This window comes from Thunnus maccoyii, chromosome 4 (genome assembly GCF_910596095.1).
Source record: "Thunnus maccoyii chromosome 4, fThuMac1.1, whole genome shotgun sequence".
Classification (NCBI taxonomy): Eukaryota; Metazoa; Chordata; class Actinopteri; order Scombriformes; family Scombridae; genus Thunnus; species Thunnus maccoyii.
In genome coordinates, this window is record NC_056536.1 from 13,665,559 (window position 1) to 13,785,762 (window position 120,204).

A 120,204-nucleotide genomic window follows, 5' to 3' on the forward strand; every position below is an offset into this window, starting at 1 on the left:
AATATTCTATTTAACTGATAATTTACGGCATCATCTCAGCCAGAACCAGTGCTGATAGTTTTTGTTTCACTGCAATATCACCATATAACTTCCTCTTGAGTAATTTTACTCATGAACTGTAGTTCTTCTTGCCAGTAATCTTCAGGATCAACATCATTAAAGATATCATTAATAGTTTTAGATAAGTGACTGCATTTTAACATTACGTACAGAGCAAAGAAATGCTATAATTAACTCATCATTATCTTCAAGCAGTTACTGAAGGAGATTAGCACAAACTACTTCAACTCAAATGTAGAATACATAAAACATCATGGATTTTTCTCACAGCGGGTCGATCCAAAGCCTCCCTGTCAGATGTTGACTGTCACAGTGCTGCCTGACACTTTCTGTGTGGGCTGCAGCCCGACCTGTCTTTCCATCAACGTCTGTCATCACTGTGGTAACATACTGTAATTATTGTGCCATCATGTTGGTGCAACATTTTGGGTATAATTTTCATAATAGTCCAATCATGCATGCAATATGTTTTAAAGCAATTAGTGCCTGATAACCTCAGCAAAACATGCCTAGCGCTCACTCAAACCACTCACACACATAAATATCGAATTGCTGCAGTGATATTTTTCCTCTCATAAAATAATGTTATAATTAATTGATTCTTTTGAGCAGAATTTAAACATTGTGCCTGGTTGAGGTGAGGTTAAATCATCATTGATATTTGTGAATATATCCATCAGATAAATGCAGTGAAGTAAAAAGTGCAATACTTTTCTCTGAATGTAGTGGAATAGAAGTAAAAGTTAGCAGAAAATGGAAATATTCATGTAAATTTAATTACAACTTGAGTAAATAAACTGTAATTTTCCACTACTGGTATAAATATGCATGATCAGGTAAAATCCAGGCCTGAAACACAAACAAACAAGAGAAACAAAGAAATTTACTATTATTAAAACTATCAACCAGCAGGGTTCACAAGATGCTAATAAATATAAATTACTGGCAGTGGAGGAATGTAATTAGTTACATTTACTTACAAACTGTCCTTAAGTACAGTTTTGTGGTTCTTGTATATTACTCACTTTCTGCTCCACAACATTTCAGGGGGAAAATGTTGCAGTTTTAACTTCTTTACATTTATCTAATAGCTGCAGTTACTTTGTTTTTGTTTTTTGCATATTACATTTTTTCATGGAAAATATATATAAACATATATCCAGATGATAAAATATAATACATTCTTATAAATGGAACTACTCAGTAGTATATCATAGAAAAAGTCAATATTAAGTTGTTAAAATTGGCTCCACTTTGACCAATTAAAGCATTAAAATGCTGCTGACAAAGTAATGCATCAGTAATTAAAATCCAATGTCAAAAAACATGAGTATTGTGCATAATGAGTACTTTCACTGTGGATACCTGACTGATAACACTGTACTCTTAAGTAGAGTCAGTAAGGTTTTGAATCAGGAAGTTTTAACTGTAACGTAGTATTTTTTTATAATGTGCTATATACTTTCAATGAAGCTAATAATTAAAATACTTCTTCCACCACTGGTTACTGGTCCAAGAATTCAATTCAGTCATTTTGTGCCACTATTGGCAGCACGAGGTGTGACGAGACACTGTTGATTTTACACTCAGCTTCTCTTGTGTAGATATTGTTAATGCGAGTGAAATTTACTGTTAAATGTTTTAAAATTAAAGAGAGTAAAAGTGGGGGGAGAGTAGTCTGAATTGGGTTTTGGAGTCGTGCTCCACCTCATACATCGCACTCATTTGCCAGCCGCGAGTGATTCCAAGTCAGTGTACGTCACATCCGCCGGTGAGCTGAGAGTTTGCTCTGCCCGGCTTCTCCTGCGATCACCGTACACTAACCCATCTTTCTGTTCGCTCGCTCACCCGCATCAGGTGATACCCTGCAAGGGTAGCGATTGGCTCTTGTCTCAGACCTTCCCCGAGGTGATTGGTGGAGTGACGAGCACTCAGCATGTGACCTCTACAATGAGCTTCCGCCCACATTGAGCCTGTGGCACGTCACGACACATTTATTAACCCCCTATTGCACGTGAGGACCTTGTAAGGGTGCCGGTATTATCTTACTTATCATTATTATTACTGTAAAACAGACGTTTTATTTTATGGTTTTCTGATTTAGGTCTGTTAATTTTTTTGACTTTATATTTAAATCATTTTTATAAAACAGTGGCGTGGATGCTGTGAAACAGGGCATGCTGGGAAAAAAAGGCGTTTCCATGTATCTGTCAGGCGATCAGATGATCGTATCACAGTCTTAGATTAGAAAATACATTTTGGGCTTTTGAAGACAAATTGTTTTTGTTATTTTTAAAAAAGCTAATTGCTATAGACAATATTCATACATCAGGCTACATTAAATATCATTCAGACTACGGGTAAATGGCATGAAAGAGAGAAAACGATACAAGAGCATCCTCTCTAAAACAGGCAGCAGCACAGTTAACAGGGTTGCAGACATGAAAACATATAACAATTTACAATGAAAAAAAAAAATATATATACACACACACACACACACACACACACACACACACACACACACACACACACACATACATATATATATCCCTCATATACAATGGTGTCAAGTAATAAAAGAAGACCACATTTTCTGTAATAGGGACAAAGACCTTATGAGTCTCCCAGATTAATCAGCACATTTAAGTCCAAAAGTTACTTGAATGAATGCAGACATAAAGTAAATGAGAAAAGGACACAAGCTCCTCTTTGCAGAAGGAACATAGAGGAGAAACATCGGGTCTAAAATTGTGAATCAATTCATTGCATGGATAGTATCTGTGTAAAATTTTTATATGAATTTCTTTATCTTAATTGGGGACTAAAAAATCTGTTAAATTCAGTCCAAACATTCCTGCTAATGTTAGGAAACATCGCTTTCCAGCGATGAAAGGAGTTGGGACACTTTGAATAGAAGTAAGAACACTCATGATATGAACATTATTACAAGAACGCTCCTCAAGAGCCGCAGTCTAGGAATCACCTCTGAGAAAGGTTCATATAATAATGATGCTTTAATGAGAGACACCAATTTAGTGTATAAGCTTTTAAGTACTCTGGAATACTGAGAGTGAGAAATGTCTAATCCTCTCTGTTGGATTAATTCTTCATAGGTAGCTACTGCAGGTCTCCTGTATCATTTAGAAGTTCAGAAATACACGCTATAATATCTCGGTCATACCATCTGTTAAAAAGAGTCTTATTGTTTTATGCAACATGTTGATTATTCCATAAGATACACATGTGTGGGGATAAGTTGTCCTCCATGTGTGAATGGCTTGTTTATGGAAGTTGGGAAGTTTAACAGGTAATTTATTTGAAATAAAATTACAGGAAAGCAAGAGCCTTAACCCACCATACTGATCAAACACAAAGATCAACACTGAATATTTTCTAATAAGTGTTTTTCTCTTTACATACTCTATCTTTTATTTCCAAATAAATTTGAATAAGAGTGAGTCAATAGCTGCACACGTTTTCCGATCAACATATGAAGATAAAGCTCCGATAAACCTTAGAAAGTAAAACAAACAAAGTCGTCAGAATGACTCCTCAGCTGGGTAAATGGGATCATCAGAGGAGCACGTGAATGCAGCATCAAACGGCTACCATGCCTTTAAAATTTCCCATAATCCCTCTGGCTTTTGAGGCGTTTAAATCAATAAGTAGCTTTTTACAAACAGCAAAGACGTCTTAGTAAGACAATGACGGTACTATAACAAACTGCCGCTCACATTTCATGTCATTGTGGTGAAACTGGGAACTTATTTTACAAGTTTTGCGACACCGTGACAGTAAAGTACAGCAGCGGCTCCGCGTATAAAGGCGTCGTGTCCTTATAAACACATCCGGGCATTCGGAAAGCTTGCACTCTGAGCTACTTACAGAGAACCGAGTTTCTCCCTCTTCGCTCAGGGGAAAGTCCCCGGACACACGGCAGAAAGTGCCCTGGGTGATTCCAGTGTCGGTCTGTGCTGCACCGTTAACAAGCTGAGACGTTCATGTGAACTGAGCTTGGTGATTGCAGATCGACTTTGTCAGCGTTACTAGTAATGCAAGTGTGCAGAAACTAACGCGGTAACAGAACGGGGCTCATTCTCGGAATGCACTTTTTGTGTACATGAATATTTACAACAATTCATTTTTAGTGGTGCTGCTTTTCAATGTAAGCTTAACACATAAGTGCCGGTGTTACACTGTATTTGGTGACCCCTCAGGTTCTATGACCTGCAGGAAGAAGTACTCAGAGCCTTTACTTAAGTAAAAGTATTGATACCACAATGTAAAAATCCTTCATTACAAGTAAAACTCCTTTATTTTAAATCCTTATTAAGTAAAAGTATAGAAGTGCTACCAGCTGAATTTATTTAAAGGATTAAATAGGATTTTTAGTTGTAATGATGTATTTTTACATTGTGGTATTAATACTTTTACTTAAATAAAGGATTTGAATACTTCACACTGCAGGTCACAGAATCTGATAGGTCACCAAATACAGTGTAACACCAGCTTATTGTAGACTGTAATGTTGTATTTTGCTTATTACATTACACTATGCATTAAGCAAACTCACTTTATAAGAGCTGTGGATGAGAAATGTATTTAATGTGTAGCCTACATATTCCTCTGCACCACCTGAATGTTTCATTTGTTGACTCTACGTCGCCAACCTCACAGTAACAAGTTCCCAAACGTGTAAAGGTCTCTATCTAGTGGTCAAAAATGTGATGTGCAACTCATTAGCACCAAGCAAAGTGCACATGATATCATAGTCTGTCATTTGTAATATATAAAAATGCCCAAACTGTTAATTAATTTCAGAACCTTTTCCTTATGAAGGGCACTGAAAGTTACGCACCAGTTTCAGGAAAACAAGGCTATATTAGGCCTACCTGTAATATGATGGAAAAATTGATGACTCATGACAATAAAATTAGGTATATATTTTTTATTTCATATCCACAACTATAACATACACAATACCTACACTCCATATGCTCTCATAGCTATTTTGAATCTATCACTTTTATTTTCCATTAGTCTAGAAACTGCCCAGAAAAGAAATGTATATATATATGTATATATGATATTATTCTTACAATGTCTGTCTCATACACCAGTCCGCACTGACAACATGCTTTCCTTATGACTAAGGAGCAGTATTAGTATTGTAATGATGAGTGAGTGTTGTCCTGTGTGCACACCTTTGAAATATTTCATCATACCAATATGGTGGAAAAAGCATTAGGTGATACAGAAATATCAAGTTCCTCATCACTCTTATTATGACTGTGCACTGTCTGCATTGAATAGGGCCAGTGGGTCTCCATTTTCTCTGTGGTGTCACCTTTCTGCATGACAGAGGGAGAACAAAGACACCTGTTTTTCACTGTTGACATCACTAGAGGGAACAGTAGCCTTACAGCCACCTTCCTAATACAGTCTGATGAGAAAGCACACACACAAACATACTGTATACTACTGGATTAGGCAGCACACAAAAAGATTATGGTGTCACGTGGTAAGCCCTCCAAATGGTGTCTGCCAGTAACCTACTTCACCCTCTGAGCTATCCCATCATTCATTTGGAGTGGGCGTAGGCTCGTGCAGCATCACAAAGGTTCAGCTCCTCCCTGCTGTATCCTGGAGAGACAGACAGAGAGAAGGAGAGGGAGAGAGAGACAGAGAGAGGATCAGGGACGGATGAATTCCAGTCTGAATGAAGAAGGCAGTGTGTGCAAATGAAGAGGAGAGTGTGTGTGCATGTATGTGAGAGAGGACGAATCAGGGAGGGTTAGAGAGAGAGAGAGAGAGAGAGAGAGAGATTTAGGGGGGGGTGGGGGGGTTGTGTGTGTGAGAGAGACTGAGAGAGGAAACACAGGCAGGAGGAGGAAAGGGACATAAAGGGAGGAAGGAAAAGGGGGGCAGGAGGACAAGAAGACAAGAGGATCCAGATTAAGAAGAAAGATGGCTGAGCCGGAGCTGAAATCACGGAGCAGTCGGGAGAGCATTGCCAAGGCTGCGAGCCAGGAGAAGATGGGGGGTAGGTACAGTGCATGCTCACACTCTCGTAGATACCACATGGTGCAGGGCTGCATTAGTCCGCCATGCGCTCTGATGCAACATTGCCTGATGCTAAACCACACTCTGGCTGATGTTGCTATAGAGATGCATGATGGTGATTTTGGTGTGTGTGTGGTGTCTGAGGTGACAGGTGAGGAAATGTGACACATATTACACAAAAATTACCTTTGCATTCCTTACGAGTTCTGTATTGGTTGTCTAAATTTAACCTGATGCAGCGTGTGTTTATGAGGGAGAAGGGAATTACAGAGATGAGGTGTCATTCTTGAAAAAGAGGTTTTTAAAATTACCCTGATGAGCCTGCTGAACCTGTTTTTTAACATACAGTAGTCCACGCTACAAAGTTTTCCAAATTGCTGACACAGAATGTACTCTGCATCTCTCCTTTGTTGCTTGAAAGATTAGAAAAAAGTATTTTTTTCTTCTGTGTAGCCATATAGTTTGGTATTACATTTTATTAAAATAAACAAGTGACTAAAATGTCTCAAGAGAGAAAACACTGTCACTTCTCTCCGCTTTTCTTATGATCACTGATGCCACTAAACAACTGAATTTCAAGTGTGAAAGTGTCTTATCTGCTGTCCTCTCTCTATCAGCTCAAGCAGACCCAGACCAAGATGGTCTGATTATTGAGCGGGCAGCGTCTCCCTCTACACCCATGGCCTCTGCACCCACTGCCACAAGCCCTACGAGCGGCTCACCTGCCAAAGGGGAGAAGATCGAACTCAAGCGCAGCATCACCCTCTTCAACGGAGTGGGAATGATCATAGGGACCATCATCGGCTCAGGCATTTTCGTCTCTCCGACGGGTGTGGTAAAAGAAGCTGGCTCTGCTGGGCTCTCTTTGATCATCTGGTCTGTCTGTGGAGTGGTGTCTACCATGGGTGCCCTATGCTACGCCGAGTTGGGTACAACCATCACCAAGTCGGGGGGAGACTACACTTACATCCTGGAGGTGTACGGGGAACTGGCGGCCTTTCTGAAGCTGTGGGTGGAGATGCTCATCATCCGGCCGTCATCGCAGTATGTGGTGTCGCTGGTGTTTGCTACCTACCTTCTGAAACCTCTCTACCCGAACTGCACCGTACCCGACAGCGCTGCTAAGCTCATTGCTTGCCTGTGTCTTAGTGAGTAGGGGGTGTTGACTGGGGTTACTTTGCAGAATAATTGCAGAAACATTCTCTTTCTCTACAGGTGACCAATAATTAAAGATTCCAGGTGATTATTCCCTTAATTCCTGATTGTTTTGTGTCTTCCCGTCCCCTGTAGCTTCCCTGACGTTCGTGAACTGTATCAGTGTGAGAGCGGCCACCAAGGTACAAGATTTGTTCACAGCCTCCAAGTTGCTAGCTCTGATCATCATCATCCTCTTTGGCTTCATACAGATTTTCACAGGTGAGTCCTACTTACCGACAGACTGACAGACAGAGCAACTAAAACGTCCAGAATGACCTTATCATTCTATAATCTATACTTCATCGTGGTCTTATATCGTTGTAAAACTGTGCTGTATTCTGTGAATTCATTCTAAACACAAAGAAACCAGAAGAAGTGATACATATCTAACATTAATACATGATTTCATATCAACTGCATTACTATCTATCTATATCTATTTCACTACCTGGTATCACCATTTCCAATGTTGATACTAACATCTTGATCACAGCTTAAGTTGAGTGGACAAACTGGACAAAAAAGACAAACTGAAATTAAATATTGTGACCAACTCCAGTGCAAAATCCACTGTTTGTCAGCTGAGTATTCAGTCCAACTAAATTGAAAACACACCAGCTTATCATCACTTTCGTGTGAAAGAGAAACTGATTCTTGTTTGAAGTGTGTGTGATGAGTGAATACACTGATATGAAAATTCATAGTTTAATTATGATGGCTAAATTAATCCCTGATCATAATCTTTATTATTGTTGAAATAAAATGCATATCTTCAAACACTATTAAACTTCACTTTAATTAATTAAAAATCAACCTCACGATCAGTTTTTTGGTGTTGCTGCCTTTGCTTTACAGTTTTTAAAACCTTTTCAATAGATTTTTTCCATTGGCTCCTTTTTTGAAACTGAAGTATCATCATACTTTGTACTAAATCCTCTAAAAGCAGAAGTGTTGTTTTTTCTCTCCAACAACAAACATTGCTTTCTCCACCCTCCATTATGATTAGTATATATTTCTCAGCATGCAGCTGCGCACAATATGTTGAATTAAAGGGGCTCACACTTGTTTTCATTATTCATTGATATAATGATGGTGATAAAAATGTAAATTAAATAAATACTTTAACCCCTTGTAAGTTTTATGGAGGGATATAGTTAGTTAAATCAATTATTGTCTTCTGTCTCTAATGATCAACAAATTGTTGACTAACACTAATGAGCCCAACCGAGCAGACTGCCCTCCTTTCAGTTTGTTAGCACAGTTGTTGAGTCTGAACACAAGGCTTGTCTGTCTGCAGCCGTGTGATTGAGTCTGAGCGTGTGTGCAGCCATGTGCATGTGTATCTCTGCGGGTGAAGATGAACGCTGCTTGACATAATTAATTCCATACATGGCCCATCTATACAGTATTTATCTATAATATATATATAACAGAACATGATATAGTACATGTCATATGAGGGAAATAGTTTAGAATTATGAGACATTGATGATTGCTGCAAAAAAGAGACAATATCTCATCTTTCATTGTCCTTAAAGTTAATCACATTATGAACCGAAACAACCATAAATATATATACTGTATATATATATATTCCTTATCATGTCATTGTCCTAAAGATGGAGGTAGACAACCACTGCTGATGTGATGTCATGTGCAATACCAGCTCCATCTTGAAAAATAAGACATATATGTTTTCAAAACTGTAAAAACAAAGCAACTGAATCAGCTCCAGTCACGAAATTCAAAATGAAACAGGGCGGGAAGACAGCGTGGTCATCGTTTGCTCACTGCTACATCTGCTGCTCTCCCTCTTTTGCAAGACCACACCCACCACCATTGTGCTCCACACTGTGTTGCCATGGAAACTAGGCGGTGAAGCTTGCCGTCTGTTGTCACACTGTGGTCTTTCAGAGCGCAAAGAGAGAAGGACAGAGTGTGAAAATAATGCGTGTGTAATAGGCCTCACGGTAAGGAGAGTCATTAGCATTTGAAAGCGACAGGTAGAGTCATGCACATCCAAGACTTCTAGCACACACACACACTTTTGAACACACACACACTGGATTTTTGGTAGCTGCTGTGGATAAATGAGCGGACTGATTTTGACTGGTTTACACATCAAATGATACTTCTGCTCATTTTCAAATGTCAGCCAGGCCAGACCTGATTCTGTTTCCAGTACATCAAAGGAGATACTCAGACCAGGAGGCCAAGTGCTCAGACGGAGTCCCAACTGGCTAGTTGCTGGTTGAAAATGTCAAGCCTGTCAGCACACAGGCAGCAACAGTCTGACGCTGATGCAAGAAATAAAAAGTGACAGCAGCCAAGAATAAGAATCCAACAAATGTTTATGAAACCACATAAATCCTTCTCAACCTTCTCATTCAGTTGTTTCTGATTCCTCAATATCTTCTTCTTCTGTCTGTGTGTGTGCAGGTGACGTGCCGTACCTGACACCAGAAAAGGCATTTGAAGGGAGCAAACTGGGAGTTGACAATATTGTCTTGGCTCTGTACAGTGGTCTGTTTGCTTTTGGAGGCTGGTGAGGCATTTTTTCATGTAATTACAGATTTGAAATAGAAACCATATATCAAAGCTGCTAAATGTTTGCTCTTACAACACATTATACAATAAGTAGAGTCCCTAAAATACTTGTTTTTCTTGTTTTTCAGGAATTATCTGAATTACGTAACTGAGGAGATGATCAATCCAGAGAGGTGACTTAAATGTGAAGAAGGTTATTTTGAGGATTGTACAGACTCTCCTGTAAATATATGCCAACAGCATGACTATCCTCATCCATGACTGAGCTTGTTTATCACCAGTTGCATGGAGATACAACATACAGGGGCTTAAACAACAAACTGAACATGATAAGCATCAATGTTATTGCATTAGATTGGATCTAATCAACTTATTTTGTCGAACCCTTGTATGACGCCTGAAGTATGACTTTTTTTCAGAGAAGCATGTGATGCTTATGCTTTTAAATATTATATTATACTGTACAATCTAGCATGACTCATATCAGATCTGAAATTGTATGTTCACATGTGTCCTATTGGATTGCATGAAACTGAACACTAGTGTAATCACTGATGTCACTAATACAGAGGAACTAATTTGATGTTATTGGAAAATATGTTTGTAAGTGTTCTTTCCTCAAATGACCTTTGACCTTTACGCTCCGTAGGAACCTGCCCTTGTCCATCATCATATCTATGCCTATAGTGACGGTGGTGTATGTTCTGACCAACCTGGCTTACTTCACAACCATCTCTCCTCAAGACATGATCGATTCAGAGGCTGTTGCCGTGGTGAGTGTCATACTTCAGGTTAAGCAGACAATCAGCTCGTAGCTTGGTGTTGCAACCTAAAATTGGATGTATAGGTTGGTTTTGCTTTCATAAAGTGTGTGCTGCCTTCATATAAAGTATGTTACTAATATGTTATGGTGCTGTCTGGCAGAGCTTTGGGGAGTACCAACTCGGTGTGATGTCTTGGTTGATTCCTGTGTTTGTGGGACTGTCCTGCTTTGGAGCCGTCAACGGATCCCTGTTCACCTCGGCACGGTGTGTGTTTGCAAGTAGAGAATAAAACTGAAGGTTGATAGCATTTTGTTAGTGTAATGCAACATATTTCCAGTTTATACCATGAGTTTTTGGTGGGAAATAAAGTTAGGGATGTGTGTTTTTCATTTCTTTGCAATGATTAAGTTACAATCCAGTATCCTTTTTGGATAATGGACCCAAATGTTGGGAAGATATGAAGTTTCATATGATCGGAGGGTACGAGGGGATTGTTCCCAGACTTTCAGGCTGTTATTGGTTGGAAATTTTATATAGGCCAACTGCTTTATCACAAAAAAACATAACAATAACAGTAAGAGCTTCATCTCTTCTAGGTTGTTCTATGCTGGAGCTCGAGAGGGTCAACTCCCCGCTGCTCTGGGGCTTGTCCACACAGACCTCTTCACACCGGTGCCGTCCCTCATCTTCACAGTAAGACTCCCACTACTAACAGCAAAAATTTCACTGTTACTTTTATGTTTTAAAATAATTAGCACCATTTTTAAAAATCCTTTGTGCTAAATTTGCCCAACAGCCTATAATGACACCCAGTAAGGTCATGGTAAATAAAAGTGCATTCATATATGACCTTTATGGGCATCAAACTGCAACCAGAGAACTGCAACAACAAATTTTTGAGCAGTTGAATATATTTATCTGCTAAAAGGAGTACAGGCCACAAATCTGTTCTGAGAGCTCTAAATATAAGCATTTGGTGAATTACTTTACAGTAATTGTTATTAGACAAAACCTGCTTTGTTCTATATGACACAGGCTTTGCTCTAAAACCTTATTAATTGCACATGCCCATGTAACATCTATCTGAAGGTGAGGCTACTGAAGCTAGTTACAACTCTTTGAATACTCACATTACTATTTAGCACATATTCCACAAAAATCACCCTTAAAATATCTTTGAAGTGTATTTGATTATATACTAATACAATCTTGTGTTTCTTTTCCCTTTTCACAGTGTTTGCTGTCCATGTTATACGCCATCTCTCAGGACATCTTCTCTGTCATCAACCTCTTCAGCTTCTTCACCTGGCTGTGTGTTGGTATGGCCATTGCTGGCATGCTCTGGCTGCGCTTTACCAAGCCCGACCTCAAAAGGCCAATTAAGGTAGAGCACTCATGGCTGGGAAGTTGTATTACAGGTGGTAAATGCTTGTTGCACTGAAGATCTATTTGTGAAAAGTCATTTTTAAAGTATTTGAGGCCCGTTGAAAAGTCTAAAAGTGACACAGGACCATGTTTCTACAGCACGTATCTGAACCTTTGCCAGTTTCTTTGTCTGCCCAAATCATCAACATTTCTCCTGGTTTCATAAAGCGTCCAGTGTTTTTAATGAAAGCACCATTGTATCTCTACTCTTGTTAATGGTTGGAAGCAGAACCATACTGGGTTTTCAGAAAAGGAAGGAGTGATGTTTACACGAATACATGGCTCTTTGTTTCTGTTTCATCATGGGAATATTACTTTTAGTTGACCAGAGTCTTTCATCTCTCCTTTGAGCCTGAGTGCTCTCAGCCCATTTGCTTTATATGATGAACCTCCAAAAAGGAATAAATGGAGCTTTCTTCTTTGTGCGGAAACAATTCATGAAACAAGACAGGTGTCAATTTCTTAGATCTAAATCCAGAGTGTCTGACAGGGCAAAAATACATTTGGCTTCATTAGCTGCTGATGCTCAGCTTACCCTTTAAATGGATTACAATATGATTACAATCACTGGTGGTTGTAACTGTTTTAACCGATGATGTGATATTATACACAAATAACATAATTTAGCAAATACCTTCAATTATTTGCATCACTATCAGCTATCATCAGCTAAATAAATGTTCCATTATTATAAAATCATAATGCCATGATGTGATGTTTTTACATTATTCAATATATGGTATCTATAGGTTTGACATATATGGTATCTCAAGGTTTGATTACATTCCCCAAATATTTAGAGATACATGTTTAGTGTTACACATTATTATATTACAAAAGGCACCAATTTTGTATGAGGAGGAAAACATTACCTGATAAATGTGCAGTATTTCATCTACTCTATTCATTTCTAACTGGAACAGACGGCTTCATCTATTTTGCTTTCTTTCTGCAGGTGTATCTGTTCATTCCTGTGACTTTCGTTTTGGGCTGCGTCTTCATGATCGCTGTTTCCTTTTGGGCTGCTCCGTTTGAGTGCCTGGTAGGCAGCAGCATTATTCTCACAGGCATCCCGGCATACCTACTGGGCTACAAGTGGAAGAAACCCCACGTAGTCAAGAAGATGCTTGGTGAGTGAGACATTTTTGTTTTTTTTTATAGCGTCTTTGTCTATTTGTTCAGGCAAGGCTGGAGAGGTATTTATTACAGTTTGTTATGAAATTCCTGCAGCTGTGGGCACTGATACATTCAGTTTGTTTGTGTAGTCAGTGGAAAAGAGTCAAACCGAGGTGTCAGTCTGATATTTAATAAAACCTGACAACATTTGACCTGTGGTAACCTGGCAAAGGAAAACAGACTGGGTTAATGTGATGGGTTGTTTCTCCTCAGAAATCTTCACCATGTTCTGTCAGAAGATCTTCATGTCTGTTCCTGAGGAGAGGGAGCAGCATGAGGCGGCTGAGTAATTCTGGACAGACTCTGAGACAAGATGAAGAACTGAGTCAATATTTTCGTCTGAACATTCTTGACATGTTTACATTCATTCACTTTTTCCTTGTGATTTGGCTACAGCAGTTTTTATCTTTTTTTTTTAAACAAACCTTTATTTAACCAGGCAGGTCATAGTGGAACGAATTGGTATTTACAAGGGCGTCCTGGCAATCTTGGTAAAGGAGGGTTTACATGAATGTATGCGCTTGTGTACGAAGTGTGTAAGCTTATTTTATGAAAACTACAATGTTTAAAATGTCTTCAAAAATCTTAGTTAGATTTTGACATTTAGACATTTTCACAGCTTTTATCCTGATGCTGATTATATCTCCTTTAATATTAGAACATGTTGCATGTTCAGTAGTTAATGGAGAGTCACGCTTTGATCTTAAAGTAATTATATATTAATAAGTGTATTAATTGTGTACTGCAAACAGCAACAAAAAGAAACTGCATATGATATAAATATGATATGACCTAAAACCTACAAGTTTATTGTTCACCTAAAGTTTACAGATGAGTAGTTCAGAGGGAAAACACTTTTTACTTTTCTATACATTTACCTTTAACTAACAACCAAACTAAACATAGTTTATCATAGTTCACAGTTTAATAGATTATGGAAGATAATGACTTGTTAAAACTTTAGCTACAATGAATGATGTATGGACTAATTTGAGGGAGAAAAAGACCTCACATAGGACACAATTACTGACACTGTACAGTGCATAAGGTCAGGGTTGGAAGACAAAGTGGTTAAACTAACATATAGCTGACTACATTATACTTACATGCTACTAACATTTGTGTAATTTCCATATTTGTATTAGTTTTGTATCCGTTTGTAAAATGAATCCACATGTTCTGGGACACGGCACTGTCTCAATGCACAAACTACAGTGAGATAAAATAGTGTGTGTTTCCTGACGATGTGTTGCTGTGAATCAGGTGTGTTTGTTGTACAGTTTATTCTCTGTCAAGCTCAAACCATTTCAGTGTCAGCTCTCCATATGTGATGATATTTGATGAAATGACAGTGGATACCAGCATCTGTTTGTGAGCCATTATAAAGACCTATATAGATGTCATCCTAGTAGTTGTACATAGTAAACTCCATTGTAGTGTCAGTGTTTTGTATTGCATGTACCTATTATCCGTGCCAGCCATGTCGGTGCTGATATTTCAGTTTTTTTGGTTTTATTGTCATTATTGGACCAGAATGAATGTTGCAATTTTAGTGTTTAGGTACATTACTGGGAAATGTACCTATAAAAACCATTAACTAAATAGCTGAAATTTTCTCAAATTTCTTTGCAAATTAAAATGTTTGCAAAAGCTCTAAAACTACACTCAAGATGCAAGAGGTAAAAACAGATAAAAATGAAGGAGGATAGAAGTTGTTTGAGTTAGGAAATGTTTCTGGATCTAGCACAGAATAAAGTAATAGTGTCTGTAAACATCAGCCATTGGTAAGTGGATTGTCAGCCTGTACTCATTTCATTGTGTGCTGACAGTCCAAGCAACAGACAGATGAGTGCTGTTCTTCCATCATAAATGGAGTTAAAGTGTGTCATATCGGCAGGCGGCAGAACGAGGGAAAAACTGATAGAGAAATGACCACAAACATTTTTATTCTCTTAGTATCAAAATCTTTTTTTTTTGTGACAGTAGATGAAATGTGCTCCTTTGAGAAACACAACCACTCTTCAACCACCATTATGAAGTAGGCATCTTAAACAAAATGGACAGTGATGAATTAAAGTTTCAAAATGCTTCATGTACCACCATGGAAATGAATTAACATGTAGGCGGAGAGGGAAACACCACCCTAAAGCAGTTAATGTTTACAACAGATTTCAAGAGGAATTTGATTTTTAACATAAAGCACCTTTTCCTCTTCATGGTTTATCCATCTTCAACAAAGTCAGATAGTTGCGAGCGCAACAGTAGACAGCACAATGCTCGGAGAGAGAATAATATATGTGCCCTTAAATCTGATAAAAACACAGAGCACATGTGTCTAAAAAATGCTACAATCAAGATAAATGATTCCTGCAGGCACCATCATATATTTTATGTTATACCCAACATGCTGTATCTATGTGCACAAATTATTACTGTACATAAGAACTGATAATGCCTTTAATGGTGTTTGCCTACTGAAATGTTATGGAGGAAAACTCTAATAGCATATTTTTAATCTTAAAAATGGAAAGTACCTCTGTGAGTTATTGTAACTGTTATATGTCAGTGACCATGGCAGGTACATGTAACAATAAAAATATTTTTGTTCAACCTTTGCCTGGTTGTTTGCGTTTGGTAAAGCATATATAGTCAACAAAACACATGTTCTTCAGAGAGTTAAAGTCTGATTTCTCATTGCTGTGTAAATGAAGTGGCCTACTACACTTGCATCAATTCACAAAAGGCCATCCGCCGCCTCTCTGCAGATAACGCTTTCAAATGGAAAAGTGATCCCAAAACACAAGATAGCTCCTAATCCAAATGAGGATGTTTCACAAGCACGATTTTCTCCAAGCGGCGTTATCATCTCAGCAATCAAGTGTTTGTGTAGTGATCTGTATGAAATGCTCTGTCCTTTCTTATTTGTCTAGTCTTGTTTGTTGGCTGTCAGACAATGATGCTGCTGATGCCTGTGCTGTCAGGAGAGTTCATATCCGTCCGAAGAGGAAATGAGAGGGTCTGATGGCAACTGATGGCAGCAATATCAGAGCTGCTGGAGACAATATTAGTGATGGGAGATCGGACAGGCAAAGAGCCAATATTGCAGATGCATTAAGTATTTTGATGCATCAAGCAGTGATGTGACCAGCTTGTACAGTTTGTGCAATGATAAATCAGCACACAGGGTAAAGCTCAGCTTCAGTGGTTTTAACTGGGCAGATTCTGGACTCAAATCTAATATTAAAGCAGGTCTACAGGACTTTCGTTGTTGTCATGAAAAAGTACACATAATTAAAGATATGAAAGGTAGTTTCTTAAAGCAGGAGTTAGTCAGATAACATCAAAACATACTGTGTTTATTATTTGCAATCCTCAACATGCATGCAAGGCCCAAAGTGCCACATAAATGGTAAAACAAAAGCAAAGCAGCGGGAAGATGGAAATGTAAAAGGGAAAAGATATCGGCCTTCAAATTGCCTGATTAAAACTCAGTTATTTATTTCTCTTTTAAAGCTACACTTTCAAGTTTGTTTTGAATTACCATTATTAATTTACACATTGGTTTATCTATTTTTAAATGATGTATTTATTGATTGCTTTATGTTGTTCTTTTGAACCCTTTTTTAAATTCACCCATTATTGATGGATTAATACTGTAAATAAATTATTTTAATAATGCTTTTAAAAATTATGTTTTTATTTTTTTCCATTTATTTATTTACAGATTTAAGTAAATAAGACTTTAATAATAAGATTTTCATGTCTCCTGGCTAGCTTTCTGCCTGTGAAATAGCCCCTGGGCAAAACTATATCTGCATGGAGTTTCAATTATTTATAAGTAGCTGAGGTGAGATTGACTCCAATTAAATCCAAAACACATAATCAACATCAATCTTTACCCATAATTTAGTTGGTTATATCAAGCCTTCATCTGCTTTTCATAATATAACATAACATAACATAACATAACATAATTCTGCCAGCGAGGTGAAATAACTCCACTCATTGAAAACATACAGTGCAAAGAGAGATAGAAACCTGGTGCAAAATAATCTCATATGACAAATTCCTCCTCAGCTTCTTTTACAATAAAATATCATTACAATTTCATGGCTTAATAATAGAATAAATTACTTTTTTGCACAGTTGATGGTCAGTTTCAGCAGCCTTAAAATGGGATAATATAGATCAGCATATTGTGTGTTTTCTCTCATCATAGATCTAATCATGGTTTCTAGTTCTGAAACAAATAAAATGTATGTAGATGTTTTCTTTTGATGTTTGGACCAGAGACTTTCCACCAGCACTAGATGTGACCAGCAGATGGGGATAGAGGAGCATCAATGGTAAAGAGATCCAGCTCACTTTACTGCTGTCTAGCAGTTGTAATCAGCCATAAGTGTTTTATAGACAACTCAATGCAACATCTGTCTTTACAGTTATGTAAAGTGTTAAATCCTCCATTTCCCCCTCATTTCTTTGCATTTAAAGGATTTCCTGTTCCAATTTATAAATCTATAATTCTCCAGTGTTCATTTTATATTTTTTCTTATTTAACCAGCAGGTTACTTTCATTGAGAGCAATACTTTCAGTTTTCAGGAGCGCACTGCTCACTTTGACAGTGGCAAGACTACCTTGCTCAAGGGCACATCAGTGATGGTAATGAGGAGGAGGCAAGCACATTTGATGTTATTAAAACATATCAGTGATACACTTCAGTGACAGTCTTATTTAATGGAGTTTAACAATTTTGTAACCCTCTTTGCGTTTTTGTACAATGCACAATGTGGTGAATTTTATGAATCAACTCTAGGGGGCACTGCGTCATCGTCATCATCATGTAGAGAGAGAGCGAGAGACAAGGAGAGAGGGAGAGAGGGAGGGAGGAGGGGGAAGGATGATAGATTCCATTTCTATTCTACCTTTAATCCAACTGTGAAATTCAAAAGTAAAAGGCAGTCCTTTTTTTCTTCTTATGTAGTCCTCTGAAAGACCGTGTACTGCTGCATCAACTTTGAGTTTCATCATCACACCTTATAACCAAAGAAACAAAAAGAGCCAGCGGGCAGAAAAATGTTGCTTGATATACTATATTGATTATGTCTGACGTAAAAGAAAAGAAAATGAAAAAAATGAAAAGGTTAAAGAATTTTAAATGATGGTACAGTGGGAGTGAAGAGTGAAGTCCTCCTCACCTAATGAGCCACGTGACAGCAGTCACATCAACTTCTACAACATCAAAGATATTATTCCTAATTAGCCTTAGACACATGCAGGGGAAATGCAAAGTTATGTTTGTAGGATATCAGGCGATCAGATCACTAATGAATGTGTTGAGATTCAGTGCAAACGGATATCCAAATAAGTACAAACATGCACGTCTCCACTTTAAACATTTTATTACAGACAAAAGAAAACAAAAGAAGTATTTGTGACACAAAATGAATCTAATGCTGGTACAGCGGTATTGCACCAACAACAATTTCTGAAAAAATATTTATTATTCTAATAATCATGTTGTTTGAATAATAATAATAATAATAATAATAATAATAATAATAATAATGCACCCTGATGAAAATAAGCCAAAATGGTACTTCATATCATTCATAAATAGATGTGAAACCTGCAACCAAATTAAATAGAATGACCATATTGTAAAACAAATGATATTCAACAAAACAAAATGGGTTCTCTCATCACTGGCTTTACAAATTAAAGAAGTACATTTGGCAGGTTTATACACAAAATTAAAATATCTACTCCCATGACCGCTCCTCTGAAACGCAAATCCTGCTACAGTGAAAAAACAAAATATCTTAAGAATTTTTTTTTCTTCACAAAAAATGATAAAGATGAGTTCAACACAATTCTAAAACATCTAATAAAACTAGTCAAAAACTTTAAAACCCACTGTTTTTTTTCTTTAGTAACATTTCACATTTAGCAACTTTTTTTTTTTTTATTCACCTGTACAAGTGGTGTCGGGACTACGGGTAGGTGGGCAGGGTTACAGGTGGGGGGCGGTCCCTACTGACCAAGAGGAGGAGGAGCTAAAAGGAGAGGTTTCAATCTTTGACCTCTACAGTTCGGTAACGTCCTGAGGCCGCGTGGAGAGAGTGACACCCTCTATCAGAGCTCCGCCAGTAAAGGAACCACTGGAGGAAACGTTTTTCAGTCCTTGCATTTCTCTCTCTCTCTCTCTCTCTCATTTGGAGAGAAACAAGACCAGTGAACACAGTTTCAACACAAGTTTTAGTGTGTGTATTCCCTCACTGAATCTGCCTGCACGAAAATCACAAAACCAAACAAAAAGAATGTTAAAATAAAAGAAAGCAAGGGACTGCAGCTAAATACACACATAAGAGGGATCCATTTTGGTGATATTTACAATCACTCTGTGAGAAATAAAGGAAACGAGGAAGTCCTTTACTAGGGGCAAAGATGATTTACAAATGTCATGAGTTTGTGACTATCTTCATTAAAATGTTGCTTTGCTTACACTCAGTCAGGGTGGTTCAGTCTGTCCTGAAGTACATCCACCCCTGCTGAGGTGACTATATTCTAGTTTCCTGCGTTAGCTTTTCTACCAGAGACCCCTACGCTTTGAGTATGCTTAAAGCATTTCATCTCCCCAATGAGGGCAGTCCATGGCAAACACACAGTAATGGAGTGAAGAGGAGAGAAAGCATCTTTAAAGAATTCAAAACAAAATGAGAAGACATTTTTTTTTTTTTTTTGGTCTTCATTCCAGTATGTTGGCATGAGCTTAAAGCTCACTGCCCCCACAAAAAAATTGAAAGTTCACTGATAAGGAAAGAAAAAAAAAAGCAAGAGAAGTGCCTCGGGCTTCTGGCCGATCTAAGTGCTTGGCAAACAGGTGAAGTTACTGTAGCAGTCTTTGGGATTTTCAAAATCCTTCAGATAAAGAAAAGAAAAACAAAATGGTGTAGAAGCAGATATATCGATGACGTTGTTATGTTGGAAATCTCCCTGGAGTCTGACATTTGGAGGTGTTTCAACTTCAAGTGAGGTAGAGAGGCTTGTCCCGAGCTCCCATGCCACTGCTGAGGGAGAAGAAACAGTATTAATGTATGTCTGGATGTATGGATGCATGTAAACACAATGGTATTCTGACTACTTATTCAAATCAAGGGTCTAAGGACAGAGGATGTTGTAGTTCTGCACAGAATGTAAAGCTCCTGAGGCAAATTTGTTATTTGTGATATTGGGCTATACAAATAAAATTGACTTGACTTGACTTCATGTATTAACTGTATGTTCATCCTTTATTTCACTAGGAAATCCCAGTGAGATTGCGAAATCTTCTTCAAGGAAGCGCTGGCTAAGAAAGCAGCTCCAAAACAAACATAAAAGCTGTCGACAAACAACAGACATCATTCAGCATTAAGAGGAATGAAGAAGTCAAAATTTGCAGGCACTTGAAATGTCAAATACAGTCTGTTCTCCAGTTATCTTTACAGACACACAGGAACCGATTCATTGCCCTGCAAAACTCCAAACTACAATGATCTGAAACTGAGGGAGAAGGTTTAAGCAAAGACTCAATCTATTTCAAGGAGCGTCAAACATGATTTGACCCAAGCATGATCCCGTTTGACATACAGATGAATCAGTTCTAAATACAGGAGATACTGATTTCCAGCTCCACTGCCTCTTGGAATAGCAACACCAAGTTTCAGGTGTGAGACAAAACTACATTCCTCTTGCACCTGCTTGAATAGCTTGATTCAATAAGGCAGTGTGTGCTGAGCGAAACACAGGGAAACTTAATTGGATGTCACACTTTTTCCAAGCCCGGTAATAGCATTGTTCTACAGCTGCATTACTCATTTCAATTTCAAGGAGATGCTTTGCTTTAGCAGGGAAATCACAGTTTATGATTAATGCTATCTGAGTCTCTGAGTGTGAAAGTGAAGTGGTTTAGAGCAACTCATTTGGAAAATGAGTAACTGTAAGACAACTACTTAATATTCTCACCAATCAAATGTCCCTGATTGCATTTATAGCGGGGCAAAAAATATCTTTTGGTGGCTACTTTGATGTGATTCCGTGTGATTTCTTCTTGTTTTGTTCACACAAAATTCCCTACTAACACCACACACTACTGAGACAGATGTGATGAGCTTACCCGCAGTGGTTGGGTCCACAGTCCCTGTTGCAGTACTCGCTATCCCAGTCAGGGTTCTGGCCATGCACTGGGTTGGGAGCCCCTGGAGACTGTGAGCCCCCGACACTGTTCTGGTAATCAGCCTGAATATGGGAGAATCCCTGTGGATCAAAGAAGAAGGGAAGAGGTTACATCGTCCTAGCTTTGCGATGGGCGGCCATTAGAGTTTGCTGAGCTTTGAGACTGTTTAAATCCAAATGTTGTGTGCGTTTCTTTGTCTGTTTGAGAGTGTGGACCAGAAATAGCACTTTTTCTCTCTCATCACTCTCATTGCATGTTTAAAATCGGTCTCAAAGTCACGCAGAGCTTGCACTGACATGATACCCCCCTGCTGGATTTGAGACATTTTAGACTCGGAAGGAAAGGAGAAAATTGTTGGTTTGACACTTAAATGGCTAAAAAAGGTTTTAAAAAATATTTTCTACAGAATCTGCTTTGATCTTCTTCCTTTAATTGCTAAAAATGTGATTGAGACCTTTTTTTTTTACCATACAATGAGATGAAAAACATTTGACAATATTTAAATGTACTTTATAAATACTATAAATATAGATATACAGTAATTAGTAATGTGATTACAGGTAATAATCTCTGTACATTCTGCACACACTTTATAAGGTGATTATATGAGGGGCTTTAACAGATGTATGTATTTCATCAGACCAACCTGTTGGCTGAGAGGAGGGGAATGCAGAGGCGCCTGGAGCCCCATTTGGTGTGAGATGATTGGCTGCGACTGCTGCATGCGGATTGGCTGGTTGAGCAGGGAGCTCTGGTGCAGGGAGAGCTGGGCGTGGGGGTGCAGAGGTGGGCTGATCTGGAAGGGAGCTGGGGGAGAGGCACTCATGCTGGGTGGCAGCATCTGGGATTGGCTGAGGGTCTGGGCCAGGGTGTGGCGGGGCGGCCCGGCATAGCTCTGGAGGTCCGACAGTGGGAAGGAGCCCGGCGGGCCCAGGTAGGGTGAGGAGGGCTGGGGGGGCACGCTGTACAGGGGCTGCTTCGGGGGCAGCAGGTGGGAGGGCTGGCTGGTCTGCTGGGCACTTTTTGGTTCAGTGTCATTATATGTCTGTGAATGAAAAATACATCATTTTATTAAGATAACAATCACTCGCTTAATGACGTGTAATCTGATCGGAAACCCTAAACATACCGAAATAACTCATTACTCATCATTCATTAAGCTCTGATCATAACACATCACTGCTCTCATTTTAATAACAGCATACATTACACTTAAAAACAAAATTCAGTCTTTTTCCTGTATCTTAGGGGGAAATTCCGTTATTTGTCAATCTGAGTCTTATTATGCGGAAATATAACTCAGTTGACAAGATGACCAGGAAGTGGCTGTTTTCTATAAGGGTACAGGGATTTCCAGTAGTCTGCATTTCTAAAATCTTTATAGCAAGTTATCATGATGAGTAGTCATAACAGATAAATTATTTAGATTAACACCCAGGTTAAGCAATATCAAAATTTCCCATTAACTTTTCCCCACTGCCCTCAAATGAACTGGTTGATTCTGTCTAAATTTTGCGTCGGCGGCTTCACTAGAGAGCTGCTTGTCTTTTCTCGCCTGGTGCACAGCTATCCAATACAGTTTTAACTGGACAGATGACACTCAAAGCTCCCAACAGCAAATCTTTTTCATTATATTGATGCCCACTGTGTAATGAAACTGTATATATTTAATTTTCAGTCTATCTTTAGCTTGACAGCTTTCACTATTTATTTTGCACTACTTCACACACACTTGTGTAGTCAGGCTGACAGATGGGTAAAACAGGATTGAGGTTGAAAAGGGGGCTGCAATACTTTAAAGGAAAAACGCCACAAAACTCCACCAAACATCAAAATCACCCAAACTTGACTCCGGACAGTATCACTCTGAGCAGGTGCAGCACCCACAAAATACCCCACCTTCACCCCCCAACCCCACCACACCCTCTCGAGGCCCCTATGATGAGCTGTCAGATTGCTCATCTCCAGCCATCAGTGTTGATTAGAAGGTAATGGAGCCCATTTGTATGAATAGAGCTGGGGCCGAGGTAATGATCAATAGACACCTTGACAGATAGATGGGAAAAGGAGAGGGACACACACACACACACACACACACACACATGCAGGACCCCAGGCAGAGAAATGAGGCTGTTTGCTTGCAGAACAAATGGAATGACAAAAGGAATCTTCCCCACACTACATTGTGTGTTGTTAATACAAGACGGCACTAAACAATGCAATCCAAAGCCCTCTCCTGCTTTTCCTTATTCCCCATGCTGCTATGCGGGTTTATACAAGACGCCATCATTCACTGGGCAAAAAAGATGTCATAGATTTGAATTAGCGGGAAGGTGTCAGGGGTGGAAACAGCAGCAAAGCCAATGATTGCTTGCATTAATTTGGATCTACTTCCTGTTGTAGATGATGAGATGGTGCAAATCGATGATCTAATGCGTGACACAGGTGTCTGTTGTTTGGAGATAAATTCAGGGTTTGCATTTTCTAGGTACATATGAAATAGAGCTAAATCTGATCGCATGTATAGCACATGTGAGAGCAATCATTTTCTGTCCTTCATCCCTCATAGATGTTATGGCCATATGCTTGTGCGCTCTGATTGGCTGAACCCTCCCCCAACCCTATATCACCATACCAAGTATAACACCCAACCCCCAGCATCCGCACCCTATGGAAATCAAGTATTGTTCCAAATATGGTCTGCTCTTTTTGCATCAGATGCCCCCACCACCACCACCACCACCACCTCATCCCAAGGAAGCCCTGCCCAGCCCATTAGCAGGGATTTTCCATCCAATCCATCATCAGTCTTAGCCAGGGCCTGTGTGTCATAAGCGTTACCTTGGAAACCAGACTGGCTCGGTACGCGGCCAAGGCTTTCAGGTACTCTTTCTTGGCCGCCTCGGTTTTCCTCTTGTAACCCTGTGAAGAAAAAAAAAAGGAAAAAAAAATCAAAACAAGAGGCTTCGGGTGAGAGGAGAGGTTGACATGCTCATAAATGTGCACACACACACACACACACGTCTGTCTCTCAATATACACACACGCTTTTTATCTCAGTCTAACACTTCTTAAACACATCCTGCACGCACACATGCACAGTCACAAACACACACACACACACACGAACATGTCCTTAATGTTTCCCTTTCCATCAGAGCCAATGGTACAGAACACCTCTATTTCCTCATCACAGCACTAATACTCCCTCATCTCAATGTGTCTCCCTCTATTGTAGCAACACATCATTTCCATTCCAATCCACCTAGACAAATGAACTGGAACTTCTCTCTCTCTCCCTCTCTGCTTTTAGCTCCACAATAACACTCCTATCAGCACACTGACATTAGTGATACACCAGAATGGTTGTTGTCATTTCGCACATTAGGATAGCGATCCCTGCCTGTGTACAAGTTTTGTTTGAAACTGCCTTCTGTATTGTTACAGTGATGAACGAACCTCTGTTGTCATACAAGTAACTGCTGTTTGCATAAAGATTGTGGGTTTATGAATGCATATGGATGCGTGTTTGTGTGTGTGTGTGTTTGCACGAAGGCATTTTTTACTCTAATAGGCACATAGTGTCTGTGTAGGATGTAGCAGAGTGTCTGTAAATAGGGCTATTATCTATAAGGGCTACAGGCAGAATCATGTCTATTATGCAAAACAAAAAGGAAAGAGAAGTGTCTTTGTTAGTGGAAAAATTAAAGTACTTATGTTTTGTACTGTACCTTTTTCGATACTACTGCATTTGGTGCTGATACCAGAACGATACTTTTATTAATATCTTATAAACATGCTTTTTCTAAAAAATCCCCTTTTCATATAGCAAAAGAAGCCAAACTTCTCAAATGTTAAATGTTGCCTAAATGCAAACAGTCATTGAAGAACTAAATAAATTGCTGAAAACAAAAAAAAAAACAACAAAATTTTGATTGAAATCAAAAACATCAGATGAAAGAATAAATAAACAAAATTACAAATCTGACAAGAAATTCAATACCAGCGATACTTGCTGCTATATAGACACATTTTGGTCGGTACAAAAAAAGTATTGAGGTTCGATCCATCGTCCTATTTTAGAGCTTGATGTGCATCCAGTGGCGCCTTAATGCACGGGCTAACTGAGGCTTAAGCCTTGGGTCTCGGGCCTTCAGGGGCCTCATGAGACATGAGCCAAACAACCCAAAAACACAGTAAACGATGCAGGATAGTAAGCTACCTGTGATGCAGGTGTGGACACTCTTTGTAAAAACATGATTTACGTCATTACATCATGTTTGAATGTGGCGGAGCAGTGCAACAGCAAAAGTTTCCATTCAGCTCAGTGGCTGTGTTTGCTTGTCAAAGTAAAGATATTGAAAAGGACTGGAATGGACATGGAGGAGGACTTTGTGGTAGAAGTGATTAGTTAAGTTGTTAACTAAGAAAAACACAGATTAGCGTGTATTGAAATCTCATGAAAGAAAAATTAAGGTATTCACGAGGACACTACATGTTTTCTTGGTGTTTTCAACAGCTGCTGTCACTGCCGAGCAACCATGACACACTCACTAGTCACAGTCACTAGTAGATCCGAAACACTGGCCTACTTGGCTGATAATGTAGTTTTGTCTTGACTTATTGTTGACGTCTTATTTTGCTGAGTTTCATATTCTGTTTACTGATTAGGAGGGCATTTACTATTTGTAAATGGTTTGAGGTTTCTACCCGTTAAAGGGGAGTTTTTCCTTGCCGCTGTCGCCAAGTGCTTGCTCATGGGGGAATTGTTGGGTCTCTGTAAATTAAAGAGTACGGTCTTGACCTGCTCCATGTGAAAAGTGCCCTGAGATGACTTTTGTTGTGATTGAGCGCTATATAAATAAAAATTAATTGATTGATTGATTGACTATTTGTCGCTGTCCATTGACACAACGTGCTGAATTCATGCCTCGGCATACTGTGATGAAGGTGTGCACTTGGAACGGGGGAGTCATTAATGTTAAGGCACCCTGTGTGCATCCTTTATCACTGATGTTCCACACTAAGAATTAACTTCTTGTAAAATATACAGTAGTGCTTTTAAATGCACAGCATGCACTAGAACATTGTCTTTACACAGTATCCTTTCTTAAAAATAAATTTTGCTCATCCCAAGAGGATTGCTAATAGCAGAAGAAGCTAACAGTCATGGTTTCATTTGGAGTTGAATATCCACAAGGCAAAACAATATGACCTCCTATAACTCCTTCATCATTAGCATTTCCTACCTATTAGTGCTGAGCTGAAGATGACGTTAAGTAGCAACAAAAACAATAGACTGCTCTTCCTGGATAGCCAAGATGCCCTTCAGCTAAATCCAAGGACGAGACGATAAGGAGGTGGGGTGGGGTGGGGGAGGCACTAATTCTGTATTCTAGGCAGGATCAAAATAGCAGGCGAGAGATATAAATAAAGAGAGTGGAAATGAGAACTTCACATATCCCTGCTTGTCAGAGGGCCAATGAAGATGCATGGTGTGGAGGCATCAGCTATGGAGGCTGGAGGGACACAGGAAGTGTGGACTCTACCTGGGTCTGTGGGAGTTTTGTTTTGGCAAAGAACCTGATTTTCACTTTTTCCACTACATATTTTTGGAAAACACTTTTTAGTTTTGATGGACGCTGTACTGCTGGAAAAACTCATGTGACAGTTGTAAACAAGTAGAACACGGACGAGGGTTTGTGTGTATCTGTGTGTGTGTGTATAAATATAGGATTGTTTGCTTTTGCAGGGGTGTGCTAGCATGTGGGTATGCTTGTATTTACCCACTGCATAACATATCAGTCCTAGACTCCTGAAATTTCCCCAGGTGTGTTTATATTTTTCCCACATTGACCATTTCTTGCCTGTAAAATGTCCAACTTTGTTAACACAGACTGTTTATGGCAAAGAATACTCATCCACCTCCCCTCCTTCTCTTTGCTAGAATTAAATTTAGAAAGAAAATCATTTTAATGAGAGTCAGGGGAGTAGGGATAAACGGATGGATTATCTTTAGAAAGAGAAGAACTAGCTCATTAAGGTGAGCTGTATCTCACAGCAATGTTCTGGTAATTACACAGCGCATAATGCCAAGGAAGGGCTGCTCGCCTGCTACAGCACACACACCATCTACTGGTGCGACCAGATTGTGAATGTGTGTGTGTGTGTGTGTGTGTGTGTGTGTGTGTGCATGTAAATTGTTCCTTTGTGTGTTTGTTCATTTAATTTGATGGCAAACATTGTCTGTGTAAGTATAGACAATGTAAAAGTTTACATATCATACTATTTGTGCAGAAATATCTCACATTAACATCACAGGTTTCTTGTGTACATGTAATTCTTGTAACTTTTCATCAATTTTGCAACAAATTTCACTGCATTTCTTGGAGTCCTGTGTGTTCCTCTATCAACTCAGTTGTTTCAGACGCCCATGTTTTGTACCTGCTTCTGTTCCTCTCCTAGGCTGTCCCACATGGAGGCCACAATCTTGGAGACATCCCCAAAGGTGGCGTTGGGGTTTTGGCCCTTGATGGCCGCCTGGGTGTCTCTGAAGAAGAGCGCGTAGGCCGACACGGGTTTCTGTGGCTCGTTGGGGTCCTTCTTCTTCTTCTTCTTCTGGGGTTTGGGTTTGGGCTTCATCATTTCTGCTGAGGACCGCTTCTCACTATTTATCTGGAGGCAGAAGGAGAGATGGAAAGAAAAAGAGAAAAACAATGCTGGTCATAAATAAGTTGATGAAAAACTTTTTTTTTGCTACAGATAAAAGCTTTCAGTATACAGCAGTGTATTTATGGACATGATGCATTGACTGGATATATATACCATATATATATAAATATAAACCCTCAGCAGTAACCACTGCGCATGTGCCGTTCATAAAGTAGCCAAATAGAAAGTTCAAAGAACACCGGAGAATGAGCGAAAGCAGTAGAGTTCTGCGAAGAGCAGCCAAGGCTCGTTCTGAAAAAACAGATCAGTTTACGGACAGGGGTGAATAAAGACAAGGCATAGGATTCATGATATTATATTGATAATCACCAAAATATGCTTAAAACTTAAAATGGCACTAAAACATACTGGAATCACTTCACCTTACATTTTGTTAGGAAACAGATATTTTTATTGCATCACAGATAGGACACACATCTTTTTTTAATGAACGTCGTTTTAATGAAAAACAAACAATCAAACAATCTTAAATAAGGTAATCATAAATCATAAGGTCCCCCTACATAAATAAATAAAAAATAGCAACATTGGGTGAGTCTGTTCTTTCTTACATGAGGCTCTATTTTTCACCTCTCTACCATGATGTCAAATGGTACAGACAACAAGATAGATTAGATGGCTCTTTTCAAGATAGATTGAAGTACTGGCTTTAGTTGTGCTCATTGAGGTGTGATAATGCGTCTGTGTGACTTGCACTAAACACTCTCAGAAGGAACACTATTTGCAGGTATGCATAGAAGCCTGCGTGCAACCCTGGAAAGGTGAGGCATTTCTCCTGCATGACCACTCCACCACAGCAATGGGTCCTCATCGGCTTCAATGGATGGAAGACATATTTATATCTTCACCTCTGCTCTCACCTGTCATGACACACACACACACGTTATAAAGTTACATCCAACCAGAGATAAAAGATGAAGCAATTTATCTATTAAAAATTAAATAAGCTAATGTTACTTAGCTAACATTAGCTAAATGCACTGGTGACCAACACGTTAAGTACAGCACACAGTATCATAACGTAATGAACATTTAGATAAATGTCAATGTTAGTCTAACTTAACCAACACTTGCTACGTTAAAGTTAAGTAAGTTACAGTAACGTTAGTTAATTTTACCTGGGTTAGCCTGACAAACAGAGCTGGATGGTGGTCATGGAGATGGGAGTTCAAATCCTCCGGCAGGTGCTGCAGGTGGGCAATCCATCTCCCTGTCGTTCTTTAGTTTGGAATCCATAGTATCCATAGTATGGTTTCACATTGGCACTACTTTATCAGTTCTTAAAGGACTGGTGTGTAGGATTGAGTGGCATCTGGTGGTGAGGTTGCAGATTGCAACCAACTCCCCTCCCCTCACCCTGGCCTTCCAAGCGTGTAGAAGAACCTACTGTGGCCGCGAGACTTGTGAAAAATGCAAAAGGTCCTCTCTAGAGCCAGTGTTTTGTCTGTCCATTCTGGGCTACTGTAGAAACATGGCGGTGCAACATGGCGGGCTCTGTGGAAAGGCACCTATTCCCTATGTAGATATAAAGGGTTCATTCTAAGGTAACGAAAACACAACGATTCTTATTTTTATGTGATTATACACTAATTAAAACATATTTATGAACATTATATAACATTTCTGCCAAGTCCGTTCTGCTAGATGCCACTGAATTCTACACACTGCACCTTTAAATAGCTAGATTCATGGATATTTTCCGATTTTCTCTCAATAGTTCAATCTTTATTTTTCCTCTTTCATGTAGATCACAAAGAATTAAATTCGACTTTTTGAGAAAACCATATAAAAAGGATTAAATCTATATTTTTTGAAGGATGTCCCCAGTTGGTTCGTCAACAATAACACACTGCAATCTCACTACATTTTCAGCAGGCAAAAACTACTCACATCTGTGTGATGTACTAGATCCAATACACATGAATACATTTTCATTTTCCGTGCAGGGCTTTGACGGGGAGTCAAATCCAGGTCACCTGATCCTGGTTGTGATTCTATATGGAAATTGCCTTCTTTGCTGAGGAGAGAACACATCAAGCACGGGAGAAAGAGGGAGAGGAAGGGTGCGGAGTGAGAGAGAGAAAGAGAGGAAGATAAGGAGCAAGAGATGTGGCTGAGGGAGGATGGCGAGGAAGAAGTGACGGCTTGATGTTGCCATTAGTATCAGTGGAACATCAGTTAACCTGATTTCTTGGTTGCTATAAAGGCAGGAAAAAACAATCCAATTTCCATCCATATAATAGAAAATATAATGACATACTGAATATATAATGATCAACATTGGTATTATGTCAAATGAAGGATGTTTATGTGCACAATTTATGGTTGAAGGGTTATGGAGAGTTACTGAAATGATGTTAGGGGCTTTGAGTGAAGTGAAAGTGAACTCCTTTTTTGGCTTGAGAGCCCATCTCTAAGGCCAAGTTCCTGTTTCATCAGGTCGCATTTTTAGAAATTTTAAACAGCTTTGAATGTTCCCTTTTATAATCCACTGATCCTAGGTTTCAGTGTTAAAACACAGCAGGGGGGAAAACAAACCATGAAAAAGATTTGTCCCTGCGCAAGTATCAAACAGCAACTTGAGGACATTTAAAGACGTTCACATCCATCTAATGCATACTTATCACTGGATTAAGCAACAGCCATGTTTTCTCCTTTAACTGTCAATTTGAAAACAGAAAATGACTGCCTTTGAAAATCCCATTGTTTCAGCAAAGCATTTGCAGCCAAACAACATACTGTATTTCACACAGCATGAAATTAACTAATCAAAATTCAAGGTCCAGGAGCACATTTGGCAGCTAAAAAAAACAACTTCAAAATGGCTTTTGTGGTGTGTAGAAATGAATGGGTGTTCCCATTTAGGGTGATGTGAAAGTATTGCTTGTCTATTTCACAGCTTACAGGTAATATTCTTTTTTTTTTTGTGTGCGTGGATGCCTGGTTTCATTAAAAAATAATCATCCCTCACTTTTAGGCAATGAGGCAGAAGACAGGCATTTGAAATGACATCTGTTCCACCCAAGCCTTTGAAGTGAAAATAGAATAAACTGAAGGTAGAGCTAATGGAATGACAAAACAGAGAAAAAAAACAGAGGGCTAAATAATCTCCAGGAAATTTCACATGTATTCATGTAGTGGAGAGAGTGATGGCACACAACAGCTCGCAGCAACATGCAATCAACCAGGAGAACAAGGGGCATATTCTTTCATTATTTTCCTCCCTTATTGTACGATTCATGTTTATGAACTTATAGGAGGCTGACAGAGGAAGATGAAATATCAATGAAAGACTGAAAAGACTATAGATGAAAAATGAATGATCGTCGCTCAACATACCTCTAAAAAGAGTACAATAAATGAAACTTTACTGTACAAAAATCATCATTTTCATATTGTAGTAGAGTTGCAGGATACAATGAAATTGATTATTAACTTATTAAAAGACTAATTAAAAGATAAATAATCAAGTTTAATGATCTTGACATTTTATGGTCAGATAATATTTTAAAGCTGCCTGATCAAGTCATTTTTTCTTACACAGTTTGATAATGGTGCATTTCTCTAGATTCATATTTTACCAGTTCGTAGGAGGGGATTTTTTTTGCAGTTGCCCCATGTGGTTTACGTGACCAGATATCAAATATCAGTTATTATGATAAGAAAATGACTCAGACATCGGAAACAGTTGTTGCTTTTCCGTCTTCCTCTTTTCCTTAATCACAAAAAATGTTTATCACACTGGTTTTATTTGACAGCTTTACAAATTATCAACGGTGGATAAACAAATATCCACTACACTGTATCAAGCTTATTATCCTCGGTTTTCTCATGCAGGTGAAGAGAACAGTAACGATTGTGACAGCTGTTGTTGTAAGGAAAAAGAAGAGTCACATCCCTTATTCATAATGCAAAATCATGTGGCTGCACTGCATTCTGGTCTATTTTCTGATACTGTCAGAGGAGAGATTGGTATCTGGTCCTCTTCTACGATGGATTTTTCTCCCTGTGTGACTGTTGATGGAAAGTGGTGAGTCTGTAAAGTAGCTCTTTGATTCGGATGTGCTGACACTGGATCTTGATGTTTACCATTCATATTTTAGACTGTCGGACATTTATCTCTAGCTCTGCCCCACTGTAGGAGATATCTTGACATGACATGATGGCAGTTTTTTCTACAATTGGGTACTTATCCACATGAATCAGGAAAATATACCCTCCAAACAAGAGACTGGATCCCTGAATGCAAGCTACATGGTTTATAGCTATTTTCTCCTAATATGAAATGTCCAATTTCCAAAAACCCAACCCCTCCTTCCCAATGTCCAGTAGGACAGTAATATTCACTATTATAATTACAATTCAGAGTTTCAAATGACATTGCTGCAAGAGGGAGATGCTGTGCGGTCACAACAGTAACATAAACTGCAGCAAGCATGTGCAGAGGTCTGCTTCAGGTCATCGTCTTCCCCTGTTCATCCTGCTCTGTTTTAACCGTGGCTTGCGAGTCAAGTCACAGACGTCATTTGGGTAAAATGCAGCAATAAGGAAGCATTATCAGGTGTAATGTGATAACACAATTAAACGTCTTAATGGTCTGATCTTAACATTTCTTGGTAGGTTTTCATCTGTGGAGATGCATAACCAATACTACAGAATCTGTCAGATGCTTATGGACTGTGTATTGTAAAAATGTTTTCAATACTAGTGACAATACAATACCTGAGTTTTTGTACTGACACCAAAAGATTTTTTGATGCCTTGAAATATAAACATGTTTTTCTGCAAAACCTTTTTTCATTTAACAAAAGAAGCCAAAGTTCTCAAAATTTACATGCTGTAAGCAGCCATACCAGAAGTTCGCCTGAATAAAAGTCTGTCTAAAATTTGCAACACTTTGATTTAAATCAAACTTTCTAATCAAAGAAAAGGTAAACAAGATTGTGAATCAGACTTGTCATTTGATGACAGCTTTGCAGTGTGTATCAAAAAGTATTATGCTTTAATACCCAGACTTAACCATGATGAGATCAGAAGATATAAAAAACTAATTTTTCTACTTTTTTCAGTTATTGGAAATAGATTTTCTCCAAACAAGAGGACAAACAGCCCATATACAGAGCAGCCTGAGACTGCTCTTGAAAAAAAAAGCATTTTCACTTCAGCTACATTTTAAAAACCCCAATGCAGATGACCAAAAACAGCCAATGGCTGTTGCTAGGTAAGACACCACCATATCCTGTAAAGACCAGTGGAGTCTAAATATATTTTGTACACAGCTTTCTAGTTTACTGGCAAAAGATTGAACTATGGTGTCAGCCTTAGCTCGCTCATCCCATCAGCGTTTCTGTTGTCTGAGAGAGAGAGAGAAAGAGAGATGGAAGGGGTGGTGGATAATGTGGGGAGAGAGATAGGGAGGAGGGGGGTAGCTGTAATTCTGAATGGACAGCACTGCATTGGCAAGACAAGATTAGAATTGACAGCCTGATAACTGCGTCACTATCAAAACAGCAGAGAGAGAGAGAGAGAAAGAGAGAAATGGAGAGAGGAAAGGAGAATGAGGAAGTGAAAGAGAGTGAGAGAATGAGTGGAGAGAGCGAGATGCAGAGGAAAAGAGAGAGTTGATGTAGAGCGAAGAGATAAAAGGAGGAGGAGAGGTGGAGCGAGGGTTGATAACAAAAAGAAGGACGGGCTCAGACACGGAGACTGACAGAGTTTAAGAGACATGAAAATTAGACAATAAAACCAGGTAATAGTATGGGAGAGTATAAAAGTGTTCGCCCAATCACAGCCTCCTGAATATATGCATCATCATCATCATCATCATATACACTGAGCAGCAGAGTGGAGAGTACTGCACGGTGTATTGATTTCAAAAGGCCATAAAAACAAACAGAAGTACTAAGAGGTGATGCACAGATACACTCTCTCTTTACCGTGACGGCCATTACACCAAAAGCATGATGCAGATACTGAAAACATCACTGAATCAAATCTAAATGCCATCAAAGTGTAAACATAATGTTCCAAACAATAATGTAAAATGTGAAAAATAAACATGGCATTGGCTTTCAGTGTGTTACACAGGCTTACAGCTTGCGTTACATAGTTATTATCAGCACAGAACACATGATAAACCAGTTTCATATGCTATTTTTTGCAGGGAAAATCCCCTGAATGTACACTGACCTGAAGAATGAGATAAAGAACAAACATTACTCTGCAGCTGGGTGTGATACAGAGGAGGCTCTTTAAAACAGCATTTCAAGAACATCAGTCAAAGATCGGTAGTGAAATAATCTTTGATCAAGGACTGACTGGGGAAAAAAGCTAGTAAAAGTAGTTTTAACTAGGGGACTTTTCTATAATGGGAACATATTTAGAAAGGTCTTTCTCAGTACTTTTCTGCCTAAATGTTGTCTTAAGAACGAACTTTTTTAAGTTTGCTTTTTGAGAGCAATGTGTCCGAAACCACCTTCTATTTACTGCTAACAATCCCATAATGCATTGTGCTGCAATTTATAGACGTGAAAATTACATACAAACAGCACTAGAACAGCCAGTGATGATGTGAAATATTGATTCATAAGTGTCCAAAATCCTAATTTACTGCTCACTATAGAATACACAACTGACTGTTTTTATATAGGGAGTAGGAGGGAGAGATTTATAGTATATAACTTCTGGTGGACAGCGGCCACGGTGATGGCACAACTCACAAGTGTGGCAATTACAGGATAATAGCAGCTTTCATTTCTATCATTTCCAAAGATTTACAAACATCAACCTCAGGCGACCTGACTCAGAGAGAGAGTGAAATGGGACCACATGCAGGAGACATGTCTCTTGGTAAAGTATGCTGTGTTTTCTTTTTGTTTTACTTTAGCGAATAAAACCTTTGAAATGTTTATCTGTGACAAGCTCAAATCTAGTTTAACCGTAGCACAAGTACAGATGAGTCAGAAAAGTGACTCAGTAATGTCTATCTGCCTTGCCTATTTACACTTCACACATCCAGCAGATACGGAGCCACACTGTCATTCATTTAAAGTTGTGTTCGTGTCAGCCTGGTAAGTCCAACATTCACTCTTCTGTTGGCTCAGTTTTCTTGTCAGCTCTCAACTGCTAAATGCTCCACTTTATTCACCAGCTAGTTGCTAACTTTGTCTGTCTGATGTTTGCTGCTGAGCAGGTAGCATACAGTGGGTTTTAAGATCATTTTTGCTGAAAACATCATTGATGAGAGCAGTGAGATGAACCAAAACAGTTAAGTAGATGTTGCTGTTTAATGTTATGTTCCATAGATCTGAGGGGTACTGAAGAACTGTGGGCTTGTCAGTACAAGAAACCCCTTTCACATACAAGCAGTCATGTGTTCCATTGATAACATAAAAATATTGATTATAGCCACTTTAAAGGATCAACATAGTATCAACATCTCACCATAAATGGATCTCATCCACCACTTTTAAAAAGTAACACGCGCTCTGACAAAAGGATCAAGGCTCAGACTCTAAACTCACCATGGCACATTATGTTCAGGTGGTCTAGAGGCCAAGTTGATATACTGTATTTTCATATTTTTTTTTATTTTTATATATTTTGAAGAAACTGACCAAGGAAATTCAATAATGCTATTTGTGAAAAATGTGTCTGTAGTACACTAGAATGGATCTCTTCAACAGTACAAGCACGGACCTCTCCACACCAGCATACTGGAGTGCAGCACAGCTTAGTGCAGCTGTTACAGACTCTAAGCCTTTGTGGGTTTATAAATAGATAAATGGCCATGGTTAGAGCAGCAGCGGTGAGAATAATGTAATTTCAAGATGCCATATATAATTTTTCTGCAATTTTCACCACCAGCTGTAACTTGCCGCCTTAAGGAAGGAGTGGGTTCCTGAAGGTTGTGTAGTGCAACAAAAATACCAGGACACAAAGTTATCATGGTGCACATCTTTCATGTGTGGCTACAAACTCAGCTGGTATAAAAATGTGAAAACATCCATCCAGTTGTTAGCTGCAATGTGTGAGAATGCAGTCAGTGCAGAAAGTTATGATAAATAATACTATCCTGCATTTTTTTTTACCTGACATTGTGTATTTGAACATGATATCTTCAATTGTACTGTAAGATTAGATGATTTTGGAGCGGAAGAGAATAAATGCTGGAGTGGATTTTGAGTATTAAGTAAGCAAGTCTTTGTTAAGTTCCATAATTAAGGTAGGGGATCATGTGGGCTTACATTTTGGTTTTTATTACATGCATTTAGTTGTTATTTAGATATTGGTTTCACCTAACATTTCAAAGTGCACCTGCATGTAATGCTGTCAAGATTGTGGCCTTATATAATGTTGGCAGGCAAGATGAGAATTCAAACAAAGCTGTTTGTTATCTGAATGAGTCAACCTTGTCCAAACTAAGATTACATGTAGATACCATAAATGGAAGACAAGATGATTGTGATGAATGTGAGAGTCAACTTAAACTATGAATCTCTATAAATGTTTCATATTGTAAACAAACTGTCAGTTATTTTACAATCACCTCTAAGTTAGTCTTGTCTTTGTATATTCCCATCATCTGGTTCACCATGAAGGGTTGATAGGTTAAAATATGTCTTAAAAAATATACCATGCGTTCCTCATCTGGAAACTATTACAACTCCATGTTAGACAGCCCATCTGTAAGCAATGAACAGGACTGCATGTCAAAGCCACCGCACAGATCTCTGAGTAGAACCAGGCATTCGTCCAGAGAGCAGCACTCATCAAATAAAAATACAGCCCGGCCCAAACAATAATGAACCGGAAGTGCAGATTCATAGTCGTGATCTAAAAAACATGAAAGGACGTCAGTAGGAATCGTATAGACCTGGTTCATAAAGAGCCCATTATGGAATTTGTATCCAGTTCTGGTGCCATGCCATTACAAATATACAAGGTCTTTATGATGTGGAACACTTTGTTAGTGTTTTCAGACATGCGGGTTTGCACTACTGAACTAGCGATATGGATTTGATTTCAACCAATATTCCCATTGCAGATATTTTAATTCAAACTCGAGCCCAAAGCCAAAGCAGAGGTAGTCTGCATGATTTATCTGACTGGAAAATGACTGACAGCTCTGAGGAGCTCCTCCCTACAAGCTTTGCCCAACAGCACTGGACCCACTTAATCAGCCTAAATTGCAAAGTCGAGGCCCTTGTATTTGGTAATGTGGTGAAAACAGTGGCAAGTGAGAGCTAATTAGATTAACGGTAGTTTAACAAGCTGTTGGAGGGGCCCCCGCAGATTGGATTTTAATAAATAGTGGCAAAAGCATCTGCTATGCACTTCCTGGCTCTGCTGGCATCCTAATTGGCCCCAGTGGGTTGCTGTAGCTCAGCACTACACAGTGCAATTTAGGAGGCGAAAAAGGCAAAATGCTTATCTTGAGTCCAGGTAGGTCTGGGAAATGAAATAAAACATAGTCTTTATGATTGTATGGCTTCATGGGCTAAGACTTTATTAACATTGATGTGATATAATACCATTTTTAAGACTTTTATCACTTTAGAACATCTACAAAATGTCCACAAAGCAGGAAGAGAGAATATCTTAAAGCCCAAATAAAATGGATTTGGACATATGCATCTTTTGCTATTGTTTGTTTTCAAGATAAAATGTTCCCATGATGAGGTCTTTGTAGAGGCAACAGCACAGAAAGGAAAAAACAATTAATCAAACATGAATGAGCGACCATAGCAGGGTTATTTCCATAGCAACAGCCCGAGGGGACAACTTGAACCCTTTAATGTGAGCTGGTGATGTCTCTTTGTAAACATCTGCGCAGCGGGGGGAGAAAGCCAATGAGAGAGCCTGGCAACAGAGGCATCACGGGGCAGCAACCTCTTGGTATCAATCGAAGTTTCCATTATCTAGTGCTGAAAGGACCGAAAAGTGCTCTGAAATATTGTATTCAGTAGCATTTTTGAGTTGATAAGCGTCTTTGTACTGCTGCTCTTGAGTGTGCAAAAACACTGAGGTAGTTTTTAGTGAAGCTCACAGCTGATAAAAACAATATGCAAATAATTAGGAAAGAGTGACGTTTCAAGAAATAATCGCCTGAAGTTAATGTTGGTGGACGTAATTCACCTGTTTTTTGCTGCTTGAAGACTGACATCAAAGCCACATGAACAATTTCTTGATGTTATTCCTCTTACATCATGCAACAAATCACAGTCATAATCTCCCTCAAACTCATGCCTTATGCAACCTGCAACCAGTAGGCTCTTTCAGCCTCCAGCTGCGACCAACAGCAGGCAGTATGCAAGTGCACAAACAGTACAAACAGCTATTATTAAGGGTTGCTTGTTGGTGGCCATATAGGTACTAGGCTAATTGTCATTTTGCAAGTCCCAGACAGAGGAGGGAGGATTGTTGAGAAAGCAATCTGCTTTCTTTGTCCACTGATGTGATGAAAATAGACACAGTAAGATTTCGTCTATTTACAATGAGGATTTTAGACTTATGAGAATAATGCTTGAGCTAAAGAGAAAAAGAGAGGCTCATACATAAAGCTCAGAAAGTAACTGATTGCAGTCTAAAAATGAATAGAGCAGCATAAGTACACAGTAGCAGAATAGTAATTCAGTCAACCACAATGCTCTCTGCATTTAAAAGGGAGAAAGAACAGCCCACAATTCTCAGTGGTCAATGCTCAAGTCAACAATCCCTGCTACTAATCTTCAATCGGTTTCCAGTGAAGTGCACAAGAATGGGAATCAGGAAATTTCACAAGAGCCAGTAAACAGATTTTAATACCTTATTATTGCCACTAAACGCTCTAGAGAGGATACAGTATGAATAAGGAGTTTTTCGCTCTACCTCAGTGCTGAAACAACTCAACAGTGACTGGGCAGTATGTGGAGCCCGGCAGCACCAGGTATCCGTAACCTTCTTACAAACACTCTTGTCCCAAACCTCAGTGGTTCCTTGGGCGAGAGTAATGGCTTCTTTGCGCTGGGCTGCGCCATGCTATTGTAGAATCACAGAGCGGTTAATTGAAACAAATGACTCTAATAATGGGACATTATCCCCACAGGCTGACTTTGTGGTGGGCCTAATTAGCGTTGCGGTGGTGGCGAGGAGGACGAGTCACCACGCTGATCCCTCAAAGGAAGCAGCCGAGGCCCCCTTTTTAAGTGGGTCGTACAGGATTCTCCCACTTACAGCGTGTAAGGGCGCCGGGCTTTTTCAAAACCAGCGTGGTAAATCTAAACATGTTTAGTAAGTCACCCCTCTGTTAGGCGCAGAGCTGTGACTGCTTTTCCTTTCCGGCTATTCAACCCTTCCTCACTGGGCCAACCAGAAAGGTTTGAGATCAGAGCAAGCACATAAATGATTACTTTTACTATGATTAGGGCTACAACTAAAGACTGTTTTCTTCTTTAGACTTTTTAAAAAAATAAATCAATTAATCATTTGCTCTACAAAATGTCATAAAACAGTGAAAAATGCTCATAATAAGTTTTCAATTTACAATCACACAAAAAGAAAAGCAGCCAATTATCTAATTTCAGAAGCTTAAAATTCATTTTTTTGTTAAACGAATTGTCAATTAATGTTCTGTTGATTGACTAATACACTAATCAACTAATGGTTTTGACAATAATTATGATTATTTCCCACTCTTCACCTTGCTGTCCTCTTGCGTGTCATCACGTTCTCCTTTTGAGCGCCAATGGCCCGTAACTAATGTGACAACATGAGATATTGTTTTCCAGATGTATTTTGATCACCACTGAAATCTGTTTTTGCCAAATTGTTTACCCTTGTACATGATGATCCCAGAAAGTCAGCTGTAATGCAGTGTTCAAATCTCTGTGACCAAGCTGTTTTAAATATTCATTAGTCGTAACAGTCGCCTAAGGTTATTTGAATTAGCAGCATGAATATTCATGAACTGCAATGAATGTGCATTTGTTTTTAATGCTCAATCCGTTAATACTCCTCTTCATTACTTCACTCCGAACCCTGCATAATAAGCTGCGCAAAACAAAGCTTTACTTTTTAAAGCACAATCCTCTTTGGAAGCCTATTTGTTTCAGTTTAAATGAAACGGGAGTGCCCTACCAATTATCTCGCTGTCATTTCTCTTGACAACTACAAGACACATTGTTCGCCCCTGTGCTGGAGTGTAGCACTGAAGGGCATCTGTCTTTTTGTGAAATGAAAAGCCACAACAGAAAACATTTCTACTGTTACAAAAAGTGATTTATCTGGGAACGTCACCAAGATGTCATATCTATCCCAGTGAAAGGCAGCAGAGCAAGCAGGTCATATGAGATATGTCTAAAACCTACATTGGAGAAAAAAGATTGCTGTTTCAATTTAAAAAACACAAGTAATCCAGCTGCACTGAGCATGTGAAGTCAAGTCAAACTGCAATTTTTCAGTGACATTTTTTTCATTTTTTATTTTTTTTTAGATAAAGTTTATTTTAAGGCTGTTCTTCTCATTAGATAGTAGGCAGTAGAGGAGTCTGTAATTAAATGGAAACAGTGATCTACCAGGTTAAAACATATACCGGTGTGCACGTTAGGCCACTGACTGAGTTTTATTGGGGAATGAGTATCACTGTTTGTATACAACAAATTATACTGTGGGTTTGTCTTCACCTTTCTACTTTCTGGGCATTTTCAATTCTGGATATCTGAATCACTCCTCTAAAATATTTCACCACGACGATTTCTGTTAAAAGGCTTACCCTAACCTTTTAATGGCTTGATTGAGTCTCTATCTAACTATCTCTGCACTGTCGATAACTGCAGCTGTCAATATAGTTTTTATGTCACTGCTTTAAAATAGTTATGGCTTTTTCCCTTGTTGTCTATGTCCTAAATGCCAAGTGATGCAAAATAAATTTCCTTTTGCAGATTAAATGAAGTCAAGCTCACATAACCTTGTAGCAATCAGTGACTCTGACAAAGACCGATCCTGAAAATACACACACACATGCACGCACTCAAACACACACACAGCCGTCAACACACAGCACAACAGTGCTCATTTGTATGTGTATGCCATGGTGCAAACACACTATTAATGCATGTAGATATAACATCGATGCAGACATGTACTAATGCAAACACCAATCTGTGTTACACCCTCTAATACAGGTCAAGATGCTGCTAACATTGTTTTCCAAAGTTAAAGCTCCACTAATCAATATTTCTTATATTAACAATGATTCAAATTACTTTGTGTGATTAGGGGTCGTTTGCAGCGAATTATCACCCAACTCTGCAGCTCTGTGTAGCTTTTTAGCCTCTTCTAGCTCATTGTTTTGATTTTCTGTCCTGCAGATGTCCTGCTCGGTTCACTCTCACCCTGTCATAAACACTGAATCCACCCGCAGCAAGTAGCTTTCAGCAAAACAGCTCTGACAGTTTGACTGTATATGTGCTCATCACCACTGCAGCATCTCGAACTGACAATATCCAGGATATCAACAATAACTTGTCAGTATCTAAACAATAAAATTGCACTGTCAATGGCCTGTTACTCACATATCACACATCCTGCCAAAAAATATTAATCTAGCACAACATGTTTAACAAAACTAGACACAATCCCCACCAGGAGTCATGTGACTGTCTGTGTGACATAAACTTGTAAAACTGGCAGCTGCTCTTTCGGCGGCCAGGGATTTCCACCCCTCCTAACCAGCCTCATTACAACGGTAACGAGACAGGGGCTGGTGCTCTGTTTCAATATTTAAACGCTCTGGAGCCCCTCAAGGCTCCATGTTGGGGCCGTTCTGGCAACTCCTCCACGACCCCTCATTACTGTCTGCTGGCGAGTGTCCCCCCTCTTTTATTTTTTCAAAGATATAGATCTCACTGGCATCTTCCCCCCACTGTAGCTTCAGCCAGACCTGAACGATCAGGGGGCTTGTTGAACATGAGACCCCTGGGTGCCACCTCTTCCCCAAGCGCTGGGGTGGTAGACCTGCTGACAGCTAAGGATGAGACAGGGATTCTCCCTCAGAAACGAGCATTCACACGACAGCATGTTACATTTCACAGTATCCAGTCATCCAAGACTTGGCTCTTTCTGCCTCGACTCAAAGGAGCTGACAGAGTAGGTCAGCATTGTTGGGAGGAGTTAACAGAATGTAAGAGCATATCTGATTGACAGCTCTGTCTTTTATAATGCTGATGTTGATCCTTCTGCTTGTTTGAGTCCCTGTAAATGGTGCAATTTCAGGTCTGAGAAATGGTTCAAAACTGGCAGTTAAGACTATTATGAACAACATAAAGGATCAACCCCCACACCTGAACAAAGTGCTGGATCTCCATGTTGAAAATAAAAATAGAAAATCCGAAACTTGATGTAAATCAAATGCACAAGCTTTGAAATTTGCCTAATACAAAGAATGTATTTGACACCAGTTTTTCAATCTGCTACACATCTTGTGATTTATCAGCTAATATTTCTGCTGCCTGTGGAGTCATAATTAGATGGAAAAGAGGTGGTTGTCAGACAGGATAAATTTAGCAGGAAAAAAACAGGACTCTTGTAGAGACATATGCTGTTCTTCAGGTTAGAAATCTCAAGATTATTATATAGTTAACTGTAAATGAACAGAAATTACAGACTTAAAGCTAAAAGGACGGACCAGTGAAAAATTGTGTGCCTATGCAGCATGATGATGATGGTCAATCCACTGCTCTCAATCCTGTAATGATTTAACTCTGTTTGCTGTGGGATCGATGTGTGCTGAAAAAGAGAATCCCAAAGCAGGGAGAAGTTTACAGAGCTTTAGCCTTAGGCTAAATGTTGTACAAAAACCAGCAACAACATCCCTGGAGATGAAGCGTATCTGTTGCTCCAGCTGAGCTTGTACTTGTAGGAGGTTTATATGTGCACTGAAGGATAGCTTTTATTGTAGACAAGTGTATCCTTAAGGTAACGCTGTCGACTTTTTATTTGCTTCTTCAGCGACGGTCAAAGAAGACTGTTGAACGATTAGCGTTTTGGTTTTCCAGCTATCTCCTCCAATTTTGTGGGTTTTACCGTAAGGCTTTTATCAATACAGTACAACAAAGGTAAAGACTTGTCTCCTCAGAGCCTATTTTCATCCAGCCTTATTATTCTTTAAACATTCAGCAGACATAAATTCAATCTTGCTTATTATACCTTTATCAGTATGAAATTAAGGTTAATTGACTTTGTTGCGGAAACATCAAATGAAGCATCCCTAATGGAACCAAAATGAAAATAACGTCAACTTCAATTGCTTTAAAATATTTCTCAATATACTGCCTACTTTCCTATTCCTCAGCCTCAGAAATAAGCTCCTCTTGTCCCAGGAGCCCCCCCCCCCACTTCTTCCTTATCGGTCATCTATTTTTCCAGAGTAAGCTATTACTTGCGGAGGTTGCTAGGCAACAAGAAATATTAATAGCAGCTATTATTAGCCAGGCTCTGCTAGAGTAGTACTAAAATGTGGAAGTGGGAAACATGAATGTGTTACATAAATCTCTGGACCTTTCACAGTGTGTGCAAGTCTCTGTTTGTGCGGTGATTTATTGCAATGACGGTTCATTTATGAGAAAAGGGGGTGTGAAATAAGAAAATGGAACATTACCCTGAAGGGCTATTTGAAAATAAATAATTGCAAAGGTGAAACAAAAGCTGTTTAAAAACCAGGCACTCCCTATCTGTTTCCTTCTAAAATAATAAAAAAGGGGCTGCTGTGTTACATATTCTTGTACATGAACATAACATAAGTACACTTTATGCATACATACATGCATCCAGAGACACGGTTTATATGTTGTCATCTACTAAAACCAAATCATCTAAATTATTGTATAGGTTTCCTCAAGTCAGCCATCAACACTGAAAAGCAGACCGTCTATAAATGTTCCAGTCAACAGCATCTTTCTCATGCACCAAGCATATTCAGCACAGTAGCCGGTGGATTGTGACCTAATCCTGAAGACTGCCTTTAATGGAGGCCTTAGCTACCACCCACGGAAAAAAATGGAGCCTGCAACTTATGCAGTTTGATTCTGAAAATCACATAAGACCTGATTAACGGAGGATAAATGCCACGGATGTTCACATTAAAGCATAAATATTCATGATGGAGGGCAGAGAGAAAAAAGTAATATTTATGTCAGATGAAAGTATATAACGTTGAATAATTCACCACACAGGCCATCTATAATTCATCTGGTTCGATTCTATGATTAAAGCATTTGAATGTGTTCGCCAGGGGTGTTTACATGTTCGGTCTGAAGCATGTTTAACACAAGAAAAAGTCCCTTTACTGGAGGGGGGAGGGTGGGGGTCCTTTTCAAAAGAAAAAAAGTAGCTGACAAGGGATATCCCCCCTCCTCTTCAAGATTTTCTGTTCAAAACCTGCCCCCCCTCCCATCCCTCCATCCCTAACCCCAGCTTTTTTTTTTGCTTTGCCGATCATAATGAATGAAAATGTGCAGCGCCGAGTTTCTTGCTGTCTTTCTTTGCTCACTTTGAGGCAATGAAATCTTTGAGTTGAGCAGCTGAATAGATATTAAAGGAGCTCTGCTGCAAAGGTCTGGGTGTTAAGGAGGCAGCAGCTCTCTGTATTTATGTTGCATATACATGTTCTGGCCTTGCTCTGACTTCACTGTCTCAGCTTCCTTGGCCTCCAACCGGGCTAATTATCACCCTAATAGAAGACCGCTTTGCCATTATGAAAAAATGATCTGAGAATATTGAGAACAGCACACAGAAGAATTAGTCATTTTACTGATTCGTTGCTATTTATACAAGTTTACAGCTTCAAAGCAGAATCATAAGATCAATAATTTTTGGATTCATTTTGAAAAGACTGAACTTTCCGTGACACGAACATGTGAAACCTTCAGAGAGAATGTTCTCTGAGCTGACTTCCTGGCTAACATCCAGCCCCCTGACTGCAAAGACTAATAGCTTACCACAGCGCTTGACTTGCATGATCACAAAGGGCCAGAGCTAAAAAGGGACAGACAAAAAAAAAAAAAAAGGTGTACTCACTGAGTGCATAGGCCCCGAGAGGAGATGGGTGTCCTGACCCAGCATGTTAGACATCATGAGGGCGGGCAGCTCAGGGTAGGAGTAGGTGTTGAGCAGGCCGTTGTGAGGCAGGGAGTGGAAGGGGTACCCTGACTCGTGCTCCATGAGGTGCAGCAGAGAGGGGTCGGCATGGTTAGGGGGTGTGATGGGGGGGATCTCGTAGTCTTCATCCCCCGCTCCTCCTCCTCCACCTCCACCGCTGCTTCCTCTGCCCTGACTGGAGTAGCTCTAGAAAATGCAGAGAAAAGGAAAAGTGTGAATAAGAAAGGAATGCGTTTCTTTTTAGGAGCGGATGTATCAGGGAAACTGAAATCACAGCAACCTTTACTCATTTATTCAGTTTTTTCTTCATGTCTGCATAATCTGTATCCCAGCATATATTTAAAAAACAAAGGAGATGCAGTGACTGGCCACAGATAGTCAGACACTTACATCTATGGACAATTTAGAGTCTGTAACCCACCAACAGTAATTTGCTTTTCTTTGGAGCGTGGGAGGAAACTGCAGCACACAGAGAAAAATACACAGGAACACAATGAAAACATAAATTGCACCTGTATCTCAAAACAGTGCCACATTTAGTCACAGTATAAATAAAATAGGAGGCTGGTTCCAAAACTTGAATTCCTAAGAGGAACTTGTCCATCAGACAGTCATACTGCTACACAACATTTTCATGGAGAATTGAACATTTGTAACAATCAAGGAGAGGAACAATTAACAAATGATGTTCCACAGTAGTGGTGTAACGGACATAGTTGATCTGTAATCCGTATGGATCGCCCCCCACGGTTCGACATGCACGTGAACCGTGCATTAACTGCAAAATTTAATGTGTCATTGGAGACAAAGAAAACAAACTGCTGTAGCTACAAGTCATGGACAGACAGCGTGTCGCTAACAGAGATTTTGAAGAGCAACGACCAACTGCTGCTAATCAACGTTAGCGGTGCAGTTTTCCCTGGTGAATGTTTGTTTGGTGGCTCGTTCAACAAGCTGCAGGACAAGACGTGTGTTCATGTTTGTAAGTTATCATCAAGTTTTGATGATGTGGACACAGGCTCATTCACTACCGTGTTTAAAGGAGGAAGGTATCGTGCCTCATATTGCACTTTAACTTAACAATTGAGTATTGAATATTTTACATATTTAAAGATTTTATTTAAACATTGGACATCTTGAATGTTGTTTTCATCTAAGACCATGGACAAAGTTATAATATAAAGTTATATATGTCTCCCTTTTTTCCTTTTTTTGCTGATCTGAAAAATTATCCAATCTGTGACTCAAAACTGTGATATGATCCGAACCGTTGCACCCTTATTCCACAGTAATTAAAAAGCATCACAATTGGCATTTAAATGCACCTGTTGATATTTGTTGTTCAGACTCGTATTTGCAGCAGTCAATTCAGACTCTGTTGCTGGAAATGAAAATAATTAGAAATGCAAATTGTTGCACTTACAAAAGTGTAAAGAATCCATTCAACAAAAACGTATACAGCAAATTAATTAGAGTTAGACAACAACAGCTGCTGTACAGAATAATTTGCTTCAGAAATCTTGACAGCTTTAAAGGAAAAAACTGTCAGCTTGCACGCCTTTTAAAAACAAATTCATTATGTGGAAAAACACCACTGACAGTCACTTAGTGGCTATTTTATAATCTCATAATTATAATGTCAATCATATTTTCAGAAATAGAAAACACAGGACCAAAGAAACCTCACATTCCTCATTATGAAATGTATCCAGTGTGTCTAAATGACCCCCAGCACATAAAACAGCACAAGTTTTATGGTACTAATAAGGTGATACATGAGCAGAGCCCGTGGTTGTCTTTTCCAGGGCCTATCTTGACATAATATTGCACTGAGAAATATGGTTTTGTGCTCTCAAAAAGCATACTGAGGGTATTCACCAGGGAATGAAAAGCAATTTTGTCAGAGGCAATCTGATGCCAACTCCCCTTTATAATGACTGAAGAAAATTAATCATCACAAATAATATTCCAGTGTCAGCCATTCAAGAGCTTTTTAATAGAATTTTTATTATTCATGTCTCGTGGTACACATCAACTAGTCCGTTCTGCAACATTTCAGAAATCAATTCAATATCATCTTCGTGTAGGCTGTCATCTCGCCTGCCAGTGCAGCAATTCATCTTGCAAACAAATACTTTTAGCAAACAAATGGCAAGAAATGTAGAGGAACAGCTACAACGTCCCCACCAGCAGAACTGGTGCTTGAAGATAGGATAAAAGTCTCATAATGTGCACTATCATTAGAGAGCAAAATAATAATAATAATAATAAAAGGGAATATGTTTACTATCAGTGGGTGATGTGCTATTTTCTCGTCCCATAACACTCACTCTCCTTACTTGATGCTTGCTTAGAAATATTATCACTGACAATTCCCTTTTCCCACAATAGGTTTTGCAAATGTCTTCATTGTTTAACATTTACTATTGTTGTCTTTTATTATTAGTGTTGACAAGCACATGCAGCAGGTTTATTTCAATAAAAATAAAAACAAATCTCATGTTTTTGTGTATCTATTCCTGGCTACATAAAGTATAGCATCTGACTAAGTCTTCATACAGTCAATTGGCTGGACTGTCAATTGACAAAACTTGTCACATGTGTTGTTTTGTGATTATTTGCTCACTCAGAGACACTCAGAGCAACAGCTAAATGACATAAGAATAAGTCTACAGATAATAGAGAAGAAAAAACTGAGTAGCATTTGCATAAGTGGCCATACCATTGTTCCTGTCCTGCAGTGATTAATCAATTAGTCAACTGACGGAAAATCAACTGGCAACATCTATTGAAATCAAATCAAATCACTGGTTCCAGCTTCTCGAAGGTGAATATCTACTGGCTTCGTCATGTATGAAAAATAAACTAAATATCTTTACGTGTTTGGACTGTTGGTCAGACAAAACAAGATATTTGGTGTTGTCATGTCATCACCCTGGACTACTTTCTCACATTTTATAAATTTAATTAAATTGTGTTAAAAAAAATATTTAATTTAAATGAATCAATGATTCGAGAAAATAATCAGAAGATTAAGTTGCGCAAGAAAAACCAAAAGGAAAAAAGGACTTAAGGCGTTATTGTAAAGATGGGGAGGTAATGATTGTGGTCACGATTAGAGAAAACCAATATTCATTGTTGGCACTGGGAAGGGAAGTCACACTTCACCCACCCTGTCATTCTCCCTGAGAGGTGTTGCATCAAACAAACAACTCTTTAAACAGCTAGGGAATTAAGGTATGTAATTTAACATGTTGAAAACAAAACAAGTGTGTGGAGACATAAAAAACTTCTCAGTCGTCATTTAATCAACTGTAAGCACAGACATTGTTCTGATTTTCTGTTTATATAAGCTTGAATCACATTTTTCATTTAAAAAAATGTGCATTACTCATCAAGCACTCATACAAACATAAATGTTTTCTTAATCTCTGGTTAAGTCAAAAGATGCCACATTAATGCTGAATAGTAAAACAATCTTAATGTTGATATACCTCTACAGCCTAGATGACGGTTTTTGTGCGACGTAAACAAATCGGCATTGATCCAATGATACAGGAGAATACTTCATGCATTTTGGACAGTTCTTCTCCCTGAGATGAAACATAACGGTTGTCATACGCATGTTCCAAGATTTAAATGCTGTCAGAGGCTATTTTATGGCCGCGCCTTCCATCGCTTTTGTGAATCCTTTTTTTTTTTTCTTCTTCTTCTTTACAGCTTCTTATGATGCCCTTGGAGATAAGACATGGGACAAGGACATCACAAGTTTAATATTTTCAAACATAGATACATAATTCATAAATATACTGTCTTTCAGCACTTGGAGGAGAGTGGATAAAAGAGAGAGGGGTCAGAAAGAAACACCAAATGTTGATTCAGCCTTCTTCTACTAACCTTCAACCCCTCTCTCCAGAGGTGAAATTTAAGCAAATCTGTCATTTTTTCCTGGACAAGGACGTTACTTTGGACCTTTTGAAGAGCCTACATGTCAATTCTTTGCTTATTTCGTTTCTGTAACTTAAACACTGCAAGCTTCATTTGTAGCTTGCAGTCAGTTGTGATTCGACACTATATTGCTCACAATCTTTAACGTAGTTTATAGTTCTGAGATGTTGCTCTGAGGCATATTGACTATCATCATACATAAAGAAAACCCTGGTTCTTTTTTTTTTTTATCTACGGAAGATCAAGACTGACAAAATCTGACTTCTAATGGCCTTAAAAAAATACATATATATATATATATATATATATATATATATATATATATATGAAGCACACTTTTCACTTTATTTATTGTTTGCTTTCAATCTAAGATATTTACTGTACGTTGCACTGTCTAATGAATAAACCATTCCGATGTTACAAGCCATATTACACTAATGATGTTCAATCTCACATAGCATATTCTAAAGCTTAACTAATGCTGCACAGGACATGACAAAGGGGGGGAAGTGTTTTTCTAGCTGTGTAAGATACTGTACCCAACAGTAGTATGTAACAGTTTCATAATATTTCATGAGACGAGTATGAACTATGAAATGCACATCATCTTTGGAAGGAAAAAAAATTAAACCTTAATAACCCTGCACAGTAAAAAGCTTTTTCATCACACTGTACAATTTCATTGTTAAGCTACTAATGAGGATTGTGTTTGTAGAACAAATACTTAACTAAGACTGTTAAGTATCCAACGCTGGCACTGATGCTTGGTGAGAGTCTTAGGAGTCTTAGGATTGTTTTCCTTTCTTTTCTTTTTTTCTTTTTTTTTATCACAAAGTGTGTTAATCTTGTAAATCTACCTCATTCTACTAGAGCAGTGTACTAGCTATTAGCTTTTAAGAGCAATAGCAGCTGAAAATCTTTATTTTTTCTGACTTCCAGTGGTTTAACTTTTCTCACTGTGAGCATGGTGCTTCAGTACACAGTGACATCACTGATTGGTTGCAGGTGCAACAAAACCAACATCTGACCACACCCAAGCACATCCTGCAGTGATGCGTGAAAAGGTCAGAGGTGAAAGACACTTGAAACTTTCAACCAGATAGAGAAGTAAAACACAACCCTTTTTGCCCGGTGTTACTCTTGGAGACAGCGTTAATCATTGATACTTTTAGTAGCTTTTTGTTGGCGTGTGTTTATTTTCAGCAAAATAAGGTATTGGTGCAGAAACTCAGACACCACACAGAGATACCCAGTCCTACAGTTTCTAACCTTTCTCTTGCATGTGAACCCTTCCTGGTTTGTAACTATCTTTCTCTTAGTTTGTGGGCACTTCATATACATGTTCACATCGTTAATTTCAATATTAATTTCAATTTAATTGTAAGCTATAAAGGCCAAGTTAACAACATGTTTACATGTACACCTTGACATGTAAGCTTTTAGGTTGAAAAGCCTCTGCAACAAAAATATGTTGTATACTGTAGCTTCAGAACCCTCACCTTGTCAAGTTATCTTAAGTAATTAGGTTATGTTAAGTGGAAACCAATTAATCAGCTCAGCTAAAAGTTTTCTTGACATAAATGACTGGGAAGATGAGATTAAGTCATTAGCCTGGTGATGGAGTCATTTGTGGCCTATGAGGTGTTTAGTGGAAGACAGCTCATCTGGGAACCACAATGTGTTCGTGTGCAAAGGGAGGAGAATAAAAATGTTGCATGGCACACCGGAGAGCTTGTCATAGTTGATGTGGGTCCAAAGTCCATTGTCAAGAACTGTCTGTCTTTGATGGACTTTGTTATTATAGCTTCAGTGGCTGACACACTCAAAATGTTTCCTGTAATATGACACACTGATAGGGTGTTGAAAACAACTCATCAGAAAAAAAACAAGTCCTTTGCGTCATAAAACCAAATAACTTTGAATGAGTATACAGTGTCCTATGGAAAGTCATCCAGCCATATGCTACTTTGTGAAAAAAAATGACAGAGCAGCATGGTTTTGGCGACAAACAACAGCTGGCCATGCATACATAAAGGTCTTCACGTCCAGTCTGTGTATTCCAGATAGACGGATGGCAACAGTAAATCTTTAAAACATCTTACAGCCCATTTCAAAATTCACCTTCAAAGATCAACCTTGCAGAGCAGAGAAAGGGCAGAAATCAAACTCATCATCAGTGGGTGCTACATGGCTAAGGCTTGCTGCACAAGTGACCATTACAGCGATGCTCTGCAGGGTCCACAAAGGCTATCTGACCTGGCTTTGAAATGAACTCCATTTGGGTGATGTATCAACAAGAGCAGACAGTGTAGTACAATAGAAGGAGAATGGAATAGCAGACCCACCGGGCTGACTGACAGCAAGACAGAACTGGGATAAGTGAAGTGTGCAAGGAGGGATGGAGGGGGGTGTTTTGATAGTAGCTCAGGGTCACAGGTAGCGTCCGTCACTAAAGGACAGGTGGGATGTGGTGGGCTTCAACCAATGGCAAAGCAGTGTGCTAACCTCTTCCTGCTCCCCCATGCACTGGTGATTCTCTCAAATGTCACATCAAAATGGATCTCATTTAGGTGGGTAAAAAGGACCTGACTCTCCATTGCAGATGTGGGTGGACCTGTGCTGGATTGTACCTGAACTCTTAAAAACATGGAAAAAAGGGAAGTATTTTCAAAAGGTGTGAAAAAGGGCTGTGTGCCGCACATTTATGTCAGATCAATTAAAAGAAAACAACCTCACAGTTATAGATCAAAGACGAAGGGTGAAAAAATATCTCTGATCTTTTTTTTTTAAATTTTTTTTTAATTTAATCTCTATTTAATCAGTCTCATTGAGATTAAGATCTCTTTTCCAAGAGAGACCTGAGAACAAGGAACACAAGACAAGAACAGAGTCAGACAGAAACAACGCAACTGCACAATACAAGGAATTAATAACAGCTACAAGAATCATGAAAAAACATCAGATAATAAAGCTTTAAAATTTCCAAGGGGGGCATAAAAAATCAAGTTTGAGTGCAGTTTGCAGTTCATTCCCTTTCAAAGGTGTATAAACCTGAAACCAGTTCTGCCAACATTGGTGCGTACATGAGGGATATCTAAGGTTAATTAGCTACTGGATCATTTACTGTCGTCACAAGATTTAAAGGAAAGAAGAGATGTGAGGTAGTTTGGAAGCTTCAACAGTAGAGCTTTATAGATGAATAAAATGAGATGGCTATTTCTTCCTGACTGTAAGGAAGCCCAACCAACCTTGTGATACAGAGAACAATGATGAGTATGAAATTTGTCACTTGTGATCAAGCGTAATGCATTATGATACAAAGGATTTAATTGCTGAAGTGTCGATGGGGCAGCAAGACAATACAGAATATCTCCATAGTCAAGGACAGGCTTGAATGTTGCACAGTAGTTTTACGGTTGGAGGAAGAAAGACATCCTTTGATTCTATACAAGAAACCTAGTTTGAGTTTTAATTTTTGAGTCAAATGTTGAATATGAATCTTGAATGATAGTCTGCTGTCAAGCCAGATTCCTAAGTGTTTGTATGATTTGCAAATATATTGGAGTTTTAATGGCAGGATAGTGACAGTCAGTGGTGGAGGTGGAGAATACCATGTACTTTGTCTTTTCTGCATTTAAAACTAGTCTGTGATTAAGGAGTGATGATTGGAAAGCATCAAAGGCAGACTGAAGACGAGTCAGAGCCTGGGTTGGGGTGGAGCCTGGGGCATAGAAAATTGTATCATCTGCAAAAAAATGGACATTTAAGTATTGACTAGAAAGAATTATGTTATTTATGTATAATGTCAACAGCAGTGGACCAAGGATAGACCCCTGCGGCAACCCATTTCTGATGGTAACAGGGCTTGACTGAGAACCATCAGCAACAACAGTCTGAGTACTCTCTGTAAGGTGAGAGTGGAACCAATTAAACATGGTTTCATTTAGACCTATAGACTATAGTTTGAGAAGTAGGATTTTATGATTGACAGTATCAAATGCTTGTGAGAGTTCAATGAAGAGAGCAGCACAAAATTGTTTTCTGGACAATGTCATCATTGACCGAAACTGCAGCTGTTATTGTGCTGTGACTAAGGTGAAAACCAGACTGTTGTGGCTGTAGAAAGTCTAGAAGTGAGTAAAGGTATGTAGTTGTAAATTGACTAATGATTCTAGGAGTTTTACTAACAAAGGAAGTTTAGATATTTGACAGTAGTTGTTAAGATTGGAATCATCACCACTTTCGTGTAAGGGTGCTACTAAGAAGCTGGAATCATGCCTGTTAAAAAGGTTTGGTTAAAAAATGTGCTAAACGTGTACAGATTAAGTGGACACTTAGATGAAGAAGATATGAGTCAAGACTATCTACAGTGTTTTTGCTTGCTTTTAACCTAAGCAGGGCTTTGTAAACATCTGCGCTGCTTACCAAACGTAAGAAAACCTGCAGTCAGAAGATGCTGAGGCATTGGGGACTCCATCTGTTGGACAGATATGGTAATTTGTCTACAGTTGAATCTACAGACATATTATTAAATAAAAGACCAGAGGGGAGGAAATGATGATTAAAAGCTTCAACCATGGATGATCTATCAGATATGACCAGATACTTATTTGATTTGTGGTGGGAGATGTGACTGTGATGGATTCTTAAGAGATGCTATAGTGTTCCAAAATTTAGTGGAACCAGGGGAACCTGACGACCGTGTGGCTCTGGCTTTGTGGTAACAGGGGGACCGAGCCAGGGGAGCGTGGTGTTGTTGTCATGAAGGCGGGAGTGCAAGGGTCACTCGTTCTTTTGGCTCTGGTAGAGCTTGGAGATCCGACCTTTCAGTTTGGTGATTTTTTGACTAAGCCAAAGGCATCCAGAGCAGTCTGGAGGAGAGGTGAGTGGTGGCATTGATGTAAAAATGTAACTGCAGGGTTAGTTGTAGCAAGCCTGCTGTCAAATAGGCCAAAAATAGAGATGGATCCGTCTGTGTTGTCTGAGTTGACGGGTGGAGGATACACTCTTCAAGTAAAATCCACGTACTGGGTAACCGATATACAGATAAGAGTCTGATAGAAATCGATTACAAGTTAAACAATCATAGATAACACGTTGTAGAAGAATAGTTAAAAACAAAAAAGAGCAAAATAAGAGGCAGTGATCAAGCAGCAACCAACCACACAGCATCGCACAGTGATGACACCGAATAATAACACTCCAATTGTACCAGAACATAAAATTGAAGTTTCTTTAATGTTCGGACCAAAGGCTGTGTTTTTTTTGACAAGGGGACAAGGGGGGCAATACTGGAGTCTCAGCCACATTTCCTATTCTTATTCATTAGAGAGAATCGTATAAATAAATAAAATATGTTGTATCGTAGTCACTCATCCCCCCCAAGGGAACATGGAAGCCCCAGTAATCACATATGGCACAATAGCTCGACCATAATCCCCTTTATTTTTATTTTCATGATGTCACTCTCTTTAAGCCCCTTGCTTTATGAGTCGCAAACGGAGTGGAGAGGGGAGGAGAGGAGGAGCGGAGAGGAGAGGAGAGGAGAGGAGAGGAAAAAGTAAGGGAGGGGTGAAAACAAATGATGTGGATCCCTCATTGTTCTTTCTCTATGCCCTCATTCCAGTCAGGGTAATAAGAGAACATTGTGATTTACTGTCAGTGAAGCGCAAGAGTGCATCAGAGAGAATCCACTGCGGCAGGGGCCATTAAAATAGATTTAACTTCCCACAGTATTAGGCCAGATGTCTACACTTCTATTATATTTCAATCAGCCATGACCTTGGTCTCCATATGATGAGAAAGATCACTAGGAGAGAGGGAAAGAGAGAGTGAAAATACGCGCGGAAAACCAATAGAAATATCAAACTACTTAGTCCCACTAAATCCCTCTGCTCCGTCGTGCAGCATATACAGAGAGAGGCTGGGACCGAAATAGAGCCAAGGTTTCAAGTTCTCTTAAAAGAGTGTATGAATCATTGAGTGCACTCTCGCTGCTGATAAGTTGCTGGTTTTTTTTTTTGGGGGGGGGGGGGGGGGGGCTGTTTTTCTGCGGGGTATGTATTTGAGGAGGGACCAAGGGAGCACGCCCAAAGGAGTGGGACAGTGGGTCGTTTTGATGTTCTTTAAAGCCTCAGATATCAATAGAAAAATGAATCTGTTCATATTCTTCGAACAAGGGAGACGTCGACTGCTCACATCACTATGGATTCTGGTCCTTTCACCTTTCCTTCTAACATTTTCTCATCCTGCCATTTACACACTAATATGTGGCTATTCTAAATTAATCTTTTCTATAATGCTATAAAATCCTTACTGTATGCCGTCTTTCCATCCATTTCAGCCCACATGAAAGCAGAGCAAAGGTTATTGCTTGTTCTATTTCAGAGGCTGATGGTAATTGGACTTATTGGCTGACATGGCCTGACCTACATAAAGAACTATCCCTGTTACAACTCTAACATACAGTCCCTCCCAGCATGGGTGTGGATGTTATGCTGATGTTCCTCTGATGTTCCTCCAGCATTGTTTTCTGATATCGACGCCCCAGTGCTGGTTTAGAAGTAAAAACTGTTTTCAGCCTGAATTCCTGATACTGAAATTGTACGCTCTCTTGAAATTTAAATTCACGCTGTTATATATGTATCTATACTTCATTCTCCCGACCTTGCCAAGGGCTCCGTGCGGCCTCAAAGAGGGAGTGAGATGTGTGTTGGCGTTTTCAGACCCTCAATTTTCATTTCTCATCCTTTGTCTCAAATGTCCCTCTAACTTTTCTTGCAGGGAGAGGATGCAAGGATAGAGGAAAGAACGAGAAACACATTCACCAAAGTAGGGGGTGTTTGTGGGGAGTTGTGAAGTGAGGAGAGTGGTGGTAGGGGTATAATGGTGCACAGTGAGTCACTATTAAGTAACAGGGCCTTTTCACATCAGCATCGCCCACATTGGGTGTGTGGTGCCAGGGTGTACTGAGGTGTCTCTGACTCAGAGAGAAAGCGAATGGGAGAGAGAGACATACAGAGAACGAGAGAGAAAAAGAGAGGGAGGGGGATGGTATGGGGGACATCAGCTGGTCACACAGGCCAAACAACATCTGGGCTTAATGGTTGGTTGACAAAACATTTTCACGTCACGTCATATCACTTGTAACAGAATTACGCTTCTTTCTTTTTCTGGTTATAAAGGTAGAGATTCTGGGAAATATTCTTATTCTTTTCCTTGCTGAGAATTAGATGAAAGGATAGATACTAATCTCATGTCTGTGCGAATGCTATATTTGACGCTACAGCTGGTAGCCAGGTAGCTTAGCTTAACAAATGAGATATAACGTGTTAAGTAGCGAGCCCTATAGTTGTTGGTAACCAGATTTTTTTCTTAGGCTAGCCTTCTCCCTCCTGCTTTCAGTTTTTATTCTAAACTAAGCTAACCGCCTCCAGGCTCCAGCTTCAACGAACAGACACGAGAGTGATATGGCGCTTTTCATTTAACTCTTAGCAAGAAAGCGAATAAGCAAGTTGGGCTCAAACTATTCCTTTGAGTATTTCTCACTTTATTTTTGTTTTCAAAACTATGCTGTAAATTCTTATCCTTAATTTAATCAGATTAACTCATCTTTTATTATTAACTCAGTGTAATTAGAAGTTTGTCAGTTTCAAGGCATTTCAATTTAAATTGTCAAGTCATTACATTCAGAACCATTTCAGGACTTCATCATAAGTTTAAGTCCTGTAACTTAAATGATGAAATGACTAAATGTTAAACTGATCGTTCACTTACTCATCAAATTAAGTTGTTTAGAAACACTGTTATCTAATCAGCGCACTTCCCAGCATGTGTTATATTTTGGTTAAACTTCTGCAGTGAGCCTTACTTTTTACTAAATTGAAGAAAGTTGCGTGATGCAATCTTTTTATGCACGTGTCACGTCTTCTATCGCATCAAAATGAAGATATAAACTTCAACCACTACCCAAAGTCTTATCTTTTTTAAGATATTGGCCTGCCTCACTCACAGATTCTACATTCATTGATTGGCACAGCAATAGCTGCAATGAGCAGTGTGGTGTAAGGGATTAGACTCGAAACTGCCTTATGAGAGTAAAAATAAGTACTACTGGAAATCACTTTACTGAAAATTTAAGGAAGCCAAGAAACTAATTTTCATGGTGAAACTAAATTATTTCATTTAATGTGGTTTGTATCATTACTTTCTAATGTTTTGATTTTAAATGTTATAATGTTTATAATTTACTCTGTTTGTGTGTATGTTTTGTTCACATCTTTTTTGATCAGAACATAATGCTAATAAAGCTTAACTGAACTGACCTGCAGTGAACTGAGAATGACAAAGGTTGTAGGAATTTGTGTATATGAAGTTTAGTTGACATGTGTGAGATCCATACATTTTCTGGAGAAAGGAGTTGGATGGGTGAACGTCGGTGAAATAACAGAGAAAGAAGGAGACAGTTTGAGGGAGTGTCAGAGTTAAGAAATTCACAAAAATAAACTGAGAGAACTGCAGAATGAAACAGACAGAAAGAGAAAGACGAGAACAAAGACAGAGAGAGAGCCAGCATCCAACAAGTCAGGTTTCTATTCTAATCTCGACCATCAGCCACTGTTCTCTTGCAGCCGGCCAAATCGATAGAGACGCACGGCACAGCACGACACCTGAAAGCAGAAAACACAGAGGCACAAACAGGCCGAAACTTGCTACTTCTCCGAAGACCAGTGGCCCCTGCGCTTCCTCTGCTGCAAAGGAACACAATGCAACAAGTGCAACACAAGAGAGGAAGAGACATGCAAAAAAAAAAAACCCAACAAAAAACAAAAAACTTGCCGCTGGCTTGTTTTCTCTTTCAAGCTCCTTCTCTAACCAGTTATTTCTCTAAATCTTTAATTTTCCTTAATGTATCGTATGCACATATACACACATGAACATACATCCACACAGACTGACTGATTATAGGGTGAGAAGAAGCCAGCCAAAACACACAAAAATATATATGGAGGTACAAGTCTGCACAAACACTCAAGCAGATCAAGCCAGATATGAATCCAAGGAACAGTTATTGTCCATTATACAAAATTAGAATATGTGTGGGCGTGGTTGGAGGCAGCCATTTTGGTTTGGCTGTGATCACTCTTCATGCAGCTATTATAGTGTTGCAAAAATATACACTGCAATCAGCATTATTTCAAATGCATGCGAGTGATAATCAGACTGGAGTGAGCAGTTTTTGGGTTCAGAACGGGGTTTATTTTGCCCTCAATAGTGGCTGACGTGTCATTTGCGTCATTTTCAGTCGACACAGAAGTTGCATTAGCTAGGAGCATGTTGATTTAAGAATTGTTATTTCTGTAAGTCGAATTACAACAACACAGGAAGATGATGTCCCCGTTTTTAATTCCACCTATAAAGCTCTGATTGGCTTCGTTGTTTTTCTGACTAGGGAAAGAGATGAGCACAACACCAGACTTATTCGATTCGCTGAAAAAAACCTGAGATGTGGGCAGCGTTTCAGAGGCCTGAAATCAGGCAATTCAAAACTCTGCATTGCTCATTTTCAGTCAATCAGGATAATTGAGATGTTTAATAATTTTTAATTCAACAAACTGTCCCCTTATTAGCTTTGTGTGTGGGCAGACAAAAACAACACTGATCAACAAATAACCTGCCCACACTTTTGCATATAGGCCTGAAACCTCAGCAGATGAACCAAATGGAAAACATCAACATCATCAAAACGTCTGGGAGCTCCATATGTGCAGCTTATATTCCTGTCATGTACAGAAACCATACAGTATTCAAAGCCTTGAAAACATCTTGTTTGAATGGACAGATTGTGTCCAAGCATACAGTAAACGGCCCCTTTAAAGCTGTTTCTGATTAGCGGTTTTCTCTTTTTAAAAGCCCAGAGATGTTATGTGTAATGCAATCTCCTGGCTGTGTCAAACTGCTACCTCAGTGCGTACGCTGTGGAAGACCCCAGACATGCAAACAAAGGAGCCTCTGTTCTGGCTACATGCACCTTTTTCACAGGCACACATCATGTTAAGGCTCGGCTGGGCATCTTAACGCAGTGTTAAAACTTGTATAAAGGCATATGGGCTCCATCTTTCATAATATGTTTGAGTAAGACCATTGTGAAGGTGTCTCTCTGTATCTCTGAGAATTTTCATCAGAAATAAGAAGAATTAAAGTTTTGTATTCATACAGAATTGTAAAAATGTTACTGCCTTGCACCTTAGCATCGTGTTCTTTTACAAATATAGCTAGGGAATACTCAAATGATAATAAAAATGAGGAACACGAAAAAACACCCAAAAAAACAACATATACATGCTGGGGTGTAGACATGTATTCAGCATGTTTATTAGACAGTAATCATCATTTCAAATTGATGCAGAAAATGATTCCATATTTGAACCTCTAATTTGTCTGATTTATCTTCAAAACCAAGCCACATGTAACAAACCAGTGCACTGCTAATGCATACAATTAAGCATCAATTAAGAAATGATTGACTCACATGCACAGCAAGTAGTCAGATTGATGAATCTTTCATGACACATAAAGAAAATGCAGACATCCCCTGGATGTGGTGGCTTTGAAGGTATTTATAGGTTAACCTCTTTAGACCCTTCAGCGGTTAATCATTGTATGTATCCAAGTACTGTTCAGATCCACAGAAATTATGTATTCTGGTCAACACCACAGGACATCCTAAATTACAAGGAAACATGTATAGAATTATGCACAAGACAACTAGAATGTAATGATTTGGCCATAAAAAGATATCTAAATTATAAGCCTCTATAGCAACTGAATGGAAATTTTAAGTTAAAACACAGGACTGCCAAGATATTGTGCCAAGATATTGTCAACATCAATTCAAACCACTCAGTTATTTGTCACTCTAGTGTTTTATATTTCCCTAAATCCTATTTTTAAATCAGTCACTAGGTTAACACTTGTGCTCAGTGCGCTACACAACTTTAAACTTCTGAGCAAAGGCATACATCCCTCCTCTTTGAAATTTCAAATTCAATCTGCTGCATTAAAGGATCGGACGCCAAACAGTGAACTCTGTGTTTGGGGGTCTATTCAGAACTGGTGTGTAAGCTTCCATTTGACGCCACTGACAGAGCATCAACTGCAACTGACATGTTTGAGAAGACCAAATTGCCTTATCCACTAAGAAGGTATTTGTTGACACAACACTGCAAACCTGGAGTGGGTGTCGATGATTGACACATGACCGCCGCAGTAGAGAAACTACAAAGCTGGACATTTATCCCAATTAGCACACACCCATGTATGCATGCAAAGTGACATAATTAGGGCAGACTGGGAAATGTGGCTAACAACGATGGACCCCGTGTCTGTGATGTGTGCTATAAGTAGACAATAAGCTGTTAAAGCTCCCACTCGACCCCTCATTATAGTCACTCAATCCCAACATCAAAGGAAAGACAACCTTATAGCTATAGGATGACGGTGTCTGTGTGTGTGTGAGGGTTTATGAGAGTATGTGTACGTATGTATGGTTTTATGAGCATATGTGTGTGTGTGTTTATATGCATGTACATATGTTCTTGTTGGTCTATCTTTGCAAGGACCAATTTAGGTTTTACACCCTGAGACTAAGCACATTTTTGGAAAGTGAGGACATTTTGGCTGGTTTTCACTTTTTCAAAGGACTGTTTGAGGGTAAGACTTGGTTTTAGGGTGAAGGTTATAATTAGGTTTCTGTTAAAGGGTCAGTTTACAGAAATTAGAAGATAGCTCCAGTGAAAACCGTTTAAAACAACGTCTGTGGATTATTCAGAGTGACAAGGAAATTGTTTGGCTTTCTCAAACATCATTTTTGACATTTAGAGTACCACATATGTAATTCCTCCTCATTGTATTGGGTTGGTAGCAGAAATTTCACAGTCAGATATCTCAAAATATCACCACATAAACCCAAAACTATGTGTACAGCAAGACACCACTAAGAGAAAGTAAGAAAATATGGGTTTTTTTTGTAATTTGGGTGAAATTACCCTCTAATTTCAAGGTTGGGGTTATGTAGTCATGATGGTGAAGGTTACTGTCGGGAGCTATCGAGCGCATTATGCCAACGTGAGTCCTCACAAGTATAGGAGTGTAAACACACGTGTGTGTTTGGACAGTATGTGAATGAAACAGGATGTCTTCTTGTGCTTATGACTTATGAATAAAACTGTGTCAGAGAATGTGTCACTTCCTATTACAATATATATGTGTGTGGCTTTGTGTGTGAGTGTGTGCGCGTGCCCCGGCGCCTTCAGCCTCCTGGCCTTGTCCCATGACTCTCTGACAGTAACAGTATTTGGCGAGGTGCTAATTGACGAGAAGGCTCCACCTCGTCGTGTTTTGTCAGAACATGAAGGCCTCGCTGCTGGATCAACAAATCCTGGATCTCCAAATTCTGCCATATGTCCAGCCATGTGTTGCCATGTACCAGCTGGGAGCACTCAGCACCGCGCCTGTCTAACTCACTGACTGTGTGACACTGTTCCTGACTGGGACCTGAGTTTCAATGAGCTCTGGGATGGTGAAATGTTGCTGCTAGTCTAACTGCGAGTGACCTGTCTATCTCAGTGGGTCGACATGGCACTAACACTGTCAGAGTTTATGGTTTAATCCCTCTGATGTTAAAGACGTATGATATGTACTTTGGATAAAATCATCTATCAAATGGCATATGTTTTGTGGAGGTTAAAGAGATACTTTGACTTATGAGGAATTAAATGTTTTTTCCTACTTAGTAAGAGTGGGACAAACTCATAGATGCCTCCGATCAGGGATCCAAGGCTACCCATAGTGATCCCTGATTTACTGATATTTGAATCTGATCAATTTGTTGCTGCTTTTTAGATTTTTGGAGAAATCTCCAACATGAGACCTTAGAAAAGACACCACTTTTTCCTCATGTCATATTATCTACATTATTTTCCAAGTTGTACTTGAGATCTTGAGAGATCAAATTATCTAACAAGAAGCCCATTTCTACATGTACCCCATACGACAGCTGAGATCCACCTTGTTGGGTCTCAAAACTGGAACAGACGCTGTGAAGCAAGAGCCAAAAACTGTTTGAAAAGTGATTCTAGCATACTGAGTTATTCTGTGGACTTGTGAGACTGAAACATTTTAAAAAAAAGGGTTCTGTTTCCATCAGTCCGACCACAACCCATGTGGGGCGAGGCAGTAAGATAAACAGCCTCAGAGGATTGTTAATCAGATCAGAAAACACCTTTTGAATGATGTGAATTTATTTGCCTTACAGTTGTGTCTTCTGGTATGTAAATCTAAAGACTTCCGACTGACTCATTTCTAGTGACTGTTGGCCGGTTATGACAGTGATTATGGAATTATTTCTGCTGGAGACATAAGAAATTAGATTATCTCCAATATCCAGTCCAGTTCACACGCATCCACAGTCACTGCAGCAAAAAGACTGGTTACAAATGATAATTTAGTTGTTATGATTTTGTTAATATGTGTCTTGTCTTCAAACTTAACACCAAGCTGATGCGAACAAAGACAAGACGACTTTGAAGCAGGCTAAATTTTCAGATTTTCACTGATTTTAGTTTACCACTGAGGCTGAGATAATTTAGACATGTCATACCCACAACAGTTAATAATGACAGTTAAAGTGTTATTAACTGTTTTAAAGTGACCATACACCACTGTGACTTGGGTTTTCCACTCACACTAGCTTGTAAAATTTTCCAAAAACTGTCTCCATTTATAACCAACCCTGTCTTCAGTTAATGAGCACCTTTACTGACAAATACATACATTCAATTTTTCCCAACATTTACCAGAACATATGATGCTATAAACTCTTCTTGTTAAATTCTGATGCCTACAATCCTGAAGCTAAAAATACAACAGTTCGTCATACATTTATTCATACAAGTTTGTGGTGTTTATGGGAATAGAAGTGGGCTGTCTTACCTGGTTTGGCGACCGAAACTCTTGGTTATTGTCATTCATGTACATGTTGTCACCATCAAACTGTGGAAAGAAACAGAAAGAGAAATAAACATTTTATGCAAGAGGAGTTTTGAAGAAAAGAAATTGGGGGCCAGGGAGGAGGTGCGAAGAGGAAAAGCTCTTTACGGGTGGCCTGAAGTGTGAGACTAATGACTTTGTCACTTTGGTTAAACCTCGTGGTGGCATGGCAGCGTGGGTAATTACTGTTCGTCAGCGGGCCGGTAATTAGGCTACATGAGCACAGTGACGAGAGATGGGCTTTTCCCTGTGGGCTCTGCTGTGTGTGAGAGAGAATGACTGTGAATGAATCTATGAGTGCATACAGTAGTAAAGCGTGTGTGTGTGTGTGTGTGCTGTACTATGAAGGCATGCTGTGTCTTCAACATTGAGCTAATCAGGCATTGAAAGATCACTTGCTGCAGGTGCCAAAACACTGTTTGACACAGGGTTAGGACTCACATAACAACAAATGACCCCTGACCCTCAAAGGTGCTGGGAAACAACACCGGGTCACCAGTTGAGCACAACATGCAACATGCTAGCTCTTACGTCTAATGTGTTGGGGAACTAAATCCCTGAAGAATTCCTGAAGATCAGTTGTGAGTGGGTTACCAATGAAGAAAAAAGCAACACACATTCTGTTTTTAGCTGCAGAGAAAATGAGATTCTGCCCAACAAACAGCTCAGTAACTGAACCTGTGCAGTGTCAAGGTGACTGAGAAACTGCTACAATGTTAAGAAGCGCCGTATTGTGAAATGCCCTTGGCTTCCAAAGGCATCAAGCTTTGTCATAACACGCTTGCAGCAAATGGAACAAACCTTGACTGGACTAGATAATAACGCTCATGAACACACACACACAAAGCAACCCAACGTGTCAAATAAAGCCCCCTTTTTGTTTGTTGACTGAGGTCACTCTTTGTAATATAAATGCGCAAAAGACTCGGGAACAGACAGCAGAGACAACATGATCAAACTAGACAGCATTCCATGTCAAATTCCTCAGATCTGAAGATACGGGGGGCCCGTTTCATTTGGGGTAGTCTGCTCGGTGCCTACAGAAAAAGCTACCAAAAGGCTTGAAAGATAAACACATGCTGGATATGAGTGAACACAAATGGATCATAAGATATACCTGCTTAAAACAATGCCCAACTAGGTAGACTAATGGACGGAAATGGGCAGAATTCCTGGGGGTGAAATCTAATATCTAGACTGGTAGACAGGAAAGTCGAAGTAGCTAAATGAGCATGTGAGTGGTGAGAAAGAGAAATTACTGTACATTATTGCAGGAGAAAGGCTGGGGGAATGAACGCCTGCCTCAGGGCAATGGTTGGTTAACGATGCATATCATGGAAGCCCTTGTGAGGATTCACTTGGTTATTCTAATGATTACATTTACATTCAACCACATACGCAAACACAAAACTGAGACAAGTGCTGCATATACGCTGCATTTAAGCCTCATTCACTCACATGATTAATCTAAACGCCAATGCACTAGCAGTGAAAACTGCAACGTTTATTTCAAGTGAATGCTGACTAATTGTTCGGTGCTACATGCTGGAGATAAAGACGCTACTTTGCTTAATGAAGCACGGTGGCGTCTATCACCTGACTAGTGATAGAGAAGTGACTGTAGCTCACGGAGAGGGTCAAAGTGATGTTGACCATGGTGACATTTCTGCAATAAACTCTTTCTTTCCTCACATGAAAGCCTCTTGTCCTCGCCTAACTGAGCAATTTCATTCCATTGAAATCCACTTCGATATCACTGGTGACGTAAAGCCATTCTGAGAGGTTCTTTAGGATAAGATTCTCTCGAGTGAAAAGAGAACACAGTCAATGAATAACACCATTTTTAACCACAAAACACTGCCAGATCTTGTATTTCAGCTCATTTTGAAAACTGAATTCTTCGAGTGTAAAGCCTTATTGGGTTTCTTTCAGCTCCAAAGGAAGAAAATTAAGTCAGACAATTCTCATTTCCACAAATTACATCTGCAATATAATATTCACCAAAAAGGCCAAAGACAGCCTAGAAAGGTCAGCCATTTTGTGCTGCAACATGGCTGCCCCTATATTGCAATGTAAAGCTGTTTCCCCCTGCTCTTCTCTCGATAGCTCTCCTTTGCACTGCCACGCTCTACCACTTAAAATGCCAATTTATCCTCGGCTCAATGCTATCAGCTCTGCCATTACTCCACATTTACTGCAGAAATCATCTTCTCTTTCTCTGTTGTTCCCCTTCCTTTCATTTTCTCCCTCTTCTTCTTTTCTCTCACTCTCTCTCTTTCTCATTCACTCTTTTTCACTTCTTTCCCCATCTATTTTCCCTCCTTGCTTCTTTCTCCCTCCTCTCTTCACTTTGCCTTATGCTCTCATCGTCCCCATCTCTCTCCTTGTTACAACCTCCCTTTACTTCTCTATCTCCCCCCTTACCCTCTTTCCCCCTCTTCCCTGTCTTTCTTCAGTGGGCCTTGGCATCGCTTTCTCATCGGCAGTCTAATTGGGCATTCTGCCTGAGACAAGGGCCTCATTAAGCAGTAATTACACACATGTTGTTTTCGGCAAACATCTCTATTTGGATTGCTTTGCATGGTAATTGTTCAGCAGGGACCACTGCTCGCGATGTTTCCCTCCATGACACACGTGGTGCTGGGAGAGAGGAATAAAAACGTGGAGAAGAAGGATAGAGAGGCAGGGAAGGGCAGAGAGAGAGAGAAGGGGGGATGTGAGAATAGAGAAAAATAATAATAGGCTGCGGAAAAGAGAGACAAACTGAGAAATAAAGAATGCATACATGAGAGAGAAGGAGGATAAGAGTAACAGGGAAGAAGAAAAGAGACAGACTAGAAGGATGAAGGCAATGCTGAGGCAGTAAATGGAGAAAGATAATGAATAAATGACAAAGAAAGAGGGAGACATATTCGGTGTGAGAAGAAAATGAGGTGGAAAGGTAGAGAGAGAATGAAAAAGACACAGAGAATGAGTAAATGAGGAAGAAAAGTGAGAAAGTAAAGACAGTAAAAGAGAGAGAGACAGAGAGAGGGAGTCCCAGAACTAGGTCATCCCTCGCAATCATCGACAAAGCTGAGTGTTTCAAAAATAATGAAGCCACAAGGTGGAAGTAATGCTAACTAGCATATCCAGGGAAAACATGTAATATTTACACAGTGCTAATGGTGCAACACAATGCTGGGATCTTTTCATCTTGGAGTGCATCGGTGAGACAGTGGATGGCAGGATTGGAGCCGAAATTACCGACTCCACTGAAGATTGTTTTTGATTGATGGACAATTCATATAAGCTCCTCATAAAGCCTTCTAGGCAACATCTGTTTGTGAAGGGGGTGGGGCAGAGATGAAGTGCGTGTGTGCATGTGTAATGCCATAACTGTCCAGTCATTAGAGAGAAAAATGACCCACAATTTAAAAAAAAAAAATTCATTTTGAAAGCTAAAAAAACAATTATCTTGGAAGAAAAAAACTTAAAAAACCGGAGAAAACACAGTTCTACTTTGCTGTGCATTTCCTCTACATTTCAAAGGGGAATGTTGTACTTTTTACATCACTACTTTTAACAGCTATAGTTATTTTACTGCTGATTAAGGTTTTACATACAATATACTGTATATGATCATAAAACATGATGCATTGTTAATTACTCAATAGTATAAAGTAGTTTAAAAGCCACACTGACCAGCTGCAACATTAACATCCTGCTTATAACTAAATGCATAATAATCCAATTATAATATAATATTCAGAAAGGGTGTAACAGTGCTTCCTTTAGTTAAGTAAATGATTTCATTATATCTTCCACCACCAGACTTTACTGCCATATCATGTACAACAGGGCAGTGCATGTAGCTGAGTAGAATTTTAGTTTTAACCCAATCTACATTAAAGTAGATCATTGTAAAAGTGTAAAAAAAAATACAGTATCACACTTAACTAACCAACCACAACAAACTTTTAGAACTTTTCAATTTATAAAAGAGAATCTATAAGCAGAATGTGTAATACTTGTGACTTTAAAAGCCTTTGCCAGTACACCAAGTCTCTAAAAATAATTCTCTCACCGAGCGGAATTAATAAGCCCAGAACAGTACACAGCCATTCTGTGAAGAAAGGGGTGTGGTGGTGGTGGTGGTGGTGGTGGTGGTGGGGGGGGGGGGGACTCATGCAATATGTATGCCTGTTTGAGCACCCTTCTTCCTCATCTTCCCCCTCTTCTCTTTATTTCTCCTTTTTTTTTACATCTCTCTCTCCTTCTTCCTCTGTTCAATTAAGCTGTAGGAGAGACCTAACAAACCCCAACCTGAGACAATGTGCCACTGAATTTTTATGTTGCCCAACTTGTCACTGCTGGTTCAAAGCCAGACGAGAGGATGAGACAGACAGACAGACAGACACACTTGTGTGCACGCAAACACATATACGCGCACTTTAAAACAGGGGAAGAGTGAAAAAACAAAGGGGATGAGAGGCAAAAAGAGACAGAGAGAAAGAAAAAGAGAAAGAAAAAACGAAAGAAAGAATGAAACGAGGCAGTGGTGGATAGATTTTCAGAGTTGCATGGGAGGAGGAGAGAGAAAGAGAGTGACTATAGTAACAATTCTGGTGTTGCACCACGCCCCAAGCAAACAATGAACATGGGCAAACAATGAACATGGCACACACACTGACACACGCACACATACACACAAACAGACACACACACACACACACACACACACACACACACACAAAGCCCATAAAAAGCGCAGCCTGTGGCCATGGCGACACATGCTCTGTTGTCGTTAGATAAGGGAAACAGGGCCTCTTCCTGGGTGTGAGAGTTTGATCCGACACACAATACACACACACACACGCAATACGCATGCACGTGCTTGCACACTCAACTGCAGCAGCACTGGGGTCACATCCACCAACGCCCGGCATCTTATGTATCCTCACCTTTATCAGCTGCATAGTTCATTTTCATATGCAAAACTCAGGCTATGTTTATCTGGATATGCTGTGCTCCGGTCAGCGGACCATATATACAGTCTGATCGGATGTCAACAAGATATACGGAGTAGCTCTCCGGACCTTGCAGTGGGATTTTGATGGAATTCACTGGCCTTGTGCCACTCTAGAAAGTATTTAGTTTGTTGCATGTTGCATTCCCTTAAAGGATTGTTTCAAAAGTGTTAAAAGACAAACTTTATTACCTCTCTGATTGCTGATGCTCTTAAAGAAATATTTTGTTTTGTGGTCAGTTTATCTTGTGATCCATCAGCTCAGATCTAACGAGCATCAGCTCTGTTTGCTATGATTAGGTCTAAAGCATTCCACAGAGAAACAATACACAAACACACAGCGCCCTTCCCATCAGAAACAGCTTGAAAAAAGCTTTTTCACAAAAGACATAATACAGGTTCCAACCGCTTCCGACTCCACCTATACCTTGTGATGTGTAAAAATAAAAAAAGGCAGGCTGCAGCTCTCATTCATCCAGTTTCTGTTGCAGTGAAGCAACCACAAAATAGAACGAACAGTCAACAGCAGAGATGGTGAGAGATGGGAGGGGAGATTGAGGAGAAAGGTAGTGTGTTTGTGTGTATGTGTGTGTTTGTGTGTGTGTGTGTGTGTGTGTGTGTGTGTGTGTGTGTGTGTGTGTGTGTAGAGGGAGGGAGGCCAGGTGGGGTGGTGCTAAATAAGGTTTTGTTTCCACTGTGAACTCAGGTTCACTGTGAGTTAATGAGTTCACAACAGGATAAATCTAGATGCTGATGGCAGCGCATGACAGCTCAAACTGTTTTAGCAGAAATCACAGGTCCATAACTTTAAGAATGTTTATAATTTTTCTCTGTCTCGTTTAATTTTTGACTTATCTATCATTTTAAACTCAAAATAATTTCCTTAAGCAATTATTTAATTTCTGTGAATGATATGATTCATGTTCCAAATGGAGGGCCTCAAAGCAAAGCAAACAGCCAAAACATTATTAATGCAGGATGCTGTGTACAATTTAAGCTTAAAATGAATAATGTGGCTCCAAATGGCAATAACAAGAAAGGGTTTGAAAATTAGAAACTCAGGAATCAGACAACATGGTGTCAGTAAACAGCACACAGCTGGCTCATGTTTACCAACCTACAGAGTCTGTGATTGTTTCATACAAAAATATGCCAGATGGAAAATATCTACAGTATCACTGTGTCACTGCTTTCGAGGCGACAAAGTATTTCACTTTTAATTTCTATCCATTATATGTGATGATTTGGATTTTACTGAGGCAAACATCTCAGTTATTGCATCCACATTTTTAAAATTTATTTAAGTTCAATAGTCAGATGTACTTTTGTATAAAAACCTGAGTGCAGCTTTAGGTCAAAGTTTGTTTGCCCATTAGCCTCTTTGAATGAAACATGGCTGCACTGTCTCTCAAAGAGGTACAGGTATGTCAACATGGCTCGATTGTATATCTTCAGTATAATCAGTCTGTGCAGTAAATAGAGTAGAGTGCAAAAGAGGTCACAACCATGGAGTGCGCCACGTGCGAACACATGTGCAAAGGTATAACAGAAAAAAAAAAAGTCAGACCAAAGTGCCACCCACACAGCCTCCCTCATCCTGCCGCGGTGGCCTTCAACGGCCTGCCTGCTAACCAGTGCTGGGAAACACCTTCTTAGCATCCAGCACAGTAGCATCACATGCAATTAGCAGCTAGCCCCAGCAGGTGTAATAGTGCTATACTTAACAACATGGTCGCTACTAGGAGGAAAGTAGTTATCCCACCAGTCTACCTGACACTTAGACTGTCTGGGGTGAGAACGTGTGTGTGTATTTGCACTTTGTGTGTACAATATGTGCGTCTGTACAGTACGTGCATGTAAGTGCATCTATGTCAGTGAGGTTTCTCTGGCAGCAGGAGAGGATGCAGAGCACAAGCCACTTTTAACTGACTGGGGTAAACAGCGATGAGAGAAGATAAAGGGCAATGTGAATGTCACATTACCCCAGCCCTTTGCCTTTGCTCACCGCAGCATCAGATAACTGCAGCAGGAAAAAAAAGTCTGGTTTCCTCTAGCATATAATTGGTTATCTTATTGCAATCTACTGCTCTCTTGCCTCTGCACAGAATAAAGTATGAAAAAGCAAAGGGAGAAGAAGAAGAAAAAAAGCTGAAGTTTGACTGTTCTGGCAGTGACAAAAATAAATTATTACGAGCATAAGAAACTATCTATTTCCATTGGATCTCCATGCAACAACATGGCTCTTGCACCAACACAGCATGGACTTAAACATGCAGCATAGGACATTCATACAGATATAGAAGGTGTGAAAGATGTTTTGTGATTGTTTGCATGACTGTTATGATAATCTGGTTTCAGTGTGTTCACTTTCAAACAGAAAATAATTATATCACCAGTAATTTCTGCACAGATATTAACACTAAAACACTTTACTAAACAGGAAATTATGCTCTATCATTACCTGCAATAACAGATTATCAGTGCAGTTTTAAAAAAAGATATGAAATTAACAGGGAATAATATTGCAACATCTTATTCAGATTGCAGGCTGCCTAAAGAAAGATCTATGTGTCATATGTTGAGCATTAAAATAAATGATACATTTTTAATCATTAATTAAAAATGTTGTTAAAGATTAACTCTAAAGATGTCAAAGGTGCTTTCAGATTCAGACTTAATTTGTTTCTATGGATGCCCACACAGTGTGACCCGACTGTAACAGCTACAGAGGCGTATTTCGCACCTTTGCATGTTTTCACACATATGCTGCTGCAATTAAGAAGCATAACTCCCAACATCATCTGTAAATTCCGGTAAGTGTCCTTTTTTTGAATGCAAAAATATGCAATATATATATAGCACTATGTGGTGCAACTTTTTCTAGTATACTCCCACATGTGTGTACACAGCATGTACCATCTGTGCATGTGTGTGTTCTTGTTGGGGATTTTATGAGTTTATCTAAATGTCTGGCCGTGATCAGAAATTTCATTACAACTTTAGATATTCCCTGTTTGGAGCCTCCACAATATCATCGGGCCCAGGTCAGTACCTTGAGGTACATCTTTCCAAATAAATTGACCAGCACAAACAGAACTGGGGGCTTAGCTACTGTGTCTCACCACTGCAGTGGGCAGTCTTTTCCTAGCTGGATTGATGCCTGGAGGGGGGGCAGTATGGAGCCTAACCCCTCGTTCACCCACACTGTACCGGGCCTGTGGTTAGAGAGAGACACAGCAGGGAGAGAAAGAGAAGAGAGACAGAGAAGACAAAAGTGGGGAAGGAAACGAGATGGCGGGGCTTTAGTTTGCGAGGTACAAGCAGGGCATTTGTAAAGGAACATGTCAAGGGCCCCCCCTCCCTTGTGAACCTTTCCCTCCTCCTCCCTTGCTCCGGTTGCTCTGCTCTTCCCAACACACGCGTGCAGGGGGAGGAGTAATGACATGAGACTTACACAGTGACTCTACGCAGCAGCGTGCTAGGGGAAGAATGGAGGTTAATGAGCTGACATCCCCTCCACCCTGAACACGCCTCCTCCCCATGCCCACCTCCCTACTCTTTTACACACACTGACAAGCATATACACAAACCCCCTACAAGACAGTGGGGCTGAGTGCTGGCACTGAGCCAAGGATCTAGAGACTAAAGGAGTATCATGGAGCAATGAGTGGATTTACACCGTCTCCATGTACAGTATATACAACTCACAGCGATCCTCCGATTATGAACAACTGTGTGAGTAATCTAATACAACGTAAATTATAAATATGACCTGCAAATATCAGCTTGTGTAATCAAGGGGACATAACATGGTAATATTAAGTGAAACAAGACTACTGGTCTATAGCCACATTAGCATGAGGCTGCAATGCTCATTACACACCAGAGGTCAACATGTGGGGCAAAAATTAGTTTGCAATGGCTGTGTTTTCACCTACTGTAGATTAAAAGGGTTCATTCTCTGAACAGAAGCAACTTTAGGACATCTCATAGGCTGAGGCTGACTGCAATTTGCTCATTAACTTTGAGGTATCTCGTCGTCAACTGAAGTGTTGGAGAAGTGGAACTTTTGATGTGCTGGTGGCACTAGATGATAAGTCAGAGAATCACCAAAGTCATTAGGATTCATCCTCTGGGAAATATGAATATCTTTGCAAGTGTCATTCCATCTAATATTCAGTCTTGACAAAAGAGAGATGGATCAACCTACTCGCATTGTCGCCCCTAGAGTTATGCCACAAGCAAGGCTAAAAACACTGTCCAACCACAAGTGTCAGCATCTTACAAAACAGTACACAATTATATATAACTGACTTGCTTAGGACAAACACCTCTTGTGCCCCAACCACAGACCACTTACTAAACACATCATGCTATTATAGCACATACAGTGTTGTGAATAACTGATCAGACAGTCAGATGCTCCCACATTTCTAGGTTGTCACGTGGTGTGGTGTGGGTGTATAAGATGTTAAATAAAACCTCAGTGGCCTTTAGGTTGCATCACCGGAAAACCAACATATCAAGGTGACAATTTTTAACAGATAACATCTTAACTGAGGCACGCACAGATATAAATAAAAGACAGAGGTAAAAACCTATGGGGCTTCGACGAAAAGCTTCAGCAGATACAAACTTAGCCGAATGCAAGTTCACGTTAACAAATTACATTTGCAAAACCCTGTCTGAGGTTACATAAACAGATGTAGGTGCACTCATCACTGACATGAGGCAGATTTGTTTGCCAGTGAGATCTCAGGACTGCTGGTGTGTAATCTATGTATAACATAAGCCCTTGCTATATAGCGCCATACTGGCCTGCTGTTTGCCTGCTTGACAGCTCCATTACACCCTCCCACACCCCTTCTTGAGAGAGCAAGTGGCTCAATCCAAAACACTGGTATGGGAATACTGTCTACGAACGACTGGACATCTACTATAAGCTTTCCAAACTAGAGTTATAGAAACAGATATGGGAGTTAAATAAAATGTCAATGGAAGATATCCTGCTGTTTTAGCTGATGTGCCTTAATTAACTCAAATAAAATGAGTAAAAAATGTAAAACGCATGAGGGTAAAATAATATCCTTCATGTAATAAAAGAACATTACCAAAAGCAGAAATAGAATTGATAATGGTGCAGTGAAAAGCTTTTCCAAAGCTTGAAAACAATGGAAGATGGATGGTTAGTCATTAATGCCCATTGTGAATCTTTCGAGTGAGTAATTTGCGGGAAGGCTTGTGCATTTTTAATATTCTTAAACTGAAGAACCCTAAGAACACAAACTCCATGAAATAATAACAGGCATTTCACCTTAGCACTATCCGAGCCTCTCAATTATTTACCACTAATGAATTGCCTTGGGCAGTATTCTTCCTAAGTACAATATCAACCATCCCAGAGAGGCTGAATCAGCTCGCTCAAATACTTAAATACATTTACTCAATTATGCTTACTGTCCTTAATATGAAGAAGACAAGGATGTACAAGCTTTCTTCTCTTTCTCTGTTCCATATGCGTAGTTTCAGGCCTGATATTTCAAGAAAATACTAACATGCAACAACAACTCTCATAATGATTAATTGATAAAACATTTTCATTGAAAAAGCAATAACAGGGTTCTTGGCTTTTTGTCTGTTTTTGCATCTATGTGGGAGGACACAATAAAATGATGTTTGCTGTTTTTGTGGCCTCAGTAACATAACAGTACTGCAGGTCAGTTGCCAGGCATCCACCCGACTGTGCACCTTGCAGCCAAACATGCCACCTACAATATCTTTCTTGTTGCTACATCACTGATGAGCCTTCAGGGGCCCAAGGGAGCCCGAGAGCAGAGAGTGTAGGGCTTCACACCACCAGCCCCCAAAGACAGGAAACCAACAGGTAGGAAAAGGATAGAAATAAGCAGAAGTGTTTGGTATGACCAAGTCAAGCAACACAATATCAGTGTGGTGTAACTGTGCGAGCAATGAAGTTATCATCCCCTACTTCTTTACACAAACAGAGTGAGTGTGACACCACAGTCGCCTATAGATATTTCAAAACAAATAGCCTGTTAACACCTGGCATTAACATGCATCTTGGGTGATCCGATCACAAGTGGACAGCTCTAAATACATCTGTTCACACCTGGCATTAGAATGCGTGTCCACATGCGTCTCGAGTGACCACTTGTGATCAGATCTTACTTCCCCACTCTATATGCAAATAAACATGTACATCACTTCCGTTTGCAAATACCAGATGCACTATTGTTTTAATCAGCGGGAGGACCAGGTCTGTGAACCCTCCATCCAAAGCTGTGTTCAACTTGTTTGATAACAGGATAAACAAATATACAATGCATTGTGTCCCCTCACAAAAATCAAATGCCCGTCCGATTGATTTGCTCTAGCACCTGGTCTGAACAAATATATATGACAAATATAGAGTTAAGGGATGTGAACGGTTAACTGTTAATTGTGAGTGGATTTTATTTTTTTTAATTCACATGAAAAATGGAAAAACAAAAGTTGAACATGCTTTGTTCAAGGGTACGAAGGATACATGCACTGGGAGGCAGCAATGCACTTCCTGTGCCTAATCTGCCAAAAATAGAGGACGTCAGTTGAGTAGGCGGTCCTTCAATGTGACCCATTCGCGAACACATTGCTAAAAGAATGTGGCCACATGCAATCAAGACCACCTCTCAAATGTGGTTTGGGTGGTCAGTTCTCAATGTGTCCTCAATGTGTCTTGCGTGTGTTCACACCTGTACTTACGGCTGTCCACTTGTGATCAGATCACCCGAGATGCACAAGACTGTCATGCTAGGTGTAAACAGGGCCAATGTCTCTGCTAAGTGCAGGAAACTGCAGAATAACCTTTAGTGTATAAACTCATCGCCTGAGTGAATGTAAATAGATTCTGCCATCTGTTACCTTCATCTATAGGGGACAACTTTATACTTCATACTTGGGGAAAAAGTGTTTATCTGTGTGTTTGCATGCTTTATGTGCACTAATTGTGCTTTCACCACCGCTGATTATGTTCTTCTTTCTTCTTATTTCTTCTGAAAGCCCAGAAAAAAACATACCCAGCCTCTCTCTTGTTCTCAAAAAACAAAGCCAAAAGAAAAAACATGTAAATTCATCACGTGTCAAGCATAGCATTTGCATGTTTATGACATGAAAATTAATTTCATTACATTCCACACATGAGATATCATATTTCAAATATAAAAACACATATTTCACAAGTGTTTTTTTGTGAGACCTGGTTAGTTGATATGACATTTCTCACTTACTTCATTGTCCAGACATATTGTAAACTCTTAATAAGCTATAAATGTTGCAAGTGTCAGCCCAATTCTGCGCCTCTATTTTGAGTTGTACATGCATATACAGTACAGTATGCCTGCGTGCTTGAGCATATGTGCAAGTGTTTAAAAATGTGCATATTTTACATCTGCAGTCCACTCAAAATGACAAACTGAGCATTGAGCTCTATTCTTACCATCAACATTGTTATCACCATTCAATCAGAAGGATTTCACAACCATGGTCTTTCCAGTGCATAAAAGAGCAGTTCAGGTCCGACTCGCTTTAGTCAATGCCATGCTATACAGATGTAATCATCAGTCTTTGGCTGTAACTACACCAGAGCGGCAAAATTAAAGTGTAAAGGATCCCGTTCCTAGACAGCTGGTAGTTGTAAATTCCTATCGGGGAATAAAAATCAGAGAGGGAGGGAGAGAGTTTGAAAGAAAACATATACTATTTTCATTTCAACTGCTTTAGGGATTAAGGCTCGGGGCTCTAGAAAAAACTGCATTAAAATAATCCACCATTTGCATGTTTTATCTCACAAAGGAGGCTCACGTAGACACACATACACACCAACCCCCACTCTCCCTCCCTCCCTCCCTCCCTCCTCCCTTCTTCTCCTCCTTCCCCTCCCCCATTCTGGGTGAAAACACACACACATACACACACACACTCATATGCACGCCACACATATACACACTGTCATCATTAAACACACACACACACTCACACATCGAGATCAACCTGCTGCCATCTGCTCAACGCGCTCTGTACAATCCTCGCAGAATACATTATTCACTACAATACATCACATTACATTCCCTCAATGTCATAGCCTTGTGCTGGAGAGGAGTGAGAGAGAATGGAGGAGAGCAGAGAGCAAAACAGCTATTGTACTCTGAAGAGAGAGAAAGAGAGAGAGAGAGAGAGATTTGGCCTGTTACATGGTACAGTGGTAGAGAAAATTAAAGACAGTTTGATTTGGCTTTTAGGTGAAACAAGGTTGTCAGCAAAACTTGTACCAGTTACAGCTACCAGGGTAGATTAAAAATCCCTACAAGGAGGTCAGTGTATGAAAGTGAAGGGTAACAGTGGCTGAGAAAGTGAGAGGAAGAGAGAAAGTGGTAGAGAGACACCTGGCACTATTGGCAGGTGAATATACAACTAGAGTCCCTTTCACACATGCACTGCAACCCTGAACTCATCTAGACATTACCCAGATGAGATCTATGTGAGAATGCAAATGTCCCAATCAGCTGGACTGGACATTAGCATGAAACCGAAACTGGCGCCTGTATATTGCTTTACACTCTTTTGCTGATATTGCAAATACGCCCTACATGTAGTATTGATATCAACGCAAAAACTGTCATCATTACAGATGAGTCAGTAGTCTCGTCAGCCATCTTCGATGTGCTGTAAACTAAACACACTCTTTGCGTCATGTCACAAACACTGACAATCTCCTGTTGTGTGCTACATGTGTGAAAGGGCAGCTCCTGACAATGTCTAGACATGACTCTCCAGACCAAAAACTCACGGTACACTACCCACTGCCCACCACCAAACAACACACAAAGTTAGCGACTTGCTGGCGAACACAGTGGAGCATTTAGCAGCTAAAGAGCCAGATCGTTCCCTCAGGAGCTGGTGGAAAGCAACACGGAGCTAAAAGGAGAGTGACAGAAGACAGAAACACAACTTCAAATGAATGCTAATGTTGCTCCTTGTCTGCTGGATGTGTAAACTGTTTGCTAACAAGTTCACTAATGCTGTGTTTACAGCATCTTGCTTTGCCCCCACGTGGCCAAAAAAATTGTTAATGCAGGTTACTCAAACAAGAATACATTTTGGGGTCTATTTTCAGCTGTGGATTAATACACATTTGGTGCTCTGGTGAGTAATTACAGCACCAGGATGGTGCGGCTGTTTGATGCGTTTTTAATATGTTTTTGCTCATCAGTGGAAGTCTATGGCATCAAGAAAGAAACAACATCAAGCTCTGGCTACAGAGGTGATACTTGTTAATTGGATCAATTTATTGTTGGTTTTAGTCTTTTCATGAGATTTGTTCACAATAAGAAAAATATAGAATAATACTAGTCTTATCCTTTTAGAGTTATAGGTTGTGTATTTGAGTATTTGCTTTGTCAACATGTTTTTGATCAAAACATCATGCCAGTAAAGCTTCACAGAGTTAAATTAAAGTGAGAATAATACATAGAAAAACAAATAGATTGCTGCTTGGTTTGTTTACATGTTTAATTCTGTCCCTGTTATTTGCTGTGTGCATGGCGTGAACGTGTGTGTCACCATTGTGCTGTGGCAGAGGGAGTGAACAGCTGGCAGGCCCACACTTGACTACGTATTGACCTGCTTTGCATTCACCTGTTATTCAGCCGAACCTAATGTTTCCACTTGGCTCTGCTGCAGCTGAGCTGCAATTAACCTCGCTGCGAGTGCAAGGGAAGCAAGTCTTAAGCAATTTGTCAAAGTAATTTGTCGAACTAAATGTCATTTTACCTAATCCTGTAAAAATGAATAGTTTGACTTTAATTTTCACACTTTGAAGGAAGACAAAGGATGTTTTGCCCAAAGAAAGACTTCTAAACCATCTCAAATTTACAGTACCTGTAACACAGGTCTATATTCACAGCACTGACGTACTATTTTTCACATTCTTAAGGTTTGGACAGCGTGCATGTGATCTCCTGACTGCTGATAGTCATTTGCCTGTCTTAACGCACCATTTAAATGGGAGAAAGAGTTGCTGCTTCCCTTCTCTCCACTCCACTCCTCCTCAGCGCCACCTCTCGTTTTTTCCCACCCTCCACTCCCCCCCCTCTCCTCTTTTCCCAGATGCTCTCTCGGCTCTTGTCTGTGTTTGGGCTGCGACTGTGAGGGGTCACCGCCTGCCTTGTTCTCACACGTGGAGCACTGAGCGTGTATGTGTGTTTTTATATGTGTGTGTGAAAGAGAGAGAGAGAGAGAGGGAGGGAGAGAGAGAGAGAGAGAGAGAGAGAGAGAGAGAGAGAGAGAGAGAGACAGCACACACTCGTCTATGGATGATTATATGAATGAGTGTGTGTGCATGTGCAAGAACGTCAAAAATAAGCGTGTAAGTGTTTGGATTTATCCAAATGTCTGTGCAGTTGAGCCTGAGTGCCTTTCCCACTGTGTGTGTTTCAAAGTGTTTGAGTGTGTACCTTTGACTGTGTGTGTATATGTGTGTGTGCCTTGCTAGCTCAGTGCCAGGTCTCTCTAATGAGTCTGTCAGGCGCTGTTAGCGACGGCGTGCTCCCCTGGCTCAGCGCACTCCTACAGACACACTGTGATTAGCCGGGCCAACGGCACGCCACCGGGCCAGATTAAACACTCACCACGCCGCCAGGGAACACACACACACACACTTACACACACACACACACACACCCAGTCATGTTTCCATCACTTCAGAGGACATTACATTGACTTACATTCATTTCCTGGAGACTTATCCTAACCTTAACCATAACCACTACTTGTCTAACCCTAACCTTAACATAACCCTAAACTAACCTTAACTTTAAACCAAGTCTTCACCCTAAAATTAAAGATTTATGTTAAGGGGACTTGCTTTTTGTCCACATAAGGGAGGTGAGTCCCCACAACATGACTGTGTAAACAGATTTATGTCCCCACAAAATGAGGAATACCTGATACATACACATATACACACACAGAGTCAGCACAGCACACATTAGAGCAAGCATTACACTCATTCTCACAAGCACCACACACACACAGACATACTTAGACATACACATCATCATCATCGTGCCTATTAGCCTGCTCTGATACAGTAACACATACTTGCCCTCCAGAGCCAGGTGTTGACGCCGCTGGAATTGAAAATTAATGTGAAATATAAACATGATACAAGCCACCTACGGCACTGGCGAGAAATGCTAATATTTTATTAATCTGTCCTCCTTTATTTAATTCCTGTCTGCCGCTAATCTTGAACATCACTCAGAATTAAGGCCAGCCTTTCTGGCTCCAACAGCTTTCAACGTCTTCATTAAAGCGACATGATTCACTAATTACAGGTAATTACCCTTTAATGAGCAGCCCAGATGAATGAGCAGATATGTAGAGGATGGGCAGGGGCCTGAGGACACGTCGTTTTTCATTCCTCAAGGGCCAGGAGCAGACTCTGACTGGTTTTCCAGCTTGACCATTAGCTGAGACACAGTGTTCTGGTTGGAGATGGCTGGCTTAACTGGCACCAAAACATCATTCAGACATAAACGTGGAGTATGATACGAGATAGTGACTGTGGGTTATTTGAATATTTGAACCAGACATATTGAGATGTCTCTCTTTGCACCAAACCAGGGACAGCAACTGTAGTTCTGTATAGAAAGTCATGCATATCAGTTGTTCCCAAGCTTTTTGGTTGCAGTTTTTGGCTGCAAAATCCAAGAGATGTGAGATTGTTTCATAATTTTTATTGGCCAGAAAAGTTTAAAATATGAAGTAATTTGGAGAAAATACAAAGATTTGAGAAAAGTTAGAAAATTAAACTAAATGTTTGCAGTTGAATGATGTTTTTCTTCGTTCCTATACCAATCGTTATCTTTTGACCCATCAGATATATTTTGTGACTTTAACAGTCCTTAAGCCACTTTTATATGTACTTAACAGTTTTTTTGCATTTCACTGCCATTAACAGTCGTCGTTGCAACGTTGCTTTTACAAATTCAACATATCTGGCGTTGCAGTTTGGTGACCTCATGAATATTAAATGTGGTAACTTGCACTTTACAGTCACGTTGAAGCATCTTTGGGTTCAAGAAGCATTGCAAGTCACGTTTACTAACCGCAGCAGAAAGTCTGAAAGTCTCTGTCTGCTATTGCACCCTGATCTTAATCAGCGCAGAGCAACGTGTGATGGACCTGGGTCAGACAACTTATGTTGACTCTTTTTCCCAACAACCAACATGGGTTTTTCCAGGGTCACAATTAGAGTGCATCTAATTGACACTGTTACAGTAAGAAGTGGGACTTGTAACACATTTAAGGTGGTAATGGGTTAAGTTTTCTGACTGTCAAGGTGTAGGAGGTGCAGACTGTAAACTCAAAAGAGAGGCGTATTCATTGTTCTTTTGTTGTTTAACTGGGGGGGACTTTTATTGTCTGCCACTCCTCTCTGACCCCTCCTCCTTCTCTTTCTCTTTCTCTCGAAACGAACGAACAAGTGAAAATGAAATTGATCTAACAACTTGCTTTAAAAAGTGAAGTTTCTTATCTCAGGTCTGCAGAAGAAAGTCCCTAAAAGAAGACACTCTGCACCAGTTTTCCCCTCTTTCTGATTCTCCTCCGCCCCCTCTCTTGCTCTCTCGTGCCAAATGGCCTATTTTTACCCCTCCGTGTGGCATCTCAGGGTTTTCCTTGTCATCACCTCATTTCCTGTCATCATCATATAGGTACAGTTGAACAGTGCAGTTACTGAAAAGGCCCTCACGTTGTCTGTCTAACTGTCTCTCTCAGATGTGGTCACAGATCTTTGTCTTCATATCCAAGGTAGTGGGGCCTTGACATCTTTTTTTTTTTTCCTTTTGCATCTTTCACATCAAGATTTAAAACATAATTTCCTTTATATGGTATGTTAGATACATTAGATAAGGTGGAAATACTCGGACAAAGCACTGGAGACATTTCTTGGTTCATTTTCTTCTGTTTGTTTGCCTTTAATCCAAGGCCGCTAGGATTAGGATATTTACCGAAATAACCCTTTGTTTACAATACACTAATCCAATCACTGCGCTAAAGTTCATTCAATTTGTGCCCTGACAGTGACCCCCCCCACCCTCCAACCCCTCCTCTCTTCCTCTAAAGCATATTTATCATGATGCCATATGCCCCAACATAACACTGCCTCTTTTCTCTGGCTGAAATGTGCAGAACGTGATATACTGTACTGTGTGGTACAATGAAGTAATTGTGTTTTCTCCCTTGAGGGAAAATATGAGTTGGAAGAGGAGAAATATCAGCGCAGGATGTATGCTTTCCAGCCTAATAAGACGATCTAGTTGTGAGTGAGGCCAGCTCGTGAAAATATAAATGAGCAACTTGATTTCTAGGATGTAACTGCGTTGCCTGACCTCTATTACAGCAGGCTTTAGTGGCTTTCTTAGCTTTTTAGTGTCAAGCAGTATTATATTTTTTGCAGCACTTTCCTATAATACACTTTAATAACCTTTCTTTCTGCAGGGCAAAACAGTATATTAGGCCTATATATTTTTAACTGACCAAAATCAGTTCCAGATGCGTTTGAGCGGGTAAAATTCTTTTATGAAAGACAAATATACGTTAAGACTTAAAACGATAAACAATGAAATGCCAATGGACTGCATGAAGTTAACTGTCCTCTCTCTATGGCAGCTCTCCTCCAGCGTGACGCACAGTGCCTCTTTTGTTCTGCCGCTCATTGCTTATGTTACTGTAGAGCACTAATGCACACAGATCAATAGCATTCTTTCCATTTCAACACATTGAGCTGATGTACAGACGCGGAGTTGGAATTGATCCTGTCCTGTCAACACAAAGTTTTAGGTCTGTATGTCTTTTTCCCGCTGTAAAATAAATGGTCTTTAAATAAAAAAGCCTTTTTTCACAGTGTGTTGAGAATCTCTGGTTTGTGATCAAACCACTTTGTAGCTTGACATTGACATCTCCATGTTACACGTTGAATAACTGTAGCCTACTGCCGATGATGACGAACGGCGAGGTGGGTGGGAAATGGTGCAACAGAGGCAGAGACACAACACATCAAGATCAAAACAGAACATCTGGCCCATTCACATGCATCAAATTTTAAAATGTTCTGTCAGTACCAAATGCTTCCTCTTTCACATTGTAGACATTTTATGATTGGAAAAAATATACTATCTCAAATAAAACTCTTTTGAAACAGCTATAAAGCCATAATGGCCATAAAACATGTTAATACACCAATAAAACGATTGGTCTGAAAGGAAAGAAAAAAAACAAAACAAATAATGCATGTCGCCTGTCGGTTTAGAACAAACAAAGCCAGCAAAATCAATTTCCTCCCTGAGAGGATGTCCACCGCATGCTCGCAGGTTGTTTTTTTTTTACAACCACGGCTGAAAGGTGCAAAAACACCAAGCATGTTTCTAGTAAAACTATCAATCTGCACTTCTAATAAGTTCACAGTACAAGGTGCACACAGCCTGAGTATACTGTGAAACCTTTAGTGGCATGAATGCAGAAAACAGGAACTGGCTGGCCCCACTCAAACAGGTCACTGTGTGCAATATGCTGTATGACTGTTTAAGAAGAGATGACTGATATAAGGGACACATGGACATTTTTGAACAATGGTTTTGTTATAACAAATGAAATCCAAATGTGACTTTTCTCTCTCATATACTGTGTTAAATTTCAGCAGAAGACCCTTCCTGGAGATAAAACTGAAAATGTGAAAGCATGTCTGTTAAAACCTTTGATCTTAATTCAAAACTGCAGTTTGAGTTGTGTAAAATAACACTGGGAAGAATCAGAATATGTTTTTTTAAGCTGTAAATCGTTTTTTTTGGGTCTTTTAAAATGATACACTGTAGGAGGAAACTCTTTACATTTTGCCCACACAATACAGTAGGTGCTACTAAGAGCAAGATAAAATGTTTTCAGTGATAACAATAAAACAGCTCTTCTTGGTTCGATGAACCAAACCATCAGCTTCTGAAAAGCAGAGATGGAGAGAGAAACAGAGAGAGAGAGAGAGAGAGAGAGAGAGCACTAATCTCATTACCTTCTCTTCCTGGCATGAGAGAATATTCATTTCTCTGTGGCAACGGCAGGAGGGTGATGACGAAAAAAAATTCAATCGCACATCCCACCATTTCATTTTCCATGTAATTAAATCAGTTAAATGTTATAAAAACATGTAAACTCCATCAATGACTTTGAGACATTTGCATTTTTAATCAGGCCAGATTAATTCTAATAAGCAAGCTGGGCTAAGGCGATGACAGAGCAGGCCTATTGTGTGTGTCTGTCACACTCATTTAATTCTGTCATTATGTCCCATATCCTATTATGATAATTGGCTTTTTATTCTCAATCAACAGCCAGCAAAGGCTATTAAGTAATAATCTCTGACTGGTGCACTTTTCACCTTAAACATGTTAGAAGTTTGCCACCTTGAAAAACAACAACTGGCTAATAAAAGAAGGGAAAATGCAAAAACAGCCCAATGTCCCAGTTTATTCAACCTGGCCTCTTGCTTCAAATGAAAAATGACTGTCAAGAAGCTGCATGTTGACACTTGGCATAGGGTGTAAAGCAAACACATTAGACAGAGGAAATGGGTATCACCATCTTCCCCCTGCAAGGTAACTAAGCAGAGAAGGCGAATGCGTCTGATGTGTTCAGCCATTTCCTCTCCTCCCTCTCTGGGGAGTCACTCGAAAAACCAAATCTCTGAAGAAACTGGCCCTGTTGTTTAATTGAAAGACACTGCTGCAAACAAATAAGGGAAGTGCTAACAGATTACAGCTAGGGAGGCACGCAGTAAGACAAATGTTGCTGACAAAAATATGATGATAACGTAAGTGAGAATAGCAGTCATGATAATGTTGCAAAGTAGCAAGATCTGGACAAATAAAAAGACACATTTATGTTGTGTGTATCATAAAAATGTGATTTGTTTTAGATTTTCAACATTGAGGCAGCAGCTTTGATGCAGTCAAATCTTCCCACTGAGACAAACTGCAATGAGTGAATAAAAAACAACTTTTTAAAAGGTTATCTGACTACCAGAACTGGAAGGCAAAATACAGTTTTCTTTGTTCATTAATCACAATTGCATTTGTGGTTGTTGAAGAAGAGCAGGTTGGTTTACTTTCTTATATTGTTACCTGTAGCAGCAGGTAAACAAAGCAACTGGTTTTAGCTTGGACGGTCAGCTAAACTAATTAACTAACCTTGATAATTTCATATAGCTGGATTGCATTTTCTTAAATTTATTCATAAAATTATCTATCTCTTACCTCTAGCTGGGTCTAAGTGGTTCCTTAGCTCCACTCAATGAGATTCAAATTAACAAAGCATCATCTCTGCCTCTGAGAAAGGTTTGTATAAATAAAACCCTATTTTGCACCCTTGGACTGTATCTCATCTGTCATGACATAATTAATACTATTCTCATGTTGGGTGACACCTTGCCAAAGAGTGTAAAAACATTTTCCACATCCTAATGCTGCCTTACAGAGCAGCAAACACCATTTGTACCCCCAGACTGCTGCCTCAGCTGCATTACAGAAGACGAGCAGTCACATGCATTGTGTGGAGTTAATGCAAAGATGGAGGACAGACTACCAACAAGTCACATTACTAATACACCATACAGGACCTGTGGTGTCAAACATGTGGTTGGGGACATTTTCACTGTAGTGACAATACTGCAGTGGTTAAGTCATTCTTTGAAATAGCCAAACAGGAAATGTACTTTGAGCCTTTACAGCACTATGATGACAGTTATCTGGCAACCACAATCTCATTGTAATGTTAATGTTTTCTCACAAGAGAGTATAAAAATGTGCAGTGAATACTGGGAAAAAAGATAACTAGCTTTTATAGATTTATTTCTGTATAAATTAGATTCACATCGTTTTTTTTTCAAACATGATCAAAGACTTGCATTAGTTTTGTGAAAAGATTAACACCTAGTTCAAGAGCAGTCTTTCAGTGTTACATTATCAAAGTTAACTCTAACTTCAGTAGTAAAAACAGTCTCACTCAAGTACAAGAAATCTTTCTATGCCCAATGTTTTTAACACTAAAAATCAAAGGTAAATGTCTTCATACATGCATATAACTAACTCCATATAAGTATCTCATTTAGTAAACACAAATAATAGCTACATCCTCATTTTCCATTATTTTTTAACTGTTGTTTGCTTTGATTTTAGAAGTGTACTTTGTCCTCTCAATAATGATTTTTTTCTATATTAATTTTTTGTGTTGTTATTGCCAGTTAATTTCATATGTATGATTACATATATCTAACTTTAGGTCCCTGAACAGCATACTCATCCATACAATATAAAACTTATATTTATCTATGACATTGTCAGTCCATTTATCAGAAGCTAGCGTAATAATGAAAAAATGTCACCCATTCAATAGCTCAAAATGCACTGTACACAATGTCAGGAAAGTGCGGGGGCAGGGGGGCTTTGTTTCAACAGAGGCTGATGCAATTGACGGTTGGACCTTTAATGTTCGCAGTTTCTTACTGGCTGCTCTCTCAACAAAATGCCTGTGCAGTCATCTCACTCATATTTTAAACTCTAAAATTAGCCGTAGAGTGCAGCAAGCTGTCAGTGCTGATTCAGTCGGACAGGCTAGAATGTATTAATTTTCTCACATGGGAGAAAAGTGCTTTTCGAGGTTTCACTACCCCCCACTTTGCCTATATCCCTGTGCATTAGTGTCCTTTTGAGGAGCCACTTTTTTTACCAGAAGAGACTTTAGAGAGATTTTCTCCAGTCCCGAATGACAGATGCTAAAAAGCAAAGTAAGTATGGCCTCTCAAACAGTGCAATAACATGTGTTATGTAGCCCCAGTCTCTCAACTCTCACTCGCTAATGTTATGAGTAAGTCAGATGTCTACGCTCAGTGCACAGCCGTTTCACACTCCCACAAGCAATTTCACTTTTAGCGCTCTAAAGACAAGAGTTAATAAACCTTTTCATTTCACAGTCAAACCTTATGAAAGTGCCGTATGGCGCCACAATTTACATTTTACTCACTATTTATCTGTAAAGGCGACTTAATAAGTTCCCTCTTGAGTACACACAAGGTGAGCGTTACTATGGGGATGCAGAGTGCTCGTCTGTGCTCTGTGGTACTGAGGCCTGTTCCATTGTGGCGAGAGACAACAGCTGTCTTTACCTTTGGCAGGCAAACAGGCTCATTAAGGGCGGCCATGTTTGTTTTTGTGCCTGATACCTAGCCCTAAGCAAACACTGCCATATCTCCACTCCACAGCCCTCGCAGTCTCAACATTTCCTTCCCTATTGTGGAGGGAGGCCCTGGCACGTTGAGCCTGCCATACGTTTTTTTTTTCCCCCCGCAAGCTCTGGCCGAGCTGCCAATGACTCTCAAAGAATGCATGCTTAATTGAGAAATTTAGTCGAGGTTCGAGCTGATGAAATGCTGAAATGCTGTTAGGACACTACAGAGATGCTATGAATGTTATATATATAATGTATGTCATTATACCGCCTGATATCACATCTTGTGGTATGTCACAAGAAAGCCCTCTTTGTTTGTTGTGCCGTAGATGTGATAAAGGCGTCATTATTTGGTCCGCTCACAGCTAAAATCTGTAGTGAAAGGTTTCATTCGCATATTTTCTCCTCTCTCAGCAGTGTCTGTGGCTTGAGTGACAAGGCAGGTTGAATTCATAACGCTTTGACAAAAATTCCATTTAAGAGGGAAAATGGCATTGAATGTCATTCCATTACTGCAGACGGCAAACACGGGAACACTTTAACCCAGAAGGCATTCACATTAACTTATACAAAATAGCAGAAAGACTATTTTTTGCTTTCCTATAATATATGTACAGTATTGGAGTATTTTCATCTAGCGCATTTCAAGAGTAGTCTTCCAAAATGTAGTCACTTATTTGATTTCATCCCTTTTCACCATTTGTCAAGCCCAAAGTCACAATGCATTGTGAAATGAGTTCTTAATGTGGAGTAATGAGGCTGTCATGGCAAAGCAGTCTCTGCTTGTTTGAGTTTGACTCATGTCGTAGATTCAATTAAATCAGCTGAAGTCAAGCTGGCCTCAGGCCAGATCGGTAATGGGTGACCTCATTCAAACAATGCTCTGACATATTGAAACAATAAGAGGAAGGGGCCTTGAGTCAGTTGCAAAAGCAAACTCCGCTCAAAAGCGATAAGGTAGAAAAATTACAGTTACCAAAGTGTTTGAAAGATTCATGCAGTCATTTGTCTTCAGGGGTGCTTGTGTAGTTTTTTATCTTCTTGGTGCCAAATTGGTGCTTGTGGAACACCTCATAGGACAGACTGCTCTGTGTGTGTGTGTGTGTGTGTGTGTGCTGTCATTAAAATCACAGACCTAAAGGAGTTCAATCCTAAAAATCCTCAAATGTAATAAATGCAAAAACGGCATTGTTTATGGCACTGTAAATAAAATATAAACAATGCAATTGTCAATATACCAAACCATGTAACGTGAATGTTGACTCTCACCTCTCTTTGCCTGTAATAATTGAAAACAAAATTTGTCGAGCTTAAGAGATAAAACTAACAGATTTTAAACACAGCTGGCTCATTTCTTCTTCAGGTTTACTTGTCCTCAGAAGTCTAAACTGACTTATTTGGATGTTGAAATGCCTGGAATCTAAATCATGACACAAACACTCCCAAGGCTATGTAAACAACCTTTCCAGTTCCAGTCTACAACCACGCTTTTTGAGCAATAACTTGAATGCCAAGGGCAAAAGCACTTCTCACTTTTGGAAGGATCTCCACTGTCACACAGTTATTAAGAGAGGGCACTCCTCAGTTTGTGTAAAAGGGAATAGGTATCACTAAAAGGCTTATTCTGACACTCTACAGTCAATGTACAATCAATTATGTGACTTATTTTGAGGTGCATTTACCATCCATATGTATAAATTTACAGTTTGGACAGACAGAGACATCCTGAGTGCTTTGTAGAATAAACTGAAACAAGGTAACAAAATCAAAACAGAACATCTTGCTTTACTCACACTTATTTCTCTATTCACCGGGGCAAAAGCACTTACAGTAAACAGATAAAAGAGCAGGCGCGCATACACACACACTAACTGCATCTCATTAAGCGGCATTCCCTCTGGCCCTAATTCCATTAGAAATTAAAACTCGGGACAATTAGTGGCAGATTGGTCTCAGCTCAGTGCGCTATAGTGGCGCTCTCAAGGCTCCGAGATGACTTAATTACAGACTCATCTGAAAACTGTGCCACGGCGCTACGCTGGAGCACACAGTGAATACCTGGAGCAAGGGTCAGCCACGACATGGCTCAACAGATGAAGAATTAACCGCTGGAAATAACACTGTAAACCAGAAAAGATAAACAGTCTAAGTAAGTCATCACAAAGACAGAAGTGATTGAATAAAGTGTTGATGTGGGGGTGTATATGGGATAATAGAAACCTGCAAACTTAAGTATAAACTGTACACACAGTGTGTTAGTGTTTAACAACCCTCGTGGTTTGTGATCATTTCTACCAAAGGATTCCAAACGGGATGGGAGAGGCTAAAGGTCAAATATTTTCTGGACAGAGCGCTTGTTTACGAGATTGTTTGGTACTTGACTCTCAAGTCTTAGTTTGTCACTTCCTCCAGATGGAAGGGTGTGCAACTGATAAGAATTTTATTTGTGCAAATATGCCAAATCTTCGGCATCTCAACTGGTCAGGACAGGGCGCTCTTTGCAGCCACACTTAGTCATTTAGGCTAACAATACATAAAATCTTAAATAGTGCCACTTCACTTCAGCAGCTCAACCCAAAGGAAGTATCTTAGCCTTAGTACGTTTCCATAGTGAGCACAGAGAGCAAGGCATTTTATCAAAATCTTGACGGAACACAGATAACTTATTTTTTATCTGCTTCATCACTCCGCTTATGACAAGGACACAAAGCACATTTTTCTGTAATTGATCCAACTCTAGTTTATGTAACGACTGACCGTTCTGCCCTTCAAACTAGGGAGGGAGACAGAAAGAGCGATTTGATTGCTCCATGTACTTGCTCTTGTCACGTGACACCGTGTCCCATTATATTGTGATGTTGTCATAGGAGGAGAGGAAATGAAATGCCTTGAAGCTATAGGGGATGTGTGTGTGTGTGTGTGTGTGTGTGTGTGTGTGTGTGTGTGTGTGTGTATGGATGGATGGTGGGGATTGTGAGGTGTAAAAGTGAGTGAGTATATATAACCCTGCATGTGTGTCTGTGTGTGGTCCTGCAGTCTAAAACTCATGCAGTTCTAATTGGGCAACTTGGGATTGTATTTTTGTTATCATTTCCATCCAATTGGCCCAGAAAAGATATATTGTTTTTGTGGATACAGTTTGCACGCAGTTTCATTGACTGTGCAGTCCTATTACTGTGAAACTGGCAACTTAAACCTGTATTTTAAGCATCAAACTCCCTATTTAAGTCAACAATACATTATATTTAAAACACTGACATGGTAGCATGCAAACAAAAGCTCTGAGCTTTGTGTGATGATGAGAATTCTACCCAGATGATACGTGGATTATTGCAATATTAGCAGGAGTACAGGAGTGTTTGTGTATCTGGATGCTAATATTAAAGCAACACTCCCCCCCCAAAAGTCACTGTTTACCCTTTAAGCTCAGTTTAAACCCTTGTTGAACTTGCTGACAAATTAAAAATGAGCATGTTGACTGACACCCCCGATTGACAACTATTGCAACCAATCAAACCTGCAGAAACAAGCCTTCTAGCTCTGGCAGTAATTACCATGCGACTCTAACACTTCTCAGTTTTGCATTTTGATACATTTTTATGCAAAAGTAGTCTGCGCCTTATGGTATATGAGCTGCTTGAAAGCATGTTCCCTACATGGCAGCAGCATGAACACGAACCCTTATGAAACACTATGCCTTCATCTCCTCTGTATCTGAGTAAATGATAATTCATAAGACCTCCTCTGGTGGCTCTGAAGAGGTTGAGGAGGTTAATGAATTCAGTTCAATGCCACACTGTTAAACTGTGAGTATGGATAACATTTAACACATTTGAGAAGTACTGCTTATTATTTGTGGCTCATGTCTATATGACAGTACTGGTATTGCACGTACTCATTGTGATAAGATTCAGTTTACTAATACACTTTCTTCGATGATTCATACTGTGCATACTGTAGGATGAGGTTTTATGAGTTGTCTTTAAGATACTGTGGAGATAAATGTTGTTTCTATACAGTGGGTTTTAAGATTGCTTTCATGTCTTCTTTTATGTAAAGGGGATTTTTGGCTCAAACCACCAGGCGTGACAAAAATTCTAGGGGAAACACTGCAATCATTTAACCTGGTGAGTTACTGTTTAAACCTGCTCCTCCACCAGTCTTTGCACCTGTACGGCTTTTTTAGACTGCGGTGGGAGGCAGCTGATGCTTTTTCTCCAAAACTGTAACAAATTGCATCATTATTTCTCCCCAGTATGTAGACAGTTTAATGGAGTTGCTGTCATAATTCGAGTAAGGCCAGTAATTATATAACTGTGTGTGTGTAAACACGGTTACTGTTTTACACGTGGTGATAGGCGAATCTAGATACCGAGAAAGGGAAGGTTTTTAACAATGGAAAAATTGAGGACAATGAGCGATGAAAGAAGCAGTTGTTTTCCAACAAGTCACTGTGTCAGTTGAGAATTTCCTTTGTGTGTGTCTCTGTGTTCGGGGGATGTTGCATGAATGGGCAGTCAGCATTTAGGGTTCAAAAGAAAACAGCAGCCTGAGCTCCTGTCTGTGTGAAAACCAAGGCTACGGTGCTCTGTATCAAGTGCCATTGTTTTGGTAATAGTAAACCTGGGGCACTTGCCAGGAGGCATTAGTCATTCATCTAACAAGTTCCACAAAGCAAACCACAAAGTGCTCCGCTGTTGACTTCCTCTTATTGAATTCTAAGCACATAAGCACATTTCCAAGTATCTTAGAGCAAGGTATAAACTTTCTGATAACTAGCTACCTGAAATATGGCTGCCATGTTTGTTTATTTGTGTGTTTCCCTGACAGGAAGCCAGCTCATTTGGAAGCATTTGGTGGGGTGGGGTGTTGTGAGTGAGGGAGAGAATGAAGGGAGAAGAAGGGAGGTGGTGGGTGGAAGGCGGATAGAAGGGGATTAGGGCGGAGTGCAATTTTTCAGCAGGCCAGGCATACGACATGATCTCTAATTACCCACAAAGCACTGTGTAACCCGAGCCACAGATTAGGCTGCATTATCAGGCTTAATAAAACATGACCATCTCTCAGTTTCACTCCCTTTCCCTGCCCTGCTGCCACAAACATTTGTTTCTACTTATGACATTCCCAATGCCTTTGCTAAGTAACCGGCCTAAATGTACCTGTTGCTGTTTAACTGCAGCAACAGGTACACAAAACTACACAAGCCCAACAAGGCACTCAACTGAATTAAGATTAAAGGGTCGATTAACCCAAATTACAAAAGAACATAGTGTCTCTCTTACACATGCAGATCGTTTTGGATTTATTTGCCCAGGTCACAGTCTCCTAGATTTCTACATGCACCCCATTACATTTTATGGAGATGAATGAAATTGAGTTTGTGTTGTGCACAGCATTTAGAAATTACATCTCTTTCCAGAAGAATTAGGCCAAATAATCTACAGACCTCGTTGTAGCAGAAATGCTTAAAATCCAGGGCAAACAACATAAACACTAAAACAGAATGGCTAGAAATCACTATGTAAGTGAAAACAGAGTTTTTTTGTGATTTGGGTGACATGACTCTTTGAGTCACTTCTCTGACTTAAAAAAACACTTTCAGGACTCTTCTGCGAGTCTCGGATTCTAACTTCAACTCTTCTAAATTGAGACGACAACTAGACGCTGTTTTTAGACTCCCTGATGTGACGATGACTCTATTTCTCTTGATTTTTTTTGAATGCAAATTTGGTTGATTTTGCGAACAGAAGCAAGCCCTCTTCAGCTTTAAACTTTCCAGCACATTTTCACAAACAGTATACTCGGGGTGCATATATACACACACACTCATTCACACACTTTTGCGCACATGCAGGGGCCGGCACAGAGCAGCGGATACACATTAACGTCCCAGCAACACACAAGCATGCATACACATATACTTTCTTGGTTCTCGTGGGTTGTGCCAGTAAGTGCTGCTTTAGGCTAGGGTTTTTCACTACTGTCTACTGTGTTATTAACAAATCTATAAAAAGATCTGCTCAAGTTTCCCTTTCCTGTGTGTTAACAACCCTACCAAGCTGCTATGAAGTTGATGAAGTCTAGTTAAGAGAGAGACAAGAGTCCTCGAGCGTAACACCATTGACCATGTCATAATTTCCAAAATCCTACTTTTCTTTCCTCTGTTTGTTTTTCTTAGCGACATCACTCATCAGCATGGCTCATGGCCAGCTTGAGACTAAATAGGTCGACAACACAAAGAGAGGGCCTCTTTCTCTCGCTTTCCCTCCCTTTTCTTCAACCCACAAGTCTCCTCTAACCTCTCTACCTCTTTTTTTTACAACCTCTATCTCTGTTCTTTTCTCTTTCCATAACTCTACTGCAACTTTTCCTCTTCTCTCTGTTTTGGCTCTTCCCATATCTTAAACCAAAAATAATAGCATTGCAAGAACTAAAACCATGATATTACAACCTCCATGTACTATACCTTTCCTGTCACACTTTCTCGCACTCTTTCACACTCTCTCTGCCCATTGTAAGCGATCACGGAGCTCATCATTAGCTCTCGAAAAGGAAGAATGAGCCACAGTTTGATTACCTCAGTGGCTCTGTGGGCTCCTGCAGTCTCTGCTGACTGAATTGGACGCAGGCGATTACGGCCTTGCACAGGCAATTATATCTGCCTGCTAAATATGTCACACATAATAAACACATGCTCCTGACAGACAAGGGACACGGCGAGACAGTCACAGCAGGAGAAAGAGGAAAGAGAGCAAATTCAGGATCATATGGATTTATCAACCCTGTCCTCCCCAAGTGGAAACCTCTCGCAGTTCAAATCAATGCATGTCAGTGAATTAATGAAAGACACCAGAGCTCAGATTAGAAGTCAAATATCTGCTGGTGAATGGCAACCTAAAAAAAAGTATCCTGATTGACAATTTTAACCCCAAAAGAATGAGCTGAATCTACACAGACGAGGCTAAATTCAAACATGTTTTACTCTGGGAGCTTTGAGATCATTGTATTATCTACTGTTGTGTTTCTAAGTCTGGACTTGGACCATTAATTGAGCTTTCATATGGGTTCCGTCCTTTCAAGCCGCAGCGCAAACATGGCACTGACACCAGGCCGATAATATTTGTAAAGGATATTCAGTGAAAACAAGGGAGGGAAAGAGCCTTAAATCCCTGGCAAGGAGCTTACCATGGCCCATGGTGTTTGCACAGGACATACCTCAGGAAGCTGAGACAACTGGGAATGTTTGTCCAGCTTCCAGCCTCTTCCATGCATACATACATACATACAGTACACACGTACAGTACATACATTCAGTTCATACATATAGTACATACAGCACAGTACATACATATAGTACATGTGTACATAGATAGATAAACTGTACATAAATACACTGATCATACAAACAAACATGCATTTGTTGAGTATAGTAGTACATACCTACTTGCACATAGGGATAGGGTAATTAGTGATTACTGTGTTGATTAATTTATCACTGAATTGAGTACTTTAATTATTAAATGTCAAAAAATAGTAAAAAGAAAATGCCCATCACAGTTCCTCAGAGCCCAAAGTGACATCTTCAAATTGCTTATTTAGTTCAGCTAAATATATTCAATATACAATTATACAAAACTGAGAAAGGAAGCAAATCCTGACATTTGAGAAGCTGGAATATGTCAATATTTGACATTTTTGTTGGATAAATTACTTCAATAATTATAACTGGTTATGAAAATAGTTGTTGAGTAATTTGTTCTTGATTGACATATCAGTTAATCAACCAATCGTTTAAGCACTCATACATACATTCTTTGCATACAGTATATAGTATATATACACAGTACATACATTAATACAGTATATACTGTGCATACCTGCATTGTATACATAACATACATGGCCCATGGAGCGAGCAACATGACGGACTTACAGTCCTTCTTATTTGCTTCCATTTGTTTACCTCCAGCACAGATAACCTGGCTCTGTATGCAAGATATGAGCTGTAATGTACAATATCTGAAGTATATATTATAGCTTTCCATCATCCTCCGGAGGGGGGTCTTTTGTTTTCCATTGCTAAACAAAATAAAATTAGAGTTACTTGGGGGTCCCATGTTAAAATCTCATGACAGGACAAGTGAAAGCTCCAATAATCTTGTTGATACAACAGAGCTTAAACCACATGAAAATGAAATAACCTGCACGTCTAATTATTACAAAAGATGACAAACTGCTGATGAACCTTTAGATAGATGGGTAATAATGAATAATAAAAAAAACAAATAAATAACTTATTTGACTGATGTGCTGCATTATTTGCACTTCAGTTTTAACACGCTGTCATGCGTCGCTTCTTTTGAGTGTTTGCAGCCATTAACAAACATAATCAACATTTAACTAAACACCCCGGGGCCTGCTCTGCAGCAGGTGCTGGCAGCGTTTCTTTTTCTTTCTTCTTCGGCAGTAAGAATGAGAATGCCATCACACTGCCCCATGGGAAGGCCCTGGCTGACTAATGTAAGCACACTACAGTGGGGCGGCTGGTCTTAATTATGGTAACAGACGCTGAGGGGGATGCACTGGTACCCACCAACCAGCAAGTAGCTTAAGACTGCCAGCCAATTCCCCCCACCCCCCCAGACACCACTATACCACACACACATTCATACTGTCACTCTCATAACCGACATCAAACAGAAACACTGCATTTAAAGGCCAAACAAAGAGACACAGGGCATTTAAATGATGAAAACACAATTCATCATCCTGTATGTGGCGTTAAAGCATCACTTGTCTTATTTCCTTTTATCACTATTCATGTCTGTTTATCAAAACTCATCTTAAAAAATATAAAAGTCACACAAAAAAAACTGATGTAGACATCTTGTGGTTTGTTGGGAAAATGACTTTTCACACAGAGCCACCTAGATTAAAAAAAAAAAAATCTCTGTGCCATATGCAGGCTCTGTGACACAGCCAATGTCAGAGCCAATTCCAGTTTCATTGAAATGATTTCAAATGGTCGGAATCCGTATTAAAAATCTCCTCCGCGTGTCGGGGCAGGGAGAATATGATTTAGTGGCTGTTTTTGCTCTGCCCCTGCTTGCTGTGTGTCACCGGCCCTTACTGTGGTATGCATGCCCTTCCTCTGCACGGGGCTATGAAAGCAATTGTGATTGTGATTCCGTAGTCAGCAAAACGCTTGAATGGCCCCGAGTTAGCATGCACAGGCACACACACACACACACACACACACACACACACACACACACACACACACACATACACACACACTCACACTGTCCCCATAGTGGGCCACTGATTACTTCAACCCATTTGACTCTCACTCATCCTTTGATTCTCCCTTTCTGCCTCTCTGTCACATACCACAGAGTTTGTCATTAGCTAATAGCGACAACACCACTGACCATGAACGTGCTACAACCTGCATTACAGACTGGTTAATTTGTCAGCCAGCTTGTTTTACTTGACCATGATCAGCTGATGGGAACTGGCTGAATTTGTTAATACAAAGTAATCAAACCTTTGCACAACATACACAAGACTGTCATGTAATAAAAAAACAAAATTGAGATAAGGTATTCAAATGGAGGGCATCATTCCCCAGCTTATCTGAGGCAGAGGAGACCACCAACTAACAAAGCCAGCTCTTCAGTCATGCCCTATCTAGGCAGATATCAGTTGTTGGGAGGATATATGAGCTGGGTGGGGCCTGGGTGTATAAACACAGGGCCTGCTCTCTCTGCACTCTATGCTATTGCTGTACTGTAGGCAGTGGCTCACCTCAGCAGCAGCAGTCAGCACTGTTTGATTAAGGTATTCAAATAAAGGAGCAGACACTGTGTTCCCATTTCACAGAGCAAACTAAAGGTGCCGGACAAACGGATGGCGACGGTACAATTACAGCTGCAAGCGTCGTATAAGACAAGATGTAACACAAAGTGCAAATTAGTACGGTATTTACACAGCATATATGAGTAATATATGTACCATGCAGGCTGTAAAGCAGTAGACAGCATTAAAACATGACACATTTTCATATTATCATCACAGCACAAAGCTGTTATGATGGTATTATTCTGTTTTTCTTTGCGGCTGTGGGAGAGCACCGCAGAAATAAAAGGCACGTACACTCACAGTGAAATAAAGTGAGTATTGAAAGTACTGAAGTAGACATCTTCAGAGTTATTTATGGATCTTTCTGAATCATCTCAATCTGCACTTAAAGTACGTTCCCTGTTCAATTTGTGCATCTCTTTCTTGGCGTTCTCTTTCCTTTTTTCTGGGTAAAATAGAGTTTTATTGGCTACTGATTTGGCTAGCAGATTGATTCATGTTATTTAAAGAACAGTCAATGACAAAATGTGAACTGTCAAATCTTGGAAAAGGTTCACATTTCCTCCTTGCAAGATGTTTTTATAGAACATGTACAACACCAGCACAGTAACGGAAATGATTCATGCAGTGACTAGTAATCCAAGTAATTATCAGTGCATCAAATAAAGTGCAAGAAAGAATCCATCCAGAAGCGCTGGTAATCTAACATGCACACAAACTATTATGAATGAAACAAGCTGCGGCTCCAAATGAGCAGTGTGAACAGCATGACAGCGGCACACGTGTTCCCTGGAAGTCACATAAACTTGCTAAACTTGCATAACTCAAACTAGGCTTGTGGCAGCACACGGCATCCAGAGTAAGTCAGTGGCACACAAAACAGGTTTACAAATTAACACATTATAAAGCTAAAACACAAGCACATGCTCACTTTATCCAATTAAGCCCGTGTGTGTGACTCAGCAGCCAGAGACGAGTAATGGTGCTAAATCTCAATGTGGTTGCCAAATTGCAACCGTCTTACCAAAAGCTTCTTTTTATTCAAATTATTTTGACGTTTTTCCAATAATATTATCCTGACAGAATATTCTCAGGCTAAACTGAAAGCCAACAAATCTGCTAACAAATTCAGCAACAAACCAAAATATCCACATGAATATGCAAAGTAAGCCCATAAAAACAATTGACCTTAATGTGATGATTAACTTTTTGCCTCCTCACTGCGTTAGAAAGAGACCTGGGCAGAATTTGGAATTGGCCAACCAAGGCTGTCAGAGATGATTAGCAGCAGGCAGATCTGATCAGATACAGTTCCCACATAACAAATCAGATGTCTCTTTAATGCCACAGCCAGTTTGACAAGTGTTTGAGGAGAGGAACTTGACCTCCTGCGTTGTGTTAACAGGACACCGAATGATCCCCGCTGGCCTCATTTACATTGCTAGTGAAGGTAGTTAGTGTTACACATGTGATGATAGCAAATTATACCTCCCCTTGTGGAAAAAAAAGCCCCCACTCCTTCCAGCAAAGCAGCCCTGTGCCTTATTCTGGGATTTCAATAATTCAAATGAACACTTGTAATTTCGAGGGGCGCCACACTTTTTGTATCGGTGACAGCAGTTGGTGTCACTTTCTCCCCTTGTGAAAGCACTTTATATCGGTTAAATATCTATTGGCTTTGTTTCCAGGAGTCATGCAGTGTTTGATATCAGCATATTCTTAGGATTATCCGCATGCAGGATGATCCTAATTCGTTTGACCTAAAAAAAAAAAAAAAAAAGATAGCCTGCGCGTAGGAGACAGTTTTAAGAGCCCATCTGTGTGTCACAGGTGTAAAGCTGACTTATCAATAAATATTTAAATAGACCTTATTTCATCTGTGATCGAACGGATATTGCGAAATAGACTGTGCCCTGTTTTTTTTTTCTCTCTTTCTCACTTTAACTTGCTTTGTGCCACCTGAACAAAGATTACTGTAGCACCGCTTTTAATACCTCGACTGGGAGATGATCTTTTCACTTGATTACTGGAATGTTCCGTTCAGTTACAGAGATTTTCCATTGCCCACACAGTGAGAGACAAACATCCCCAACTGTGTTTTGTATCATTCCCCTCACTGTCATACCTAAAAGCCATCTTTATCAGAGAAACCATACGAATCTACAGAAGCAGGTCAACATCCAGAGTCTTTTGATTTGTGATATTCTAACCGGGGTAAGTAACAACAAAGTCTAATTCAGTAATTGCAGATGGCTGAGATCCTAGAAACTGTGTGTCCTTTAATTAAACAGTTTACAGTGATTGTGGTACTCATTAGTACTTTTTCTATGATCTTATCATATTTTGTGGTGTTTTTATCTCTTATGGCAAGCTTTCAACTTAATACTTCTAAAGACTTCTTGTGTTGCTCCATCCTTCGGTTCTTCATAACAGGATTACCAAGGACTGCTTGTTTTTCGCAAGGGCTCATAATTATTATTTTTTTTCTTGGAAAATGTCAAACTGTAAAATATTCATATGTTGTTTTAAATGCCACCTGCGCACTTGCAATGGAGTCAGTCAGAGCAGGTCACAAGCCAAAAGCCGCGGGGTGTCAAAACTGAGAGAGAGAAAAGAGTGGTACTTGTACCAGCCAGACTCTGTGGTTTCTCGTTACAAAGTAATTAACAGTACATTACTGGCACACATCCATTTAATCGCTGAACTCCCAGCGGAAAACCATGTAAGCTATAAGAAATCATTGAGAGGGAAGATAATGCTGGAGCAGAGAGCAGAGTGGGGCAGTATGGATTCTATACAGCCCCTGGTATTCCACATCGGGTGGGACACTTAATGCCAGCTTTGTGCAAAACACAACTGCACAATCTCACCGGGGAAATAACATAATAACCATGTTGGTTAGAGAGAGAGAGAGAGAAAAAAGTTGGACTACACATTTTCTTTGAACAGCAAAATAGAATGATTGCAGGTTTAAGTCTAAAGTAAGAATTAATACTAATTCTGCGTCCTGGTCCAGACTAAATTAAAACCAGTCCATCCTAGCTCAGGTTACTTTACTTGCTGACACTTTACATTTTTTTTTTCTTTTTTTTTTCTGAAGAGTGTGTAGTTTGTGTGTTTGAAGCAAGTGAGCGCCCGTTGGATAAAACGCGTCCAAAGCATGCGTTTGCATTGCGTAAATGTTGCAGGCTGTGTTTGACAAGGCTCACATAGAAGAGACAGGTGAGACATGAAATCATTTTTATGCACGAGGCTATACAGCGTGTTATTTACCTTGTTCGAGTGGTAATAGTCCAACGGGCTCAGACAACTTGGATCAGTCGGTAGGGAGCATGAACCCACATTTGCCGGGGGCGCAGGATAAAATCTCACGTCCATCTCAGGTTGTGCGAGACTGAAGGCATGAAATCACTTTCAGCGTCTTTGACTCACTATTGTCTCAGCAAACACAACGCCAAAGCAGGAGGTAAAGAAAAAAAGAAGTGGGTGAGTTTTACTCGGTACACTCTTCCCTCACATCCGTTCGCGGCCGAACTTCGGCACCAACTCTGGTGATGCGCAGTCCTCCTCACAGCAGCCCCGCACCAGGATGCGAAACACTCACTCACTCAAAACGGAGTACAAATTTCATGGATACGCACGTGTTTGCAAAACTATCCCGTTGTTCCAGAACAAATACAAGAAAACCTCCAACTTAGATCCTCTCTTATTAGATCTCTTTTTTTTACGGCTGAACAGCAGCCCATAAATTTGCAGCCTCTATTTTCCCACTGCTCTCAGGACTCCATACAGGCTTTGTTATGGAGGTGCATATTCTTGCATTGGTTCCAGTACAGTTGGACTTCCCTCTGCCATGCGACCTCTGCCGATAATAAACGGGAAAGAGGAACGGAGGGAGAAGGGGGAGGGGAGATTGGTGGCTGCCTTGGCAACCGCTCTCCTTTCTGCAACTGCGCGCTTCTGATTAGCTGGAAATGTAGTAGTGTGCACGGCTGTGCATTATAAAGCGCACTCTGCTTCCATCGGTGCTTCATAAAGGCTTTCATTTGGGTTATTGTGCCAAGGCGGACGGGAGGAGGTTGCACAGAGTCTCTGTGTAGTTCGACTATGTTTTTTATGTATTTTTATTTTTCATTTGCGTGGCTACAACCTGAACCTGTTGTGCTTCACCTAAAATCGGCGTCACCTGATTTTTTGCAAAGCCCATCCCCAGTCCATAGCCAAAGGCAGTGAGCAAAATTCACCTGGACAGGCCTCTGAGCAGTTGCATTTTACAGTAATGCCTGTGAATAGGTTAAAGCAAAAGAACACAACTCTGTGAGATTTCATTCTTATAAAGTCCACTGCTTTATACATAGTTTAATCTGTATTATTACTTGAAGTCCATTTCAATAATCATTAAGTTGTTTTTGTCCTCAGTAGTACTTGCATTTTAGGTTTTGGTGTTATTTCGATTTAAAAAGTGCAAAAATACAAGAAAACAGTAACCTCACACAACAATGCAGAGCAGCACACTTTGAACAGAGTGTAAAATACACTTTGCCCAGGGTGGAATATGTACAAGGAGGTTTAATCTTGTATTGCCATGCAGTTGCAAATGTGTGTGGAGAGAAGCTGGGGCTGTGAGAGCTGCATCTGACAGCTCACTGAATGTGATGGATAGCACCCCCTTGCCCTGTGATGTGCATGCACATTTGATGTTGAAATGGCCTATCCATGGGACCATTGTCTTTCAATCATGTCAAGGCAAAGTACAGAACAGAGCACATTTTCTGCTGCCTGGCGTTATTGCTATGCCACAGTTTACAGCACAATCCATACACTCTGCCTGCACAGAAATGTTCTTTATTGTCCCGATGTTGTTTCCTTTAAAGATTCCTAATTTAATCCGTTTCTAGGATGCATCGCCATTTAAACAGTGTTAATATATCCTCTTTACTGTATCACTCCTTAACAGTGTTGCAGACAGGCTTTCATTAGGTGAACCTGGATCTGAATAAAGGAGCATGTAATACTGAGAAGGGTACAATTGTTTACACAAACCATGACAGCAGCATCTGCCCACTGCTGCAGCTCTTGTGTTCTCAACCTTCAGAAATGGAAAAAGCGGGTTATTATTTCAGCAGGCCTGTTACGTTACAGTTCAACCTCTTTATTTTACAGTGTGGGCCTTCGCTGGTAGGCACGTCCTGCCACTCTCCCCGGCCCAGCACACAGAGGGTTAACCACATGGCTCGGTGCCATGGCTTCATGGGAATGGAATGTGGAGTGCTGTGTGTGCAGGGCTCCTTTCCCAGCATCCTTCACTGCCCAGGCGCATGCTAATGATCAGTATTATTGAAGCACAATTGATGGGCTAGCAACCAAACAAGAGAAACTAATTACTACTAAGGCTTTATTGTCCTTTAATTACTGAAGCTCTATGGCAATTAGTGCTGCACAAAGACGCAGCCCTACTTTAATCTCAAATAAAATGTGATGCAGATGAAAAAATTTGGAAGATGAAAGGTAGATAAGATAATTTGGCTTTCAGTTCGTTCTGCAGAAATGATGGCTGATTTGAGTAAAGCGTGGGAGAACAAAAGAACTGCTGAGGGTTGTGCTAATTTAAAGCGAAAATCTTCTCAAAACAGAATCGGCATGTGATATTTCTATGACCTTGGATAGCTAAATACAAAAAAAAGAAAGAAAAGAAACAGTGAATGCTGAACATCTCTCTCCCAAAGCAGCAGTAAAAAACAGTCGAGCGAGCCTCCGGTCCGTCATGTCATTAGACGATGACTTCCAACGCTGCTTTAATGATAACTAACAGTAACTTTGTAGAGTCATGCGCTGACTGTTTTACACCCACACAATGTTTATTTCATGCTACAGATATTACTGAGCAGAGCTTGTATGGGCAGCATACATTGTTTAGTAAATTATAGTTTATGTTCTCATGTAATACATCACACGCTGCTCGAGAATAACTGACTGTATTTGTCGGTGATTCTAAACAACTAAGGCCATCATCTTAGGGTAAGTGAACATAGAAAATTCTGTATCTGCGTTAAATGTGTCCATGGATCAGTTGTATCTTTCTTGCTGAGAACTACAGTAAGTCGCTTTGAGAAGTGGCAGGATGAAGCCTCAGTATTCAGTTCAAACTTTTACCACTTCTGAAGCCACCATGGCCCTGTTAAAACATCTTTAGTCCTGACTTATGCATCGTTAAAACATAAATTTACCATATAACGTAGCTTGAAGTTGCACATTTCCACATTAGCTTCTGTGCATTTATATGGCAAGGCGTTCATAAACAATTATGTCACGGATTTGCTCTTATCATCAAATAAGCATATGCATATTTGCTGATCAATTTTAATATTAAACCACTTAAACACATGGTTTATATTAGATTTTATTTAAATGCCTCGGAGGACAATTAGACATTCTTTAGATCTGCACTAACCAACAACTAATGATTAAACCAAACTCAAATATTTATTATTCATTCAAAACATTTTCTACATGGCTCCAATGAAATCCACACAGAGCTGGTCATTCACTTCCTGACAGTGTCAGACAGTTTTATTTAGTTTCAATCAGATATGCCAGTGAAAAAATCAATCTGTTGGCCTGATGAGTGGCAAAGGTCCTCTTGATGAGAACATTTTTTAAAATACAGACAAGAAACTCAAGCTAGTAGTTTAAAGAGGACAAACAGAGCACGGCAATGAAAATGATTAAGAAAGAGACAGTGAAGTAGTCCAGGCAAAGTTAGACAGTAAACAGCATCATGGTTTGGGTATTTGGTTTGTTTTCACCACTTCATCTTTGCTCACGGACTGTTGGGTAACTACACAAATAATGTAACTATTTGTTTATTTGCATTTTTCTGTGATTTGGCAGCTCAGCAAAGTTTAGACTTGGATAGTAGCTCTATAGCATCAATACTTTTTCTAATATTCAGACTTCTTAGTCAACTGCCAAACATGCACTTACATTTTTTCCTACAAAAGAAGGAAATTGCATATATATTTTAGTCTGGCAGAAAGTTCTGTGGATAAAAATGTTGATGTGACAGATTAAAAAAAAAAAAAGTGTTTTTAATTTCCTACTACTGTATAATGAACCTATAATGAAGTTGTGCCAGACTTATTTGGCTCCCAACTACATTTTTACAGTTCTTGTTTCTGGCTGCCAGGTGTTGGAATTTGTATAAATTCAGTAAACAGCTACACTTTATTTAAAATTAAATACTGTTTTTGTCAGGGTCTTATCAGTAGCAATTTGCACTTTCATGTGTTTATGATTATACAGTATTTCAGATATGTTCATTTTTATATTGTTATCTGAATAACTTTATTTAAAAAGTAAAAAGACGGATTCTATATCCAGTTTCAAGCAGCAACAAATAAATCAATGTTAGACTCTGAATTATGTTGTTGGACGTGTTAATTTTAAATAACAACTGCTTGTTTTGTCCTTACTCAACATTTCCATAAACAAAACTTCTCTGAGATTCTGCTGAACCAGTTTTTGTTCTTGTTGTGCGCATAGAACAGCTACAGAAGTGCAGGATGTATTGTGCATTTACCATCATTTGATCTGTTCATGCAAAATATTCCTGAGGGCAGCTATGGTGAGGTACATGCAAATGATACCAGTATGTTAAACTCTCTCTCTATGTTGCTCTCGCTCAACAAACTCTAAAAACACATAACCTTTCCCCCCAAATAACCCAAGCATGATTAACATGTCATCTACATACGATACAAGGTTAAAATATAAAGACTCAGTGTTACATTTGATTTCACATTTGTTTGCTGTTAAAGTCATTAATGTACACAAGACAAAACCATGTGGTTTTATTTAGTTTTATGTCACTTTATATACAAAAACACCTTGAACATCATGTCCCAGTGAGATCTGTTTATTACTAATCACGCTCTACCTGTCTGTTGTACCTGCATTACAATATTGAACCGTACAGTAAATAAATGCAAAACCGAGAAAGCCTGCAGGGCGTTTGCAGCTAAATTTGTCTCAGGGCCGTGAGAGAAATGTCAAAGATTGTTCATTTACTGAGAGTCATTTCATGAAACGTTGGTGGACCTGTTTCACTGCTCACCTTTGAATCTATTTAAGGCGAAGTATAGAAAATATATTTTGTTATACTTATATTAACTTATTTTATAAGTTAAAATATTTTGGGGGGATATTAAAGGGTACTTGGAAACACCATAGAACTTCCAAAAATATTTTTTTTTTTGCATCTCACAATCACCTGAGTGAAACTTAAATAGGGGCAGAGTTTGGGTCCAGCTCTCTGACCTTTGACCCTTGTGCCAGGTCTCACTGACCCTGCTTGAATCAGCAGGGCATGGGAACCAGGAGCAGGTCCTGTGTGTCAACAGTCTGGTCCAAGAGGACAAACAGCAGTTAAGATAATGTTTTTGGAATCACTCATTTACTCAGGGACAAAAGAATGAGTTGTAATTTTCCATCCATCTCAAACGTCATTATAACAGTGATAATACAGTGGGCAACATAAACCAGCCTTTTCTCTTTCCCAGAATCAGATAGGAATAGATGTAGTGATCCTATAATGTCCTCAATGCAGCCTCTGCAGGCAAGGAGGTCATGACCTAGTTTCCCCAGAGGTCAGCTCCCATACCCTGTTGCAGGGCTTTAAGCCTCTGACATCTGAACCACTAAACGATTATGTCCATGTGTGTTTTTTCTTGATTTATTCCATAAATGGAAAATGCTGACTCCCTGAAGTACAGTATGCCTGTAAATCTGAGCTAGCAGCGAAGAAAAGTGCTTGGACATTATTTGAGTGACATCATGTCCTCATTGTGTCATCCACCTTGCAAATCACCCTGAAGCATAATTAAGGAAAATCACCACAGGGCTTACATGCATTGACTCTTGATTTGGTGAAAGAGACGTGTATACCTTTCCCCTCCGCATGACGGGCTGGAGGAAGACAGAGAAGCTCAGTTAAAAAGAGAGCAGACTTGTCAGTCTGACCACGTTTCATTTAGCACTTCATTTCAAGGAAATTCAAGAGACTCTTCTAATTGCCTATAGCATTTCAGCTCTCATTTGGGGAGGAATGTATTGCAGTCTGCAGGAGCTTAGCTCAGTGTATTCATATCATTAAAAAGGCCAACATTTGCACATGACCATAATGTCAAGTGAGCTAAAGTTTCTTTAAAAAAAAAAAAAAAAAACATTGTTTGTATAAAAACCAGAGAGAGGAGAAAGAGTGTGTTGTTTAGGTTGCCAATGTTTTGTATGAATGATCAAAACAAGACGGTGACATTTGCTCAGGAATTGTTTTCGCATTTTGGACACAATTTATATCATGCATATAACTGAGTGCATGTTTTGTGCACATGTAGGAAAACAGGACCTATTCTTATTTCTACTCAGCGAGGCACATGGCATCATTTGCCAGTGAAAATTGTTTGTCATTCAAGCGGATGAATTGTGAGTCATTCCTATATAAAGAAATTCAAGGATCCAATCATAATCCCTTTCAGATGAGTAATTAGGATTCTTTTTGAGTAGCTCAAATTATAGATGTTTTTTACCGAGTGAGGAAAAAAAAAGAAAAGAAAGAAGAAAAATAAAATAGGCTAATTTGAATTCAGGCATCTTTTTATGTGACCTAACAGCAATAACAACCATTAAAACATTTTTTATTTTCCAGTGACTGTACATTTTTGGAATGTATTTGGTCAGAAGTCAACATTTTATTTTTGTATCATCATTTACCAGCAGCCATTAACCTTTGCAGCCTTGCAGTAAACTGACGCTAAAATCCTCTGTTTATGTAGATCTGTAGATATGATACCAGCATCATTTTCTGAAAAAAGCCCGTCCATTTACACTCTCTGTTGAAGTCAACACATGCAGATCCTACGTAATCTCTATCACGCATGGTGGTGAAACAATGCTTTTGCTTCTCATGTTCCATCCACTGATTAAATGAAGCATACTTGATCTTTATCTGGGCTGAAGGATGGTGCCTTCACTGGCCTCTATCCAGGTCCTGTAGGCTGTGAAATTAGAAGACAAACCAGATACATTTATTAGAGACATTGAAATTTTTGTATATGGTCTCAAATGTGGTGCACTCCACATTTTTATTCACAGTTTTATTTAGTTCAAACATACCGGCTGTTAAAGAGATGTATTGTGAAAAAGATACATTATTTACAAGGAGATATGATCAACCGTCAAACATAGTGGAGGTTAAAGGAACATTTCACCCAAACATTATTAAATAAAAATCTCAGGTGAAAAAGTTTTTTCTCTTATTTCTTTACGCTTCCCTTAACTATCCCAACATGTCCATTAAAACTTCTTAGACTGATGTACTGAATCTTTTTAATATATTTTGATGAATTTTGCAGGTGTTAAAATGTTTTTGTGATTAACTAGCCTGAACCTCCATAACAGTATGTGACTACAAACTTATTTGTACTTAATCTTGAGTCTAGTGTAGGTGGTGAGTAACTGATACTAAATATATCATTGTTTGAAGTATTCCTGTAATCTGAATGACTAAACATCCTGAGCAAGTCTTCATTATAGGAAAAAAATACTTTATCCATCAGAAACCCAGTAAGAGTAAAAACCCACAACTAAAAGGCTGTAACTGTAAATTTCAGAAACAGAAATTTGACTACAAGAAACTGAAATGAATCTTTTGTCCAACAAGCAGCCGAGTACAGAATGAATTTAGTATGTGAGTGACAGTTTAAGGCTACACTCTTATTGCCTTCTCAATGTAGCCTCATAAACGGACCAGTCATATTATAATCTGACTCTACAAGTGGATTCATGGTCAGAAATATCTGTGATTACAAGATATGTGGAAAAAGGTATTTCATGGTCAAATTCAAATAAAAAATCTGTTTTTTCATGCTTGTAATATCAGGCAAATTATCGCCACTTTGGTTGGTTTGACTTGAATCAAACCATCAAAAGTGTGGTGTTGTGCATCCTCTTCCTGTGCAACACCCTCATGTACTGTATTTTTTTTCCCCTCACTGTTGATTTCTGGTAAATTTCCACCTTCCGTCTTTCTCTCGTTCCTCCTGGTATTAAACAGCTGGAGGATTTGAAAGGGATGGTTATGCAATTTTGACCTATTGCAGAGTAGGTGCCTATAGGGAAACCTAAGTGCCTTATAATGTATAAGCACACTTAGCGCTGATGGTTTGGACCTCTATCTGTCTGGAAAGAGTGGCATTGTTGCGCAATGGAAAGCAGGATGGGGATAATAGTTTATCATCAGATCCCTTGAGAGATTGGCGATTAGAGTTTTATTGACGCTACCTTGCAACAGGATGAGGATTTTCTCAGACTGAGTTGGGCCGAAGTAGATGTACTGTATGGGTCTCTGTGTTGGACATGACCGCCTGCATGAATAAAATATGGCCGTTGAACATGCTGTTCAACACTCTTTGGGAACAACAATATCCTTTTAAGAGTAATTTCACTTAGGCGGTGTGTCCTCACCAGCCTCACCCCTTCTTTCTTCCTCTTTTACAGACACAAACAAACACACACGCACACACAGAGACTCACATTTTCAAGGGTGAGAGAATGCTACATTGCCATTACCGGTGAACACAGAGGCTAGTGGGAGAGAGAAGAAAGAAGGAGGGGGGAGGGAGGGATGGGATGGGATAAAATCCATCAGGTTTGATGGCATGGTGATGTAGATAATGTTTTCTCTTTTCAGCTCAGCTCAGAGAAAAAGAAGGCAGACCACAACCACTTTCGCTCTCTCACACCCTGTTTTGAATGAAAGGGAGCACAATGTACTGAGTTTGTGTGTCTAACATGTCTCTTTGTGCACAAACACTGTGCCCTTTTACCTATCAGAATGATTGTCCCGCCATTATGTGATTTAATGATAAAACACACATACTCTTAATCTGGCTACACAGTTCTGGCAGAGGAGCTAGGCTTACAGTCAACGGAAAAAGAACATAATTATCCAGTTTCTCATCTGTTTGCACAAATACGACAGAAAACCCCTCAAAAAACGCTCAACGCTATGGTAATTTGCCGCACAGAAACATTGGAAAACAAATGCGTTCAGGAAATGTAGATGGGTTTTTAAGGTCTGAAAGCCACAGCTGCTTGGCAAGCAGAAGCTGGCTCCTTTTGTCTTTTATCTTCTTCTGTAATGTGCACAGGTGCTGCTTAATTCAATTGGAGAACGTTGCCATGGTTTTACATTAATATATTTCCATGTTACCATTACGACTGTTGTCATGGAGATGATAGGACCTATTTGAACTGAAAGCAGAGATGGTTTTATGGGGGTATTGCTCTCTCTCTCTCTCTCTCTCTCTTCCCGCTCTCTCTCTCTCACTCTTTTTCTCTCTTTCTATCTCTCTCTTTCATTCGGTTGCTCCATGTCAAGTCACATGGTATGCAGCCAGATTTAAGGCTTGACTTCACTGTTCATTTTTCCCCCTTTTTTTTTTTTTTTTTTTTTTTTCTGGGTGTAACTCAGTAATTCTGGAACAGAAGATGCATTTCAATTGTACCTGGCAACCAACACATTCAGGGATAAAACACAGGCACACATCGCTGTGCGCCTCTGCTATAATGCACAAATCAAATCCAGTATTGTGCAGAAGGATCGTTCAAACATGTGACATTGAAAAGAATTTTCACTAATGTTCCCATTGACTTTTTTCATTACCATTGAACCCATGTTGATTGAATGTCTTTTGAATCCCCAGAGAAAATGGGTACAGAGGAAAATGAACAGGCTAATCAGGTACAAAGGTTGGGCTGCACTGGAAATGGAATTTGCTCAAAATCAAAACAACTATGTAAAATGCAGACATTTTTTGAACATAGCTTACTACGAACATCTAATCGAGACACGGTTATTCCAATTAAAGTAATTGCACACTTTCATAAAATCAATACCGCTCCCTGGTACCATAATTGCTTCTTTCAATCAATTTGATGCATTTTCTAGAACAAAAGGCAAAGCAGGGGTATTCAATTTACTCAAGCATACCAAAGTTGATGGAATGCTTGTATTGGCTATTAAGGCATTGGTTGTTTTCTTCTTCTTAAGGATGCTAGTGGAATACCCTGAGAGGCAAGTTCAAAGTCACCTTGTTATCTCTGGATTTTGTCTTCGATACCACTGTAACTCATTATATCTGCACGCACAAGAGGAGAAACATATTAGTACCCTGGTACCTTACTGAAATGAGATGCAAAATGTGTCACAATATGCAATAACTTTGTTGAGATCAACCTTAGTTTCTGCTAATGAATGTGCTTAGACACACACACACACAGACAAAAACGCACACACACCTCAGTTGAAGGTCCAAATAAATATGAGAAACTGGGCTATTCTGACAGCTTTGATCCATCAGCAAACCATGATACAAAGCAAAGTCAAATGTGGCCTAGTTTTCTTTGCATCAACTGAGCTCGAAACATTTTCTGAATTTCTCTCCCTTACTGTATTTTAGACCGCTCTCCCCTCAGTACGGTTGTGAAATGAAATAACTTAGAATTAGAAATGGGTTACAGTCTGTGTCTTTCTTCTTCTCACTCTGTCTCTGTCACACACACACACACACACACACACACACACACACACACACGCACGCACACACACACATATGCTGAACAGATAGACAGACAAACCCATGTTTAAGGCACCACCATTTTCTCTCTTTTTTTTTGCATTTCATTCCTTTTTTTTTCAGATAATGAAAAATGTCTGATATGAAACTCCGGACTCGCAGCGCAGCACCCAGCTCTCTCTCTGCTATTCTTATACAAACACAAAGTGACAAGATGGTTACTCTCTCTGCACACTGACAGTTCATTCCGGACTAGGAAAAATGTCAAAAATGTTTAGTCACGGCTGAGTGGACTTAATTACCGTCCTCTAGGCTGCCTCAGAACTCAGTGCCACTAATGGTCCCGAGCTACAGATAAAATTCCATTTACAAGAATGTTGCAGCCACAAGATCTGATTTGGCCAATATGAAATATTTACTTTGATGTAATTAAAGTGACAATGCTTATCACCCATTCTGGCCCAAAAAAGAAGGGATTGCCCTGTTTATATAAATATGAAAACAAAGATTGTTAGCCATTTAAATCTGGATGACATGTAAATTTTGCACTAGTAATGTCGAGAGATAATTGGAGTAGTGTTATGATACAGTAGGTGCGGATTTGGAACTGAGAATTGGTTTCCAACAAGGTTATTTACAGCATTTAAAGCAAACAACCTTTTTAGAAACGTAACTACTTAACCTCATTTTGCGTTGATAGATGTAAACTACATAACGTAATTAGTAAATTGAATAAATCTTACTTTTTTTTGTGAGATCACCCCTTGATTATGAGAAGCACGATTAAGAAACAGTGTTTACAGTTTTCTGTCACATATTTCTCCGTTAAAGGTACAATCCGTAATCCAAATATAAACAAAAGTGTCACCCCAACACTAAAAGTCAAGACACAGAATTGAAATGTGCTATCACTTCCAGCTAATTGACAGGTCTGTCAATACACACGCCAATACAATAATAAATGTATTGCTCTTAAAGGTTTGTTTACACCAGTAATGCTTATAAAAAATCTATTGAAAAACAAACAAAATGCTCATTTTGCACTCCAACTCTTTCATAAAGTAGGTGAATATATCTGCATCTATGAGGTCAAATTACAGATTGAGCCTTTAACACAGACTGTCACAGTACACTGTGTATTTTTTTGATATCAGCAAAATAAAATCAGTATTTAATATTACAGCTTTAATCATCAGGAACTCCTGCTCAGTCAAATATGGAGTAGCTGCCTCGTCATTGACAGGAATAGTGTGATTTGATTTATTCATGGCAACAGGGAAACTCAACATCAAAGCTTTATGGAAGTCTTTTAACCCAAAGAAGACCCTGAGCACAGTATGGCCGCCTCATCTCTACGCATGTTATTGTAGGCAGTGTTGTGATATTACAGTTAAATAAGAAACGTGGTGGACACATTTTCATTGAAAGACCTTTTCTGCTGTATGAGTGTACACTTTAGATATGGGTTTCCCTCAGGGCTACCTGCTGGGCTACTGAGGACTCCAGTGTGTGAAAACATTCTTCCAGGTCCCGTAATACAAAATATTTTAAATGAAAAAGTATTACAGATCTAAACTCACGTTTGAGTCACCCAAATTACATTATTAGTGCTATCTAACCATGCAGACAGTTTGGCTTTTATTTGTTTTTCAGATATATGTCTCTGAGATTTTTGCCGCCAGCCCAGTACAACGGAGTTGAATGGAATTTCATTTGCCCAAAAAATGACATAAAAAAAGCAACATCTCTCAGCATCTCTTTACAGAATCAATGTCCCTGTTACTCTGAATAAATTCCTCCATGTAAACATTTTTCACACAGACGATTTCTTATATAAAGTGGAAACTGTTCACAATGAGGTTCATTTATTATCCAGAGATATTGGTTTTGGTAAGAACTATATATTTTTAAACCATTCACCTCCAATGTATTTGACAGAGACAGACATCTTATCTTAAAACCTCGGCAAATAAAACCAAACCAGAGGTTGAATTGGTGGATGAGTTGATAAACTTATTTGTTTGTTGTTTGTTGTTTTCCACTTGGTTTAGTTTCTTTTCACAGGAAAATAATTCAAGCACAACTTCACTCATCCACATCCCAGTATGCAAAACACACCTGGCTACTGTTTTTGTCTGCACCCCAGTACGACTGTTGTTTTCAGATCTTCCCAAATGAATCGTACCAAGTGGGAAACGGAACTAGATTCTGATTTTACTGGACTTAACACAGTAGTTCTCAAACTTTTTCACATCAAGGACCCCTAAACTGACACAAATTACACCATGGACCCCCATCTGATAAGATTTATGCCTTTAGATGTTTTATTACAGAAAGTGTATGAAAGCCATGACCAAAATAATCATATATTCTGTCATTGTGTTACTTATGGATGGAATTATAGTGAAAATAAATTATTCCCCTTCGTGCTGAGGACCCACTGAAACCCCCTCAAACACCCCTGGGGGTCCCCGGACCCCACTTTACTCTACAGCCATGCTAGCAGCTCTGCAAGGCTGTACTTAGGCATATTGGTGCCAAAAATGCTAACACCAGCATGCTAGCATGCTAACATGCTCACAAGCAAAATGCTAAAACACTTATGATTAAATTAGTTTAGCACAAAACAAAGTACAGGTGAGGCTGATGGGGATGTCATTAGTTGAGCAGGTATTTGGTCATAAACCAAACTATTGGACAAATTATGGTAAAATTTGAACCTGATAATGGCGCAAAATGAAAAGTCAGGCATCATCAAAGTTATTACAACAATGTGTGTATCAAATCATGGCAATTCATCTAATAGTTGTTAAGACCTCAGTAAAAGCTAAAATGTCAGCGTGGTGGTTTTCCAAAGTCATTAGGATTCATCCTTAAGGCATCACAGATGTCTGTACAAAACTTCATGCAATCCATCTGTCCAGTGGTTGTTGAGATATTTCAGTCTGGACCAAATTGGTGGACCGACCGATTGACCGACAAACAGACATCCCAAGAGCCACACTGTTAGCATAGATAAAATCCTCCATCCATTGTGCCTCTCTGCATCCTTCACATCCATCATGTGAAAATGAGCTCATATGCATCACTGCTAACATAATGGTCTTAAGAGGCTGAGAGAAAGGCTCACCTAACATGCAGGATGGCACAATAAAGAAGGACCCATTGACATTAATGAAAATGTATTATTTATTAATAGTAAATGGCTAAGTGACTGGCTGTTGATGGCGTGCTATTTCAATACTGCCTCTATACACTCAATCTTATGTCTTTGTTGTCAAGTTTTCCCTCAAGGAAAGAAATATTATGTTCTGCTGCTATTGGAGTTGTTGGCTTTGTATCCGGTACTTTTTAATAGTTGCTGCCTTTTTCAGAAAGGCTTTAATGTGTGAAAAATTGACTATGGAATGCTGTTACATAAAGAAAAGTGTATGGCCAAAACAATGAGCTGCTTTGATTACAGATTTGCAGATATTTTAGGATCTTCATGTGAATACTGAGCCAACACTGGCCAGATTAAGCCAAATTCAAGGAAAAATATTTTTAGAAAGATTAACATTAAAAAAAAGAGCAAGCAAAGGACTCTTGATATGTCTTAATTGATAGACTGCATAATTCTACTCCTGTGTGAGGACTCTGCAAAGAATGTGACAAAACAGTCAGCAACAAGTCACATATCACGTACAAAAGTGCAAAATGCTGAAAACTGTGAAAAAAACAAGTATCTGTGTACTGCTGTATTGCTGTTGCTTTACAACTGTGCCTATACCTCCTCAGCCCTCGCTTTACAAGTCCATATTTACCTCAATGAGACTAACATGCAAACCCCCCACTGTGCACTGTCTTCATCCTCACTCTCCCTCCCCTCCCTGCTCTCCCTCTCTCCTCATCTCCCTCAGCTTGTAACCTGAATTCAGTAGCGCAGTGGACCAATCGATCACAGGGAGTCCTTTTTTTTCATCCCGGCAATTTTCCTCTGAGGAAAGGGGGAATAATGTGAGCTAACAGTGTGGAAAATCAATGCTCCACTGGCATAGAATAACTTGGAGTCTGGCTGGCAGAGAGCACTGGGCTCCATGAGGCCAGTTTGAGTGATAAAGCCACCCCACGTCCCATCTCTTATCCTGCATGATATGCAGCCGCTCCTGCCGAGCCACACTCACTCTCAACAGTAGGTTAACAGTTTTATTCCCCAAATCCTGTGGATTTATAAGGTGTATGCTCGTGCTTTGAGGCTTTGTGTGTATAATGGGTGTGTGAGTGCGACTGTGTTAATATATGTGTTAGTGTTGTGTATATACTGCATGCACTTTGGTCAAAGATGTGTTTTAAAGCGTCCCTATTCAAACCAACCCCGAATCCACCATCTACATCTACTGTAGTTACTTGTCACTCCACAAGTCAGCAGTGTGTATGTGCATGGTTTGGGCACACACACACGATATGGCAGGAAAACAGTGCTTCAGTGTGTGAAATAAGTTTCATAATCAACAAGAAACTGGTTGACACACTGTCATCTTTCATAACAGTACTGTCACAGGTACACCGCAAAGTGTGCTTATCTGCATGTATGTGTGTGTGTGTGTCCTCTTCCATGGCATGCCATCCCTTCTTCAACACCACCCACACTGACCCAGACAGCCTCAAACTTGCTGATGTTGCTTTCAGTAAAGTAACTTCTTTCAGATCTGCTCAGAGGGAAAAGAAACAGATGAAACACGACTTCAAACCTCAAGATACAAGCATGTGCAAAGTAAGCAAATAACTATAGTAGATAGATAGATAGATAGATGGATAGATGGATAGATAGATAGATAGATAGATAGATAGATAGATAGATAGATAGATGGATAGATGGATAGATAGATAGATAGATAGATAGATAGATAGATAGATAGATAGATAGATAGATAGATAGATAAATACCACCCTTGACAAAGATGTCAGGTAATGACTTAAGTTTTAATTTAGTTTACTTGCACAGTGTTGGTTATGCATATGATTTTATATTACAACACAACATAATCAAGCGAGCTGCCGGTCTCTTCATTAAGAACTGCATGTTGTAACAAAGCACGGATCCGCTTGGGAGACACCAGTCACATCTCGTCTTGCCAATTACACTTTGCATGATTCCTCCCCCAAATTAGGATGAGCCAAGATGGAAAATGATTCTTGGCATGTCGTGGGCCCTAATTATCCATTGAACAAATGGAAATATCATTGATGTTGTGTTCTTAATCCACCCATAGACAGAGAGCAACAAAGCGCACTGACAGCTCTTTGGCTTGTAGAATATAATGTGAGAGTGCCCAACAGTTTGTTGTGATGAGCAGCCTGGGAGCTTTTAAACACATACCTGGTCATTAAAAGTTTATTTGTGGCTCACGCATATCCGTAACTCTATCATGTTGCACCGACAGGATAACACAGTCCGTTGCTGACGAATAACACGACAAAGACATGGATGCTAAGCTTCTCGGGGATATGGGAGTGACATACACAGTGAAAAACAAACTGCATCGCATTGCAGGAAGTTTTCAGTCGTGTTGTTGTCTTTGAAGAGCAGGAACTTGAATCATGAGAACATACTCAGAGTGAATACGAGAAAAATACAACCTCTTAGACACAGATTGGAAGTAGAAAATATCACCCATCCAATTTTCAAGCATCACTTCCATAGTGAGACACAAGCACATCTCAGCAGCTACCTCCAAATGCTTTGCTTGTTATTCACAAATACACACCACAATGAGACAAATATTATTTTAAAAGAAACTTTAGATATGTTGTGCATCTGCAAATTTGACTTTATAGGAAAAGCAGTGAAATAACATTACCATAAGCTTGGTGCAATGCATGCATAATAGATTGTTGTTTTCACTCTGCATATGGTAGGAGCTGGATTCGCTTCAAAGTGCACCAAATTTGCATGATTCGATGTGAGGGATTCTGGGATTAGAGAACACCACTTCCTCCCCCCACCCCTCTTTCACTCAGCTATAGAAAGGTATCACATTCCCACAGATGGTGGAGAACATTGTGAAAATATTGCCATTACGATACAAAAGAGTAAGCAAAGGAAACTGAGAAAATAAACACAGGAGAATGTTTTTTAACTAATTTCACTGTGTTATTCTGATACATGATTTTAATGAAACAAATCAATAATAAGGACTGTTATGAATTATCTCATCTTTTAGGTTTAAAAGAATATGAGGGTTTGTGGTCAAAGATTTCAAATATGATTTCTGCCTCCGTGTTTTGACACCCGCGATTTTGTGATTGAGAGGAAACGTGACAGCTCTTACATACGCCAGGAGAGACCAGTATCAACAGACGACACACTCCTGTACAGCTGCTTGTTGCTGACATCCCTCACTCTTGTCTTCCATCACTTAAAACTGACAGAAAACAGAGAACGATAAAGAGAAAGCCTGTTTGACTGTAGACAAGCCCCAGAGGCTGCTTCTGAACACTGTCTGGCAAACACGAACAAACTGATACACAAAGTATTAACAGCACTCAGAGCTGCAGTGTTTATGAAAAAATAAAACAGACAAATGGCACAAGAGGGGTGAACTGCATCATTTTCTGTCTTTTTTTTTTTTTTTACACCTGTTGTCTTGTCACTGTGATTTTGGCACTGTGCATTCCTAGATAAAGTGAAGTGAAGGCGTATGTCACAGGCAATGAGGGGTTTTCACAGCAGCACTTTTATGCAAATAACATGCCCATCAGTGATGAGCTGTCCCTCTTCTCATTGGATAACCTGAATATAATTTAGATCAGGATGTCCATCTGTTAGGTGAATACCCACTTACCCACCATGCATATAGGATGAATGAAACCGTCTCATGGTTTTCCCCTCATTTCTGACACCGAGAAACGATGTCAGTGGGTTTTGTGTATGTCTTCTATTTCTGTTCATTGGAGGCGTTTCGGCCAAAGCTGAATGGATTTGCACTGCGATGAAACAGGGTGAGAATGGCATAGGCCTGAGTGTGCAAACCTTAACAAGCCAAAGCTGAGTGTCACTCAGGACTATAATTAACATGATCACAATAATGGCATGATTAAAGGGTCAGTTCACCCCACCCAAAAAAATAATTTTCTCAAATACTCCCAGTGCTATTAAGCTATGTGGATAATTTTGGTTTAATTTGCTCAATTTCTACTCTGTTGCATTGAAAGTGAAAGGAATTTTGTTTGTGGTGTTTAAAACATTGAAAACTTTACCTTTTAAAACTTGTGCAGCAGTGTACAAATGCAGCAAAAACAGCAATGTGCCTTTCTAGAAACACTTTCCCAGTTACTCTGAATAATCCACTGAACACATTCAGTTTTTAAAGGGACTATTTCTTTGGTAGAAAGAAGTTCAGATCAAAACTCAGACAAAGAAATCAAACAAAGCCAAAACTATCTGCATATTTAGATACTACGAGGGGTAAGCGAGGAAAATATGCTTGTTTGAGTTTTTTGGGTGGTGAAGCAAAACCTTTAAAATCCAATTATCTTTTGTCATACAACTACCTTTTTTAAATCTATCCCTTTACTTTCAAAACACAACGAGGTTTATTAGCTGTCGTGTGCAAGCAATTAAGTCTGAGTGCTTCACTGTTTTGCTGACAGACATAACAGTTATTATCTGTACTCATATTTTGGATTACAAATGTGGTTGATCAGCAAACCAAAGATTTTTTACAAATCCACAGGTGACATATTTTCCTTCAGTTGCAGGGATAATCTGGTTCCCTGCAAAATTACTCCTCTACCTGTAGGTGAACCAGAGAATCTGATGGAGGAAGAGTCAAGCTGATAAATTGTGTCTTTCTGACAGGTGGCGGAGGATCAGGTCTTGTGATGTTCCTGACCTAATATGGCCGGGTCTGGACCATCAGCTGAGAATCAGGTGCTTGCTAAATATTTAGGAGGATGAAGACTTCCTGCTGGGCTGAAGCACTCATCATAAGGCTCAGCTCACGGCTTCTTTTCTGGCTCTGTCTCCATTTTTTAAGTCTGCATCTCACTCCTTTTCTCTTTCCTCGTACCCACTCGTGCTCGCTCTCTGTCTCCTTTGTGTCTTTGTCTTTCACAGCTCGTGTCTTCCTCTCTGCAAATGATTGCATCTACAGTAGGCATCCAAAAGATTCTCAAAGTATTTTGTGTGGGAAGAAATACTTTTTAAAAACAAAGGGTTTCAGTTCTCTGTAGTGACTTAAAATGTCCTTTAAACCATTTGAAATGTCACAGAGGTGAGAGCCACGTTGTTCATTTGCAGCATTTGGGTTTTCATTAATACCTTAAGACTATTTCATTTAACAAGTGTTGATTGCACAGTTGTTTGTCCATGCTGAGCTGATACAGCTTTAATAAATAAAATCTTTAAATGTTAAATTAAGTGTTGTGTGCTAATTAAACACCAACATATTGTTAATTTTAGAGTTAAATTAACCTTGATATCAAGGCTGCAAGTATACCCTGCTTGTGTAAAACCTCTCATACTTTAATTGAACGTATTCTGATGTCTGTTTGCCTTTCAGGGTACACACAGTGTGTCGCTGAATCCCCACTGATTAAATTCCACCATAAATGATGATACTTAATGAAATGCAAGCAATTAAAGTAAAAGCCTGATCAAATGGTGGCTGACTGTCAGTCAAATATGCTGACATGTAATTGAAAATGTCCCCTTTCTCTTGCTCTCCACTGCCCCTGTAATATGAATCCGTTTAAAAACAGATCGGGTTTCCGATGGCAACGGGGAAATAGATGATACTTAATCAACTAATTGACACAACAAAGACCTTTTCAAATGTGTGTGTGTGTGTGTGTGTTCAATAACATCTGCCCTATCATGTTTAATCCTAAATTATTCACCAAGATGACTTTTTGCATCCAAACTAGCTGTAACGTAACATCTCAGCAGATGATGAACAGCTGCAAAGGTTAAAGGTTAAAATAAAGTAAACTAAGCAACTCTGTGGCTCACAACTTCTCTTGTAAATATGATTTTAAAAAAAACAAGCTGGATCTTGACAACTGTTTCATCTGACATAAAAAAACATGAGGCCTGAGTTTCATTGATCAGCTATAGCATTAAATGTTATTACTCGTCAGGCATTCTGGATCAAAGGCAATTATTCATAATTCACCTTTCCAAAATCCCGTGGTGTCGCTCTGCACTACAAAAGCAACAGAGAACATGGAATACAATTTAATGGATTACCATTTTTCCTGTGCCTTATGACACAATGACACAATTACCTTAAAGCTTATTTTCAGGGCGGGAAAAGAGGATTGGGTGACAGAAAAATAAGGCGGATAATACGCTGTCTTGTATTTAACTTTGACAAACTTACAGGCTCAAGGCGTAACCGTCTCCTAGTCTTCTCTCTGTCATGCTGCAGAGTGGGAAGGGCCCTGTATACTGTAGCTACAGGTCATTGTTGCCCTACAGATGAACTAAGTGACAATAATTGAGTTAAGAGGGGAAACAAATGATGTCACGAGTGCATGAAGTGGAAAGAGTCGACTGATTTATTTTCCAAAACAATACATGCCAGAGCAAATCAGTTTTATCGGGAGGTTTGGGGTGGGGGGGTTGGGGTGGGGTGGGGGCGGTTCACCGCAGTGCCACTGAGGGTGACTGTGTGCTTCAAACTGCTCCACAACAAAACAATAACTCACCTTTATCTATGATTAGCTGTAGAATACAGAGTGAGACGTTAGGGAGTGGTGGAGGAAACATTCAGATGTGCTTAAACACAAAAAACAACGTTACAAGTAAAAGTACTGAAATCAATCTTCTTATGTATTAAAAGTGAAAGTACTTATTATGAAGAACAACTTCTGTTATATTATTTTTATTGATACCGTAAATGTAAACAGTATTTTCATGCTAATGTTAGTTGAGCTGGAGCTACTTTAAATTTTTTATATTTTGCTGATTATAAATAATTTGTATACTGTGGTTTAATTTCTAAAATGATCTTGTTTTGTAAAATCTTTCTATCTGCAAGTAACTAGAGCAGCTGTCAAATAAATGCATTGGA

The 120,204-nt window shown here is 39.5% G+C and overlaps 2 protein-coding genes across 3 annotated transcripts; one reads left to right on the forward strand and one right to left on the reverse strand.

Annotated features, from left to right (window-relative positions):
• Nucleotides 1-6,009: 6,009 nt before the first annotated feature.
• On the forward strand, nt 6,010-15,695 carry LOC121895789 (large neutral amino acids transporter small subunit 1-like). Its single transcript, XM_042409241.1, has 11 exons — nt 6,010-6,106; nt 6,744-7,274; nt 7,417-7,542; nt 9,763-9,868; nt 9,999-10,043; nt 10,520-10,643; nt 10,795-10,898; nt 11,231-11,327; nt 11,869-12,018; nt 13,015-13,189; nt 13,449-15,695. Exons 1-11 carry the CDS (start codon nt 6,031-6,033, stop codon nt 13,523-13,525), a joined length of 1,611 nt encoding a protein of 536 aa, XP_042265175.1. The 5' UTR covers nt 6,010-6,030; the 3' UTR covers nt 13,526-15,695.
• Nucleotides 15,696-18,618: 2,923 nt separating this feature from the next.
• Nucleotides 18,619-100,414, reverse strand: LOC121896372 (thymocyte selection-associated high mobility group box protein TOX-like). Of its 2 annotated transcripts, XM_042410216.1 has the most exons (9): nt 99,789-100,414; nt 71,444-71,536; nt 63,257-63,316; nt 45,236-45,502; nt 27,893-28,123; nt 24,290-24,370; nt 22,095-22,493; nt 21,389-21,528; nt 18,619-20,303 (listed from the first exon to the last, which is right to left on the reverse strand). In XM_042410216.1, the coding sequence occupies exons 1-9, from the start codon at nt 99,891-99,893 to the stop codon at nt 20,261-20,263; spliced, it is 1,419 nt and encodes a 472-aa protein (XP_042266150.1). In that variant the 5' UTR covers nt 99,894-100,414; the 3' UTR covers nt 18,619-20,260. The 2 variants fall into 2 exon arrangements, with proteins under 2 accessions (XP_042266150.1, XP_042266151.1); XM_042410217.1 differs by lacking the exon at nt 71,444-71,536 and having other exon boundaries at nt 99,789-100,413.
• Between the last annotated feature and the right edge of the window lie 19,790 nt (nt 100,415-120,204).

What these genes read in the sequence shown, in the direction of transcription:
- LOC121896372 (XM_042410216.1), bottom strand. Translation starts at nt 99,893, where the DNA reads ATGGACGTGAGATTTTATCCTGCGCCCCCGGCAAATGTGGGTTCATGC. An exon ending in ACTATTACCACTCGAACAAG is followed by an intron (nt 71,537 to 99,788) that starts GTAAATAACACG and finishes CTCTAACCACAG; the next exon opens with GCCCGGTACAGTGTGGGTGA. An exon ending in AGTTTCGGTCGCCAAACCAG is followed by an intron (nt 45,503 to 63,256) that starts GTAAGACAGCCC and finishes TGCATTTTCTAG; the next exon opens with AGCTACTCCAGTCAGGGCAG.
- LOC121895789 (XM_042409241.1), top strand. Translation starts at nt 6,031, where the DNA reads ATGGCTGAGCCGGAGCTGAAATCACGGAGCAGTCGGGAGAGCATTGCC. An exon ending in GAGCCAGGAGAAGATGGGGG is followed by an intron (nt 6,107 to 6,743) that starts GTAGGTACAGTG and finishes TCTCTCTATCAG; the next exon opens with CTCAAGCAGACCCAGACCAA. An exon ending in ACCTCAAAAGGCCAATTAAG is followed by an intron (nt 12,019 to 13,014) that starts GTAGAGCACTCA and finishes TTCTTTCTGCAG; the next exon opens with GTGTATCTGTTCATTCCTGT.